The sequence below is a fragment of the Malaclemys terrapin genome, chromosome 7 (assembly GCF_027887155.1).
Source record: "Malaclemys terrapin pileata isolate rMalTer1 chromosome 7, rMalTer1.hap1, whole genome shotgun sequence".
NCBI lineage: Eukaryota > Metazoa > Chordata > Testudines > Emydidae > Malaclemys > Malaclemys terrapin.
In genome coordinates, this window is record NC_071511.1 from 79,577,649 (window position 1) to 79,721,827 (window position 144,179).

General features: G+C 39.8%; 1 protein-coding gene across 6 annotated transcripts; it reads left to right on the forward strand.

The window, feature by feature from the left end:
- The first annotated feature begins 27,386 nt into the window (after window positions 1–27,386).
- On the forward strand, window positions 27,387–102,123 carry CABCOCO1 (ciliary associated calcium binding coiled-coil 1). Of its 6 annotated transcripts, none has more exons than XM_054035772.1 (8): window positions 27,387–27,406; window positions 47,069–47,178; window positions 51,672–51,841; window positions 56,085–56,229; window positions 61,152–61,224; window positions 97,579–97,704; window positions 98,138–98,278; window positions 101,034–102,123. In XM_054035772.1, the coding sequence occupies exons 1-8, from the start codon at window positions 27,404–27,406 to the stop codon at window positions 101,106–101,108; spliced, it is 843 nt and encodes a 280-aa protein (XP_053891747.1). In that variant the 5' UTR covers window positions 27,387–27,403; the 3' UTR covers window positions 101,109–102,123. The 6 variants fall into 6 exon arrangements, with proteins under 6 accessions (XP_053891747.1, XP_053891745.1, XP_053891746.1 ...); XM_054035770.1 differs by lacking the exon at window positions 27,387–27,406 and adding an exon at window positions 37,239–37,305; XM_054035771.1 differs by lacking the exon at window positions 27,387–27,406 and adding an exon at window positions 37,239–37,305 and having other exon boundaries at window positions 97,582–97,704.
- Window positions 102,124–144,179: the final 42,056 nt, after the last annotated feature.

Genomic DNA, 144,179 nt, shown 5'->3' on the forward strand with positions numbered 1-144,179 from the left:
TCTGACTGCTCATTTAGAGAATATCCTTTAGAATTAATGCCTTACCTCTGATATCTAAAAAGAAAATTGAGTCAGCATAGTTAGTAAAATTACATTGGTTAGGGTGTGTGTGATGGGGTGGGCTAGGTCTGGAGGCCCCTGCTGGAGGCCTCATGGCCCTGCCTTACCCCACCCCAGAAAAGAGCAGAGAAGTCTTTGAGGCAGCCTAGAGTGGCTGCAGGGGAGCAGCTAATCACAGGGGCTGCTGGAGCAACCAATCAGGGTCCAGAAGGGCCATATAAAAGGAAGCTGCAGAAGCAGAGCAGTCAGTTGCTGCCTGGAGCTTGAAGAGGGAGGATCGGGTGTCTGACTGCCTGGAAGAGTAGCAGGACCGTGGACAACTCACTGCAGGCAGGACTGAGCTCAGGGAAGGCTGCTGAAGACCAGATGCCTGGCTGGCTGGATAGAGTAGCAGCAGGACCATGGATAGGCCAGTGTGGGCAGGCTGAAGCCCAGGGAGACTGAGCCCAGAACCTGGCCAGACCAGGTGAGGGTACTGTGATGGGCCCTGCTGGTCTGGTTGAAGACTGAGCCCAGGGAGAGCTGCCTAAAGATCACCAACTGAGGGTACCGAGATGGGTCCCTGTTGGGCTGTTAAAGGCAGTGCCTCCGGGAAAGAAGCCTTTGTGCTTTGGCCCCATACCAGGGCAGTGAGAAAAAACTAGAGACCAGAAAAGGGGGACAGTGTGTGTGACTCAGCCAGAGGGTTGAGTCACTGAAGACCCACCAAACAACCATTGGTTGGGGGGCACTCATAAGAGGTGGATCCCACCCAGTTGTCAGAACTGAAGGGAAAGCAAGCTCACACCTAACCAGAAAAGGGGCTGCTTGTGAGAAGTGGGTGCCGCCCTTTTCAAAACTGAGTGCTTGCAGCCATGTATTGGCCAGAGAGGGGGTGCTTGTGAGAGGTTGGTGCCAATGCCATTACAGTGTGTTAATACCATTAAAGAAGATGGACTCCCTTACAGGAGTATATGTTTTACATCTTGTACATTCCAGGATACCTCATTTGTTTTCTGACTAGTTAGGGAACAAAAGATCAAAAAGAATGTACAATGATTATCTCAGAAGATTTTATTCTCCAAAGGCCTCATTGTGGGCCTGGTTCCCTGCTGATTTGCATGCAATACATTGATTGATACTTCTGTGTGAAGATGGTGAGGATGCAGGCCCTTTGAGATTTTTGAGGAGAACCCTAATGAACCAGATTTTCCTCATTCTAGATTAGTAACAATACCTATGGACAGTGAACATTGTCACAGAGTGGAGAGGACATAGTCTAGGATTTATAAAGAACTCCATGCTGATGAGCAGTTTTAGAGTGAAAAGCAAGAGTTCTATGAGTCAATAGGGCTCAAACTCCCGTCTCCTTAGTCTCGGTCACAATCTCTCTAGTTCTCTCTGGCAGGCTGGGAAATGTAGGCACCATGTCAGCTATGGTAGTAGATCTAGCTTCTGTTTAAAAATTCCGAAGATGTACCTTTTTTTGTTTGGCCTCTGACACTGTGCAAAGTGATTTAGCCAACAACTGCTAGATTTAGCAGAGCTCGAGCCAATTTATTAAGCATAAATTACTTCCAAGTTTAGCTAGAATAACTTAGACTCTTGACCCTCCTCAGATGTGTAGCCAATAGGACCTTTCTGGTTGCATCTTTAATGTCACTGGAGACATAAATACAAAATCTATCACTCAGGAGCATGGACATCATGTAGATTTGTGACAGTTTCTGGAGATCTTTAGGTCCATAAATTAATGACTGGATTACACTGTTGTTCTTCACTTACCACTCAAATTTAGTAACACGGGATTATAGAAGTTAGAATTGGAAAAGGCCTCCTCCTGCAATTTACTTCATCCACCACTGCTCTTCCAGTGCAGGATTGTCTCACTACATTAGAAATTCATATCAATTTTTAATATAGTGCCTGATCATCCTCTAATTTAAATTAGACCAGCGGGGAGTAGGGAAGGTTCATCATGTAGATTAAAAACTACTCTGCATTCTGCTTAATCATTTCTTGTTGTTATGAAGAGCCAAGTCCTGCAAGTTTCCTATTTACTGCAAAGGAGAGAGAATGGATACAAGAGAATGGAAACTGTTTATGCAGAAAATGGTGTACTGCATGTCAGCTGTGGTATAGTATTTCCGGACTCTTTAAATGTAACTCACAATTATGACACTAGACTTGGGGAAATTATCTTATACTACGTCTTTATCTTAACTGAAGTAGTTGTCTGGACTCTATATGAGATTATTTGATTTAAACTACAAAGCTATGTACCTAAGGTGTGTTCATCAATCTAGTACCCGAGCCCCTCACAAACATTAATAACAGATTTTATCCTTACAATACTACTGTGAGGTAGGGAATTATTAAACCTTCTGAACAGATGGGGAAGTGAGGGTACAGGTGATTTGTCCAAGGCTATACAGGAAGCCTGTGGCTAAACAGGAAATTGAAACCAGCTCTCCTGAGTCACAGCAAGAGCCTTTTAAACTAGGGCAGTCTTTCTCCCCCTCAAATGTAAGGTGCTTTAATTTTCACATCCACCATCAGGTCTTTCCTGGTATTTGAATCCTGAACTTCTGACACTACAGGTAAGATTCAGTCCTCAAAGCCACCAAGCAAGTATCATGCATTCTGGCTGCATGGCAATTACACAAAATACTCAAATGGACATTGGTAAGTGCTAAACCCTGATTGTCAGCAAAAATGCAGACATGGGAACTGCACCCAAGGACACATCTGCAAATATAATGTGTTCTGCAGTCCACTGAAATGTTCAGTTTCACTACTTTTGTCTTCAGTAGGGAAGCGTTTGGCTGCCAGACTTTGATTCTAAGCAGCTCAATTCCAGATATGGCTCACTAACAGTAGTTTGCTCCACCTCGCTGCCAATGGACTGGAACAATTTGACATCGGATCCTTCACACTTTCAATGACATCTTCTCTAAATAAGAGGTGTGATGAGTAGTACACCAAATAATAGTGTTAGTCTCTGTACCCAACTCTGCAGTGGTGCCAGTCAGACACCCAAAAGCCATGAAAAATGGATAATACAATTTAAGCAACTGTATTAACAACAATTTAATTCACTTTTTTTTTTAAACAGAAGATTTTTTTTCTACACACACAGCTTTGGCATCTTAAAGATAGATTAATTGGGGAGAGGGATAGCTCAGTGGTTTGAGCATTAACCTGCTAAACCCAGGGTTGTGAGTTCAATCCTTGAGGGGGCCATTTAGGGATCTGGGGCAAAAATTTGTCTGGGGATTGGTCCTGCTTTGAGCAGGGGGTTGGACTAGATGACCTCCTGAGGTCCCTTCCAACCCTGATATTCTATGATTCTAATTTAAGCAACTTCCCAACCTGCCTCTATCTATATCTGCAACTTAAAAGCTTTGCCAACTAAAAAGAAAATCAAATTAAAGTTAGCAGGCTACCTGTAAAGATAAAGTGGTTGGTGGGCTGACTTTCATTAGGGATATCACATTACAGCAACAATCTAAAGAATCTTGTTAAATGTCAGCCTTCTTCGCAAAGAAATTGTAGATGTTAAAATGGAATGGAATTTTGAGACAGAGATTTGGGTAAATTACTCAACTATGCAGAGTCATGTTCACTAACATGCATTCATAATCTTTTACTTGCAAATAACTTTTTTTTAATAAACTAAGGAATCTCTGGCATAAAGAATATAATCCACACAACAGCCTGTGTTTTGTCTAACAACTGATGTACAGTACTGTATTCCTTTCAGCAGTTGGCATGATACCTGATGAGAAATGAGGTCTCATCATTGTCAAATGTCCTGTCAATTCACATGCCAGATCTTTACACCACTATAGGCTCAGGTCAATGCTGATCACTGACTGTCAGTTTGACTATACAGCCTTCTTTTTAAATTACATGTCATGAATATAAGGCTTCTACTGAATAAGTTGGACTGTTGGGCCCCAATCCTGCAGTCTGGTACTGACGGATGGACCCTTTTGCCCATGTGAAGCATAATTGACTCAGTGGGATTGTGGAAGGATCTCATTGGGCATAAGGTACTGCGCACATGGATCAGATTGCAAGATTGGGGCCTAAATAATAAAGACACTAGACAGCAAAGAGGATGTATCAATAATGTGTATTTGTCCATACAATAGCACCATTCTGGAAGGAGTCCAGTAACTACATTGAATGCTGAATTGGCTTTGAAATCCCCATTTTGTTATATCTGATACTTATTATATTAAAACACAATGACCCAGGAGACTCCCTCAGGAAAAAAATAGTTATTCAATTGTTATTAGTTGGCCTCAGCATTCCTTGTTTCAGAACAGGTGAAATCAAAATGGAATGTATTCAAAACAGAGAAACTATCATATATTTTGAAGACTCATTTGAATAAATTTTATTATGCTTGGTCTTTAACATGACTGGTTTGGGGCTCACTTTGATCCAAATTATGCCCTGAGACATATGTAGAAAACGATACCTAGAATAGGATCTGGCCCACTGTTCCTACTTTCCCCCATGAATAAGATTATTTTTAATCTTACTAACACAACGATGTAGCTGTACTGTGTGTCCGTGAGCAGCATAGGATGTGGAGACTTTGTTGTTTACAAGATTTCATTTTACATCCTCTGCAGAAACATTTTCTTAAATGCAGAATTGTCTGTATTTTATCACATACAATGAAACAAAGAAAAAAGTCCCCACAGACAGTACAGAATACATCAATTGTATCTTTCCTCAATATGAGCAGAATCTCTGAAAGAAAAGGATCAAGCAATTCTTTAAAGTTCAGATCTTGAAATCGATAAATTTTCATCTGCTCCTACCTCTCCTTCCCCAGTCCCACCCTGTGCTTAATTATCTCTAAATATCTCAATACAGAGAAATGCCCTGATGTATATTGGGCTGACCTGGTTTTTAAAAAGGATGCTGTATAGAAGAAACAGGAAAAGAAAGTGAAAAGAACACAAAGGCAAACATTCAGGGTTGATCAGGCATGCTGTATTTGTGACAATACTGAATGCCAAGGTGAAATAGATTATGGAAGCATTAAGAGCCTGCCACATTGAAAGGAAAGCGAAGACGGCTTTTGATAGTAAAACACTGAAATCTTCTTGAATGAGGATCAAGGTTGTAAATGAAAACAACATCTGGCTTTGATTGTTAAAACCTGATTGCAAAAGGGAAAACTGATGTTATGTTACACTTGTTAGCATTAGAAACTTAGAAAAATTGGCATTTAAAAGAAAAAAGTCAGACAGACATAGCAAACAAGCAGCTGTTGGAGATGGGCAAGCTTCCCTCTGGAACATGTTGCAAAAAATAATAAATATATAAGGGTCTAATTCTGATCTCTTCTTGGTGTATATCTGGATTAACTGCACTGAAGTCAATACAGTTTTACCTGTATAAAACTAGTGTCAGTGAGATCAGAATCAGGTACTAAATGCAGATCACAGTGATGAAATTTGACTAATTTCATGTAGTCTATAATCAGTAGGACAGTATGGTCAGGTGTAATTGAATTTGTAATGTTTTTTATTTTATTTAGTGTTTAAATTTATATCCTCAAATTTAAACATTAGGGGTCAAATTCCTAACCAGGTTATGTCCCTTTGTCCCTATTCCAGATGTGACAAAAGGGACTAAAAGCTGTCTGGGACAGCTGGGGATTCCCCTGTCATACACTACCAGGGGTTTATCTAAAACCAGCACAGCTCATCTTCTCTTTGCCCCCTCCACAAAGGAGACATTTTGGAGCATGGCTGGAGGGGTGTGGCCAAAGCTGGCTGGCTCCAGCCATCCCCAGCTGGTGGTATGGCTCCTGGTGGAATTCCCAGATGGCTGACAGTTCCTGCTGGTACAAGGTTGATTTAACTCTCTTCATGGACTCAGCATACAGCAGCTTTATGACCAGGGGAGGTGGTTAGTGTCCCCCCTCCTCTACTGTGTTAAGTGTGAGCAGCTGAGGTCTGAGCCCAAAGAGAAGGGGGGAAAAACCCAAACAGTAGTTTTGTCCTCAATCTCAAATCCATACTTGTAACTTCATAATGTACTGAAATAATTGAATCAAAGTAGAAGGTGCTGGTTACATTTTTTTAACTCAACCTTTATTTTTTCAGTGAAAATAAACAGAGTGACTTTCATTATTCCTAGAGCTGTGGTTCTTCTCCTCCTCTGTCCTGTGATCCCATTTTGCAACAGAAGAAAGCAATCCCCTTCCTATTGACCATAAAAATAAGGAGGGTGGTCACGAGCCTCATATCACAGAAGTGGTCAGTTAGCTAGCATATCATTGTTGAGTACTAGCTAGAAGATACAGATCTAGAAGTAATTGTGTGTGATTTGGCAGGTTAATAAAGACAATGGGCTGGAAGGGGAAATTGATAGAAATGCTACAGAAATGATGAAAGACAGATTCAGTTTCAAAATGAAAACAGTTTTTACTGTACATTTCTAAGATGCTGTTAGCAATGAAAATATCTTAAAGTCACAGTTCCCTTGTATACGAAAAGGTGAAATCTATAAGATCAAGCTTCCTTTTTTAAAATCCTAGTTTTTGACTTAATTGTGTCAGAAACACTTCCTTCGACCCAGAGTCTGGGAGTTCAACATTATTTATTCAAGCTGACAGAGGAAGTTACTCTATCCTTTGCTCTCTTGCCAGCTTAGAGTTATATGCAGAGAAGAAAAAGGAAAGGAAAAGGAGGAGACTTCAGTGCTCAACTATTCCCAAAGGGATGGGACAGGAATAGTCAAGACAAATTCCACTGAATTTTACCTCTTACCAAATGCGAGATTAAACTAGTCTATCACAGCCATCCTTTGGCTAACATAAAAAGGGATGTAATCTATTAGTTCTTTGCTCCTTTTTCACATCAGATATTTAATTGCATGTTTCCTTTGCCCAATGTATGTACTTGCATCTTGCAGTAATTCCTTTAAACAGACAAATGTAGAAATAAAATGTCTCGTTGATAAGGACCTTTTTCATCCTTTTCTCTTGAACTTCTTAAACTTTTCTGGCTTTGATTTATTTCTGAGTCACCTGCCCCTTGTCCAATGAGAAATTGGTTTTGAGTGGGATGTGTATGGCAAAAGAATAAAATGCACATAATCTCATAATAAAAAGTCTTTTTCAGTAACTTAAAACAATCAAAGTAGGTTTGAGCACTTTGAATAGTATGGCCATGAAACAAAGCTTAATCTCCCTTAATTTTGGATAAATGTAAAAAGTTCCATTTTTTTACGTCAGTCTGTTTTTACTTCTAATTGATTATTATTCTCACATAATGGAGGTGATATGGCAGTTGCACCCAATAGCCTGTTGCTTGTCACTTCCATTCATCAGGCTTTAAATTATTGAGATGACCCTTCTAAAATTCAGGAGTTAATATTTTGTTGCAGGATCATTCTTGAACTAGTCACTTAGTCACTTCCAATCCTGCCTTCTGCTATCTGATGTGCAGCATATGTAGCATCTTTCAGAAAATCAACCTCTGTGTATGTTCACACAAGCAGAGCATGTTCACATTTTTTCCAAGACTTGTAGTGATGCACAACATATAACCAATAGTAGGGCGTACTTTTAGACTTATCTGGATTTAAATCTGGTTCTCAATATCATGAGGAGCCTGGCTGAGATGCATACAGCAGGAGTAAATTTGGTCCAGAAATTCCAATTATGAAGAGCTGAATTATCAACATCTGATGTTTAAAATAAATTTAACATTAAATTTCTGAATTTTGCACAGTGACACCAAACCAGTCAAAAGAGAATTAAGAGGTAATACTAGGAAAAGTTTGAAATCATAAACACAAGAGGGACAATCAAAAATCAAATACATAGACTCAGAAGTGAACAGCAATTAAAGATACAGACAATTCACGTTTCAAGTAGAAACTTGTTACATTATTTATTTTTTTTACATTATGGCAGCACCAAGTAGCCGCAATGTTGCTCGGAGCCGTATGGTGTTAAATGCTGTACGGAAACAGAAAGAGTCGTGGTCCCTGCCACAAAGAATTTATAACCTAGGAAATTAGAAAATTAAATAATAGCCCAGTTTTGTGTTTTTTTTAACAGCATGTGGTTAGACTATTCTGCCATTTCAATAATATTTCTAGACTTTGTCCTCTACTGTCTTGGTCAAATGCCAACATGGTGATTTATGCTTTATTTGCTTCCAAACTATTCATGCAGTGCCTTCCTGGATGGACTATATGACTCAGGTCTACACTCGTTAAAATTTCTGCAGTCTCCAAACCAGGGAACTTATTTCATCTTATTTCCATGACAACTGTTTGAAAAAAATTGCCATAGAAAATTGTGCTTTTTCAGTAAAAATAAAAATAAAAAATCTAAACCAAGAATATTTTGACTGAAAAATGAAATAGTTTGCCCAACTAACAATGTTTCAAATCAGAAATGCTCCTGTGGTGCCTCATGCTCCCATACTCCTCTCTAGGCTGGGCTCCCTATTCAGGCCATGTGTGTCCCCCATGATGCACCTGGTTTCCACTCTCTGAACTGTAAAAGTGCATCATGGGATTTGCATGGCAAAAATGCACCAGGTGAGATGAAATCCAACTGGCGAAGAATGGTGATATGAGGCAACGTGGTAGTATATCCAAATCAAAATATTTTAGATTTTGATCAAAAAGTGAAAACACTTTGGGTTTCCAGGTGTTTGGTTTTTCAATGAAGTTTACATTTTCTATGGAAAAGAGACACTTTCCCTCCCCAAATTTTGCTGAATCAAAACACCCAATTTGCCATCAAAAACAGAATAGACCAAAATTTGACCACCATTACTATCTGTGTTTCTTCAATGGCTTTCACTCTAAGTCTGGGATGTATATTTAAATTCTAGGAAGCTGTAATTTTTTTTATTCCCAATTAGTGAGGTCTTCAATTTCAAGTAAATAGGCAAACACACTGTTCTTATACGGGCAGAATTGACCTAAACAATTTAAAATTAGGACAAATTTGGAATAGCATCATAAAGGGGATGAGGACATAACTAATCTTACTCTTGAGACTATCCGTAGCCATAAATGGAAGACAAAGAATTTTGAATAACGTACTAATCTAACTGATCTCCTGTAAAATCTTTAAAAGAAACGCTGAGGAAAGGAAGGTTTCTGGATATACTGTTTTTAAATCCATATAGCGCCTCTGACTTCAACATGGATATAGTGACAATTTGATAGACATAACAGGAAAATGCATTAACTCGGAATACTCATGAACATCTTTAGAGGAAATGCCTTGAATTCAGACATCTGGAAAATGAAAGCATTAATGTTGACCTAGCATAATTTGCCATGTTAGTGATTTCTTATTCATTTGCTTCAGTACTAGTCAAAAGAGTACTGTATTTAAAAACAGAATTGCTTGTACTATAATGTTTGGAATAATACACCAACAACACAAATTACTAAAGAGAAATACTATAGCTAAGTTCCAACTCAGCCAGATATAGAAGAAATGTGTTGCCTGTAAATGAACAGGGCCATTTTTATTCATTTGCAGTTGCAACTTCACTTAGCGACCAATATCTGTGATAGAATGCAAAAGATCTCAATCTAGTGATATTAACTTCCCATTTCTATATAAGCTAACTACAAGAAGTCAGAGTACTTCATATTATTCTTGTACAGTCTCTGAATTTATATATTTGTACAGTTAATGACTGTTCCTGTCTACTGGCAAGATGTCAAAGATGCTTGTTAAAAATGAGAGGTAGAGGTGTAAGAAACTCGATGAAATAGCAATAGCGTCTGTTAGCTATCTATTACTAACAATCGAGTTGTACACTACTCATTTTTAAAGTCTCTGTTTGCACTACCTTCAATTAGGTAGTGAAAGCTGCACAGATTGGCTTGTACATGTCACTGTTTGTAGAGCACAAACACGAATAAAGTCTGTCAGTCTTTTGATCTGCATGCCAAGTCAATGTAGTCACTATAAGTAGTTATAAAAAGGAAAAAAAAACCCTGCGCGTATTCTACCAGTGAAGACACACAGAACAATTTTTGCTCCCTTTGCCTGTTTTTATCAATCTGTGTACTATGCCTTTAAAAGTGACATTTTTTATCAGCTGGACAAATAATCTTGTCAGATGTTGTTAATTATAGATTGAGGTTTGTGAAGGCTTACGTATTATTTTTCATGTCTTGAATACATAATTGTGCAGCAAAGAAACAGCATAAAGTAAATATTAGCACTAGCCTTGCATTTTTAAAGTTCTCTTATAGTTTGCAATTACTTTTTAAAACTCTTTCCACTAGTAAAGAATTAAACATAACATGAAATATTTTTCTCAGAAGAAAAATGGTGTGATGCGGAGACATTCATTTCAACTCAATACTGTTAAATACAAGCTACCCTAAAATCTATCTATAGGTGAATATTAAGATGGCTCTGTCAGTTCAATTTAATCAAAAGGAATGACTATCTTCAGGGCCTTCTGTTAAAAAAGTTGAAATTGTGTATAAACCCTACACTGGTCAGGTGGGGTTAACCAATCACTTTTGGCAGAGGTGGCCACGCCCCCCTCACCCCTGCTGTGCATGCTTCTGGGGGAGGGAACAGATAAAAGGCATTTAGTCAGTTCAGTTGGGGTTGGAGGATGAATGACCACTGCCTGCTCCTGTGGAAGAAACATCAGCTCTCTAGACTGCACAGGTGGGTACCCCAGACTACACTATGGAGTATCCCCTGACTGCAGAGGCTGATGGAGACGCCAAGCCACTGCCCAGGGAGGATAAGCCCACAGGGGACTCAAGGGTAAGATATAACCCAGGGAAAGTGTTAGGAGCTGGCACCTGAATCCTTAATAAGGAGATTACTCACTTCATACGGTCCTGGGTCAGAACCCAGGTTTGCCAACCCTGACCCTGTGCTTGCCACTAGGCATTACCACTGGGAGTCATTGCTAAAGTGTTGTTTTGCTCCGCCCCACCCAGAAGATCAGGGCCCCAGGTTGCTATTGTTTGCCCCAGCCAGAAGGCTGTGGGCTGTTTGTTTTCCCCGCCCTGTCCAAAGAGCTAGAGTCCCAGGCTGCTATTGTCAGGCCTTGCCAGGAGGCTAGTAGCTGCAGACTATTAGTTTGCTCTGTCCCACCGATAGGGCTAGAGACAGGCAGGGCCGGCTCCAAGCACCAGCTTAACAAGCAGGTGCTTGGGGTGGCCAAGGGAGAGGGGCAGCACCTGTGGCAATTCGGGGGCAGCAGGTCCCTCACTCCCTCTAAGAGCGAAGGACCTGCCACTGAACTGCAGCCGCCGATCGCGGCTTTTTTTTATTTTATTTTTTTTCCAATTGCAGCCGGTGATCGCGATTGTGGCTTTTTTTTTTTTTTTTTTTGGCTTGGGGTGGCAGAAATGCTGGAGCCGGCTCTGGAGACAGGGGTAGTACTACCCAGCGAGCAAGGGTGCGGCTGAGGACTTTTTGCGATGAGATTTGACAACTCTGCAAAAAGAACAGATTCAGTGCCCTAAACAGGGGCAATCCCCCTTTACACACAACACCCCGATGATACACATGCATAATAGAGTAGACTGAAGACTAAAAATGGATTAAGACTAAATAAGAAAGTTAAATATCCACATAGTTTCAATTGGTTAATGTATTGTGGGCAGCAAGGTAAAGCTATGGTACTATTCCAATAAAGGAAATGAGGAGGCCTTAGTTTCTATAGTCAGTATTGTTACTCTGACACCTTTCATTACAATCATAAGCCTGAGCCTGCACCCATTAAAGTCAATGGCTATGCTCATACCAACTTTAACGAATGCCAGATATTCTCTTTAAAAATTTATCAGCAATGACTCTCATAAGATGTATTTATTTATTACACAGCAGCTATTAATCTTGGGAACAACGTTTAATTTATCTAGGTTCTTATAGAATGCCCATTACTGTGATACCTAATAGCAGAGATATTGCATATTGTGATGATCACAGCCCAAGAAATTAGTTTTTTCCCTTTTAGCACAGAAGAAATGCTGCTGAATAATTTGCCTTAAATCTCTGTCTCTGGCTAGGTTCAATCACAAGAAAAACGGGGTCTTCCCTAACACTGCCAGCTAGCTCACTTTGCTTTCATCCCAGAGGCATTTTATTCTGGAAAGTTTCATAGCTAGGAGAAAAAAAGTGTTCATTTTTTAAAGTAAACAAAAGTGAGGAAGGAAATATACCTTAATAGATTCATTTGTATTCCTCTGTCAGTGCTCTATGATTCATACTTGTGCTCTGGAATACAATACATTGATGAGTCACACAGAGAAACAGCCTCTGCACAGGATATTAAGTTGTCATTTTAGTGCAACATTTCTCTTCCAAAAGGTGAAACAAAGATGGGTTATTAATAGTCATGGATGAAGCCTCAAGGAGCTGGAGGATTTGTTTTGGATAAATACCCCAACGTTCACATGCTTTACTATGTAGGCTTTTGGAGTTTGCAAAGTCGGGCCTAATTCTGAACACTACTCTGTATCTGTAACTCCTATTGGTTTCAATTTTCAGAAGCAAATACATTTGCCCAGGTGAAGCCCCTTTAAAAATTTGTCTCTGAATATGAAAGCTAGCTATTTGTATCCAGTCAGGAAGCTGAACATCAGACAGTGTCCACATGAAGAGGTCCAAACACTGAAGCATTGAATGCCTTAGAGATATTCAGGAGGAAAAAAACTTACTGATTTTATAATTCCCACAAATATTTACAGATGTAAACACATTAGTGAAGCCAGTGACCCTAGTCCGTTAATATGTCCTAATAGGTTTCCTGTTTTCATTGCTGCAGGATAGGGGAGTGGATGATTTTGTCCTCTTCACTCCTGTCCTCCAAAATACCTTTCAAGATTAGGTGAAGAAGATAGTTAGCTTACTAGGTTGCTCAGGACCCTCTGAAAATTCTGAAATGATGGGGACTGTATGGAAGAAGTATTTTGCTGGCTACTAAATAACCACCAACACACCTTCCCAAATAAACCCTCTTAAGATGCATGTTAAGGTCTTCTGGAGGAGGAGTTGAATACAATCAGGTTCAGAGATCAATATACAGGAGTCTCAATATCATCCAAATATGAACACCTTAGAGTCTAAATATCATTAGAATCTGTACATTGGCCTTTTCCCCCATCCCAAATAATATTTTGAAAATATCACACTGTACTCATTTTAAAGTAGTGAGTATACGTCACACGATCAGCATTTTCTGTGTGGTAAATCTTGATGAGGGAATGCTGACATTAAAATTAGTGTGTATACATATATAGGTGATATTATGTATACATCTGAGACTTACATACCATTAAAGTCAGAATCTGATCCATCTCCCATTAAAATCAGTGGGAGTTTTTCTAATAAAAACAACAAGGAACAGTATCTGGCCAAAATAATTTAATCTACCCTCCTTCAGCTGCTGTTTTCACAGCAGGAGTATTGCCACTAAGAAGTTTATAAGGACATAAACATTCACTTTAAACTCTAGGACATTATCTATTTGTTTAAAATTGCATTTATGATTTCAGAAAGAGCAGCACAGTTCATTCATGGCTATAGTTGCATTTTAATTACTATACATTTTGATATAAACAGAAAAATAGTTTAAATATAGCTCATGATGTATAATAAAACATAGAGCACATTTAGATGTCAAGGTCTGTTGGGTTTTTTTAATGCAGCTTCAAACCCCAAACCATAAGGCTCAGTGGTTACAAAATAGATGAGGAACCCATAATTAGCCTCCAGGGTTCTTTCAACCATCCTACAATTCTGGATTCACTTTCCTCCAGATTTCTACTAAAATTACCATTGAAGATAGTCAAGCATTGAGAAGTACAATCTTGTACTTTTATTTACTTCTATCCCCTTTCTCTCCCAAAGTATTTTTAAATTAGGGTATCAGAAAATGTGTAGTGGTTATCATTAAAAAGTGAACATTTGACAACTATTTCCCATACTAGATAGCTTTAAGGAGAAGACTGACAAGATCTGTCATAACTTTCCCCTTCCCCCAGCTTTTTTCTTCCTCTCCTCACCTCCCATACTTCTCACCTGTTAATGACTGTGAGATCTCTCACTAACTTCCCACTTGTGATCCTTCCACCTGTCCTTCACCCTACTCCCTCTAAGCTATTAACCTCTCTTGTCCCAACCACAGCCCTCCTTCCCTTCCCTCACTGCGAACCTGTCCACCTCCTCTGGTTTCTTTCCCACTGCATACAAATATGTCATTGCTTCTCCCATCCTTAAAAATCTATGGCCTGGTTTTCATTTATACCAAAGTGAAAGTTACATGGACCCATTTTAAGGCCACTTTACTACCAAAGCAAAGTCAATAAGAATCAGACCTCTATTCCTGACTCTAACAGTCTCTCCAACTATAACTCTATCTCCCTTCTCTTAGCTCACTGATTGGGTTGTTCACAATCATTGTGTCATCTTCCTCACCTTAAGATCACTTTTGGACCCACTTTAGTCCAGTTTCTGCTTTCTCCATTCTTCTGAAACAGCTCTCACCAAAATCTTAAACAGCTTCTTCCTCACTGTGTCTCAAGGCCAGTAATCCATTCTTATCCTCCTTGCCATTTCTGCTTCATTTGATACTGTGGATCACTCCTGCTTCCTTCACATCTTGTTTTTTCTTTGGCTTCTGTGACCTGCTTTTGTGTCAAGCCATAAGAAACTACGTACATGCTTTCAATGCAAAGTTATAAATTGGCTCAGGATCACTTAGAAGAACCTTACCAAGACTTTTGAACCTGGTTTCAAGGTTGTACGGAAACCTGAAATCTGGAGATTTGCATTTCATTGCAAACCTTCCTCTGAGATTTAAGTGGCTGGAGACCTCCAAGCATCCCTTAGAGAATAGACCCCATTGTACAATGTTTCTAACATACAATTATTGTTTTTAAAACCTTACTGTGATAACTGCAGAAGCTGTTACCCAGAAAACATTTGGATTATTTCACAGTTGATGTCTGAATCATATTAGTGGGTAGTGAAGGTTGCAAGTTTCCTACTGTTTCCTAAAGATAGTGGATAGATTTTATGTGTTTCTGTGCAAAATCATTTAATTCAGCATACTGTATATCTGGTCATAAAGCTGATTGTACAATTTATTTATGAACGACTGAAATTCAATGCATTGAATTAAAATCATGAAGAGAAAATGAGATAGACATTTGTCCTGGATATATTGTTATATTTTCTCTGAATGCACATTATTTTCAGTTTACATTTGGATTAAATAATTCACCACAGATCTTAAATATAAACATGACTCTGAAAATAAAATAGGATGCCTACATATATAGTTGGTAGATTTTTTTTTTTTTATTATTACCTACCCTATCAAAAGTATCTGTATTATACTACTTAATGGCCTGGGAACAAATTACAGCTGTACAGTAGCTTATTTATGGCTATATAAAGTTGAATTGTTTTTAATGAGACAGTTGCATACAATTATTGGAATCACACTGATACTAAGCGACTACCTCAGCATATTTTTAAGACTGAATGTAGAACTCAAAGGAATTCCTTTGGTGGAAAAACTAGCGTTTGTCTGACCCATTACTGCAGCATGTGGCACATGTGCTACTACTGTCACAAAAAAGAGAGGGTTTGTGAGGTACCAAGTTGAGTTGTGAACAGTGATTTCCAAGAGAAGTTAAATGCATTGAACACCAAATATAAATTACTGGTGTTTTCATGGATGTTAAGAAAATCTGTTTTCTATTTCAATTAATATTTTGCTTAAATCAGTGCAGCTCAACAAAATAAGCAATATCTGATTGAAAATAAGACAAAAGATCATTGTTTTGACAAGCAATGTAACTGTAATTACACCACATGTTTAGTAAAATGCTGAACAAACAATGGAAAAAATTTCTTTTTGGTTATTAAACCAATTATAATCAACCCCATTCTGCCCACTCATCCATCTCTACAAGGGGATCAAAGAGCTGTAGAAATCAGGAACAAATTCAGTCACTAAACTAAAAACAATGAACTAGGTGGTACAGTCATAAATGTTGGTATGAATGTACTACTCCCAACAGCCTTCTCAATTCAGACATCTTTTGGATCCCACAGGGACTCTAGAATATATATATATATATATATATATATATATATATATATATATATATATTAAAAGAATCAGTCAGATCTAAGATTTCAGCTCTACAACTGTGAAGTCTTTTATGGCATTCTATGCCTGTTACAAAATATGGAATATAATAGATCACAATGCACAAAATATTCATCTCCTATACTGAGATGTAACCCTCTGGGCTCACATTGTTTAGCCTGTTAAAACTAACAAGGCTGTGACAACACCATGTAACAACGAGTTAGCTTGCACACTGTCAAACCGGGAAAGTGCCAGTGACTTCTGACACACGATTGTATGTGGAAATGGACTCTTTGGTGGGAGGAATACCACCAAAAAACCAATCAGCAAACAAGATTCTGCTGCAGCAACTACTTTGACATGTACAAGACATGGTCCAGCCTCATAAATGAAACCATCAGATCTGGCAGAGAAGGAGACTATTTCCACCCAACTAAAGTCATGGAGAAGTTGCAAGGTGTTGGGTCACTAACTCATCTAGCACCAAGATAGAAATTACATGCTAGTTAGCTACATCATCCATAACTGCAACACATGGTAATAGAAAACCCGTCAGATAACTTTGACTTGTTCGCCTTTAACTAACTGTCTTGCTGTGGTATGTCTCTGAATACTGCCAAGAAAAAGTGGTACAGATAACCATTACAACACAAACAACAATGTGTGGCAATGTGGTGGAGGTACATGGTGGTACAGCAGGTGGTTTGAGGGAGTTTGTGTTTGATTTATTTAGTTAGTTTACCCTGAGGCCCCATTATACCTCTCTTCTCTGGAAGTGGGAACAGGATTGGGCTTTAGGCTGGACCCTAAGGAAAGCCACAAACTTTTGGGCATGTATAGACAAGCATTTCCAATCATATTACCTGGCAAGCAGTATACTTGAGTTAAAACAGAAGCAAAAAAGTCTAGTTTAGACGTACTCTTGGATGCCTCCTACTGCTCCAGAGGTGGCTAAATTCTGCCAATACTGCATGTATGTAGTTTATGAAGTGCTAGGGGATCCTTTGGGATGAAAGGCAAAAAAGGAAAGGTGTATAATGAATTAATATTTTTATTAGCATATCATTGGTCAAGCCACTTAAAAAAAGCATAGTACAGTTTAAAATGGAAGGTTCTGCCCTTTCTGGTCAATTAGTGATATTCCCTGAAGGATAGAAAAGTGGCTCAAAGACATGCAGGAAAACTTGTAATGGAGAAGGAATCAGAGAATTGTAATTCCAAGGTCTGACTCTACCATGAGGTAAAAACTGGGCCCTTAGCACAGATGAGATTGTTCTTTACACCATGATAAATCTGCATAGGTTTGATTATTTCCTAAATAATTCTTCATTAACCAATATTTCAGATTTCCCAAGGTATTTCTTCCCAGATAATTTAGTACAGTACTTAAATCTGTATTGTATTTACTTTTCTGGCTTCCCATTGAGCATATATTATTAAACTTTGACCCTCCAACCAATAATATATTTAACAAGAAAATTATGATACTTCATGGTTATATAGGGATTTACAGCTTCATAGTACTTTATAAATATAAATGAAGCAGTTCTCAGATCCTTCTGGAGCTAAGTACATACTACTTATACCCATTTTACAGATGGAGAAACAGAGACCCACAGAAGCTAAAAGGCAATTTTTTCAAAGGTATTTAGAAACCAAAACATACAAATAGGCACCTAGGTGCTTTTGAAAATTCTTCTAGGTGCCTTTCTGCATGATTATGTGGCTAAATATCTTTACAAATCTGGCCCTAAATGACTTGGCCAAAGCAGCAAATTAAGTAAGTGACAGAAGAGGGAATAGGAACCTTCATTCCCAGGCCTTTGCTCTAAGATTGTGTTGCCATGGCTGACCTATATTTGCCATGAGCAATTTTGTCCTGTTTCCTGGGAACACACTATTACCTGAGTTCACTTCAGAGCTGCAAAACAGAGGTGTATATGTTACACTCTTGGAGATGTTCAAATCAGTCTGACCAATCAAAATTGTGAGCTGCAAATTAAGCTGTGTGTTCAACTCAAGTGTTTCCAGAAAATCTGACAATGCAGACTGGGCACTAAGAATGAAAACACTCAGTCTGAGGAAATGCATGTGATGGTATTAGATGAGGTGATACTGATATCTATAGGCACAAGACTGCATTTGTGTTCTCTTGGACTTTGGTTATTCAATACTTAGGAGATATTCAGATACTACAGTCCAGGGGGACCATATAAGTAACTAGATAGAATGTTTTTAATTCTCTGTCCATAGTTTGATAGAGTCTTTGGCTAACCTGGCATTTTTGACTTTTCTGGACTGCACTGTTCTTCCTGAATGGGAAGATTACTAGAAAAGATGCCCTAAAACAGTGTTCCCCAAACTTTTGAGGGTCACGCCCCCCAGCCCCTGTCAGCACTCCCACCAGGGCTGAGAGTGGGGCCCTGGCTTGAGGGGTGGGGGAGGACCTGGACAGAGGTAAGGGGGCCAGGGCTGGGGCTGCAGCTGGGGATAGGTCTGGGGCCAGGAGAGGAGCTGGGGATCAAGCTGCAGTTAGGGGCAAAGGCAGGGGGTAGGGCTGGGAGCAGAGCCGCACCGAGGCTGTGGATGGGGCCAGGCACAGGGCCAGGAGCAGGGGATGTGGCTGCGGGCAGGATTGGAGCAGAGCTGAGGATGGGGAGGGGCTGGGTGGTGCTCCCTTTCTGCCCTGTGTGGGGGCTGGCGCAGGCCCTGCCAAGCTCCCCTGAAGGGTCCTCTGTGCCCCCCTGGGGGGGTGTGCACCCCATAGTTTGGGGACCTCTGCCTTAAAGTGTCATGGCAGGGTGGGCAGACCACTAGGTGCTACTGCCCTCCATGGTAGACTACCCATCTACCCAAAAGACAGCATGTAAAATAAATGTTATGTATTGATCTGAACAAAAGCTTATATGTGAAACACTAACAAGTGTCAACTGTTTTAGAAGATTTTAATTATGTGGTAGCAGCTACTAGATTTGGAGTGGTGTCGTTGGCTGGTAGAGAGCTGAAAACAGCAATACATATAGCTTACTGTTACATTCATAATGGCACAGCTCAAGAAGGGAATGTAACAGTGTTTTAAAGTCATCACTGTGCTCCCTAAATCCTGGACCAACCACACACCAAGCAATTGAAGGCTACTCTACCTTATAGGATTGCCGATGGCCCAAAGGAACTCATACAGCAGTTAGGGATTGCTAGCATGCTGGGGAACACCAACCATGTCCGATACTCTGGTCACAGGGAGAGGGTCTGGCATTGGAGCCATTACATGGGCTCTATACTTTTCACTGTAGCAAGTACTAATTCTTGCACATTTGAAAGCAAGTGGTCATTGTGTGTGATGATTGGAGATCAAAGACTCTAAATGCATCCCTCTCCACCCTCAAAGAAAGAGCCCATGTAGGTAGTGATGGTGTCAGATTGTTTTGCTGTGAAAAGAAGCTATAAGTATGGACACAAGGAAAAATTCTTCATCTCTGGATTGTTTGGATTCTAACAGGACAGAATAACTGAACAAGAAGATGGAGATCTCTAGAGTTGTTATAGGTAGCCCTGAGAGACTTTTGGGAAACTGGCAGATTACTACATCTCTGCTACCATTTGGAATGATATACTGTGACTCATCTGTACATATATTTTACCTGCTTTAACCTCTCAATAACTCTCATTTCTTTTTCTTAGCTAGTAAACGTTTAGTTAGTTTACTATATACAATTGGCTACCAGTGTTGTCTTTGGTATGAGATCTAGGATGCAACTCAGCCTGGGTGAGTGACTGGTCTCTTGGGACTGGGTGTAACCTGGAATATTTCTGATTTTTGGTAGAAGTGACTATTTATCAATAAGTCCAGCTTGCCTGAGTGACTAGATAGACTGGAATGTCTAAGTGTCTGTGATTCCATCATAAGACTATTGTACTTGTAGTACTTCGGGAGTTCACATTTGTTGTTAGGTTAGTGAAATCTAATTATAGACCGTACGACCAGTTTGGGAGGTCTGCCTGGCTTTTTGACAGTTTGCCATGAAGTAGGCACTCATGGTTGTGAGCCACTCCAGACAGCATTAAAAGGGTGAAATCATATTCCCATTGAAGTCAATGGCAAAATTCCCATTGACCTCCATGGGACCAGGATTTCAGGTGCAGAACTTGAGGGAAGGACTTTAGTTCTTAAAACTAAACAGCTCTGTAAGATGCCAGGGCCAGTTTAAACACATTTTAGGGCAGAATGATTTGAGCAGAAGTATAAGGAAAGGAGAACAAGATGGTGACTTCACCAGGATTTATTACATGTGGAAACCTAGAAGAAAAACTGGCAGTAATGATCTAGATGATGAAAATAAGTTGCTTTGCATTACTAATGGACAGCTTACATTACAAAACCACTATACCATATTACACAATATACATATATTATATGGTGTCCTCTCTCTCTCAAGTGAATAAATAACATTAACGTGAAGTTGAAAAGATTTATGGCAGGAATGAATCTCTCCGTATTGCTCTTTTCTGACAACGTTTCTCTAAGTATTTCTGTCACATACGAACATTGCATCACTAGTCAAGCTAATTCCTGGTGTAACTCCATTGATCCCAGTGGAGTTACTCCACAGTCGACTTTGGCCCTGTGGCGGTACACTAAATCAGAACATAGACCAGATAGATGGCTGTGATAAAAGAAAGTACTCTCACTAATTGATAATGACATCATCCCAGTCCAGAGTAAGCTGATTGCTTGTCTCATTCACAGTTATTTTCTTCAAAGGTCAGTATTTTCCTTTTTGAAATATTTTCTTTTTTCATTGTTTAGATCCTCAGATCCTATGAAAATTACTTTTCCTTTTCAGTTTGGCAAACAATTCAATTTTCCTTTATATTTTAATGGTGCTAGAAACTAGCATAGCTTTAACAACAATACAATAGTAATAACCCACTGCACTTTCATCAGATAGCATCTTTCATTCAAAGATCTCAAAGCATGTTACAAACCTTAACTAATTATACCTCATAAGACCAGTGTAAGATAGGTAAATATTTTTCAGACAAGGGAAACTAAGGTTCTGTCTACACATGAAAACTCCAGCCAGGTAAGAAGTGTCCTTATATTGGTAGAAATGACCTTCCATGCATCCATACAGAAATTTGTTCTTCAAACATCTATCAGTGAAAGTAATTCCAGTTCACATCCAATGTAACTTCACACTGATGGGAGTTATATCTGTGTAGTGGCAGTGTGGACACATCCCTCTTCTGCTGTAACTAAATCATTGCAATAGTTCTCCCACTGCGAATCCATGCTTCGCCACTCACAGAATTGACCTGTGTGGTCACCTTTCAGATAGTTCAAAGCTCTGTTAGAATCAAAAGAAAAACTAAATAGCAAAGTACACTGCACGTGTATACCCTCAGCATTCAAAGTCATAGATACAGCAAAAAAATCTAATGGAAGATCCTACTGTATATTTATGTGAGAAAAACATTCAATGTATGACTTTAAAACTACAGTTCTAAGTGAGAGCATTGGAAGAAGTTACATTTAAACAAAATCCAGAAAGACATTTTTTGAGTTATGCATGTACAAAATATCTGATTTGGCATTTATGGGAAAATTGTGGTTTTTTTTTTCATTTGTTTTATTTCATTTACACATACTCAACTAACAAATGGGTGAATTGATTTTGCCTGAGCTTACAAAAACAAACAAAAAATCCATACACATCTGGGCTGGTACTAATTGTGGAGAATTTCTGTCCAAAAGAAATATATTTGAAAAGTCACAAGCAATCAGAAAAGTAAGGCTCTAGTGAAAGTATCATTACATCCTAAACTATTGCACGTATAGTGGTCACTACCACTCCTATTATAATACACAAGAGAACTGAAAGCATTAAGCTTTGCTTTACAACTGACAATCAACCACAGGTGCACAGCTATTATAAATAACTACTCTGCTGTTATGCATTATTGTCTAAATCGCTATTTTAAATCTAAAGTATAAACTGTACAACCAGTAGATAAAATCCCAGAAAGTGGCTCTTAATTACAATTTACTTATTTTAAAGGCAAAAAGTAATGAGAAAATCAAACTCACAAAGAATTTTAATTATGTTGCTTGTTCCCAGGAGTAGTAGTATGGTATTACATTTCAGTATAGTGTATGTGTGAAATGAGGTATACAATACCTATTAAAAGTACACACTGTGATGAAAGTTTGGCTCAAAATATTGTTCAGATTTTTTTAATTATAGTGTAGACGAGATGGAATTGGTTACATTGTTCCCAAATAGCCAAATATTATCAACTTAATATAATATTTTACATTTTATTAACAATGATACAGTAGTTAGAACTTGTTTGGACTAGTACAGAAAGAAATATGACTACTTACCTTTATTATACAAATGGAAACGAATGCATAGCTTTTGATAGTTGCAAAAGCTATTGCAATGACTTTTTAAATTATTTCCATTATAACCCCCAGACTGCAGACAGTGATAATTTTTTATAAAGTTCTATCTTGGGGCTGAAAGTTTTCATGTTTGGTGTCAGCCCAGAAGTGCTTTTTTGTGTTGTTTTGTTGAGAATTAAAAGACATTTTAATGCCATTTTGGCCTATGGTGATGGCAAAAAGTCTCTTATATTATTTAAAAAAAAAATTCTAACAATACTTTTAAAGCATGGTTCTAGCAAAAATTTGTTGAAGATGGAAGGTTAAATCGTCCTTAATAAGAACTAGTGCCTTTGTTAGGCATGGGGGAGGGGAGGATAATAACTGAAAAATAATTAGTGATCATTTCCAGTGAGCCCTTCCCCCACTTTGTGATTTCACATAGGAGGTGGAAGAATTACATTTTCTTTTTGCCTTAGAAGCACAGGAGATGCTGCCCTCAGTTTCAGTTTTTGTATATGAGAGACTATAAGTATCTCATGAAGCAAAATCTTCTTTAAGAACCTGATCCTGTTCCCATTGGCATCAAAGGGAATTTTGTAATTGACTTCAACAGGAGCAGCATTGGGCCTGAAAAGAGCTATAGGTACAGAGTTATAGTGTAAAAAAACTGTAAGATTCTGCAACTTTAGAGTCTTTGTAATTTTTGGTGCATTCTGCAAACTCTAAAGTTTCATGTAAAAAAAAAAAAATTAAGGGCTCAATACTTCAGTCCTTACACAAACAAAGCTCCTATATGCTTCTATGTAAACGGATATGCTGCTGCCCTATTTAACCTAGCTTTGCAGAAAACTAATATGATCATGGCTACTCAGTCCAATGACAAAATGTAATACAGGAGTTTGCACAAACTGAAAGTGGCAGAGAAGAACTGCTGGAAGTACTACTACTAAAGAGGAATTACAGTAACAAAGTCTCCTGATCAGAAGGACATGTTATATGGAGATATAACTATCTCATAAAACTGGAAGGGACCCCAAGACATCATTGAGTCCAGCCCCCTGCCTTCACTAGCCAGACTGAGTTCTGATTTTGCCCCAGATCCCTAAGTGGCCCCCTCAAGAATTGAACTCACAACCCTAGATTTAGCAAGCCAATGCTCAACCACTGAGCAGGGCCAGCTCCAGGCACCAGCTGAGCAAGCTGGTGCTTGGAGCAGCAGAATGTTGGGGGCGGCATTCTGCCCAATCCTAGGCCGCTTTTTTTTTTTTTTTTGTTCTTGTTCCGTTCCAGCCGCCCTGTAGGGGGCGGCGGCGCGGAGAACCAGAATGCCCTGCAGGGCAGTCCTCTTCCTTCCCTCCCCGCCAACCGGAGCGGAGCCCTTGCGGTAGGTGGCAGGAGGCGGCGCAACGGGAGGGGCTGCGTGGCAGTGCCCCTGCTGTAGCCCCGGCTGCCCTCTTCTCTCCCTCTCCCACCCGCTCCTTCCCTCTCCTCCTCCCCCACCCCCCCCAGCCGGTCCCCCTGCACCCGCGCTCCGGCCACGCCACAGGTTTTTTTGTTTGTTTGTTTGTTTTCTTTGCTGTTCTGGCCGCCCCGTGTTTTTTTGTTTTTGTTTTTGTTTTTTGCTTGGGGCAGCCAAAAAGCCAGAGCCGGCCCTGCCACTGAGCTATCCCTCTCCCTTCTACTGCAAGGTCATCAAAGGGTAAATTAGGGCATAGCCTGCACAAGTTACACATGGAAAAAACACTTTAATACAAAGATTCATGGTTTTTCATGGAAATGACATTGCCAAAATGAGGATAAACGTCTTAATCTGCCTTGTTACCTCTGAGCATACTTCCTTACATACCTTCTCCATAAGCAATTTCTGACGAGAAGTGTTTTTTCCACAGACTGTTTCTAAAAAAATGATGGGAAGGGAAGACTAGAGAATCAATATGTGGTCTTTCTCAGATGAAACTACAAAATTATTGTAGTAGTGTAATCCAATCAGATGTGAATAAATTATACTTTGGCTGTTACAGTGTTCCATAAACTGAATATCTCAGAGTATATATATTCCCTATTTTAGGGGGGAAATTAGTGCTTGCTCGTGATTTAAACTAAGTAAAGTGTACCTAGGTACCAGAGTAATGGGTGCTTTATTAATAATAAGAATAAGTGATAAATAATACCTGTTATATGAAGTGTTGCTAATGGGCATTATATGCAAAGACATGACAAAATACCATCCTCATATATACATGTTTTAGGTGCGGGGAAGAAGGGAAGTTACATCAGACACTAAAACCATGCTGATTTACACTAATGTAACTCCATCGACTTAAATGGATTTACTCCAGATGTACACTGGTGTAAGTGAAAGGAGAATCAGATCCCATTGTATTCAGACAGTGTTCCTGGTTAAAAATCTCACGATTCTCAAAAAACAAAAGTTTGTGTTCCATCAAAAGTATGCTGTAACTTGCATGGTGTATAACTCCAGCATTTTGGCAATTCTGCCCATTACTGATCAGAATATCCCATGGTTATTTAGATATAGATGATGTGTGAATTGGTGCCCAAACTGACTCTGGGTATACACACTTCTCACTGGTGCTATTATACAAAAGGGAAAACAGTGGATGGAAGGGGTGCCATCCTTCCACTCTACCTCCCCCATTTTGAACATGGATGTAGATATAGAGGTATGTATTTTTTGGAGAATACTAGAATTTGGGTGGACTGTAGTTTCCTCAAAGAGGTTAATGTCACCCCCTACCTTGGTTATACAACATGTAGATCTAAAGAAAAGATTTGACCTGCTGCTTTTAGAATAAATCTATGAATGTTCCTTATAACATCACAGCCGAGTGTTTCTACAGTTAAAAAAAAGGAGTGCTTATATTCTCTATATAAATATATGTGCTGGCCTCAGGTTCCCCTGCTCAATTAGTTTTATTTTTTACTAGCAGTGATATACTTAAGCTCTCCAGAGCTCTGCAAATTCATTTTTTACATGCAAGCACATAATGTTTTTGGAGTGAATATGGACATTAACTCCTCCTTGCAGCTCTTTATAAACATCTGCTTGCACGGCATATATTTCAAACTCAGAATCCAAGAAGGAAAGTGCTCCCAAGACTGATTACTGAGTTAGAAACCCTTTTACTTTAATGTACTCTGCCAAGATCTGTCCTTAACCTCAAATGAATCAGGGAAGAAAAGGGGAAGGGTGAGACTACACAGCCTTGTCATAATTCTAATCACATTGCCCAGTGATCACAGAATGACCTTTTATGTTTAGATATTAAAACAAACCATTGCACTCATTGTAATGAGGAGTAGTCCCAGTAACTTCAGTGGGACTACTTGTGTGAGTAAGGATTACTCATGTGAATATGGGTTGTAGCATGAAGCCATTATTCCTGCAATTACTGAAACAAGCATTCAGATTTCTCGACTTTGCAGAGTTTTAAGAGAGCATATTAGAAACAAGTAACTGAAATACTGAGAGTGTCAACCCAAGGAACTATGGGTCAGTCTCAGCAAATCAGTGTATTCAGTTTACACAGCTGAGGGTCCGGTCACAGCTATTTGTCTCACCTGGGATTTGGTGAAAATTTACAAATTGTAACAAGTGGGAGAAAATGTATAGCCTAAACTATTTTTGCATTCGGATGTATAGTAGTAGAGAATGTTTTGCATATATTTATGTTCCCCTTTTCTCCACTCCCTTCCCGCATTCTTTTTTACCTTAATTTACTATAGCTTACCTATAGTTTAATTAATAAACTATAAGATGAACTAAAGTACTTTTTCTGTCAGGTCTGTATTGCATATTCTGTCAGGTCTGTATCACATTACCTGTAGGATCCACTACCATTGCAAGTATTTGTGGGAGAACAACTCACAATACAGTAGTGGGAGCAAGGAGGAAAACTAACTTATTTTGAAACGTTTACTGATGTGTTCAGAGACCTTGTATGATAAAATTATTCCTTTGCCATGCCCCACATGCTGGCTAGACTTCCTGGGATTCTTGCAGCTGTTTCAAGGCTTGCCATTATGTCTGAGCAGTTTGCCACTTTTTGAAGGTTGTCATTATATGTTCTATAATGTGCAAAAATGCTCGGTACAAAACATGGGCCTTAGTTGGGTCACAACAACTGGAAACTGCCCATTACCCACTAAGCTTGTGATTTATAGTTCGAGAAGCAATATGTGTATAATTGCTTCTTGCTGTTCAGAAACTCTGACCTTCCCTGACATATGTATACCAATCACTGTCCAAAAAAAAAAAAAAAAATCAGAAATCTGTTTGAATAGGGTTCAGGGGAGGTGGATCCCGTGGTGTTTTGTAGAATTATTCATAGTATTTTACAGAACTGGTTTGGCTCCGTGTAAAGCACACACTGTGAAATCCTACAATTTGTGCAATGCTCTGTATCTGACAGTAGTATAGCTGCAATTGCTTCCTCTTTTACTCTGTATATTAATCCAAACACATAAAGACATTATTCAGAATTACAAATGCTGCATGAAATAACGTGTAAAGAAAATATATGGCATTAAATGTGACTTTTGGATGCAACATTCTCCATATTCCTTATGATAATTTGGTAGGTAATGAGTAGATTTGGGGCCTGATCCTGCATTCCTTTTGCAACAAAAATGCCCATTGTCTTCGGTGAACATTTTCAATGTGCAAGAAATGGAGGTTCAAGCTCTTTAAGGTTAAGTAATTCCATTTTTCTTATTTAATATTAAGGGCCCAACACTGGATTCTTCCTCAAGCAAAACTCCTATTGGGTGGAAGACTGGAGTTCAATCTGCAGTTTCAATGGTGAGCGCCATAGCCTCTGTTATTTTTAATTCAAGATAGTAAGTCAGTATCAAAATATATGTGTAGATATAAATGGATAGATTCTCAAAAGCAGGCAACTAAGATGCTCTTTCATAATTGTTGCATGGGCCTCTTATGTTCACAAAATCCACATTTGTGCACACAAATGAGCATTTGTGTGTGTGTGTGTGTGTATATATATATATTACAAGTTACTAATCCTGATACCTGTTTTCCTGAAACCTAACCCACAGGGCAGGATTTAATCAATTTGTTGTCATGAGTGGACAGCAAAAGGGATCTATGCATCAGATGTGATTGTAACAAGCAGAATTCCATTAAGAATTTCCACCTGCTTTTCATCCTGAGTTTACATACCTATGATATTAACGTGATTTTCGATGCTTAACCAAAGGTGAATGGAAAAGCTTTTGTAAGTAAAAATCTGCTTAAGGACTCTATCAATAGTAGGTTGTGTGTGGATATACTTGAAGTGACAAATACATTTGCATTTTGTAATAAAACTTGTGAAAATCAGTCCCTCAATTTTTTAGTGCCAAGCTAAGAAATTGTGGAGTGTTTAAGTTGGATCTGTCAAATTTGTTTCCACCTCTGTGGAACCGGCAAATCCTGCATTTACAAAAGTCAGTCTGGTAATTATATTGTAAATGGCTCCATATTTTATATATATATATGACAGATCCAACTTAAACACTCCACAATTTCTTAGCTTGGCACTAAAAAATTGAGGGACTGATTTTCACAAGTTTTATTACAAAATGCAAATGTATTTGTCACTTCAAGTATATCCACACACAACCTACTATTGATAGAGTCCTTAAGCAGATTTTTACTTACAAAAGCTTTTCCATTCACCTTTGGTTAAGCATCGAAAATCACGTTAATATCATAGGTATGTAAACTCAGGATGAAAAGCAGGTGGAAATTCTTAATGGAATTCTGCTTGATACAATCACATCTGATGCATAGATCCCTTTTGCTGTCCACTCATGACAACAAATTGATTAAATCCTGCCCTGTGGGTTAGGTTTCAGGAAAACAGGTATCAGGATTAGTAACTTGCACAACACTGCAGGTTTCATTCCCTCAATAACAAATCTGCCCTCTGACAGCCGCACTACATCAGTGCTATGTGGCTTTTAATAGCAGATCTTGTATTATCATACTTAAGAGTATTAACATAGCAATTGATCATTCTCCCCTGACTCCTCCTTTTTAATATACACCACAGTAAGCTGTTCTATCCAGAGACAATTATTTCGCCTCAGTAAAGTGGTCCAGTTTTATATTTCCCTTCTCTTCTATAAGCTTCAGAGAATCAATGCGTGGTTATTTTTAAGGAAAAGAAACACAAACTCCAGGTTGTCATTGTTTTTTACAACATGCAAAGCTCTTCTTCTAGAGAGAGCCAATCAATCACACACAATTTCAAGGATATGACCATCCCAACATATTATACAAAATGGACAAAATACCAAATTACTTAGAGACAGATTTTTCCCATCCACTCCAATCCTGTACACCATAAGTGGGCAAACTACGGCCCGCAGGCCACATCTGGCCCGCGAGACCCTCCTGCCCGGTCCCTGAGCTCCTGGCCCGAGAGGCTAGCCCCTGGCCCCTCCCCTGCTATTCTGCCTCCCCCACGGCCTCAGCTCGCTCCGCCGCCAGCACAATGCTCTGGACGGCGGGGCTGCAAGCTCCTGGGGCAGCGCAGCTGCAGAGCCGGGGCCTGACCCGGTGCTCTGTGCTGTGCGGTGGCATGGCTGGCTCCAGCCGGGCAGCGCGGCTGCCTGTCCTGGTGCTCTGGGCGGCGTGGCTGTAGCACCGCCAGCCACTGGTGCTCCAGGCAGTGCAGTAAGGGGGCAGAGAGCGGCAGGGTGTGTGTGTGTGGATAGAGGGCAGGGGAGTTCGGGGTGGTGGTCAGGGGACAGGGGTCTGGATAGGAGTTGGGGCGGTCAGAGGGCAGGGAACAAGGGGGTTGAATGGGGGCAGCAGTCCCCAGGGGGCAGTCAGGAAGGAGGGGGGGGGTTGGATGGGACGTCGGGGGGCAGTCAGGAGCAGTGGTTCGGGGGGCAGTCAGGACAGGGAGAAGGGGTAGTTAGATGGGGCAGAGGTCCCGGGGGGGCAGTCAGGAATGAGAGGAGGGGTTGGATGGGGTTGCGGGGAGTAGTCAGGGGCAGGGGTTCTGGGGCTGTCAGGGGACAGGGAACGGGGTGGGGGTTGGATGGGTCAGGAGTCCTGGGGGGGGGCATCAGGGGGCGAGAAGCAGGAGGGGTCAGATAGGGGGTGAGGCCAGTCCATGCCTGGCTGTTTGGGGAGGCACCACCTCCCCTTACTGGCCCTCCATACAATTTTGGAAACCCAATGTGGCCCTCAGGCCAAAAAGTTTGCCCGCCCCTGCTGTACACCCAAACCTTGGCTGTCTCTTCTGTGCTGTATCTTCAAGAAGGGCTACCCAGAATCTTCCCCTTAATTTTCACTCAGTACTTACTCAGTCAAAGCTTCCATTAATATCAATAGGGATTTTTTGGAAGTAGGAATGTCTGGATTCCTAATTAATTATATCATATTTATTATTTAGTCTTACCTAGTTGTTATAGTGCTTTTCATTAGTAGTTATCAAAGTTCTTTACATAGGACGTCTGTATCATTATTCCCATTTTACAGATGTGGAAACTGAGGCACATATAGGTGACATGAGTCGTCCAGTGTCACCCCGCAGGCCTGTGGCAGAGTTGGGGAGAGAACTCAGAGCACTGGACTAGGGCTATCTAGGATGTGTGTTAATTTCACAAACTGCCAAGTATTAAAATAACATAGTTCATAGAAGTGAAAGAAGGAAAACATGAGTTGTATCAGTGATTCCATCATCTTGTCCTTGCAAGGAGTAGTCCCTCAAGAAGATAGAAGCAAATAATAAATTGATACTATTCTTGATCTCCGCCAAAAGATTTAAATAGTTAGTGCCAAGGATTGAATTTAGGATAATAGAATTTTTAGAAATTATATGGAAAAGACCATTAAGAACATGTAATCCATCTCCTGGGACCTGTGCTTTTTTCTGCCAACACTGAACGTATTTATTATCAATAGTTCATATTAGTCCCTGACCATGTAATAAATTTTAGGAGTAATGTAAATGTGCATGTAGTACTGCAGTGTGCCATCAACATGAACGAAGAGTTCTTAGGGTTCTGTCATCACTCAGTATAATTGATTTTAAGAGTCTGTACCTGGAGACCTGATGCACAAAATAAAGAAATGTGGATAACTTAGCTGACAGGTGTGTCAGAAGATCTACATGCTAGATAGTCAAGAGTTGTATAAAAATAGTTCTAAGTGAATCTCCCGGAAAACCTTTATAAAGGAATGCACTGTCAAGATTCACAAATTTGATACAGGGGAAAACAAGAATAATGTTAAGCGTTAAATAAGGCCATAAGCTCCTCTGGACAGGAGTTGCCTTTTTTGTGTCCTGTGCAGCACTAAGTACATTGGTGGCACTGAATAATAATTTAACAAGGGTTAACCATATGTCTTTGGACATATTAGCAACAAGAGGTGAAATCTTGACCCCAGTGAAGTCAATTGGAAAACTCCTATGGGGTCAGGATTTCACCCAAGGTATTAAATACACAAGGGGACTTAGGCTCATCATTGCAATACCTACTGTTAGGCACCCTGCCACCTCATGGAATCCACAGTCCCAAATTAGGAATCCAGGCTTCCTGTACGATGCTAGGGGAGTTAGGCACTTAAGAATGAGATCCACAAAAGCCAGCAAACTGAGCAGGGAGCCTTTTAGGCTAGCTGGTAGGTAATGCCAAGAAAAGTGTGTGTCTGGCTGTGATCCTAACAACATCCCAGTGCAAGAGGGTCAGGGGCTCATTGGTACCTGATAGTGAGTTTCGTCTGGCCTGACCAGTTCAGTTACCCCAATTCATTAATGTCATAAACTATATCTGACATGTGTCTTGTAAGGTATCATTGGAAAATTAATAATGCACTGATCATTAATATTCTTGTGAGGTATGTACATGGTAAACACCTACGGGCTCATACAAATATGTAGCAAATGTGGAACACAAATGTGTTTACCAGACAAGTCTGGGGACTGGATAAACAGGTTTCTCCCAGGCAATGGACAAGCCAGTGCCTCCAGTCAGGTGTCATCAGAATCAATTAGCAACCACGTGTCAAGAGGCCATTCATTTGCATTGGAGAGTGAGGAACAAATCAATTTGCAGTTTAGCAAACACCAGCAGGGGAAGAAACCAGCATAGAACTTGTTTTACCACCAGACTCCATATTTCCTTCCTCACAGCTTGAATGAACTTCATTTTGGGGGTGGGGGGTATCCTTCTTCACTGGGCTATAAAAGAGGGGGGCAAAGAACCCTGAGTTATCTTTCACCTAGGAAGACAAAGGGGAACCAGCTCCTATACTTTTGGGGACTGACAGACAGTCAGCTACGCTGATCTAAAAGTGATTGGTGAGAGAAACCTTCTTAAACAAAGGCTGTACCTGGCTAGATTAAGTTTTAGACTTTTAGAAGAGTGTTTTTTCATTTGTAACCATCTCCTACCTTTATTTTTTATTTGGCTATATTTATTTTATTGGCTTAATCTATGTTAGTAAACTTGTTCTATTTTAGTCTAAACCAAACCAGTGCTGTATTTGAATTGAAGTGATTGTTAACTCCAGTTAATGTGGCAAGCTGCGAGGTATTGACTCTTTAAAGGAGCAAACAAACATCATTATTCCTGTGAATGGTCCAGGAAGAGGCTGGACATTGCAGAGCACACGGTTTGGGGAAAATTCGGGACTGGGAGAGTGTTGGAGAGTAGTAACCAAGACTGGTAGATACCCGAGGATGGCTGGGGTGTGACAAGCAGGCTGCTGGAATCAGAATGCTGAGCCAGAGCTGCTTAACTCACAGACACTCCATGCATGCTTGTCTGCTGGCTGTTGGTGTCCAGGCTTTGAGCCACAGCAGAGCATTTAAGGTACCCAGGTTTAAAGGGCAGGTGGTGACACAACTCCTCAGTGGTGTAGATTGCATCCCAGAATGTGACAATGGCCTAAGCACCATTTCTCAAAAGGAGTTAAGACCAGGTAGATGCCTATCAATGCTAGGAGTGTGTGGCTATAGATGACCCAGGTTCAATTCCCTCTGCTGGATGAGGATCAGAAGAGTGCCCTAATCACTGAGCTATGGGATATTCAGGGGTGGGTCGCTCTCAATCTCTCCTGTTGAAACTGTTCTACTTTGTATAAATATTTGAATAGTCATTGCAACAGCGATTTGAAATTAGATCTCCTACATCCAAGGTGAGTGCTGCTGTTATTATTTGTATTACCGTAGCACGTAGGAGCCCTAGTCATGGACTCATTGTGCTAGGAGCTGTACAAATACAGAACAAAAACACAGCCCCTACCCTAAGGAGCTTACAGTCTAAGCATGAGACAAGAGACAACAGATAGATAGACAGACAGGACAGTACAAGGAAACAATGAGACAATAGTGGTGACAGGCACTGATACCAGCAGCCTAACTATTCTCAAGTAAGGAGGGACTGAAAGAAAACAATGAGGTAGCTTTGTGATATTTACAGGGAGTGCCTCCCAAGTTGGAAGGGCAGCATCTGAGAAAGCACAAAGGTATTTGAGTGAAAATTTAACATGTGAGCAGAGGAGGCTTATATCATGGGCTGATCAGAGGTGAGCATCAACAACTGGAGAGTGAATGAGAGATAATAGGTAGGGTGGGGATTGACTGTGAAGGGCCTTTGAAAGTGAAGACAAGCAGCTTATATTTGATACAATACAGAAGAATGAGCCAGTGTCCCAAACTGTACAACAAGTAGTATTCTAATCTCAAAGCTAGAGATAAACAAATGTTATAAATACAGTTTTAAAAATATGTATTTAAAATATTACATTAAAAAGCCCCTTACCCCTTGGTCTGAATGCCCCATCTTCTATATGTCTATCATTTAGTTTTTAAACTCTTTAGGGAAAGGGCTGTCATTATTTTTGACAGTCTTGAACATACTATAATAATTATGCTTCATGCTGAAGGTTAGACATTTCTGCTTTGAAAAAAGTATCTTAAAAGTATATTTAAATAGTCAAAACTAGGCTTTTCAGTTAACATTATTGTTTCATTTTGTCTGCAGACCAAAGAAGATAGCAATGCAGTGCTATACAAAGCAAAGATAAGAAACTATTATTATATCTTAAGAACATGTAAAGTCTGTGGGGAAAAAATATAAATTCACTGATTCCATTGTCCCTGCCCTTTTGCCCTTGAATAGGTACACCACTTCTATAAGACGCTTTATATTTTATCTCTTTCATGTCTTTGTTGTGAAACTCTATGGATTTTTGCCACCTTCTTCATATGATCTAAACTGTCCTTTAGAACAACATAGAACAATTTAGTACAGGAAGTTAATAAAAGCATATGTCCAGTTGAAATTACAGGGGGATCTTCAGTAGGGAGACTAATTACCTGAGATGGAAGGTGGTTTGGGTATTGGGGTTTTCCAACTCATTTCTTAAAAAATGTATAGTAGAACCTCAGAATTACAAACACCTTGGGAATGGAGGTTGTTTGTAACTCTGAAATGTTCGTAACTCTGAACAAAATGTTCTTTCACTGATTTAATACAGCTTTGAAATTTTACTATGCAGAAGAAAAATGCTGCTTTTAACCATCTCAATTTAAATGAAAGAAGTCCAGAAACCGTTTCCTACACTTGTCAAATCTTTTTTTTTAAACTTTCTCTTTATTTTTTCGGTAATTTACGTTTAATGGAATACTGTACTGTACTTGCTTTTTTTTTTTTGGTTTCTGCTGCTGCCTGATTGCATACTTCCGGTTCCAAATGAGGCTTGTGGCTGACTGGTCAGTTCGTAACTCTGGTGTTCGTAGTTCTGAGGTTCTGCTGTACTTATGGGTCCCAATCAATCAAAGCACTTACACATATCTGTAACTTCAAGTACATGAGTAGGCCCATTGGAGTCAATGCACTGCTCGTGTGCCTGAAATTACACACATATTAAAATTTACTTTGCTTGTATAAATTTGTAAGTAGTTTGCTGTGCCAATTGCTTCCAAAGCTATTTGATATTTACTTGATTTTTTTTATTGTACTATGGAATAGTAAATGCTGGGTCAATGAGTCAACGGGGTGCTTAAAGTGGTTTGCTGGATTGAGACCATAGCCATAGTATTTTAGCATCAAACTATTAATGAATTTATCCTCACAATCTCTCCAATTGGGGGAAGTAGTATTACCCTAATTTTACAGAGAGGGGAATAAGTCATAGAAGCTATGTCTACACTGCAACCTTCTTTCAGTGGTGTGTAGAACCCCCTTGCCTCCCCCATCCCCCCACCTCCCCCCACTAGCACAGGTATGAGTAGCAGTGTAGATAGACAGTGAGACACCACTTAGGCTAGAAAAGGCTCACTGAACCCCGTGGATATGTCCCCACTGTGGCTGGCTGCATGCCCAAGGAGTGCCTCCCATGTCTATACTGTTTTTTTTAGCATCATGTCTATATTGTTGTTTTTAGCAGTGCAGAGTCTCGCTGCCTCCCAGCTGCTGGAGACTTTCCCCATTGCAGGGAGCTGCCAGAGTTGCCACAGGGAAAGACTCCAGCAACAGGGAAGTGTTATAGTGTGGGGGAAGGGGTGTGTCACATACTAGTGGATGGGGTGCTTTGGGTGTGGGGGTTGTCATATACTCCGGGATGGGGTGCTATGGGTGCATGAGGGGGAGTCACACATTCCTGGATGGGAGCTATAGGTGTGTGGGGTCACACATTCTTAGATGGGTGTTATGGGGGTCACACAGGGGATGGGTGCTGTTAGGGTTGCCAGGTGTCTGGTTTTTTTATCAGAACACCCGGTTGAAAGGGACCCTGGTGACTCTGGACAGCACTGCTGACCAGGTCATTAAAAGTCCAGTTGGCGTGAGGCTGGTAGGCTACCTACCTGTCTCTGCACGGCTTCTGGGAAGTGTCGACATGCAGGGGTGGCTCCATGTATTTTGCCGCCCCACGCACAGCAGTCAGGCGGCTTTCAGTGGCATGCCTGTGGGAGGTCCGCTGGTAACGCGGATTCGGCGGCCTGGCTGCGGGAGGTCTGCCGGTCCCACGCCTTCAGCATACCCGCTGCTGAATTGCCACCGAAGCCGCGGGACCGGCGGACCTCCTGCAGGCATGCCGCCGAAGGCAACCTGACTGCCGCCCTCACAGCGACCGGCACGCTGCCCCCATCACGGTTTGCCGCCCCAGGTACACGCTTGGTGCGCTGGTGCCTGGAGCAGCCCCTGTCAACATGTCTCTTGGCTCCTAGGCAGAGGGACGGCCATGGGGGCTCTGTGCGCTGCTCCTGCCCCGAGCACCGGCTCCATAGCTCCCATTGGCCAGGAACTGTGGCCAATTGGCGCTGCAGGGGCAGCGCCTGCAGGCAGAGGCAGCGTGCAGAGCTGCCTGGCCACGCCTCCATCTAGGAGCCAGAGGGACACGTCACTGCTTCTGGAGAGCTGCCCGAGGTAAGTGCCACCCAGAGCCTGCTCCCAAAACTCCCTCCCGCACCCCAACCCCCTGCCCCAGCCCTGAGCCCCCTCCCGTACCCAAACTCCCAGTCCCTCCTGAAACCCACACCCTCTCCCGTGCCTCAACCCCCTGCCTCAGCCCTGAGCTCCCTCCCACACCCAAACTCCCTCCCAGAGCCTGCACCCCGAACCTCCTCATGTGCCCCAACCTCCTGCCCCAGCTTGGAACCCCCTTCCACACTCTAAACCCCTCAGCCCCACCTCCAGCTCGGAACCCCCTCCTGCACCCTATACCCCTCATCCCCGGCCCCATCCCAGAGCCTGCATTCCCAGCTGGAGCCCTCACCCCCACCCCGCACCCCAACCTCCTGCCTCAGGCCGGTGAAAATGAGTGAGTGAGAGTGGGGGTGAGCAAGCAACAGAGGGAGGGGGGATGGATTGAGCCAAGGGCTGGGCCCTGGAGCAGGGGCGGGGCCTCGGGGAAAAGGGCGGGACATGGGTGTTCAGTTTTGTGCTATTATAAAGTTGGCAACCCAATGGTGCTGTGGGTGTGTGTGGGGTTCACCCAGGGGATGGGCACTATGCGGGTGGATGGAGGTCATACTCCCAGGATGGGTGCTATGGAGGGAGTGGGTCACAGAGGAGATGGGTGCTGTTACACTCCCAGGATGGGTGCTGTCAGAGTGTGAGAAGGGTCACACAGAGAATGGGTGCTATGGGAGTGGGGGGAGGGTCACCCAGGGGTGGGTGCTATGCGGAGGATCACACTCCTGGGATGTTTCAGAGTAACAGCCGTGTTAGTCTGTATCCGCAAAAAGAAGAACAGGAGTACTTGTGGCACCTTAGAGACTAACAAATTTATTAGAGCATAAGCTTTCGTGGACTACAGCCCACTTCACTCCTGGGATGGGTGCTATGGCGGTCACACAGGGGATGGGTGCTGTGGGGGTGGGGGGCTCACACAAGGGATGGGTGCTGTGGGCATGAGGGGGTCATACAGGGCATTGGTGCTGTGGGGGCGGGGCTCACAGGCGATGGGTGCTGTGGGGTGAGGGGGTCACACAAAGGAGGGGCGCTGTGGGGGCAGGGGGGTCACACAGGGGGGCTAAGGCGGATCGCGCTCCCGGGAAGCGCACGGGGTAGGGTGGGGAGGGGGTCGCTCCGGACCTTGGCCAGGGGCTGCTCCCCCCCGCCCCCGGCCGCTGCCCCTGCGCTAACACCGCCCCCGCCGCCTCCCAGGGCAACGCAGAGACGCGTGGCCCGCCCGGCATGGCGGCCAAGGCGAAGGGGAAGGAGAGCAGAAAGGTACCGGCTCCGCGTCCCCTCCCCGCCCCTTATCGAGCGTCCCCTGCCCCCAGCTCCCTCCGCCTGCCCAGGGCCCCCCCTGCGCTCGCGGGCGGCATGTGGCGGGGCGAGGGCTGGCCCCGTTACCCCGCCTGGAGGCAGCGCCTGTAGGCCGGGGCGGAGGTGTCACTGCAGCCTCCCGCTCAGCGGCACCAGCTGCTGCCCCCGACCCGGCTCACGGAGCGGGTTTGCCGTGGCAAGTTTGCCGAGGTGCAGAGAGCCCCGCGCGCTGCTCCTGCGGGGGGAGCCGGGGCTGGGAGGCGATTCCAGGCTTGGTTCTGACATTGAATGTGCCAGGACTTAGCCCCGCATTCAGGTTGATGGGAAGGAGTGCAGCCAGGCCTTGCTAACAGCTGCCTCCTGCATGTGAGGAGCTTGTCCCAGATGCGCTTTGCAGGAGGCAGGACTGTTGTTATGAGGTTGGCCAGCAGTGCTCACTCCTTTTGTTTAATAATTTGTTGACAAGTCACATCCTGTTTATTTAAACCCTTGACATGTTACTAGTTCTCCAGCTAGCTGCATAAAAGGGGAAAAGAAGAGTGTACATATTAAAAATGTTGGTGAAAATGAAATGAAAGTATTATGCATGGTATAGTCTTGTAATATTTAAAATAAAAAGAGTTTAAGAAGAACACATACACAAGTTGAGAAATTCCTATACCAAAAACTCTTCTAAAACTAGTTGGTGTTAGTAACAGACAACTCTGTTAATTTACAGATTGCCTCATTAACAGCAAGGAAATGACTAGCTAAGGTTATTAGCATTAAGGTTGTGCTGTGATAAAGTAACTTTACTTCATACTTAGTAGGAATAATTAGTTCATATTATGTGGACTGTAAAATTTATGATGTCCTTAACTATAGTTGCTTTTAAGTGCTTGTGAATTTGTAAATTATGTGATTGGTAAGTCTATTATTGTTACTCAGCACCTTTCATTTGTTCTTAAAGTTTTTATGCTATATATTTATTGTACCCAGGATACGCTGTGTCATTTATAGACACTTTTCAATATACAGATTTTTCTTCGTTTATTCATGCTGAGAGATGCATCTTAATTTTTAGAATTTCATTGTTGGTCTGAGGGAAATGCATGTAGTATTACTTTAAGTGACATGAACAGTATGGGAACAAGATTAGATTGATTACAGATGATATTATATTTTTGTCTCCATGTAATCCCTTCATTGATTTATGTACCCAAAGCCTTTTAGGGAGTTTCACAAATCCTCACAACATTCCTCCTGAATGCTCTATTTTTCTGCACTAGGATCTCTGATTTGGCTGATAGATGAGTGATTTCACAGGTAGCCACACAACTCTCTATGGACTGCATTTTAGAGGAAGCTCAAGAGTACAAGTTATTCCTCTTTAGGTCGACGTTAGCTTAAACTCAAACTTTCTACCTCCAAATCCATGTATTTCAGATGGGATCATGAAATAGTGTTATTTTGCTAATTCTGTCCATTCTGGGGGCTTATTTAAACCCAAATGCCTAAATATGCAGATTCCATGTCCTTCTCTTTAGAGCTCCCTTAGAAAATAAACCTGATCTTCATTTCAGTCAGAGGTGTTGGTTTCAGATGTTTAAATGCATGAATAAAGTTAAATTCCTCAAATTTGTGAAGTGGAGCAGACAGAAGAACTGGCCTGTAAAAAGGTAAGTGCTGACAATACTTTACAATGTGTCAGCTTGACCTATTTCACTGAGTTGTTGCTCCAGTCATTTGCACTTTCAGGAGTATTGGTGGTGTAGGGTTATCATGGCCAGGGGCGGCTCCAGGCACCAGCGCAGCAAACGCGTGCCTGGGGCAGCAAGCCGCAGGGGGGCGGCGTGCCGGTTGTCATAAGAGCGGCAGTGAGGCAGCCTTCGGCGGTGTGCCTGCGGGAGGTCTGCCAGTCCCGCGGCAATTCGGCGGCGGGTACGGTGAAGGTGCAGGACCAGCAGATCACCCCCAGAAACGCCGCCGAATCCGCATGAGCAGCGGACCACCCACAGGCGTGCCACCGAAGGCTGCCTGACTGCTGTGCTTGGGGCGGCAAAAAACATAGAGCCGCCCCTGATCATGGCTGTCTTTCAAGCAGTTGATCTGGGTTAACTTTCAGCGAGTGCAACATATCTACATCTTTAGGCACTCAGACACTGTGGTGATGGGTTGTTATACAAAACTCTAAGATTATTTCTCTCTTTGATAGTGGGAATTTAAAAGGCCCTTGTGGAAGGAAATCATCTTCTTCTCTAAAATGTATTCTGTAAATATTCTAGTGTTTTATGAGAGATTTACATACTTCCAAAATATTACTTTTCTTTATATTAGTATCTGGTCAGGAAAACAGCAAAAAATTGGTACTCTTCAATCAACTAAATTGTAGTTTAAAATAAGTATACTATACAGAAGAAAGCAAGTTGTAGAAAATATATTGTATTTGAAATATACCACAGAAGTATTATCTTTTTATACAACTTTATAACAATTCTTATAAAGAGTTTAGAGTAAATGTATTCACAGTCTATTTTTTGTTAGGTTTTATAATCTTTTACTCAAATTTCTTAGTTCATTTAATGTATTTTAGATTAAGTTTATAGTGTATACTATTGTCTCAAGAATTTGTTTGATTACAAACTTGGTGAAATCATGCATTCTGCATTAAATTACATAAGTTTCAGGTTTTGCAGAATCTAATGTTACTTGTTATTCATGTGCACTGCATAAAACTGGGTACACTGCTATTATTTTTGCTCTTTTATCATCTGCAGGATCTCAATACACAGTTTTGTTTTAGATTGATTAAACTGTCTTGATTGTTTGAGCTTATAAGAAACATACATTTATAGATTACTGTTAGCAGAAAACACAACATCTGAATCATAAACATTGCAACATACAGTATAAACAGTTAGGGTCTTATTTCTTCATTTGGTATTTTTATTTTTATTACGGAGATATCGAGAGACCCTCTCTGGTATTACTGATAGTATACTTTTTAAGCCACCATTAGCTTATTTGTTTTTCACTTCGGAGTTGAAGCTTTTCAATATTTGATGTTTAACCTTATGACTGTCCTGCAAACACTTTTATTTGAGTACTCTGGAAGCTTTGCTTGGGGAATTCCAGAAATATAGGGTTCCTGCATCTTTTGTGCAGTCTGATTGGTGTTTCCATCTGATGCTCTAATGACAAAAGACACTAAGTGTTTCAAAATGCTGTATTCAACAGGCAGAAAGATGTGCTATACATTCAACAAAGCTAGATAATTTCTTTCAAGGAAGACGAAACATTACATTACAAATATAATAGTAATGTTTTAAATTATGCAAATATTTATCTTAAAAAAAATTAGTATTCTAAATAATTTGCTCTATTCTCCATTATTAAATACTGACAGTCAGTTGTAGTTTTACTAGTTATTCACCAATGCTCTTCACTTGAAATGGGCAGTAGATGATGCCACGTATTCTTCTTTATCAGGAATACTGACCTGTTGCAGTTTGTTGCATATCTTAACTAGTGTCAAGCTACAGACTTGTACTGCTGCTGAAATTACAACTAGAACACACTAAGTGGCGGCGTGAAATCTGTTACAAACAGGGATTTGGAGCAATCAAATTTTTGAATTGCTCAGCTCCAGCTCTGCTCCGGCACCAATAGTGAGTGCTCCAACTCTGCTCCGCACTCCGACTCAAATTAATTTTTAACTTTAAAAAAAAAAGTGCATACTGTAATTTTGAAAAAACATTATTCAGACTTCTACAACAATTTAAATGTCATCAACAATGATACAAACTAGAATAATTCATAATTAATTCTGTAAAAAATTATTGCAGCAATCAAGCCCTCTTTCATAGCCTGCCGCAAATCATTTAAAATTAACTTTAAAGCCGAAAACAGTCGCTCTACACTAGCTTGAGTTGTTGGCATGCTCAAAGCAATGCCACAGGCAGCCTGAATGCGGTGTGGGTAGCTGTGAATGGCCTCAAAAACAGACTTAACTTTTAACCTACCAATAGACTCTATCACCTCACAATCTTCCTGAAAGTTTCTCTTAAATAATGCTTCATTACAATTATGAATCGCAGAAATTTGCCGGCGTCTTACTTGTTTATCCAATTCCTTTTTGAAGTCATCATCTTCTGAAGAATTGATGCTTGAATTATCTCAATTTCCCCTTGATGGTTGAAGATGTCTCAGGGATGGACGCTTGAACAAGTTCAGAGTGGAGATGGAAGTTTGAGAACAGCCTGCTATTTCTGAAGGATGTGAACTTTCTGAAACCGCAGATTCAATTGTTGATTACTCCTTTTGTGTTACGTTTTCTTCAACCTCTTTTGCCGAGTTCAAATGTAGCAATAGATTTTGTTTTTCAAGTCATCGAGCAATATCAAGGAGCCCTTCCTTTACCTTTGGTATTTCCCTTGAGGTAAGAAGAATTCGATACCGTGGGTCAACATAAATTCCAGCAAGGAAATGAATATTGTCAAAAAGCTTCTCTTCACGTTTCTGCATGGAGAATAGAATTCCTTCTGCAATTTGTCCACCATTTTCTTGCAAGAATTTTGACAGTTTTCGCCATTCCTTCATTAAAACTCCCGGGGTTACATCAACAGCTTGAAGATTCATGGTTGTTTGGTTTGGTTTTGCCAAGAGGTCTCGCGGGTTCTTCACTTCGTCCCATTCAGCTTTTGTTAACTTGAGTTCTCTTGTTCCAGCAGCAGCCACTTGTTCACAGTAAGGTTGAAAAACGAGAAGCCAATCAATTATCGCAAATGTTGAACCCCAGCGAGGCACAATATCCAATGATTAAGTTACCCCATGTAGATCAAGCAGAACACTTAGAATACTTGGGGTTCATAGTTTGACAACGACTTGTCGAATTTTTGCCAGAAATTTCTTCCAATGTTCTTTGTTCAGTCCATCCCAGATTGCCAACTGAAGAGTGTGAATACCACATCTCATCAGTTGGACTTTTGAGTCGTCCTCGTGAAGCCATGTTGGAAGTATGAGGCTAGGGTCATTAACCCATTGCGCAGCAGCATCCATGTTGAGTTCAATTTCATCCATTCCTTTAGTTCCTTCACCAGGCAAAATAGCTTCAGTTCTGTTCACATCCCTGTTCTCAGAGGTAGAAATGGTTTCATTGTCTTCGCTAAAATTTTTGACGGCACACGTCATGCTTGCTGCATTGTCAATGCAGATGCTCAGCACTTGCATTTCACTGATCCCAAATTTTTCTAAAATAGCTTTTACTTGACTTTTCACATACGAAGAATTGTGATGCCCTTCAGTGTCGATTATGTCCAAGGTTTTTATCACAGCTTTATCTTTTCCTTCTTCGTACTACTGAGCATTGATTGCAAGGAAATCTCTGTTTCCACGGGTTGCCGCATCCATTTTCAGGTAGCACAATTTTTGCTCCAAAGCGTTCTTGAGCTCTTCACGACCAGACTCAGCTGTGCTGACAACTAAATGATGAACCGCATTATGCCCCATCGAAACGCCAAGCTGCCGACCCATTTCACCTGCAACTTTTTGGAATCCTTTGTTCTTTAGCCTGAAGGTAATGAGTGGTGTTGAACTCAAGCAAGCCATTTCCATCAGCCCTTCATGGAAAGTATTGGCATCCATGGTGACTGTAACCTTTGAGGACTTCAAGTATGAGCCAAGTTTTGTTGCTCAATTTTGAGTTTCTTTTCAGATGAAGTTCCACAAAAAATCTTTTCTCCAGGAGTTTTCAAAGAGCCAGATGAACGTCATTTAGCCACGTCAGCTTTCTGTTTTGCCTCATCTTCCTGCTCCTTTTTTGTAACTAGAGCCGCATAGTTTTCAGGATGGTTACGTTTTCCATGCCGCCAAAGGTTGAAACTTTTCACGGCACTTGCTTCACTTGTCTTGAAGCTACATGGTTTGAGCTCGCCATTCGCTTCCTTTTCCACCTTGCACGTTGCCGATTTCTTCTTTGCTTTTCCCCAAATTTGGGCTTTTCAAATTCAAAAGTAAAGATGTCGTTGAGATCCTTTTCCGTAAATCGGCTATCAATCATGGGGGACAGATTTGATTTTTTTTGTTGTTGAAGCCATGGCCAAATCTTCTTGTGCTGCTACCGCATCCAAATGTTTCTTGTTTTGATCTTCAAAAAGCGATAAACAAAAGCATCACTTTCTTTTATTATGTACCTGCTTGTGATATTTTAACCACTTAAGGTACTCAGAATTTATTTTGGATTTTCTGGACAAAAATGATTGCATTTTCTTTTTACACAAAATTATTATTAAAGTAGTTTTTAATATTTTAACATGTTTCTTACAGTTTTAATGAAGTAAGAAGTATTTTTAATATATATAATTTTTATTTATAAATTGCAAATTCGTTTTTCTTATGAAATTTTGCGGTAAAAGTATTTGAAATATTTTCCAAGTTTTGAATTAATATCTCAAAAACGCTTTAATATAGATATATCAAAGAAATTTGGTATGTGCCGTAGCGTTAGTACATACTATCACTGTTCTACAACATTAATTGTTGGGAAGTAACGAGGCTACACATTACAAGGTTGAAAATAAACGGGAAAGCGGATTCAAATTGCAAGCACAATCCTTTTAGTAAAGAGAGCAAATTTTCGGAAATATGTTCTTGCTTCATCAGCCTGAATAGATTATACAAGATAGAGCAAATAACAGGTATCTTGTATAATGTTTCCTGCCTGATGAAGGAAAAACATATTTCTGAAAATTTGCTCTCTTTACTAAAAGGACTGTGCTTGCAATTTGAATCCGCTTTCCTGTTAAAGTTTATTTCCAACGTTCTATCATACAACATTATTCAAATAAAATTAATTAAACTACAGGTGTCGTGAACTGGGGAGACTGGGCCAATTTTATGTAATATTTTTTAAATCACTCCTAATTTATGCAAAAATGTTTACTGTATATTTATTTGCCTGCTGCATGTGACTTTTTCAGTAAATTTAAAATTACAAACAATGTTACCAAAAGACCGTTGAACAGATGACATATAAAATAAGTCTGCCAGAGTGACACGGGAGCATGTACAAATGAACAAATGTACCGGTAATGGAAGCCCGTGTGAGAAATGAGCTTAAGTGGTTAATATGTCTTGCAATATCTTAATATATCAGTAAACAAAGACATTATTTTTTTTTTTGCAATATTCCTGTTTGTGATACCTTAAATGTTGCGTCTTGTGTCACACTTTCCCATAATCGCAGCACTCAGCGCGTCTCGTTGATCAACCCTTACAAAAGAAGTATCAACACATACTTATCTAACTAATCTACGTGAGTACGTACTTGCCTAACCTTGGCACAAGGGTGGGAGCAGTCTGCAGTCTTGCCGGATGTCTGATAATTATCTGATTCTTTAATAAAACATATATCCAAAAAACTTTGTAATTTTGTATCTGTACATTAAATCTTGATTTCAGCCAAAGTGAGACTAACTGTGACATATTAGTAAAGTGGTAAAGTAGATGTTAATATCTGTTGTTATACAGTCTGAAACTTTTTGGCACCTTTAAGACTTTCTTGCTAAATATCATTCATTTTGGATTGAAAATGGAGGAAAAAAAAACTGGAGCAGTCAAGATTTTCTGTGCTCCGGCTCCGCTCCAGCTCTGGGGAAAAACCTGCAGCTCCACTGCTCCGCGCTTCAGCTTCGGGCTCTGCTCCACAGCCCGGGTTACAGATGTAGCTTGCACCTGTTACATGTGTGTACACACAGAATTTGAAGAGCCATTTTCAGACTTTGGAACCTAGTTGCCATGTTTAGTTAATTTATTTTAGGTTCACAATAGGTTTAGGCCACAGATGTCAGTTATAGTATATTATATGATTTAAATATTAAAGATGTAAAATCATATTTAAATATTTACTTTATAAAAATTGTGTAAATGTACATATTACAGTACCCTACATGTTTGTTTCTCTGAGAGAGAGAAATGGTCCTATATTAAACTACATTTCAGAAATGCAGGTAGCAGCCATTCTTTCAGCCTTGCTATCATTGTTGCAAATGAATTGAAGGGTTATGCTGGCCTGTGACGCTGGTAGTAACTTCATGAACTCTTTAGTATTGTTTCTAATGAAGCAAGAGGTTATTTTCAGTATTTGTAAAATGTTAGGATGTTGAGCTGCTTGTTTGTGGCTGCATGTAGCAATCTCACAATATATTGTAGTCTATATCATAATGTTACTAACAGTTTTTTTCATAATAAATGCTTTATTACCATTAAAAATAGAAGCAATCACATATTACTTGTATCAGAGGGAAGTTTTTATTTTCTTCATTGCTTTCATGCTGTTGAACTGTCTTGAAACACTGTACTTTAGGTCAATATTGTTATAGTTGGAGACTATAAAATGAAAAGGTAAGAGACTAATTCTTAACCAGCAAATATTAGTGTGTTCAGTAGATCTCTGATACTCATTGCTTCTTGCAGTCCTGTTTTCTGCAGTCATAATCAGCTGCCCAGTTACACCATCTTCAAGGTTGTGGAGGCCCCCTTACATTTCTCTGTGTGTGCAACCGAGCACGAACTTTATTTCAAGAGCTTAGTCCCACCTCGTTCAAATCAATGAAAAAGTTATTATAGACTTCAGTGGTATACGATTGAATCCTAGGAGTATAAAAATGTATACAATTCATGATATCTTAGTGCTACTAGCACTTCCTTTTGCTTCAGTACAGAAATATCCAAAAACTATTAGTTGATAGATATTCATTTTGCACAGCAATTCCATTTTAAAACTTCGTAATGATATAGCTTCCATTTTAAAGTGCTTTGAATCTTCACAGCAAGGCTGAATCTCAGTTAGTGAAATGGTGCTGAACACAGTTTGAGCTTGTCTAAGCTTGTGTATGAACTGTTCATCACAAGTTCATCTGCACCAATTGCTGGCATTCATTATCAGCAAGAGGACATCTTAGTAGTGTAGACTAGCCAATAGATAAGTGTCAGTCACTGACAGTGATTTCATAACTTTTCTTGACATTTTGTTTCATTACCTAACTATTCTAATAACACATTTTTATTTGCCTACTGATTGACTTTCTAAATTTTCCCACTGAAGTCAATTATATAATCCAGTCAAGTATTTCCCTTGACTTAGAAGACCATTGCATTGTTAATTCATGTTCAGTTTATCATCCACTATCAACCACATATCCCGCTTTGTAATATTTCTGAATGAGTATTTCTTATACACACCACAGGGGAGCAATTACTCTCAGCACTATGAGTATACATTTTCATCGGAAAAGTAGTTACATAATTTAGATCACAGTATACATTTTCTATTTTTTTTATTGTTAGATTATTAGAAAATCATGTATTTATTTTAATTGCACAGTATTAAATTGTCAAAAATGGGTTTAGTGGTTAACACCCCACTGAGATGAATAGGGAAAAGCCAAGCATTTGTTTTTCTGGGTAAGAGCAAATAGAATGGTAGAACAGTGTCTGCTGTAAAAGTAGAAGTTCCCCTTTAGTTTAAGGTGGGTGAACAAGTTATTTTTCATGTATCCATCTAACTTCACCTCCATCCCTAAACACCGTTACTGTCTTGTGTTGCTGGCAGAAAATTACTGCTGCATTTCTGTTTTGGTGTTGGATGAATTATCTTTGTACATACATTCTGTAAAGTTTTTTGAGATCAAAAGTGTTATATAAATTAGATGATTTTTTTTTAATACAATCTACTGTTTTTGTATAGGAAGAAGGTCAAGAACAAGATACTGTAGCTAGAGAGATTATGACATGGAAGTTTCTTTCTCTTCCCCAAATTAGTGCTTTGTCAGAACAAAATATAGAAGGGGTTCAAAAGTAAGTAACTATAATATATAACAAATATAGATAATGCTGGTGCTTGTGTTTTGGTGAAAGAGGACTTGTGTGATTTATCAGTCAACTGTTTTTGTTGAAGATATCAGGAGTGACATCTGTGATATTGATTGTTTGGTGTGATCTTGCCTTTATAAAAGACTTATGTTAAGTCAAATTCTGGAGGTGGTGGAAAGTAGTGAACTTATTACTACCTCGAATTTTCACTATGATACAATTCATGACTTTATTGAAATTAAAAATCTCATTTGCAAAAGAAATGAATAATACTACTTTTTCTGTGCAAGACAATTATTTTAATATAGCTGGTTAAATTAACTACACCAGCACTGCAATATTTATTTATGTATATGGGCAAATGGCATTTTTTGAAGACTTGTATGCTAAGTGAATGATGATTTAATCCAGTTTTTGGGACACTTGTGGACAATGGCAATAATAGAGTAAATAAGAAAATATGTTGGTCTCAGAATGTACTCTCCTCCTATATTCTCTCCATCTTTTCATTTTTCTTTCTCCTTTGCTCACTTTCTTTGTATGGATATTGCAGTTGACATGTTTTTGGGTATTTGAGATTTTTAAATATATACCAGGTGTGATTTGTTTCAAAAGTGTTCAGTGTGTTGGGCTAACTACTCCCATTGTAGATAATGGTAAAGCTCCCATTGACTTCAACGTGAATAGAGTAGAGCAAAACTGAGCACTTTAAACTGCCTCCTCAAGTGTCTTAGACAACATTTTTAGGTTTCAGATTAATGTCTAAAGCTGAAAAAATAAAGGAATTTGGATATAATGAAAACTGACCCTTAGGAAAGTGGCAAAAAGCTTCATATGAAGGTATCTAAGTTCTTAAGGATTTAGGAGTCAAACTTTAGGCATCCACAATTGAATGTATTGGCCTTAAGTTTCAGGGGTGACATTTTCAAAAGTACCTATGTGACTGAGGCGCACACGTCCCATTGAAAAGTCACCTAGTAGTAAGTTCTTAGCACGCTGAAGTCAATGGAACTTATGCTCTAAAGTTACTTAGGTACTTTTGAAAATTCTGCCGTTAGTGGATAAATACAAATGTTTTAGGTAAGATTAAAACGATATGATTCATTACCTTGAAATACTCTCTCTTTCTTGTTAGAAAAAAGATCACTTATTGTTGACCTAGTGGGATTCCATAGAGAAACTGGAAAGACATTTTTTCCCCATCTAATATTAAAAAGATTTTTTTTCCATTTACTCTTTTACCCTGCACAATAGATCTTCTACTTGTAGCATTAGAGAATGAAACATTCACATCTATTGAGACCAAATTTCATTATCACCCTGTAACACAATTTCTTGTCAAAATCTCTCATCTAAGATTAGAAAGGAAAATACTGAGACCTTTGTGTTTCTCTTCATCTCAACTGATATATATATCCACACACACACACACACACACACACTTTCACAGATGGATCTTAAATTAGGACATGTACAGCATTTGACTGAAAAGAGGATGCTTCAAGGGCATTTTAGGTAGCACAAACAATTTAGTACCAGTATTGAAACATCTGTGTCTCACCATAGGGCATCATTTTTATATACTGTAAAGTTTCCTGGCCACTGTTGTGCTAGATGGACTGTGTGTCTGATGTGTTATAGCAATTTTCTTGTTCTATCTATTGAGCGAAAGATTTTATATTGCTGCCCACCACCATAGTACCTGAGCATCTTCCACGAAAAAAATAGCAATAGTAATACACCTCTACCCCTATATAATGCGACCCGATATAACACGGATTCGGATATAATACGGTAAAGCAGTGCACTCCGGCGGATCAAAGCAAGTTCAATATAATGTGGTTTCACCTATAACGCGGTAAGATTTTTTTGGCTCCCGGGGACAGTGTTATATCGGGGTAGAGGTGTAATAGAAGATATATAAAGAGAACGTTGAAAAAATGAATATCCGAAAAAACCTAATAACTTTGAAATCCTGATTGTGAAAGCATAATGTTGGCAAAAGATTACAAGAAAGAGGATATGGGCTGTTTCAAACCCTGGAAAGTTCATAGTTGGCTACACTCCACTTCCATTTCAGTACATTACTAAGTGTTTTTAACTGACTAGTATATGTACAGCTACACAAATTCATCATGTAGAACAGAGGTAATGCTTTAAACAAAACGTAATGAATTATATTCTTTATATTGTTCACTAGTGAGCCTTTGATCTATAAAACACCACTTTTTTTTTTTTTTTTGTATCCTTCTGCAATTTAACTTTCCGGCTTTGTGAACACCGTGAACAAACAGTTAGTTGCCTATTCATATATCTGATAGTACTTTGTTTTTTTAGGAGGGAATAATAAGCAGAGAAAAATATTCAGATTTTTTAGGGAAGTAAAAACAATTATCATGGTTGGCACCTTTACTAGCCATCTTAATTGAGAGGTCAAGGACTGAGAGAACATAGAAGCTAGCCTATTTTCTCTAAAATACAGTTGAGATACATTGGCAGAATTACAAACTGAAGTCCCCAACCCTGTCCCCCTCTAATCCATTACATTAATGTAGAAAAATAAAGAAAAGAAAAAAGGATAGTACTAATTCTGCATTTGAATATAAAAGGCATAATTGAATATGGTCAAAAAAAGCATGGCTTTTCTAAGGAGAATTTGCTCCTTTCTAAACTTAGTTATTTAGAAAAAATAAAGATTATGAGAATTTTTCAAATGCACCTAAGTGACTTAGGAGTCTAAGCCCTATTGACTTTCAAGGAGACTTAGGCCCCTAAGTGCCCAAATCACTTTTGAAAATTAAACTTATGCTACTAAATCACTTAGGCACTTTTGATAATTTTACCCAATATTATTTAGTTGGAGTTTCAGATATAATGTAAGGTTTGTTCGTAAGGGAACATTAAATAACATGAATAGCCTGAGATAAGGAGCAAAGTCTTATTATCAATTAAAAACTTGTATAGCAGTGAGAAATAGAGTCATAATGAGAGGGATAAATAGTAAGGAGGTCCCCAGGAATCAATAATAGGACGACTGAGGAAGTGTACAGTGAGTTGGTGAAAGTTGCTTGTGGCACTATGCAGTTGATTAGTAAAGATTTGGAGGATTGTGACAAACCCCAGATGGATTTAAACATGTTGAATATTAAACAACTTTATTCCAGACGAAACTAAATTTTGAAAAAATGTAAGCATGGGTGAAGACATTTTGTGCTGATGAATTTGCAGGAACCGCTGAGAAAAGAGACTTAAGAGGAGTTAATTCAGTGACGATGCCTACTCAGTACAGCTCCAATTAAAAGGCAAATAGGATGCTTGGTTATATTAAACATACTAAGAAAATGAATACGGAAAATGACATTATATTGACAAAAAATACAGCCTAGAATGTTTTCTCTATTCAATGTCATCTGATGGGCCGTGGGGGTTGTTGCAATCAAGGGGAGGCCCTATGAGCAGGCGCCATTGAAATTGCATTGTTGGGACATGGTAGGAGTCAGTGCATGAATGGCTGTGGCTTACCACAGATACCCTAGGAAATATTGCAACAATAAATGGTGCTATGAGAATTCTGCCATTTGATGCTGAAATTGCACAAGAATGACTTGTGGGATTTTGTCACCATCCATTCTGAGCCTAAACCCTAGTTCTGATTTGGCCTCAAACCCAATCCTCTAGCGTAAACCTAATTTACATCTTAATACTGTGTACATGACCCATTTGTGTTTGAGTGTTCCAGACAGATTTCTTAGTACAACATAGTAAAATCAATTATCGTCACCAGTGAGTATTATGTTCATTATCATTATTATAAAAGCAAGTGTCACGTTATCATGCTGTTTGAGTCATAGTGTTGTGACAGCAACCTTAACTTTGCTCCCAGATGGAGCTGCAGCTAGGACCTTTTTGTAGAAAGCGGAGTTGCAATGAAGCTTACTTTCATAAGTGTATGTGAAGACAGGGTTCATGTTATTTTTCCTTTCTAGTCTCATTTCACCCTAAAACTTCCCAAGAAAATAAAAGCTGATTTTTCTCTTGGATTTTCAGCTTCATTTCACTCAATGATTTGTGAATTTTAGATCTTTATATCTGTTACATGTTTGTTACATAGAAGACTTTTGGCTTTGTGGTTCCACATCTCACCCTAAAGATACAAGAAGGGATACCCTTGATCAGTAAAAATATGCCAAGTGCACCCATTGATATACAGATGAAGTCATCATACCATTTTTTTCTTCATAACTTACACTTAAATGTAGTATCATTGTAACTCGTATTTTAATATACTTAAACATTGCTTGGGGAAACATGAAGAATTGGGTTCATGTTGCTATTTACTGATTTGTCCTGTGAACAGCATTAATGTATTGAATGATATAGCTGAATCAGATGCCAGGAGTACACACATGATTGCTGGCAGACTAAATCAAACGTATGGAACCTCTCACTTGATTTTATACTTCACCTTTCTACCACAGAAAACTGGAAGAGTTTCTGAATTTCAGACAAATTAAGACATCTTTGAAGGAAGCTGTTTTACTAGATTATTATGTGTCGGGATTTTGGTGGGCTAAAGAGATGGACTTCACTCATCTACAACTCTCAGGATTCATGGCCATCTTAAACTTTCTGTTGGAGAACCTCAGCAGTAAGTATAATTCTTAAAATATTCACTTGAACAGAAACTTAGCATGTTCTCTAAATTAATTTTAATGTAAGTGGTTATTTTTAATTAGAAATAAATATTAAATGATTCATTTTCTCCCTGAGTATCAACATGCTGTGTGCATTGTATTTTGGATATAACTCTTGGCTACAGTTAAACTTTGATTCCTTCAGAACAGAATAGGTGAATTTTTCAAAAATGAAACACATAACTTTTTACCATATTATTACCTTGCAAAAGGTCCTTGAATAGAATTAATTAGGAATTTTGCCAGAATGTACGTATACTTCGTGGTTAGGAAAATAATTGTTAGGAATTCCAGTTGTCTTGCTGCAGAGGGTTCACTACACAAATACCTTAATATGAATTAACTGTACTAACGAAACTATGGAGAAGAATGGAAGCATATCAGAAATGAGTTTTCCCGTGTATGTGTGTGTATATATATATATGTGTGTGTGTGTATGTATATATATATATATATATACACACACACACACACACACACACACACACACACACACACACTATAGGCAGGACTGCCTGTATGTATTTCTTTTATTATTATATATATATATATATATAATAAAAGAAATACTATAGGCAGGACTGGTAGTGCTGCCTGTTGTTAGGGTTGCCTGACATTTCCCATTATAAAACCCTATTTTCAGTTGCTTAAAACTTTGGGCTGAAATTTTCCATGCCAGGTTTCTGCCTCAGGCTGAATTTTTTTTGGAAACACTTCAGCTGTTTCAATGAGGATGTGGACGAATACATTGTTTTGCCCATGCTAAAATATCCTGGTGACCTTTTTTTCCTCTTTTAAGCGATGTAGCATCTCATGCTTTGGAGCAGGGACTTGAAATTAGGGAGGAGGGTGGCCTGTATATCAGGGATGTTTCTTTTTCTGTCCTTGTGAAAATCTGCCTAAATTTGGCCAAGTTATAAACTTTGGAGGAAAAAATCACTCTTTACACATGCTCAGTGAGATATTTTTTATTTTTATTTTTTTTTAGATTTTAGCAGCTCACTGAAGATTTTGTCTCTACTGGGCGTGCTCCATCCTGGGGCTGAGCAGGACTTTCCCTGTAGTCGCTCTTCTGCTATGAGCTATGCCAGGTTCAGACACCTCATCTGAGAACAAGGGAGTCTGTCTCCTGTGATCTCAGTGACCCTCCCCGTCCCCCCTTTGAATGAGCATGGAGAAGAAAGCTGCCTTTTCAAATGCAATGGGGACATGAGCTGCACCTGGGAGAGGAGCCTGGAACTGGAGACTGATTGGAGGGGTAGGGAAACTAGAACCGGAAGCTGGGGTGCAGGGTGAGATTGAGACCGGTTAGCAAGGAGACAGGGGTTGGAAGCTAGGGGGAAGCTAGGGGGAAGACTGGGACTCACTGTGCAAGGACACTGGGACTGATAACCAATGTAGAGAGGTGGGAGGAGAGATTGATTGGACAAAGAGACCGTGGCAAAGAGGTGAGTGGAGAGGTGAACCCTAAGACTGAATGAGATGCTGGAGGAGGGAGATTGGCATGTGGGTTTAAGTTTAAGCGTGTGCTGAATTCCCATTTAAGTCAATGAGCACTTTGACATAACTTTAATGTTCATCTTGTGCTAAAATGGTTTGCTGCATGTGGTTGGACTTATGGAAGTGCTTAAAGTTAAGCACATGCTTAAATACAATGCTGAAACAGGGCCTGAGTAAGTAATACTACTTTGGATTGGTGATCTGTTAGTTGTGCCTCAGTTGGAAGAGTGCTAATTCAAAGTAGGGCTAGTCTCAGACTGCAATCTAGCTTGAAGATTGAAGGCTGTAGAACATATGGCCATGGACAGCATTTGGTGCCCAGATTTGATCCCTTCAGATTCCTAATCACCTTCAACTGCTACTGAAGTCAGTGGGAGTTTATGGTGCCCAGCACCTCACAGGAGTGCTCAGGGCCTCCAGTTCCCTTTCAGGTGTGACTTCTGTCCCTTCTTCGTGTGTTGTTGTAACCCCACAACTTCACTCTTTCTTGCTTTACTTCTAGGGGACTCCCCATTTGATGGCATTCCCAATTCTATCATTCAGTCATTCCACTGCCTGTGGCTTCTCTCCTGTTCACACCCCATTTTGCGTATCTAGATTACACTCCTCTTTTTCCACCATGGTTATTCTCTTATATCTCTGTGTTCAGCACGGGAAGTGAACTTTACAAGGTTTTGATTTCTGAAACACCATAAGCATCTTGTAACTTTTTTTTTAAAAAATTTGTTTCCTGTACAAAGAACCAAAGAAGTAGATCCATAGGGAATTAAAGTAGTATGGTAAATAAACCTGCCATTACACCAGTGTTGTGTACTTATCCACTTTTGAAGTCTGGATTCATGATAGCATAAAGGAACAAGTAAATTGCTAAAAATCTTCAAGTCCACAGTAGTCCTGGTGATGACACACATTGCATACAAATAATAATGTTAAAGCCTCTTTCTCATCAAACCAAAGTTTCAGTCACTGCTATAAGAAATTATGAAACATTTGCAAATTTTCCTCTGTCTATCTAGTTTATAAAAACAATGGTATCGTCACAACCTTTTGAATTTTAGTCTCGTGTTGGTAGGACTTTTTCAAAGTCAATGGTAGAAATATAAAGTAACCGTCTAGTTAAGTACCTTATATGGTGACAGAACAGCGGATGTTTTGGTACTATGGTTCCCAATATGATAGGTATAATTGTAGTCTGAGAGTAATGGCAATTTAGTGTAATGTCGTCAGTTAAGAAAAAACAGTTGTGGAAATACTACTTTTTCAGAAAGTACACTCAGCACCTAATTCTAATGTCACACCAGTTTTAGTCATCAAAATCCATGTCCTCAACAGAGTTGCTCCTAATTTATGCTGATATGAGTGAGAAGAAAATTAGACCCCAAAACTGATCATAGCAAGGATTATTTTGGAGAGCAGGTCATATGAAACACTTTTTTTTCTATACTCATATCCTCTATTAACTAGGTAACCCCATATTAGTAAACCCCATATTAGTAAAGCTTATCTATCCAATTCCATTAAGGAAACATAGTCTTCTATATGCAGCCTATCCTAAACATCATCAACAATTTAAAATAGCATAAAGAAGGTGTATATATAATGCCCCATGTTTTCATTTGCTATCCTAATCTTCAACCAGTGCTTTCAAATCTTCTTTCCATTGTGGTGAGAATTGCATCTAATCTTTTACTAATATCTATCCAAACTGAAAAGAAAGATGTCTTTATCCAGGATAGTCATATCTTGTTATACAGAGTTTAGTGGACTAAGTTTTACTTTTTCACATTATTGCATCTCTTCCTTTTCCACTATAACCAAAACAAACAAATATTACCAGATATTTCAATTGGAAAGACTTAACTAGACGCCTCTGACCGAAGACTTTCTTGTTGTAACATTTATTCCCATTAGGGAATGCACATTAAGTTTTGATATTCAAGGAGAAAGAAGTAGTATAAATGGAAGTCATGAAAATCTCACATTTTGGCCTGTCTTAATCAGTTAAGAGGGAGATTTTCGAAAGCACAAATGGGAGTTAGGTGCCCAGCTCCCATTGACTTTTTATGAGAGTTGGCTGTTTGACTGTCCTTTATGCCTTTGAAAACCTGTCCTCCCAATTTGATTACATGATTACAAAAGATTGGCTCTTTTGATATGAAAACTTTTAATTCTAATAAAAAGTTAATTTATTTACAAATTTAATCAATCCTGTGTAACTGGATTAAAATTTTTAAAAAATACTAAATACCCCAGGTGGCATCTGATTCTTCTATTTCTTCTTCATGTTGCAGTGGACAGCATCACAAGTTCATGAGCAGTACCAGATATATATTTTTTAAAAGATTCATAACAGTACAAACCATGCACCTGAAATAGAATATGTCCCTGATTCTCTGGTCATGTAATTATGGTGACAATATCTGAGTAAATAAGCTACCAACTAAGAAGTTTGTGTGTCATCTACTTTTGTCCCTACAGGACAAAGTGACCATCAATGGTTTTGTGAAGGAATGTTAAGACTACTGTTATTTATAAGAATAATGGAAATAAGCAATAAAATTTGTCCAGTTTTTAAAAAAATATTCTACATGGCTTCAAATGCAACTTTTCAAACATTAAAAAAATCTCTCAGTACTGTGCCAAGAAAACATACGTCACATCTATGTTTAGTTTTTGTTCTTCTGGATTGAATTGCAGCCAAACATATTATGCTAGAAGACAACATAAAAGAACTTGGGAGAGCAATGGCTGGAATAGGGGAGTCTCATTCAGAAAAAGGTGGTGGCTTGGATTTCTTCAGTGTTGATCAAGCCAAGGCTATAATCAGTTACTTGAAGATCAGGTATTCTTTTTTTCCAATATCAGTTATGTTTATATTCTAATACAGGGGTTCTCAAACTTTTGTACTGGTGACCCCTTTCACAAAGCAAGCCTCTGAGTCCGACCCCCCCTTATAAATTAAAAACACTTTTTAATATATTTAACACCATTATAAATGCTGGAGGCAAAGCGGGGTTGGGGTGGAGATTGACAGCTCGCGACCCCCCATGTAATAACCTTGCGACCCCCTGAAGGGTCCCGACCCCCAGTTTGAGAACCCCTGTTCTAATAGTTCAGCACTGTAAAGTATCTGCCAATAAAAAGAGAGTTGTTTAGTTTAACATGATCAAACTTTGCCAAAAACTCCTGAACATTACACTAACACCCCCCCAAAAACAAAACAAAACCGCAACAACCCAAAACCATTTACTTAAGTAACAAGTCTCTGACCTCAAATGATACAACCCAACGACTTCAAAGTTTAAATTAACACTCTATCCTATTTCATGGTCTTGATGGTGAAGATTCTCTATTCTTCAACTGGGCAATTTTTTTTTTTTTTTTTGGTGAGGAATGGAGAGGGGAGGGAAGGGATAGAGTGTTATCTTAATGATTCAGTTATAAATGGAATAGTTTTAGGCCTTAGTCCAGCAGAGCACTAGATCATGTATGTAACTTCAAACCAGTGAGTAGTCCAATTGATTTCAGTGGGATTACTCACATGGTTAAAGTTATGTACTTACTTAAGTACTGTACTGGCTCATGGCCATAATGAATAAATACTAATCATTAACGTTATTTGAGAGACAAGGTGGGTGAGGTAATATCTTTTATTGGAGCAACTTCTGTTGGTGAAAGAGCTACAAGGAGCTCTTCTTCAGGTGACTTTCATCTGTATGACCTTAAGAGGAGCTCTGTGTAACTTGAAAGCTTCTCTATCTCACCAGCAGTACAAAATGTTGCTCACCCATCTTGTGTCTCAATATCCTGGGACCAGCACGACTATAACAACACTGCAAACATGACAATTATCTGATTATGTTCAAAGCCAAGTTGGGATGGTCTCATGAATGGATTAGGAAATCCAGTAGCATTTTATGTATAATGCTGTTCAAAAAATCATTAGTGTGTTGCTTTTCCTAGGCAGCCTGTACAACAGTACAAAAGAGGTCCATCACCAGCTTGCAAACTACTGCTGTTGTAAGCACAAAAAGAGATGTGGCTGCAAATAAGCAGCAATATGTATTTTTTAAATGTAACAAATGAAAGGCCGGATAGTGGCTCATCTTGCATACGAGTGCAAGAGAGTAAGGGGATGTAAGACACTCAGTATACCATACCATTTGTTTCCAGCACATGGCAGGTGGCATGCGCCACAGAGCCACTTTATCCCCTGCTTTTGCAGGTGGGCAAAAAGGGATGAGAGGTAGTGGAGACTAATACCTCCAGCACACTGAGGAGCATACACTGCACTAGGTATACACCTGTGCAGCACACTCCCTGTCTTGAGCAGTGGGGAGACGAGGTGGGGGATTCTGAAAATCTCACTCCCAGAGTACTCCAGGCAAAGTGCAAAAATGAACTGCCCCTTGCTTTGGACTAGATCAAAATGTCATGATCTAACCCTAAAATAAAAGATGTCTTGGTATTTATGAATGTCATCTTAACTTTTTACCTTTTTTTCCTTCTAAAACTTTCATATGTTTTCATGGAACAGAGGTTCTTTCATTGAAAGATCACAATGGCATTTGGGTAACTATGTATTTAGACTGATCAGGTCCATGTAGTTTGTAATGTTTTGACCTACGAGACCATAGAACTAGTCTTACTTCCATTGAAATCTTAACTTCAGTGGGTGTAGGATCATGCCCTATAACTTTACCAGTGGAATATTAATCCGGCTAACAACTAATCTGGGTGTTAATCAAGGGTGAACATGAATATTAAAAATCCTTCATAAATTGCTGAGCAAAATATATATACATACACTAAAGCACACCATTATTTCAGCTGCTTACATATTTTTTTAATAAATAAAAAATAAATTGGTAAATTTAAGCTTTGAAGTTGTTTTCAAATTATACAAACACAAAAATAACTAATTTTTGTTACATTTTTACTTAATGTATTTTCATATCTTTCTTTTACTTGTTTAATTTTTAAATTGTAGGTCTGTAGCTCTTTTCTCCTCAAAGTGAATATGTTATATTTCAGTTCAGATCAAATTTTTACAGTTGAGTTATGAACCCCTGAGATGTATAAAGGAAATAGGGATGAATGCTTAGCAATATTGGCACAAACTGTTCAGCAGCGTTCAGGTTTGGTGAAAGATGACTGTTATCCTCTTTTTCATTTTGTTTCCCTTCGCAAATACACATCAACTTATCTCTTGCCAGTTCCTTTCAGGAAGCAGTTGATCTAGGAAAATATGTCAGTCTTAATCACCTTCACTTGTTTACATGACATCATAAAAGCTCCTATCCTTTAAATAGTTACATGAGTAAAATTAATCATGTGTGCAATTGTTAATAGCATTGGTCCCCTTCCCCCCAAAAAATCAGCATTTGTAACAAGAGAAACAAAGACAAGCACATTAAATTTATATCTCTTAGAAGAAAGAGAATTTTTGTCCTTAACATAGGATTATGGGTGCAAGGTTAAAAATAGTTCCATTAAGGAATGAATTCAGAACTTCCAAAATCATCATAATCATTAATAAATAAAATGTCATATACATAAGACACAATCCACTACAATAAACCATGAAATATTTTGTGAGTATAAAGAGGATTTGATTGTTCAGCACTGTCAGTCTGGCTCCTTTCTGGGCACTTTCAGTAAATACATAAAATAAAAAGGTCTAAAACTAATGGCTAATAAGACACTAATAAGATAATTTAACTTATTAGTCACGTCTTTTGGCTGGGGTGAAAGTAACTTAAAGGACTTACCGGTACTCCAGAGTCCTGGTGGTGGTGGTGGGGATGGGAACTCAACCTGAAGAGGCGGGCTTCCGCCAGAAGAGGTGGGGCCTTTAAATTCCCAGGCGCTTTAAATCAGGATTTAAAGGGGCTGGAGCTGTGGTGGTAGCAGCACCAGGGAGCCCCGGGCCCTTTAAATCAACCCCCGAGCTACCAGCTACAGACGGGGCTGGGAGCCCCGGTGGGTCATTTAAAGGGCCTGGGGCTCCAGCTGCCACTACCACAGCGGAGCCTGGGGCACTTTAAATCACCATCGGAGGGGGCTCCTAGCTGCCGCCACTACCCCGGGGCCCCAGCCTCTGGCAGAGCTTTAAAGGGACCGGGGCTCCACTGCACTAGCAGCAGCCAGGAGCCGCTGGCCCTTTAAATCACAGCCAGAGCCGCGCCGCCGCTACCCCAGGGCTTCAGCAGCAGGGCTCTGGTGGCAATTTAAAGGGCCCCTGAGGGTAGCAGCAGTGGGAGCCCCGGGCCCTTTAAATTGCCATCTGAGCCCCGCTGCTGGAGCCCTGGGGTGGTAGCGGCGGACGAGCCCTGGGCCCTTTAAATTGCCACCCGAGCCCCCGGCTGCCGCTGCTACCCCAGGGATTTAAAGGCCCCACCTCTTCCGGCGGAAGCCACGCCTCTTCCGGTTGAGTTCCCATCTTCCCCGCCTCCCCCCCCCAGGACTCTGGAGTACCGGTAAGTCCTTTAAGTTACTTTCGCCCTGGCCAAAAGACATGTGACTAACAAGTTAAATACCTTGTTTGTCTTAAAGGGCCTGGGGTGGTAGCGTTGGACGAGCCCTGGGCCTTTTAAATTGCCGCCTAACCCCCGCTGCCGCTACCCCAGGGCTCCGGCAGGCTCCAGGGACAATTTAAAGGGCCTGGGCAATAGTAGCTACCGGAGCCCCGGACCCTTTAAATAGCCACTGGACCCCCGCTGCCACTACCTCAGGGCTCTGGGGATGATTTAAAGGACCTGGGGCGGTAGCTGCGGCAGGCACCCCGGGCCCTTTAAATTGCCCCCTGAGCCCTGCCACCTCTTCCCCAGGGCTCCAGCAGCAGGGCTCTGGTGGCAATTTAAAGGGCCCTGGGCTCCAGCTGCTGCTGGGGGCCCCAGGCCCTTTAAATTGCTGCCAGGGAAGCCAATCTGCCCTGGTATGGCGCACCGGCTTACTTTCACCTCTGCTTTTGGCGTTTACAAATGATCCACACTAAAATGTTACCAAAAATGGCAAAGGGGGTGGGGAGGGTCAGAGTCATCTGAAGGTCAAAATTATCTGAATTAGTTTCAGATAAATTATGAGGCCTGTGTAAACACAGGCGTATATCTTACTACCAGGACATGGCAGGAATCAGAGCTGAAGTATTGCAGACAAAATGTACTGTAAATGGAATGGCAGATACTGTAGATCAAATGCTCTCTCAATACCATTGCCTTGGCCTAAAGCCTGAATGAGAGAAAACTAAGGTATTAACAATTGAAAGATGGCATTAAGAGACTATCTTTGCTAACCTCTTCGTTCCTGGCTTGGAAATGGAGTGGGAGGTTGAGATGCTGGGCAGTAATTTGTGCTCTGCACAAAGTGAAAGTCCAGTTGGCTTCATTTTCTACTCCCATCTACTCTACACACCATCACCAATAATAAAGACCCTGCAGGTCAAATTATGCCCTTGTAACAATTAACTTTTGAGTCATTTTTCAGAGCAGAATATTAAGCCCCAAAATTCAGTTTCACACTGGTAGGGCTGATATCTCAAGTGTCATACTGAGTTTATTATAACTGATATGAATCTTGTAATACCTGAAATGGTTTACATTTTGTAGCTAGAATTAGAGCTCAATAAGTGTCTCTTCTTATTAGTGCTCAGGTATCCGTCACCTTGACCTAGAGAATAACTCCTAGGGTAACAAATGTGTTTAGAATACTTCCTTTCCAAAGATTTATGGTTGTGCTGGAGCTACATTTTCTTTTCTTTTTCAGTTTATTTCAACACTATAAACTATATGAATATCTTTTCCACAATCCCAGGGAAGAACTTGTAATAGGCGATGAGGTAAGTAATTTATATGAATAGAACTGATTAAGCAGAATTATTTAATGCAGCCCTGTGACATCTGTTTTATAAAGTTCAAAGCAACTTTGTCAAAATTGCTCAGGTGCTAACAATACAGAATAGCAGATTAAAGAATAAAAGTTAAATATGGTGATATAGGTCTCCAAAATGAGTTATGGGTTTAGAAAAATGTGGTTTTCTTGGTTATAATGTTAAATCTGTTGAGTTAAAAATATCTTCATGTACAGTATTTATAATAATCTTCAGGATTTTAATTAGATAATGCATGACTCCACTTTAAAATCAGTACTCAAATCACAAAAGGTTACGTACAGTAACTCCATGGTGACCAGAGTTCTAGTATACCTAGGCCCATTATTTTTAGTGGCAGCTATCAATAGATAATTATATTGATTGTATAGGAACATTTTAATTAGACATGCAAGACTTCTAAGACACTCAGGTAACAGGTAATTGTGTTGATAAACTTTGTCACATATATCTTAATTTTTATTATTGTGCATGGACACATTTATCAAAAATGCATTGTCTCAAGATTTAGCCTTTAATCAAATGTTCAGGTTCATCTGTTTATTTCTGCTTGACTCTACTAATTGAGGATATATTTCACACTAGATTGAAAAGGGTTTATGCTTTTATTTTATGAGAGGAGGCAATCAGTTGTTTTGCTAAAAAAAGGTTGAATTTTAGCTTATAAATATTAATGGAAATAAATTAAAGGGAAAAAAATGTTCAGTATTTTTCCTTTATGCTTGAAGCTGGCAGTTTGTGTTTACAAATGGTACTATCCAATTTCTTCCATGTTTCTTCTGACTGGCTTAATAAAACATATGAAAGGTTTGTTTCTTGAAGCAGTCATTAGCATTTTAGAGAATACTACATTTTACCTGTAACAGTGCAACAGGGCATGTTATCATACATTGACTGAGCTGAATCCTGGCTCCACTGAAGTCACTGGCAAAACTCCCGTTAACTTCAATGGAATCAGGATTTCACCCTCTGTCTTAATATTGTTTTATTTTTCAGTGTTAGCTAATCAGGCGAATGGTTGACTAACACTTGCATACTGGCAAAATTATTTTTAAAAAGTGAAGCTTCAGTTAAGAAATCGTTTCACCCATACATTTTGTAATTTATGAGGTATATTACATTTTTAGTGTATTATAAATTAATTGAAGATCTTTTAAAATTGTTTTTATGTAAAGCTCATTTCTGAATGGCTAAAATCAATTTTCTGAGTCAGAATGCAGCTTTTCAGTAATGGAACTGTGAATAAATGTCAACTAAACCAATGTCTACCAGCCAAAATGACACCATCTTCCTTATTAATCATTTGGTGCAGTAGGGATAAAAACTCTGGAAAAGAACACTGTCATGAATGAATGTCACCCAATTTGCCTTGGCATTTATCTAGCATCAGGACACAATTATCCTGTGACATTCAAATCCCTCCTTAAAATAAACTTATGGTGTGAAACATTCCAGTGATGATCCTCCATAGCAACAAATCTAATTTACAAAAATTTCACCACAACAAAAATTTGTACCAGTTTTGAACTTGGAACTTCCTCCGATCATCTGGTATATTATGTGCCTGCCTGTCTGTCTCTTTTAGACTGTAAGGCCCTGTGGCAGCACTTATGTGATCTTCTTTGTATTGTACAGCTCCGACCACACTTCAGTGCTTAATAAATATTGACAGTTATATATTGTTTTCTTTGTTTTCTTGCACTTACTCTAATAAGTTATAGTTTAAAGCTTTCCAGCTATTCAATAAAGTAATTTTTTCTAAATGCAAATATCTAAGTATTTGCGAGCACATGTCCTGTGATGGGAATCAGGCCCATTATATGACCGAAGGTCTCTGCTTTCAACATGATTTTATTTCCAGATTTTATCTGGAAAGCAAAGCATTACCTAGTCCCCATGTCCCTTAAACAACCAAGTAGGCTGTCTGCCTCCATTAATATTGCCTACAGGCACAGTCATGCTTCAAGCCTATTGGGCTGTGGTACCTCTAACAACAAGAGCCCAACTCAAAGCTCATCCCCCATAGAAGGAGTACAAGCCCTCCTGGTGGAGATGCCCCATACCCGTGCTCAGTAATGAGCTCTGTTTCCAGCAATGCTAATACCGATATCTGCCCTAGATCTCTTTTTAGTATCCAGTCTGAGCTTGAGTTTGGTATTTGGGGCTAAAACAATTTCCTTACTGAACAGTTGTGACAGATGCGGAAAAGGGCAAGCGGTCTAAAGCTCTCCCATCCACATAAGTGTTCTCTCCAAAATGGGGGAATCACTAAAACATATGCACCACTAGCCTCAATTGGATAGAATCAGGTGGTCTCGGTTTTGTTTTATAAGCCCTCTGCTGCTAGCAGCTGATGGAAATCCTCTTTTAGCTCAAGTGGGAAGGGTCTCTTCTTTTGGAGCTAGAGGATCTAGGTTCTGTCCTTATAGCTACTGCGAGGTTCTGAATGGTGATGGTGTGCACAATGCTCATAACCATGACATGGCTCTGGGGATATGGATTAGTTACCGTTATCTCCATTTTACAAATGTAGAAACTGAAATAAATCAGATAAGTGACTTGCTTCAGGTTACACAGCATGTCAGAGTTGGGAACAGTACCCATATCGCCTGACTAAAAGTCTAGAGTTCTAATCTCAACACATGCTTCCTCAAAAGAGACATCATTACAAGAAGTCAGAACTGAGAGAATTTTATAACAGAGATCCTTTTAGGGAAATTGGACCATGTAATTCCCAGAAGAAACTTTGAGCAATGGATTATATAAGTACTAAAGTTTATTTTTCTCTAATGCAAACAATTGTACAGTATTCTCAGTCAGATTTCATTTCTGATCTTTCACTGCAGTTATTGCTAAGTGACCATGTTACTTCTTGTGTAGAACCAATCAGGCTAGAAATGGAAAATGAATCAAGGAGGTTAAATTATTCATACATTATCACTGGTCATGCCAATTAACATAATTTCAGTTACATAAATACAACTCATAATTAGTGGTCCTGCATGGTCCAACTAATATTATAATATACTGTAGTTTTATGAAAAAAGCATAATAGAACCAACACTTTAACTCTTTAAAGGGCAGACTGCATTTGGTGGTTTATTTAAAAAACACTGATCATAATATGTTTTTGTTCTATATTTTCACTTCAGCTAAAGTATTTTGAATAATATTGGCTTAGGTGCTTATGTTGATTAGGAATAAAAGGTCAAAACTGAAAGAGAGATGAATGGTATGTCTGGTGAGGTAATAAAACACACAGCATGCATATAACCAAGTTTGGTGACTTTAGACTTGCCTGTCCAATTGTCAACCCCATTACTTCTCCTTCACTCCAGTTCTACAAAGACTGAAAAATAGGATATTCATGTATGTCTTTTGATAAACATGACACTATAAGAATTACAGAGGGGTATAAATTTACAGGATAGTTGTGTAAATGCCTTCAGTTTTTGTTTTTAACCAGTATATGGATGTTCCCCTTATAAACAGTGTTCTTGTTGTATGGTAGCTTCCCCCTTTGGGTATAGAAAGAGGCTCTAATAAGAAAATGGGTCAAATCCTTGTCTGAGGCAAATCAGCATAGCTCCATTGATGTCAATGAACACAATGTTAAAATGGCAGCACTATGAATTTTCTGGACTTGATATTTAAAAGTTTTTGGCATGTAAATATGAGTTTAATTTGTATGTACAATTGTATATACAAAATTACATTTGGTCATGCAGATACCGGATTTGTACATGCAATTGCTAAATAAATTATTTACAAAGTAGTTTCCCAATTCTTCAGTAAGAACTTATGGGGCAGATTGTTGTGCTCTACAGAGCTCATTGCAGTATCAGAGCCTAGGTGTGCAAATACAAAACTTACACTAACCTGCCTCCTTTAACTTCAAGATTTTCGTTAAGGTGTTGTTTTCCCCATACCAAGTCCAGAGATTTCGCTATCTGGGTTTGTGATTTAATGTACTTATATTAGCCTGCAAATTCAGAGAGAGCAAGTGGGGTACCAGACTAAATCTTGATATACAGGGATTGAGTGGAGTAGTTCCCATTAACACATGTCAGATCTCATAAAGATTTAAATTGTTAATACATGAATTGCATAGAAGTTTTTATTATTTTCTATTTCTGTCTTCAGTTAATTTATTTTACTTCGATAGGATGATATATTACAGCATGTCTTGTAATACTTTTCCACAACGTTTACAAATTGTACTTTACACAGTACATGTTGTTGCTCTCCGTAGTGTATATTTGGATGGAATGAGTCTAAAGTCTTTTGGGATGATGTCTGCTTTGAAACATTTCCTAACAAAAATAATGTGGTTGGTAAATCTAGTTTTATTCCTAGTTGCTCTAGCCAGCATGATGGAGTAATCTGCTATTTTATGGTCCCGAAGACTAGCTAAATTTCACTTCTTGAAGTAGTACTATACGATATCATTTTCTTTAAAGATGTCATAGTGGGTCAGGTTGCAATAACAATATTTAAGATTAAATTTAATGGCAGTGAACATTCAATATTATAGCAGTTGCTAGATATCACCCAGTACAGTTAGAGTTTCAGAACAATTTCCATTATAATGTCCTTTTTCTGTGTGCTCCTAGCTTTCAGAAAAATTAAGCTTTTGGGGCTGAATTTATCTAAGGTTGCTCTCTACCCAAATGTGATTTAAAAAAAAAAAAAAAAGTTTGAACAGTATCTTTTCTATGTTTGAGTGCAGGGAAGGGGAATATGCCTTTTATATTGTAAAAACTTCTACTACAACTCTTTTAGACAAGGCTACTCTAAAAGAGCTGAAGTTTGAAACTTGATATTGACATAATCATCATAGAACTAGTGCCCTTGATTGGGGTGAGAAATGGTTTTGATTAATGAATTCTGACCTTTTGAACTGAACATTTGCACACATTTACACACTAAACATGTATATTAGAAAATTTCCTTAAGCATATAGGACCTGTCTGCACTGCCCCACAGTTTGGAGTCCTGGAGTTTGAATAGCAGTGCACACCAAAGTGCTGCACTGTAACTCCCGTGCGTAGATGCTGTGGGCATGAATGAAAAGGTTCCTAGTTTGCATTAACGTAGTCCCCTTCAAACAGGACTACATCAATGTGCAGTAGGAACCTTTAAGTTTCACCAGCAGCATCCACACAGGGGAGTTACAGCACAGCACTTGGAAGCACACTGTTATTCGCACCTCCGTAGTCTGAACCTACCAGACAGCGTTGACCTGCCCTTAGGTTCACACTTAGCGGCACAGTGATTAGCTAGTTAAATGCACACTTTTCAAAGCTTGCTGTCTTTCTTTAAATGTTAATGTCTTTTACTTGGCTTTGTTTTGTAGGTATCACTTCAGCCAAAACATCAAAGCAAATTGAAGAAAGTACATTCAGTAGTTTTACTGTACTACTATGATTGTTTAAAGCTAGGAGGTTGCACACTTTGTAGCTGTGTAAGCCGAGCTTCTTGTACGTTCTGCGTATCCTTGCATTCCTCCATTCTCCACCACAGACACCCTGTTTGCCACTCCTTGTTTTTCAAGTACTCCCTACAACCTGCTAACCACCTCTCTGCTATGGTCTCTCTGTGCCCCCCATCCAGGGTCTCCCATACCAGGGTCTCCTCTTCTCCCCCATACCAGCAGCTCCTTATACACACTCATCCCACCTTCCCCCAGGCCCTTCATTCCCTTCCATGGCAGGATCTGTGTGTGCGCCTCTACCCCTCTTCCCTCCCAGGTAGGGGCTCTGTGTGCCCCCCCTTCCCTGTTGTCAGATTCCTCCAATCTCTCCTCATCAGGAGGTTCTGTGTTCCCCCTCCATCATGGCGGGGGATCTGTATGCATCTCATTCCGCTTTTTCCCATCCTTCCCTCCTTCTTCCCATATCAGGATATCCCAATCTCTCCCCCACCAGAGGTACTGTGTGCCCCACATTCCCTCCTTCCCTGCCACGCCAGGGGTTCTGTGCTCCCCCCGCCTCCATCACTGTGGTCCCCATTCTCTGTCTCCCATACCAAGGGTTCTTTGTGCCCCCTTCCTCCTATTCTAGGGTTTCCCATTCTCCCTCACCCCCATGCTGGGGCTGTGTGCACACACTCCTTTTCCCCTTCTTACCATTTCCTCTTCTCTGTCCCTCCCTCCCCCCGCCGATTATTATTTTTTCTGTCTGAGAGAGAAATCATTCAATGTGTCAGCATGTTAACCTCTATTGGAAGGAGAAGCAGTGATTGTTATAAGGGTAGTGTTATGCTGGAAGGTGTTAATGGCCGACATCAACTGGTTAATTGATCTATATATAATTGCACAGGTGCTTGAGGCTATGGCTGTGTTAAAGAGGTAGGAGGAGTTTCATGTGTCCACTGTCACCCTTCCAGTTTTCTAACTTTTCTCCAAATCAGTATGGGTTCCGGCCATTGATGCCTAAAATATTCCCTGAAATTTTGGAATTGGTCAAATGCGGCATTTAAAAGTTATTGAGTTACTGACAGAGAAGTAGTGTTGAGTTTAGTGTAAGCCCGTCACAAGCTTAGCAGTACTTTATTGACCAGGAGACCTTTCCAATGGTGAAGCTAAGTAGCTCGAGGTAAAGTGATTGGATATGAATTTTGTTTGCTTCTCTAGTGTTTCTGAATGGGTTACTTTGTGTCCTTCGGCATTCTTAATGGCTTTTTTGACTAGTTCTATAATTAAATAGAGCTGCGCGGGGGACAGTAATTATCTTTTGCGGAGGTGCTCCACCCACCACTAATTATTTTTCATACACTAGTCAAGTAAAACAACAAAAATGCTCCCAAAATACAGTGACCCATTCAGGAAGAGGTGGGAAACGCAGCTTCCAGGTTCTTGGCTCCCCACTAGCCTGCCTGCTGAAGAGGCAAGCAGATGAGCTATGAGGCAACCAGACAGGTTTCAAAATCTGCCTGGTTTCGAACAGAATGTCATGAAAATAGAACCATTTCTGTGAAACATTTCACTTTGGATGAATCAGCAAATTCTGACAAAAATGTTTTGTCAAAATTTTTCCAACCAGCTCTTAAAAAAATAAAAAAGTAAAATTGGAAATAGTGAGGAATCTGTCAAAAAGACCAGAAACATCTTATTTGAATCTAGACTGACATCAGTATTTAGTTAAAATGCCTCAGCAAGGACAGCATGGATGAACAAATTGTTCAGGGGGATATAGTCGTTCACATTTAGGTCACCAGTTTAAATTCAGCCCAAGTTGTTTAGTGATTGACAGTTGATACCATCTGCTTGCTATTTGGCATCCAGTGTGATATCATTTGGTGGTTACAGTCCAGTCTGCAAGGCCAAGTGTGCACATTGCAGATATCACCACCACAGTTGTTGCTAATTGGTAATTATACCTAGGCAATTATTGCACACAAAGATTCATGAACATTTGTTGTAATGGAAGTCATGAATTTGTGTAGCAGCTTTTGTGACTCCCATTTACTTGCTTTTCATGTGAATTTGTGCAACAAAAATTGTGTTCACAAAAATATTTCTGGAACAGGAAAGTGTTGTGGTTACTCATGCAAATGCATCTTCACATGTGAATATCCATATGACATGTTTACACAGCCATCTTGAAATCTCATCGTGAGTTTGTTGCGAATAGAGACCTTCTTCACTAAGACAATATTGTTTTTTAACGATAAATGGTTTTTAGCCTGTGCATATATTTTCATCTCTAACAACCTTTATCCATTTAGCTATGAAGAAGAGTTAACAGATTCTTCATATTTACAATAATAATAAGATCTCAGTAATAAAGATAGGGTAGCAAAAACTCTTAAAATGCTCCAGAAAGTTCAGTGTGTCCTCTAAATTTCACCTTAATATTTATATGTGGTTATATGTGGTCATATGTTACAATGGAGAATATCTCTACCTAACATTGGATCTACAATTTTTAAGCATTTAATTGATATATATATCTTGTTTGTAACCTCATCAAAACTCATAACATGATTTAAATAGTTATCATACTTGAATTTTGTATGGTGTGTTCAGTTGATATGTGCAGTAACTTGTATTTATACATAAACCTTAGCAATGAAAATAGTTTAAATTTCAATAAAAAGATAATAAATATGAGTGTGTGTGTGATATATAAAATTTATCTTAAAAGTAAGAGTCTCCAAAGTTAAACAGTTGTGGTCTGTTAACAATCTAGATTGTTGGCAAGTCTTTAAACTCACTAATCAAAACATAAAAAGACAAAGGAAACTTTTTTTTACAATGCAAGAATCCTGAACAAATTTCAAATCCACTTCACCTAGCCATGTTTAAAATGTTGCTTTAGAGGGATAAATTATTCTTTCTCTCACTGGGGAGATGAATTTTATCGGTAGGGCAGTGAGCTCTGAATAGGGACCGACTTTTCCATCTTTGTTATAATTTACGTATTCTGTTTGTGCAGAGGGCATTTTTGATGATATTCTAATTGTGAACTTTTCAAATTATTTCATGTAATTTTGTTTAGAGGGAAAAAAGTGGGTAGCTTCTTTCAACTTAATTGATATTTTAGCTAAGCTTGAAAATGGCAATTCTTTGTATTGGATTGCATTTTTTACCAATTTACAGATATGTAGACTTTTTAAAGGTCTAGTTATGTATATGGAAAATTAAGAAAGCAACTGCTTTATCTGGAGTTTTGAACTTCAAATATTTCACTTTCTGTGTTTAATTAAATTAATCAACCTGCCAAAATGTACCTGTGCAATGTTGTTTATACACCATTTGAGTCCCACTTAACCATTTAAACTAAATGGTTTAAAAATGGGTCATAAATAGTGCATAATTTTTGTATGGACTGTCTGTATGAGAGGGACTTTCACCAATAGTGCTCAGTCACAGGCCCCATATATCAAAAGATCGAGGCACATAAATCCAGATAGGCCGTCTGAATGCACTGTGCACCTGGTGTGCAAAGAAGAGGGAACCTGTACCATTAATACAACAGGGAGCTGCCAGTCTGCCCAAGGAGAAAAATTCATATACATGATCTCTCTGCCCTATGCACATCCCCAAACAGAGTGAGTGGCCAAGAAGAACATGGGAAGTATTCCAACCTTAGAGCTGTAGTAACCCAAGAGCAGCGCTTTTGATGGGAAGGGAAAGGACTGGGTCCAGATTCTTATTCTCTGTCATTGTTGAGGAAAAACTGATTTTTCAGGGAGGTGGTGATAGTGAACTGTGGCTTTTGGACTCTCTATTCTTGCCCCAAACCTCTCCGCCATTGCCATGGAGGTTGGGTTATATCAGCCCATTGGGCCTGGCTTGGTCTTAGCTGAGGTCCATTTCGGAACTGTCAGCAAACCTGCCTAATTTCTGGCTTTGGGCATTTCTCTTAGGTTTACAGGACTGCTTGCAAAATCTCAGAGCTTGTAGTGTGATCACAACTACCGCACTCATGAAAGTGGCATGTAATAGATTAAAGGAAGATGAAAGTTGGGTCTTTGAAGGCAGGCTGAAAAGAAGACAGCTCTTGGATCCTTGAACTCCAGTGTTGTCAGAATACACTTAAAGTAGCAAAGAGATTATTCTCCTGATTTATCCTTTTTCAGTTTCCCATAGTACTGTGGGCATATACAGTTCAGCCTAGTAATCCTATTCAGTCTGTCCTCAACTGACTTATTACTCACTAGGTAGGAATCTTCTTACCCACTGGAACGTCATTCAATGTCTCCCCTTACACCATTCCCTAGTGCTTGATGCCCTTGTATACAGCAATAGATAGAATCTTTTACTGTGACCCTGGGATGGGGAGGGGTTGAGTGGCTGTATAAGCATTATGTGGACTCCTTGAAGCTGCTTTTGCACTCAAGATCTGCTTTTTTTGTGACTGCAGAGCCTAGATAGCCTGCACAGCTTCTGGAGGTTCCATGCCATGGATGGTGTTGGGCCAAAGATTGGACCACATCCTGTCCTGAATGTGCCCATTTAAATTCTAGTAACCTTTATCCTGTAATATTCAGTGTTGTGTTTCATGCTAGTCCTGCTGACCTTTTGTGGCAGATTCTGCACTAAGCCCCCCATATAATACTGAGAAAATATGCCGTAGGAGATGATGTTGACACTTTTAAAACACACATTTTAGGGCCCATGTTTTTTACGCTATTTATATACAAGTGTCCTATTTCCACCACTTCAGATATATCCTGTAGGTGTCAAGAGTTTCATTGGCTTTCTGTTCTGCCCAAAGAGCACTGCCTGCTGCATACCATGGTAGTGGGTCAGTGGTGTATTTGAATGCGGGCTGCAAATACAGCATGGGAATTTCTTTTTGAACTGCACAGTATAAGGTAATAGCATAATTCTTAAGCAATAGATGTATAGAGTACACAGTATTCTACTTCCATTGAGGTAAGATGATCCAAATGTTGTTAGAATGTTGAAAGCATTCTATGCTGAATTTTGGATTGGCAAAACTTCCAGCAGTTTTGGACACTGGGCTGTTGGAATTCATGACTGTGTCTCATAGACTCAGACTTTAAGCCATTTAATGCATTTTACGTGTTGTGGATACAGGCTTGGGAGATGTTGACGTGCACCATTGAAACTGTACTTAGACTCCATATTAATTAAGCTTTGCCTCTTGTTTCATTTAAAAAAAAGGGGGAGCTAGGGTGAAAGGGTAACTTCTTAATTCTTCTTATAGTTCTTTGAATATCTGCCGAATACTCTCACTTATTTTTTCTCACATAGAATTCCTTTAGTATTCATGATGTCCATTTATCATTTTAATTTTTATCTGTTATACATTCAGGCCCCTTAATGATCCTTCTTTGTTCTAACAAATTTTGCTAGCTTTTGTATTCTCCACGAGTTAGGAATTAGTTGAAGGTTTACCTTTGGAAAAATGCTAAATTACCTGTAATGATGTAACTTCAAAGGAAGCATTTAATGTAGTTCTACTCTGACCCATTCTTGTTTTTGGAAATTATATATATGTATTTTTTTTTAGTATTACTATTGTCTGCTGACCCAGATTAAAAGGAACTGATGGCTGGAGGCAAGGTTGCTCTTTTTTTTTTTTTTTTTTTTGCCTTTTATTTTTTTAAACTCTTACCAGAGGTGCACTATAGTGCCCTCATGTGGGAATTCTAAAAACATAATTACATTCCAGTCTTTCTGAGAATGGGAGCTCTGAGGCAAATCCTGTTCACACTACTCATGAGAATAGTTCCCAAAAGGATTTTTTACCTTTTGTCCTTTTCTGCTGCACTTGCAAACAAAACTATCTGAATTACTACTGAAATGTAAAATAATCCCCTTTTCATTGATGCCCTGAAATAGCAAAACCCAATGAGAGAGGTTAAAAACAGAATCTTAGTCTTATCTCTGCATTTCCTAGCTTCTGCTGGTGTAACTCAAATTCCTACTATTATTAATGGTATTTTTATGGCCCTATATTTAATAGGCTCTCCTTATTCTGATCAAACCTAAATTAAATGGTAAGTAATAAAGGAAAAAGGGTACACAATCAAAGTACTAGAAGTAATTGGTCAGCCCAAGCATTGCTAGAGCTATGTAATGAGTTGGGGTACAAAACAGGGCTTTGATGTCAGTCATAAAGTTCATAGCCTCTAAAACTGACAATGAAAACACATAGCTACTTTAGCATATTTTTCTGTGAATTTAAATGACAAATTATTGTATATATTGAATATCAGAGCACCAGAAAAATCATACACCATGGATAGACTTTATTAATTTAAGACACAGATGACAGACATTAGACAAGCTTAGAAGTCTGACAGACTGAGTCTTGGTGTTTGACTAGTGCAAGAGAAAATGAGAATTTGTCTTTTTGTAGATTATTTTTCTCCTTCATAGTATAGTGTACATTAAATAAACTAATACATATGAAACATACACATTAGAATAAAATTTAAGTCTGGAATGATGCAACTTATTTGGAGAAAAGATTTCAGAAGGATTGTACAAGAAATACAGCCCCTAAGACATAGCATATCAAATATAATAAAATGGGGGAAACTGGTTTGCTCAGAGAATTAGTAATGAGATTATAGGGTTTTTCTCTGCTTAGTCACCATTTTGAATTTGGAGTAATTGTTCAGCAGACTATGTGAAATGAGCTGCTTTCCACCCACTTTCTAATAAAGGTCATTTTTTTTAAAAACCTGCTCTCACCAATTTGCTAACAAACAATGAAATTTGGAAACCCAGGAATTGCTTGACCATGATGGTGCCTCCAAGATCAATTTGTACAGGACAAGTGAATTTTTTTTTCCTAATTCCCCCTGTACTCTTCCCACATGTTGTGGGTGTGAGCACAGACAGATTAGTGTGAATATTAACAAAACACATCATATGGTGTGACATTTACCCAGGTGCAAAGGACCCACATAAGACTGTGCTGGGTGGAGGGGGGAAAGGACTGCTGCACTTCCTGGGCATCAGTTAAGGGTGTCTCTGAGGCAGCTCCAATAAGGGTCACAGAGTTTATGGTGGGGGGAGGAACCAGACTCTGGAGGGCCTTCTGGAGACCCAGTGGGCCCAAACCCCTGCATGCTGTTCCTCATAGGAAGGAAGAGTGGCTGTGCAGAGTTTGGGTTGCAGCCTCACAGGTTGTCTGTGGGTTGCGTGAATTCTATCTTCCTTTGTCTGGTTTAGCATGCTGCACAAAGCCCAGATTACACAGGATTTGTATGGGGAGGGATGAATTTCACCCACTATTGCAGCTATTTGGGAAAAAACTGTTGAGTATTCAACAAGGATCCAACTGTGCCACCATCATTCATGTTGACTAGTATCTTATCCCATGAGTAGCCCCAACAATGTCAGTGGCTGTTTGCAGAGTAAATTACTGTACTAACATTGTGAGTAAAGGTAGCAAAATCAGGCCCCATGTTAGAATCCGTACAGATAATTTAAACACAAGGATGATCTCACAAGAATGCAAAGATCCCTAGTTTATAGTCTCTCAAAATGCTAGTGCAGCTTTTTGCTCAGGATAGGAGAAAGTGGTGTAGTAGTTTATCTTTATAGATCATTCCTGAAGAAGACCTCGTATTCCAAACACTTTTTTATTAATTTATATTGTTTATTTCCAGCTGTAACAGAGTGGCTTGCCCCTTAAGTTTTGGAGGCCTGGGGCCAGCCAGCTCTGATTACTAAGGAGGCATATCTGGGAGAGAGGAGACGATTTCCCCATAAATGTAATCAGGAAGCTGCATGGAGAGGGGGAAGCGTAGGATACTGTGGGGAGTGAAGAGGCTCCTACAGGAAAACCCTGACAACCAAGGGGATTTGGGGGCTGGAGCTCAGTGAGCAGGAGGCTGTTGTGGGAAACCCTGACTGGGTTTGGGCCTGGAGGCCAGTGCTAGGAAGAGCTGGGAGGATGGGCTGTGAAAACAGACTGGCACAGAAGAAGACACCAGAACTAAATATTGACTTTTTGGTTGTTATGGGTTTTCTTGTGGGACCCTGAAGATTAAGTTCTTTTTCTGTTATTCAGCCAGCCACTGGCGGGTGTGATAGTAACCCAGAGACAAGCCTTTGTGCTTAAGGAAACCTGAAGGGGGGAGAAACAGAGGCAGGATGCAGCTAAGTGACCTCTGGCCATGAGGGGGTGCTCAGTAAACAGTAACCCTATTAAATCAGCATTAAATTAAGGTAACTGTGATGTTTAGTTTTCAACATTAAAAGAAGGTTGCAGTAGAATTTATAGTAAAAATTATATTTGTTAGTATACATGTGTAGCATTTAAATTCTTCTTGGATAGACTAAAGTAAATTTCAAGTAATGGCAAGTAAATTTAAATAACAGAGCCATAATTAAATACTTTCATGCCTTTGAAAATATTTTAGCCCTGATTTTTTCTTTCCCTGCCCCCTTATTTTTACTGGCTTTAATTATCCATGATCAAGGGAGGAGGAGTATACTGCTATTGCAATATTTTCTATAGCAGAACAGTGCCAGAATGAAATATTTGTCTGTGTACATTTGCCAACTTGTTTTCATTCTTTTCCTCCCCCATCACTCCTTATATTCTGGGAGGGACTGCTGATTGGTGCACTGGATCAAGGACAGTGCAAAATTAGTACAGCAGGAAACTTTGAGATGTTTAAATAACTTTTGCAATAGAAGTAGGCTTTTTAACTAACTTCAGAGTGAAGTTACTATATTTCCAGAGTCTTGTAAAACTGAGACAGGAGAGCTGGATGCCAGTGTTAACAAAAATAGAATTCACCAAATTCTTTATGGCTGTGTTTAACCTCTGTTCCTTTAATCATATGCACAGCAGGGAAAAGGGATGTGCTAAAACAATTTGTTATGTATAAAGCAGCGGACATTTTTAGCTACAAACCACACTGCCAGTTGGAATCAAACAATAAGGCCAAATTTATTTAATTTTTTAATGAATTTTGAGCTAAGTTGTCCTTTTAATTACATTAATCGGGCAGGCTTCCACATTGCAAGCCTTCGGGCTAGAAGTGCAATTTAAATCCTTTGTACTAAATATTTCAAAACTTTTGAAATAGATGAAATGGTTTAACATTTGCTTGATTTATATTTCACTAACACACACAATTTTTATAATTCAGCTTTTATCACTGCAATGTGGTGCCATGACAAAATAAAGAGAACAGTAGTTTTGCATAAGTGTTTATATAATACATGAGATGTATATAAAACTGGACCAGCATAGGGGACTGGATTACTCAAGGGATTAATATTGATCTAGAACCTTTTACCTCAAGTCACTGGTTCAAGCCCAGATGAGTAGTGATTGAAAGTTATTGAAGTCTGAAGCTGTTTGGTAACCTATGCAAAATGAACATGTGGTGTCAGTCAAGATAAGGAAAAGATACAACCAGTCTAGTAGCAGAAAAGAAGGTGGGTGCTTCAAGGGATTGAGAAGAGGTGGAACAGAGAGATGGAAACCTGGTATCCTTGTCTCTCTCCCCTCACCTTGGAATCCTAAGCGGCTATACTCTTTTTAGATATGGTCTCATCAGATTTCGTAGCTAGGTAAGATTGAAATGGGTTGATGCTTGGTTGGAAACTTTCCCAAAAAAACCTTCAGGTGTTGTAGTAAATGATTGGTGACAAAATAAATAGTGAACCAATGCCATGATTTGGTGGTGGTAGGGATTGCATGGCAGGATCTGTTTGAGAAGATATAAAACTGATGTCCTGAACACTTATCATTAGCTCAAGGACACAAATCACAAAAGTAAGTGTTAACCACAATGTCATCCTGCTATATTCCAAATGAGTAATTACAACCTTCCTAGAGTAATTCCTCTGTAAATACAACTGGTTGAGGTAGGTATTCACTCTCTCCATCTTTTTAAATAAAATTAACATGGCTCATATTTAATGGATTAAAAACTGGCTGACTGATAGGTCTCAAAAATGTAATTAAACTGGGAATCCTCATTGAGCATGTGTACTTCTAGTCGGGTCCTGCAGAGATTGGTTCTTGACCCTACCCTATTTCAACATTTTTACCAACGAAGAAAGAAAAAATCATCACTGATAGTTTGAAGATGGCACAAAAATTTGGAAGAGTGGTAAATAATGAAGGGGACAGGTCACTGATACAGTGATTTGGATCATTTAGTAAACTAGGCTCCAGTAAACAAATATGCATTTTAATATGGCTAAATATATACATCTAGGAACAAAGACTATAGGTAAGGCTATGATTTTTTCGTGGAATTTGTGACTTCTAGCAACCTCTGTGAATTCAGCCCTGTAGGCCGGGAGCTGTAGGATATCCTGCCTCCAGGGGGACCCCACAGCTCCCCATGCCCACGGGTACTGGGGCCTCCCCAGAGTTCTCAGCTACCGCAGTTCCTGGCTGCCGTGGGTGGCGGGGCCACAGCTCCTGGTCGCATCGGGCAGTTGGGGCTCCCCGCAGCTCCAAGCCGCCACAGGTGGCAGGGGCAAAGCTCCTGGCCAATGCGGGCTGCCAGAGACCTGGGAGCTCCATGCCAACGCAGGCAGCAGGGCCCCCAGAATTCCGAGCTGCTGTGGGCACCAGGGGTCTTTCAGAATTGCCATGGGTGGCGGGGGCACCCTGGAGCTCCAAGCCCCCACAGGGGGTGGGGGCCCCCAGAGCTCGTAGCAGCCCCCACAGCTGCCCAACCTCTGTAGGCTGTGTAGGAACCCTACAGCTGGGCTCCCCGTTTTGTTAGGGATATTTTTAGTAAAAGTTAGGGACAGGTCATGGGCTTCCATGATTTTTTTTTTTTTTTTTTTTATTGCCCATGACCTATCTGACTTTTACTAAAAATATCCGAGACAAAATCTTAGCCTTAAATATAGGCCATAATTACAGAATTGGAAGTATGTCCTGGGAAGCAGTGACTCTGAAAAAGGGTTTTGGTGTCTGGTGGATTATCAGATGACCATGAGCTCTTGGTGTGATGCTGTGGCTAACAGAGTTAATGTAATCCTTGGATGCATACATAAGAGTTTGAAGTCAGAGTAGAAAATCACTCGAAATTGCGCTGTTCTGTTCATTCCCTCTGACACATCTGGCACTGGCTACAGTCTGAGACTCACTACTAGGTTACAAGGATCATTGGTTTGATACAGTATGGCCATTCTTATGTTCTTAAATTGAAACTAGACAAATTCAGACTGGAAATCAAGTAATTTTTTAACTATGAGGGTAATTAATCATTGGAACAGATTACCAAGGTCATAGTGGATTCTCCATCACTGACCATTTATAAATCAAGGTTGAATATTTTTCTAAAAAGATATGCTCTAGGGATTATTTTGTGGAAGTTCTATGGCCTGTGTTATACAGGAGGTCAGACTAGATGATCACCTTGGAATCTATAAATATGAATCTGCTGTGTAGTGCTAACTGTGATTGGTGTTTAAACGCTTCCTTTCAAGAGGTGACTGCATTCCAGTGATGTGATTTCTTTTTGTAAAGCTTGTGAAAGATTTAGGATCTCTGGATGAAAGGCACTATGTAACATGTCAGTTATTATTATTATTAGCCACTTTATATTTAGCTGTCCAAAATAATTTGTTTCTGTACAATTTATTAACAATATCTTGTTTTTGCCCTTCTAACTATGCATGATTTAAATGAAAATAGCTATTGCCCCACAGGCTGTATACTGTCCTTAAACTAGGTTAAGCATGGGACCCAGGGCTCTTTGGGTGAAATTTTGGCCCTAGTGATGTCAGTGGTAAAATTCATGTTGATGTTGATAGAACCAGGATTTTACCCATTATAAAGATGCGCTAGCTCAGTTACCTGACTGCAGTGTGGCCCCTTCCTGAGTGACCTCACTTGGGAACATCTAGTAAGATAAATATGAATGCAAAAGAAAATTAGCACAATTATACTGGTTAGAGAGCTGTAAAGGTTTTGAAAAACATTGAAGGAAATGGGGTTAGGTGAGGAGAAAATGGATGGGGAGAAAAGCAATGTGATGGGGGGAGGGCAGGAATTTGTGCAAAAACACAAAAATGGAGGGGAGGCAGGGGACTTGTTTTATGTCCTGGGCCCTGTAACTCCTGACTACAGTTCTTGTGTCCAGATGAAATACTTCTGCAAGATAATGTTTATTAGAAGGTAAATAATTACATTTTAATGTATCCACAAACTGAAAATATTTGGCCATATATTTATATTTCAAGTGGGATTTTCCTTTGGCTTTTGGTAATTATTGAGGGAAGAACAAACTTTGTGACAAATAGCTATCTGGAGCTATTGAATTCCCCTGAAGCATTAGATCACTTATAGATAATTGCATTGATTTATGATGGGGAAATTTTTAGCAGATCTTGCTGTCAAATGCTGATATGTAGCTAAGTACACTAAGCCCAATATAAGTATCTGTTGAACTTTCTGAATTTTGGTGTAATGGCCCAATCCATGCTTGTTTTCATTAAGAAGGTATAGCTCAAACACCCTCTTTTGAGGGGACTAGATGGCATATGGGATTAATATATTAACCTATTACTACATGAGAGTAGAGTTCCCGATCTAGCTATTGTCTGTCACAAAAGAAAATGAGTTTGGTCTATACAAGACCCCAACCATATTCTGTGAACATGTCAATACCGCTCAAATGCTTTCTTTATGGCAGTCTCTAAGAAATGCCCTGGGCTGAAGCTGTGGAAGTGCTAGGGATCAAAATTAAGGGCTTGTCTACACGGAGGGGTAATGCACACTTACAGAGGCATGATTGAGGAGCTGTAATGGGTTGTGCATTAATTGCTCTGTATAGACCCTGCTGGTGTGCATTAAAAGTTGCCTCATGCGCTTTAATGAAGTATTGTTTCAAACAGTACTACACTAAAACACATTAAGGAGCTTTTAATCGAAACTACTAGCAGGGTCTACACAGCCCCAGTTAACGCAACACGTTAGTGCACTTTAGAAATAATACCCCTGTAGTGTGCATTGCTGTTCCTTGGAGACAAGCCTTGAGATGCATTGTCAATAGCTTGCTTGCACAGCGCCATTCCACATTATGCCTGTCTCAAATCACTACAATTAATCCTTCACTTTGCAGCATGAATTTTTCACCTCCAAATTTTAATAATACAAAAATTCTTGTTGACATAAAAGGTATGTGTTGAAAATTGACTAGATTTTTAGTGCTGTTATGAAGAGAAAACAATAGATGGCCAGCTTTAATTTACAAAAATTCAATGCAACTCACAGTGGCCTACAGTATTTGTGTTTTCTGGGTTTTTAAAAATAATATATGGGTCCAACAAAACTTTTACTTTTAAAAATATTAGTGCATCAGCTATATTGGAAAAGGCTGAAATTGTTCAAATGAGCTCAGTAAAACAATTTGGACTACAATTCCCGGAATGCTCATGAAACTGACATGCCTACATATTCTTAGTCATAATCCATCATTCTGATTTCAAATCGATGGGTTATGACTTTCTGATGTCAGATCTGTGAGTTAAGGCTTTTTTGAGTACAGCTTGCTATTCAGTTATTGCCTCTATCCATATATTATAAATCATTACTTCTTCACCATGCAGTCAGCAGTTTCTGTTTCCTAACATTCTAAAGCATACTTGTTTAGTCTTTGTTATGTTCACAAATGCTGCACACAGAGAATCAAAAATAGTGAGTGCTTACCTAGTAGAAAAATAAAACCTCTATCACAACAAAAAGTTTATGGAATATCCTGGGTTCCTATTTCTTGTTAAAATAGAGAATTAAATTTAGGTTGAAATAACTCTTCTCCAACCTGCACAAATAAAAACAATAATAAATTAGCACAACAGTTGTGATAGATATCAGATTTCTTTTAGTTCACACAGCTAACTTCTTGCAGGATGACACTTTTTCTGATAAGTGATCTTTATAAGGTAGATCTGCTTCTGATTAAATTTAGAGAGACAAGGTGGATGAGGTAAATCTATTGTTGGACCAACTTCTGTTGGTGAAAGAGAAAAGTTCTGTTGCACCTTCAAGAGCTGAAGAAGAGCTCAAAAGCTTATCTCCTTTACCAACAGATGTTGGTCCAATAAAAGATATATTACTTCATCTGCCTTGTTTCTCTAATATCCTGGGACCAACACAGCTACAACAGCATTGCAAACAACAATGGAAGATATCTGATTACATTTGACATTTGCTAGTGTGCTGGTTTAGGTCATACTGCGTATGTATCAGTTGCTATTATATTGGAGTCCTGTTAGATTAATTCCTTATAGAGTAATAAACTTACTTTCAGTGCACAAAATGGTAGACTACAATAGAAAACTGATCTCATAAAAGTACATATCAGTTACATTAATATATTTTATATGTGCCAAATCAAGACAATGGCCTTGGAGCACAGATCTTATTAAAAAGAATACATAGCAAAATAAAAGATCACCTGCAGTCCTTAGGTTAAGTGCAACTGAACCCTGTTGTGTTGTGACCTCAACAGGTTTCTCAAGTTAAGGAGAATTGGACCTGGTCTGTATTTGGATGGGAGAAGTCCAGATTCTACAGCAGCCTGAATTTTCTTTGGTGTTGATGATTTTTCATTGTACCGTTTTCCTCTGAATTGCTATCATAAACACATGTCCAAATGTTGTGCTAGTGGTCACTGTGCTGCTTTTAGAGGAGACTAAAAATTAGAGAGGCAGTGTAGTCTGATGAATATAGCACCCGAGACTGGGGTTAGAGTTCTGGCTCCATCACTGACCTGCAGTGCTTTCTTTCCAGAGGCTATAAACAACTGTAGATGCCAGCAGTTATAAGTTGCAACACAACTCTTTCTAAGCAAGCACATTTATTCTTAAGGTGAAAGCATTGGAGAGAAGATATTTAAAAACAATAAAAAAAACATACACATATGCTAAAAAGCTTCCCAGAGGTTACCCTAACTCCAGCCTTGGGACTAGTAGGTGTCAGTCCTTCAAAACACACAAATGGGTTTTCCTCAGGGTTACAAGTTCATAACTGTCTCAGATTCAAAGCCAGACCAACCATGAATAGTTCTTTTTTTCCCCTTATGCAGCTCAGGCCTTTGATCTTGGCCTCAGGTAACAGGTGATCAGCCAGAGAAAGGCCCACTCCTCAGGGCATAGCTTCAAAAGGTTGGGGTTTTGCATAACCAGAGCTTTGGAATTTGCACTCACATCCCTCTAGATATTTCCCAGGAAATCCACTTCACATGTATTGTCCCAAAAAGTCCATTCTTGTGTGGCACGTTGTTCAGTGTAGTCCTTTGATCATCTAGGCTTTACACCACATCTCCCCCCTACAGAGCTTATGTACAATTCTGGCCCACAGTAATATATAAACTTTGCATGTAGTAAATGGACCCGAAGATACTTAATTCAATAAGATTTTCAACGATATTGCAGGAAACTGCTCTATCTGTGACACACACACATATCATCCACAGGGTGTGCAGAGGTGTATATCACAATTGGTCGTTAACTACCTCTGTTAACACATCTCAGCTGCATCTGGGTAACCGGTGAGGATGTGCAAGCCATTAAAAACACAGGTTGCTTTTCAGATCCCAAGCTTACCTTGAAGTTGGGGGTCAGGAGGTGAGAGGGGGGAACTTGTTACTTGTAAATGGAGTAAATTTGACCTGGAAATCGTTGAGACAATAAACATAAAGTTCTGCAAAGCCACTTTTCAGAGAAGAACTACTCTTTAAATATGGTCTGGTTCTGTACACTTCTGCTGGCCAAAAGGTGTTGGAAACATTTTAGATAGAACTCTGTTTAAATAATCTATAATATGGTTACTTACCACACTTATGTATGGTACATGGAGCCTAAGTATCTGTCTCTCTGCCTTTCTTGTTACCTACAGATTTCCAAAATGGTAAAAATTGTGTGCCAAATCCTGCTCACATGATGTCAATGGCAAAAATCTCCTTGACTTCAAATTTCCTGCCAAATGCATTAGACCACTAGATGGAGACATAACAGTTTATCTTGTACGTTAGAGAGTTCATAGATGATCATCAAATCCACCAGCTGCTGCCTGCTCTTTCTGGGCAGCTTGCCAACTTTCTGGCAGTATGTTGACTGGGAAGCAGACAGTGACACACTTTGATCGAAAAACTTGTATGATGATTTTTTTGTTGTAATATTATTGTTTTTTAAAAATGATAAAAGAGATCAAGATGTGTATCATGATCAAAGCATGCTTCTGTCTGCTTCCCCATCAGCAACTTCTAATTTATAAAAAAATCTGATTGTCTGGAAAGTAATCAGCAAAGGTTTGTGCTTTCTCTTCTCTCTCTGCCAGGAGATGCTGTAAATGAGAAAATTAAAAGGGGGGAGGGTATGAGGATGGGAGCTAGTAAAACACCAGTTGACACATATATTTAAAGAAGACAAATACTTTTAATAATTTAAAGAATGAGTTTAGTTGCAAAAAATAATTGTTAAAACTTTTAAATCAGCTCCTGATTTCATTCCACTATGAGCTGAGGAGCTGCGTATGATGTTCTTGTGATATATGTAACCTCCTTCCATGGGAAGAGCTTCTACTAGGGTGGAGTCTTGAGACTAATTTACTGTAGTTGGACAAAAACATGCACCTAGGATATTTCACATCATCAACAACTAATTTATTTGTGGTTTTGGAGCCTTATTTCCTAAATGGGGCCTCTTGTCAATCTGTAGTTTTTCCATATGGAGTTCTGCAGGAGATGTAATTTATTAGCATGTATAAATGATATAATGAGCTCCTAGAAGCAATACTTGCATGTGTAAATGCTACAAATGATACTATGTGTGAAATTAGAAGCCATGACTTGAAAATGTTGCCTTTATATTTGGCATAGTTGTTTCTTAGCTTGTGTTATTTAGTCAAGCTTAAAAATGCCTTAGTCTAATGTGATAAATAGCAGCTGCATAGATGAACCCGGGGATGGATACATTCTGTGAGTTGGAGAAAGAGTATATCTGTTGGTGCAGGAATGAGTATTTCTAGCTGATGTATAAGACAAGCCCAATGCCAATGATGGGAGTTAGCACAGTGGAATCCTGGCCCGTGGTGGGTATGTCCACACAGCAATTAGAAATCCACACCTGACCCATGCCAGCTGACTTGGGTTCATGGAGGTCGGGCTAAGAGACTGTTTAATTGTGGTGTAGATGTTCAGGCTTGGGCTGGAGCCCAGGCTCTTGAACCCTGTGTGGCGGGAAGGTCCTAGAGCTCGGGCTGCAACCCAAACCCGAATGTCTACACCACAATTAACCAGCCCCTTAGGGCTTGTCTACACTTACAGTGCTGCACAGGTGCAGCTGTGCCACTGTCACATCTGTACAAGATGCTACCTATGCCAACAGGAGAGCTTCTCCCATCAATGTAGGTACACCACCTCCCTGAGAGGCAGAAGCTATGCTGATGGGAGAAGCCCTCCTGTCAGCATAGCACTGTCTTCGCCGGGAGTTTCCACACCCTTGAATGATATAGTTATACTGACATATGTTTGTAGTGTAGGCCAAGCCCCATAGGCCTGAGTCAGCAGGCCCGGGCCAGCTATGGGTGTCTAATTGCAGTGTGGACATATCCTGTAGAATAATACAAATATATAAATAATTTAATACTCTGCCAACGTTAGATGGGGAGAGGGCTAGAGCAGGAAAACCACATAAGGGAAGGCATTGACAAAGTTCTTCATAAAATTATTAATTTTATGTAAATAAAATGTATGCTGGCCTGTCTAGGTTGATAGAGGATTGTGTAAAAGGGTGGCTGGGTAACCAAGAGGAATATGATGCTTCTCAAAACACTTTTTTGAATGGAGTCATTGACATTGAGTTAAGGGTCTGTCGTTTTGCCTCTGGGAGAATTTAGTTTAAATTTTGACTTGGGTCACAACTGAAATGGATGTTGATAGTTTCGTTCAAGACACTTATCCACCAGACACAGATTGTCATGCTTGGTAGTTAATGCTTAAGACAAATGCAGGACTCTAATAGCAAGGTGCTTCAGCTCAAGAATAAAGTATATTGACGGAGCTGTAAAGAGGAATATATTCACTTTCATTCATCCCCTGACCACTCCAGTAGCCATCCCACCTCTTCTCCTTAGCTGCTTCCCATTTCTCGCTCATTCATCTCACTGAGCCACCGCACAAGCCCTTTTCCCTTCACAAGGCTGATTTACTATTGTGCTTTTCCCACCTTTCCTTTGCTGTCAGCCCCCTCACACACACACTTTTGCCTGCCTCTAGTTCCACATCTGTTCTCTTCCCAACTTCTCTGGCCTGCAGTCTTGACATGACTGGTGTTCCTGATGTAGTTCCCATTTTGATGGTCAGGTTGAAACCCAACAGCTCTGGTGCTAGGCTTTGTCAGGGATACAGAGCTCTGATACAGGCAGGATTTGCAGCTGTAGGGAGTGGTTCTGAGACCTACATTTCAACATATCCTGTAGCAGGACATTCTCAGTTGAGACCTGGTTTTAGCATTCAATCCCCTTGGCTATCCATCATAGCCATAGCCTAGTATCATTCAGGTAATGACGCAGTGCATTTCTTTTGATTTACATTTGATTAACTGTTTTTGTTTTATATTTCATTTATCTGGAACTGAAGAGCATAGCTGCCACGGTAATAGGTGCTCTCAGAATGAGTAAATAATAAATTATTTTGACATTTTTCCTCCAAAACTGACCATGACGGAGATATTGCCCTAATTGTAGACACAACTGTCTTCACACCCCTCATGATCATTTTCTCTGCCAGTCCATCTACCCACAAAGATACTGATGTGCGTTTGATTATGGGGGGTGGGGAGGAACATCAAGATTCAGATTTAATCTTGTAACCTTATCCACTTACATGATCTTATGAAAATATTTCTCACCTTTATATGGTTACTGGGTATATTAATTTATAAATCTAAAAAATACAAAGGCCCTTTAAAGTGTTAAACATGGCGTAGTAAAATATGCATCTAGAACAAGATACAATTTGTATATATCAAGGGCTTTTTTTCCTTTAGAGTACAACATTTACTCTATCCAGTCACTAATCTCAAGAGTCAAGGCTTCTGCCTCAGTGCTATGGTGATGCTTGGTTGAACCTTAAATCTTCATAATTTTTGACATCGAACTGAAACTGAAATGTTAATGCTTGAGATTACATTCAACGGGCCTACAGTGATAAATCAAATCATTTGAACTTTCAGTTACAAACAAGGATGTCAATAACAAAATCTTTCACTGCTGGTCACTTAGAAATTCAAAGAGACCAACAAAAGCAAATATCTACAAACACAGACATTTTAAATGCCATATTCTCTGCAGCTTCAAAAGATTAAACTTAGTATAATTTTAAAGCTCAAAATCTTTGCCATGAATCCCAGCTTGAGGTAAAATTCTACATGATGATGGAGATCTTGTGCAAACGAATTCAGCTGTGTTTTTTTTTTTTTTTTTTTTTTTTTAATGACTGGAGATTAAATTACAGTTGGTGAGGGATACAGACTTAAGTGAGTGTTATGTTTAAACTCAGTTCAGTGAAAAATTATTCTGTTGGTAATGGCTTCTTCCATCAGAAACCATTACAACCCAACAGAACTGGAAAATGTCTTCTCCAAAACTTTCCAACCCTTGCTGGAGGGAAGAGAAACCTTCTCTTAGGAGATTCGTACCCCTCAATAACAACGTCCGATCTAGCCAGACTCACAGCATCCAAGGTGCGGCTGGCTTTGGCAGCTAACCAAGAGGGAGTTTATTTCCAATCATCCACCAGGGCAGGTTTAAGCCAAATTTAAATTAGTTTTTATGTTGGTACAGTGGTCATACTACAAAAACATAACTTGGTCCACAACTGCAGTTCTATTCAACATAAATTGCAGGAACATACAATACAGCTTAACCAACCCCCAAACACTCAACTTACTTTCTGACCCAACATAAATAAACTAATGAACATATACTATAAAAGGAGAGAACCAGTTAGTATTGGCTTGTTTATAGTGGGATGTAAAGTAGGTCAACTTTTTATATGGTATACTGAAGCAATGGTCTCTTTCAGATCAAAAAAAGATATGACTGGAGTTCTTGAGTTCGAATTTATACAGCAGCACAACTGTCATGCAATACTGATACCTTGACAATCGTTTTAACATTAGTATTTTTAAGCTATGTATTTTCTTTTGTTAAATTAATGAGTGCCGATCAAATATTGTAGTATGAAGATGGAAACTGGTAATACCTCAAATTACTGTCATATACAGAGATGCAATTTAAAATCCGTAACTTAGCAATTTTAGAGGGAAACTGTTTCAGGGTATACATCTGTGAATCCAGAAATGCATGTTAATAACTTAATTTTAATGATACAAACATGAAAATAAGTCACTAAAACAGTCTCTTGTCAATTTTCTGATAAAATAAACTTGTTTTTCCATTTGTGATTAAAATGACCCACAGTAAGATTTTGTTTGAACTAGGTGTTAATTAAAAATATGGAAATGGATTTAAAACACTTTACAGTTCACAGAGAAAGAATAATAGCAACTGATCTCACAACCATGCCTGTTTTGAGATGTTTTTAAAATATTTAAGTTACTGGTTGTTTTTCTGCATGCTTGTTTCCAAAGCAAAATGTGATTCCAATAAAAACAGAAACTGAATTTATAGTCCCCAGGACAAATTGTTGTTTTAACAGAAACGTACACATTCCGAGGCAAAGACTTAAGCCAATGATCTTTGTATTTTATGTCTAATAGGACAGGATGCAACATTACTGTCTTTATATCACCCTACATCAGAATATTTTTATAGTGCGACATATTAAAAAGAAACAGCATATTTCCCTTTTTAAATCACATGAGCAATTTGTACATCTTACTAGCTTAGAATCAATATTATGTTTAGGGTTGGTTTTTTTTAATGCCAACCTTTTAAAAATTAAACTATTTTACTTCTACATCAGCTGAGAATTAATTGAGCAGGGTAGCCTAATGATACTGGATCCACCCATGGGCTGAGAGGAATTTAGACAACTTGTTTCCTGAACATTTGACAGTTGGAGGCTGCACACAATGCATAGTTTGTTTGGTTTGGTTGGTGGTTTTGTTTAGTTTAGTTTTGGGGCTGGGGGAGTTGTGTATGACCACTCTTGCATACAGCGAGTGCTCTAATCAGAGGGATAAGATAAGAAGAGAAGGATGTACAATAAATTTGTATGACAGGCAAAGCCTTGACATTTCACAGAATAGGTGAGCTGGTGGAATCTCTATCTAGCTTCAGGCAATAGCTAGCCACTAATCACAGAATCAAAAAGTCCCCCTTCTACAGTTTCAGAGTAGCAGCCGTGTTAGTCTGTATCCGCAAAAAGAAGAACAGGAGTACTTGTGGCACCTTAGAGACTAACAAATTTATTAGAGCATAAGCTTTCGTGGACTACAGCCCACTTCTTCGGATGCATATCCGGATATGCATCCGAAGAAGTGGGCTGTAGTCCACGAAAGCTTATGCTCTAATAAATTTGTTAGTCTCTAAGGTGCCACAAGTACTCCTGTTCTTCTTCTACAGTTTGGTTTTATTAGCAGAAAGGCAATTCCAAAATAACTCTACGTGAACTCCATTCTATGCCTCTCAGGGTCCTTCCCTCATACTTGCAGCATGTTAGCTCTGGTTGAGGGTCACTAACACCTCCCTTATATTCAGATAAAGTCTGAGAAGCCGCAACTGCCCCGGCGAACCAAGAGTAATTAACCTGCAGCTCTGTGCAGGGTTCTAGTATCTGCTACCATGGTGGGCCCACAGGAGACAAATGTAATGCCACCACATTTTTTACATCTAAGTATTCAAAACATTGTAGGCCATTGTGCAGCTAAAGTCAGCAGGTACTCATGCAAATCTGTTTGCCATCTTTCATTGCAAGAAGATAGACGTGAAAGGAATCTTTACTAAAGGTGTAAATCCCTCCTCTTACCTCACTGACTAACTTGTAAGATATAATCAAAGGTAATTGGCTAGGTATAGCTTAACATTTTTATGTTTATTTTATCCCCTACTGGTTTAACAATTCTGAGAATGAGACATGGGTGGGAATCTAAAGCTACAGCCTAATTAGAATATGCCACAAGATATTAAGATGTAGCTACACATTCTTATTCTTATTACCCTTTTTCCTCAGTACCTAGGGTCAGCTCACTGGATCAGTCTTTTCCAGGCTTGCTGGCCCAGTGCTCATTCCATATCCACTCATCCCTACCAGACACAGTCTATCCACCATTTTCTTGGCTCTCCTCTGTTCTCCATCCGCAAACACTAGTCTCAAATGCCTCCCTAATAGGATTTCCTTCAACCATCCTTATACATACCCATACAATATCAGTCTCCTTTCTGGCATCTTCTCTCTAATACTGCCATCCTTGGTCTTACTTCTGGTGGCATCATTCCACATGAGATCCAGTAGTGTCACCCCTCTCACTGCCCTCAAACATCTCATTTCAAGTCTTTTGAAATGCCTCTCTTTGGTCACCCTGTCAGTGATCCAAATAATATGTAATTATGAGAATACTATGAGAATCTAGTTAATGCAAACCCATTATATGTTGCACTAAACCGGTGTCTCTGACCCATATAGAAGGTCTGATCTTACCATGGTTTTGTATGGTTGTCCCTTAAGTAGTCGGAGCATCCACATATCATAAATCCTGCACTTATCTTGCACCAGACTTCCCGTGCGCTCAGGCACCTTGCTTGCAGTTCTCTGTCATTTTCTCCATTTGCTATTAACCCATCCCCTAAGGTACTTAAACTCAGAAACCCGATGTAGAAGCAGGCCCTCAATGATGATATTCATCTGTCTTGGTTCCATATGAGTCACTCACAGGACTTCAGGCTTTTTTTTACTCATTTTGAAACAAAATGCGTTAGTTCCATGTTCCAGGCATCAATCGCCTGGATGAAATCTTCCTCACTATTAGCCATAAGTGCAATATTGTTTGCATGGATCAACTTCGTCCCACCTTCTCTTTGAATTTGCTTACTTATGAAATCCACCAGTTATGAATAGTAATGAACTAAATGCTGATCCCTGGTGGAATCCAGCCTTCACCTTGAAATCCTTGCATTATACCGAAGGCCAAGGGCATCTGCACTTTTGTCTTAGAACCATCATACAAACCCATCGTTGTCTGGACAAGATCCTCCAGTACCTCATAGAATCATAGCAGAGGCACCAGCCGTCAACTTGGTAGTTTGTTGAATGCTTTCTCCAATTCAAGGAAAGCCCAACCGTGCTCTTTTCCTTTCCAGCTTCTTTTCTACCAACTATCTAACAATGAACATAACATTTGTCTTCTTTTTTCCTTTTCTACAACCAAACTGCTCCGATCTTCAAATGGGCTCCACTGTTCTGCAGATATGACAATCACATCTGAGAGATTCCCTCTCAGACAGATTGTCAAACTGTGGTCCATGGACAACCAGTGATCCACAAGCTCCATTCGGGTGGTCTGCGGATAGTTCCCGCTAAGGTGCGGGCCTGGGCGGCCGCACACGAGAATGAATGGTCACCCACCTAATTAGTGGAGCTGCGCAGGTAAGGTGAGTGGTGGTCTTGGGGGGAATAGGAGGTAGGTGGGAGGGGGGCAGTGGGGTGAGAAGAGGGGGCAGGGGGAATTTGGGACATGCAGGGCTGCGGCGACAAGAGAAAGAGGTGACTTTCCTCAGCAGCAGGGCTGCAGCTGCCGGTAAGAGACCACCCTCCTTCCCAGCCCCAGCTTGGGGGCTGCTGTGGCGGGAGGAGAGAGCACATCCATCACACTAGAAAGGTAGGACTACTGATATTAAAATATGAGTTGTGTGCTATTATTTGTAGAACCAAAAAAATTATTATTATTAAGGGTTTTTTTATATAGCGCTTCTATCCAAAGCACTTTACGATAGTTAGCTAACGGTACAAACAACATTTGGAAAGATCATTAAGTGGTCCGCCGAGACCCTCAGCAATTTTCAAGTGGTCCGTGGGAAAAAAAGATTGAGAACTACTGCTCTAAGAGTTACATGCAGTGTGACCAACCTCTCTCAAGGCTTTGATAATTTCCACCATGATTTTGTCTGGACCTGCTGCTTTTCCAGGTGCCATCTTCAGCAGTGCATCTTTGACCACTGCCTCTGACAGATCATCAGTATCCATAATTATTAATTCACACCAGTTTAGTGTAACGTATAAAGGGTTTGCATTAATTAGATTCTCATAGTTACATATTGTGTCTCTCATCACAAGCAGTCTGCCCTCTCCATCTTTACAAATGGTGTGTTCCTTCCATATTCCTTGCTTTTGTTTCTTGTCCATGCGATTACCTAAATTTTCTTTTGGGCAAGCTGAAGGTAGTTGTTCAATTCATACAGCTCATCTAAGGCTGTTTTTTTTTCACCTTTCCAACTGCTTGCTTTGCGGCTTACCTGGAGGCTTTATAGGCAACACTTCTTCTGAAAGGTTATTTTCCATCACCTAGATGTAGCTATACATGCCAAGTACAAATTTAATATCTTCAAAATTGGTTCATATGACTGGTAAAATGTCTAAGTTCTACAATGTTTGGACGACTAAGATGGACACTTGGTGTCCAAATGTCCCTGGATTTTTATTTCAGATCTCTCTACCGCTATATATAATGAACAACTCTCATTTCAAATCAAGAATGTAAGGGCTAGCCTGCAAGTTTGTAAAAGTTATGCCAACCACACATGCTCTATGAGCCTTCATCTTTAGGGAGCACGTGTCTCTGTATTAACAAAATCCTGCAATCTACATTGGAGCCAGCTTCTGTGCTTTGTTTGCTGGCAGAATTTCCATGAGAGAGAAGGGGAGGATATCAGTAAGTAGTTTGCAGGGTTCAAACACACAGGAGCCATGCTTTCTGGTGTTTTTAAAAAAACCCAAACTCCTACAATACTATACATGACTTAAAGAGATAATACTGTACCTCAGTGTTGCTAATTCCAAGCATTTGAAAATCATGAGTCAAGCCCCAAGAAATCATGGTATTGACTTAAAAATAATAAATTCTGGGTTTCTTTTATTTGCCTTCTGGTTTTTGAGCCTCAAGGATTTATATTTGCAATCTTTTCCTAGTAACTACAAGGGCTAGACACTAACTTTATTTATTTTTTTAAATGAAAACTGAGATTCTCATGTAATCCCATGACTCCATGAAGGTTAGCATTACTGTGAACACAATATGAATTTACAGCTACTATTCCAAGGTGAATCAGTACTGCATTGATGCCCTCCGTGTGGAAGCACACTGGTCATATTTTCATTGTCCCCTCCTTGATGTCTGTAATGTATTAACATTTCCGAATTGTACAATATTAATTGAAAGCCTGGTTAAATACAAAGAAAGCATGTTGCAATTCAGTAAAGTGGAGGCATTATTCCTTTTCTTTGATCCCTGAAACTGTGGCAGCCCCTGAATGTGACATTAAGAGGTGTTTTCCACAGAGGGGCCTCTAGAAAGGAAGGGTTTGGTTGCTTCCTGTAGGAGCACCCTTTTCTAGTTGTCCAAGCATTTAAATTGGCAGTAGTTGCTTTAGAAGCAAGAAAATCCTGCCTGTTGGTTAACAGGGGAGTGCCTTGTATAGCTACTGAAACAGTAAGACGATATTTAGAAGATTAAACTGAGAGGGAAAATATTTATAACCATGGCTCTGTTTCTCCTTACAATAATTTATGGGCAAAAGTATAGGAAAGGAGGAACACAACCGATAAATAATATCCCATATGTAAACATAATGGCTACAGCAAATTCTTTTTATTTAAAATTTAATATTGATGTTCATTAATATAAATTACCACATTTCAGATGACACCGATGTCCTTGAGGCCAGATGTCACTGACTGATTTATGGCTTTGAGGGGGGGGGGGGGGGGAATATCCTGTTTTGTGAATTTAGTTATAGCACCAAAGTATTTAAAATAGCAATTTTGGGCCAGATTAATTCCTGGTGAAGTTGAGTTTCACAGTTCAAGTATTTGCTTATTGCTCAGTTCCTATATCTGAGAAACCCATTTCTAAAATGGATTAACATAAATTCTAAGATAAAGAAAAGGAACATAAAGGAGAAATGTGATTTATTGTTCTGTTTCTTTTATGTAATTGTAATTGTCTTCATGTGGTCCAAATTCTGCCCTTGAATATGCATACACAACTCCCATGCAAGTAAAGGAAGTTGAGGAAAAATTTAGCCCCTGATTAGTGTAGAACTCAGTTCTGCTATCCTATTCAGACTGCATAGATCTATATTTTGGAATGATTGTTTGGCCGATAACAGTCTTCATTCTTTGGGCTTGCTTATGTCCTCAAATGTGGACACCACACTGCAGCAAAGTAATATAAGCAATGTATTTGAGGCGCGAGCAGCAGCAGCCTCCCCATAAAATTGGTGCTCTTTTAGAATTTTGGTGTTCCGCTTAATGCCTATTAAGCCAGCTACAGTAGGCAAATTGTATGCATATGTGCTTGAAGATAGGGTTAAACTGGTGGTTTGGCCAAAAGTGTGAGTTTAGAGCTCTAGTCATCAGTTTATTCATTCCAAGTATTCTACCATATAAACCACAGGCTTTCATCCTAATGTCTGAAACTCAGAAGATTTGCAGATCTAGAGTTAAGTACATTTAGACTAGCTGGTAAAATCCTGCAAATCCTACATTAAGTGTTTTGGCTCATAAGAAATCTCACTTAAGTAACTTTTTAGATATAAGCTTGTGTGGCTCTGCAGGTATCATATGACCCTAAAGCATACTATTTAAAAATCCACAAGTATGGCGTGTGTATTTATACAGAAGAAACAACAAGTAATAGTTTCTAATTTGGCTATCATTCATATATGGCCTGATCCAAGGCATATTGAAGTCAGTGGAAAGATTCACTGGTACATCACTGGGTTTTAGATCAGATCCATAAGGCGGAAATTTGGGAATACTTTTCATCCTTTATATAACAAGCACTTTTGCCTTTTTGGTAAGATTTACTACACAGAAATAAAGTTTTAACCATGTGGAGGAGAGTACAGTACTGTAGATGGTTTGTAAGATGGGGAAAAGAGTTTAAAGTTTCTTTAGGATACGAAAAGCTTGAAGCAAATAGAGCTTTGGGCCAAATATTACATTTTCTCATTCAAGAAGAAACGAACAAGCATCAAATGTAGATTCTGATTTTCTGCAAACATATTAGTAAATCCAAACTGACCTTAATATTAGCTTTTGCTGATTTTCAAACTCTGACATTTATTCCGTGAATAGAGTGGTTCACTTCATACTGCATATGTAAATACTGGAGAGTTTTCCAATTACTTGAATTTCTGCATAAGTCAATAGCTGGTTTTAATCTCCATAATATTTTGAGAGTGGACATTTGTGCTATTACTATTAAGATATACCAAACAGTTATTTATAGAATATTAAAAACTCTTTACATACACTATTAAAAGTTATCAGCCATTGCTTGTTTTTATGCAATAGAAACTTACATTTTATCCAACACTGTATTATATTATTTATTATAATGGTAACTTAAGCAACATTAATTTAAGTAACAGATAACATCTGGGGGAAATGTAATTCTGTATTCATAACTTATGCAAAGTTAATTTTATAACCACCACCACCACATCTGTAGAACTAATTTATTAGAATTTCTTACTAATCCTGTTGTTATTCTGTTTAGAAATATTCCTTGATACTATTTTATTATCTGTGCTATGCCCACATTTCTAAAAAGGCAGTCTGCTAGTTCTCAACAAAAAATACAAATGACATACACAGGGAACAATATGACTACTTTTTAAGACTTGTCCATTTTTATGCAAACCTCCACTAGAAAAGAATTAAATGAAAAGTAATTGTATATGGTTATAGGTTTAGAGTAACATTGAAACAGTAAGTGCAATCCTCAGCTGTACCAAGCTCATAAAGCCGGCTCTAAACCACCACCACCAAACTGATCTCCAGTGCAAGTTAAAGCAGCTGCAACTTTTTTTTTTTTTTTTTTTTTTTTTTTTTTTGGAGATATCCTATCTCCTAGAACTGGAAGGAACCTTGAAAGGTCATTGAGTCCAGCCCCCTGCCTTCACTAGCAGGACCAAGTACTGATTTTGCCCCAGATCCCTAAGGATCCCTCAAGGATTGAACTCAAAACCCTGGGTTTAGCAGGCCAATGCTCAAACCACTGAGCTATCCCTCCCCCCCTAGAAACTTGTTACGGTTAGCATGGTTCCCCAGGGAGCATTGCACCACCTGGAGACTGGCAAAGCATATTGTGATTTAGTTCCACTTCCTCTGTCTCTATCACATTTCCCCTTGTCCCCAGCTGATCATGACACCCTCTGCACTGCTGGGGCCAGCCCAGGATTCCTCCAATATGGGGGACTCCTCATCAGCCACTTTAAGGGTGGTTTAAGGGTCCTTTGCACCATGGGCCTATAACAGTCAGTGAGGATCTGACTCATTTCTGTGGCACGTGCAACATCATATTAGCACAAATAGATTGCATAATCCATTAACATAACATTTTGTCCGCTTTTCCCCCCATCAAACTGTTTCTCACAGCTCAAGAATTATAGTGATTTACGAGGCTATTTTGAACAATACAACTTTGTCATGAGTAAATAACTCTGAAAATTAAAAATCTTCACAATTTTTCAATAAGCAGCACTAATATTTTAATATAAATCAGTGTAATTTGTCTTAAATCTATTCACATACTTCAGAAAGTTATAAGTTTATTTTAGGGAAATTGTAACTGTTTATAAGCAGAAGTATAATACTGACCCTGACTCCTTCTGTGTTTTTAAATAGATTTTGCTATAGAACCATTTCTGGTGTTAAACATAAGGTTTTGTTCTAAGGAAATACAAAGACTTAATTGTAGTTTTTAAAGGAAAGTATTTCATTAGAAGGATTCATTTAAATACAGTTGTTGGCTCTGGGCTTTCACCACAATTCATTCATTCTAATTTTCCCCTGGACTTATTAAGACTGCAACATATAGGAAGGGACAATTCATAATGACCCTTTCACTGCATTTTTGCTTCGAAGTATAGTACTGTTCATAAACCTTTTATTACTACACATGATATTTCATAGTCTACCTTGCCATGTCAGGCACTTTTTAATATCTTTTGTTTGAATTTTGTGACTGTTATGACTTATAAAAGAAACTAGTTGTGTTGTAATTTAGTTATAATCTGACAATTCAAGGGTGGTTATAAGACTCAGAACAGAAAAGGAAGGAAGAGTGCCTGGAGTCAGGAAGGAATTTCCCCCTAGATTAGACTGGCAGTGACCTTTGGGGGTTTTCGCCTTTATCTGCAGTATGTGGTTGTAGGTCATTTGCCAGGATTATCCGGGTATATCTCTCTTAATCATTTCTCTGCCATTGCAGGGGCCTCAAGCACTGGTGCAATTCGATCCCTCCTATTCTTTGTCTATACCACATAATAATTTAGTCTCCTGTGACTCTCATTTACTTTGGTCTCATTTTGGTTGTTGGGTTTAAATGGGCAGGTGTTGGTTGGTGTTGGTGGCCTGTGATATATAGGAGGTCATGAACTTGTGGTCCCTCCTGATTTTTAACTATATGACTCTATTTAAAGGGAAACTGTAAGGTAAAACCCCCCTATAGTGGGGTGGTTACCCCGCTCCTGCCCGAAAGGTTTAAAAGAACCCTGGGGGCGGGCTGTGGCAGGGGAAAGGCTAGGCTGATTGGAAAGCAGCCATAGCTGTGGCTGGCTTAACAAGTGCCCAGCTGGCCCTTATAAGAGGGCTGGAGCCAAAAGCCAACAGAGATTCTCTCTAGCTTTGAGAGGGAGGGACCTGGCTGCAGGGAGCTGAGAGAAGGTACCTGGAGCGGAGCAGAGCAGAGCTGGGGGAAGGCCAAGGGAGCTGAGGAGCTCTGGCCTGGAAACTGCCCAGGCTGTGGCCTAGTGGAAGGCCAATTAGGTACTGGGGTTACAGGGGGCAGTCCACGGATAGACAGAAGCAGCAGGTCCAAACCCTCCTTGCCTATGATGAGTGGCTTTTATACTGCAGTCTGCCCCAGCTAGCGGGGGCTAGATGGTGACTAGCAGTAGCCCATGACTGAGGCAAGGTGGGGATAGAGGGTTGGGGGTTCCCCTGGGTGGGGAGACCCTGAGACTGCGAGGGTATTGCCAGGGGCAGCACCCCAAAGACAAGGGGCACCGGGTCCTGGGAGGGACACAGGGGCCAGCGGCAGCGGGACACTGGCCTGCAGAGGGCGCTCCAGAGGCTGGATGAGCTAATTCCCTGAGAGACTAGCAGGAGGCGCTGCAGCAGTGAGTCCCCCAAATAAACAAATGAACAAAAAACATCATACAATCTTGGGGCCTGACTTGGCACTGTGGAACCCCAGTATAAGGGGTTTGGAATTAATAAAATAATGCAGTGATGACCTGAGACCTTTGACTCTAAGATACAACAAACATTCTTATTCAGGACTGACAATTTTCTATTTTATAATAATCTTTAAGGTACGCTCAACACTTTAGTTTCCAAACTTCATTATCCAGGTGGGTATGGAATTGCATTGCTATGGAACCTATGGAAATCAAGAGCTCTTTTCAGATAAATTGTTCCGTTTTAATGAGAGCCCCTGGAAGAACTTGTCAGAAAGCAAACGGTGGTCTGTAATAGTTGTCAGTTGGCTTTCCAATTTCAAGCACTTGGATGGTAACAAAAAGGTACTAAGTTTGTTGTGAGCCAAGCATTTTATTTCCTTTCAAAAAGTCTTCACAAAGCTGTGAGCAAGAATTAAATCCAATATTACAATGAGGGTTTTTTTAATCCAAGCAGAATGTGGTTGAACTTGTCAAACCAATGGATACACTTTTCCCAGCTCCGCTAGAAGAAGGTATATCTTATGATATGTATTCATCGTTTATTGCATTACCCCCAGAATCAGAGGTGGAAACTGAGGTAAGGGTTTCTTTTTTCATCTGTTCTACTGTGAGCCATCTCCCCACTTTTTCCCATAGGAACACAGTGAAAGTCACCAGTTTGATTCCTCTGTCCATCTTCTGCTACTAGGGTATAATGTGCGCTCAGTTTTAAGACTGAATGAAGTTGCTGTTGATGCATTAATTGGTCAGCAAGGGAGCATGTATGGCATGTATTCAGTCAGCCTCTCTCACCATTCCTTAGGAAACAATCACAATACCTCAGCAGTGTGCCTTCTCTGTATTGGCCAGTAAAAAACACTCTGAAGATCTCTTCCCAAATTAAAATCTTTCACATGCCAGCACAGCACATTGCTGTTGTGCCTTTGGGCTGGCAACACTTTGATATTGTATATAATAGTGGAATGTTCAAACTGAAACATTTATTGTGGCATTTACTTTTAATTTATTAGGAAATCAATCAAGAATGTCATCCAGAAGGACTCCAACCAGAAACAGAATCCTTGGACATAGATCCTATGGCTGGGTTCACCATTGAAGATGTTAAGTCAGTATTGGGTCAGATCACAAATGAAATTATTGGCAGCCTTCAGGTACTATTTTAGAAATATGTTCACTAATTCTAACTGTAGTTAATTAGCTAATTAATGACTGTAAACTGTACCCACACTATGCTGACAAACAACACATTCATCTGCTGTAGGAATGTGGTTTAACAGATATACATAACTTGCAAATTAGTCATCTCACATGTAATAAGAGCCAAAAATAGATTCAGTAACATAACAACACGTCTTCACAATTGCTGTGTTATTTAGAAAGTATGGGCTAAATCCTACTCTTTCATATCAATGGAAAAATTCCTTTTCAGTAGTGTAGGATCTGATGCAGTGAGAGAACACATGCCATATTGAATATGCTTAATATGCAGCCTTTGAAACTTATACACACACTCAATTATTATGTAGGTTCTGTATTACAAACATATGTAAGTCTAGTCTATACTTTAGTTTCTTTGTGTGTAGTTACATAAGAGTTGCCCCAGTGGAATAGACTATTTGACCATCTCGTATTGCATCCTGCTCCATCAAACATCTGAACATACTGAAGAGAAACAGCCAAAACCTTGTTCAGTATCCATTATTATTGACTTCATTGCACTTATCACTCTGTATTAGCTGTTGTAATCAGAACATACCATTATAATCTTATATGGTGCACATTTGCTCACAGTGATGTACGTATTTGAATGAGAAACACTTTATTATTAACAATATCACATTATCTGAAAATAGTTTGATATTGAGAAACTGTAGTTGTATGGATTATGCATGAATGGGAAACATTAGCTGGAAAATTGACACCAGCGCAATGCCTTCCAGGTTTGACTCCGTATTCCCATTCAACTTGTCATTAGAAATAGATGAAAAAGTCTGGGCCTATACATGCAAATAGAACCTGCATCTTTTCTAAGAAATTAAATACACATTTTTCTCTTGACCATGCAGACCTTACCTTGGCAAAACTCCCAGTGAAGTCCTTGAGAGTTTTGCATGAAAAAGAACTGCAGGATCAAGCGAGAGATGCATTTTTTCCATCTTTCAAGCTCTGGTTACCTACCCAGAGAATAATATCCTCTTTATTGTAGTAACTGTCCTCCCCTCACAGACTCTTCTCCTACAACTGATTCCTCTGCTCTTTGACAGCCCCCCTCCCCCAGTTGCTCTTATCATTAGATTCTGTCTGATCCATGATCAAAATCCTTCCACTATATTCTTAGACATTGAACTGCGATCTTATACTCGGCATTGTTTCGCCAATGGATGTAATACATCCTCTGGTGCTGTTGAATCAAGGAAATACCATTAAGTGTCGGATCACAGTGCTGGCTCAAAGTAGGTGTAATGGTAATGGTAGTGGTCTGAAGCAGGAGCTGCCACAGGGATAGCTGATTTTCATTAAAGACATTTATCAGAGAAGGATATATGAATGGGAACAGAAGGGCAGCTAGGTTGTGAGTGAGAGAATTAACTTGGAGATTCAGTTCTCCTCAGGAAAGTGATTAAGTATGTACCTAGAAGACACGGGTCAATGGGATATGGACTTGTTTGTTTATACTTGACAATGGTCCAAACACAGGGAACAAGGTAGATAAGATCTGAGTAAAGTTCAGATAAGATCTGGATAAAGTTCAAATAAGAATTCAGATTTTTTTGGTGCTTTATCCAAGCTTTTCAGAATTTCAGAATATTTTGAGATTTGCCCATCACTGCTTGGTATGTTGGAGTATGGCAATATAGGGATTTTAAGGCTAAGGGCCTGAAGTTTAACTGAAAAGGTAACCTACTACAAACTTTCTTGGATGGAATTCAGCACTTGATTTTAAGGACCGATTTTTCTACTAGTATAAATTACATAGTTCTCTGTTAACATCCATATTAATTTCAATATAATTTGGCCCTAAATCTGTGGTGATTTTGTATGGAGTCAGTAAAGTATATTTTTTACCCTCTCCAAACTTTCATAGAAAACTTGGAAGGACCTTATCTTGTGTTCTTTCCATTTCTGATCTATTTTTGTTATGAAACACCATCTGTTTCCATGGACATATACATCTATGCATACTGAAAAGGTTACATAAATTCCAAGGCCTCTGATATTCATGGAATTAGATCCAGTGTGCCCAGATTTCTACAGGCAACAGAATTGCAGACAGCTACATATTATCACTGCCAACAAATTTGCTAAAATGTGTCACATTCCATGTACCTTCATTGCAAATATTACATTGAAATTTAAGCACTGAAATGCTTCAGAATTCTGGAGTTCCTATGTATAATATATATTCATTATTATGTTTATAATCAAGACAGACAAGCAAAATCTCATAAACCTTGTTTTTTATTGTTCATTTCCAATATGCTTTCTAAGTTCCAGTAGTGGGTCAGTAAAATGTATTACACTGGAGACCTAATATCTGCAGTAAAAGAAAACACTGCAATAACCAAACCCCAGAGCAATTTTTCTGATTTGGTGTTTAGTGGTGAAATCTGTCTGAGAATACAGACAAATTAGCCTATCTCCTAATTTAAGGTTGTATGAAAAATGGCTGTCCCAATATCCCTTCCTGTTCATGGCAGACATACTACACTGGGATTGTACACAGTAATATGATAAAGTGTTATCACATAAGTACAGGCTGGAACACCATAATGTCTGCAAAACAGGAAGGTGTGTGCAGGATAATGTCTGTCTTAAGGCACTATAATATGTCAAAACCACAAAGACAATGTGCAGCACAAAATAGCTTCATCGTAACCACTTTTTTTTTTCTGATTGTCTTCACAGACTGAGATAAACGAAAAACTGCAAATGGAGGAAGAGGCTTATACTGTGAGAATAGACAAATTAAAAAATACCTGAGTAGCTAGACAAGAAGTGGTGCTGAGCTTTAGAGAAATCTATGAAAACAAAAGGCGACAGTTAGCATTAATTTAATTATTTTTTTACAAAGGAAACCATTGAGCTAATGTTTGAGGAAAATATCCATCCAAATTTAACAACTTTACTGTCCCCTAATAGGATTTATATTTACTCTATACTTAGTAAGATAAAAGGATGAGAAGGATATGTAGTTCAAAAATATAAAAGTGAAGTCTACTTCTAAATAGTAATTTCTGATAAAATGTTAAACTTCTCAGTAATTCAACTCCTTTGTGTTCCTCCTATTATAAAATATTTTTAAATATGATTCTAGCATTCCACCCCCCCAATCTACAGTATTTTCATAAATTTTCACTGATGGAAATACATATTGTTGGCTTACAATAGAGAACACCATATGAAGACATTGCGGATATATTAAGGAGAGAATGTCATTAACATGTAATTATACACTTTTGATCTAAGATTATTTTCTTAAGTTCATATTAAATTTTTTGCTGAACTTGTTAAAAACTCTAGTATCATTTAACAATTTTTTTATGTCCACCATATTGAAATTACATAAACATGGGACTGGATCCTACCGTTCTTACTCAGACATAGCTGCTTCTGACTTCAATAGGAGTTTTGTCTGAAAATTTGTAACACTTTATAATTCTGACTGTATTTGTTACTTCAATATACATTAGCATTGTTCCGTATTTTGTCACATATTGTATAAATGTTGGTTAGCCCAAAATGAAACCTAATTGTGTAATACGTTCTAGAACTGTGAAATCCATTCACTTTTACGTTACAGAGCTCTGACCCTTTCATATTTAACCAAGTGCTTTCAATCATGCTTCTAAGGTTAGGCTAAATATTAACTGGAATATTGGAAAACAACGTTTTAAGCAGTAAAATTACATAATTTCTTTAACATGTTATAACAAATATTTCCTTCCATCCACATTTATGATGGTGAAAATAAATATTAATGAAAAACCTCTCTAAACCTGATTAAGAAAGAGAATGAGTTACCTAAAGAGTCTTGTTTGTCACTCTTTCACTTGCATGGGCATATACTTGGTGTGTATGGAAATGAGAATAAAACCAGAAGGGGGCAGTGGCTCCACATTATTCATCAAAAGTAATTTAAAAAATAAATAACATCCAGTAGCACCATCTGGGTGGGAATGGGCTGTGAATGTGTACTTGAGAGCATATTTCAAATGTGGACATCATGACCTTGTAAAGCAACTGTTTAGAATGTTGCATGGGCAGAATATTTTTAGTCAGGAAAAGGTTGTCAGAAAGCTAACTCATTATGGTTGATTTATGCTAATGTTTCTGATTTTGTCACTTTTGGTCTCTGCTCATCTAGCATTGGTCAGCAAACTCCTGAGGGCTCACATCCAGCTATAAAAGCCAACAGTTCCTAGTTTGAGCACACAAATAGCTGACAAGGAGTTGTGTATGAAAGTTACCCCCCAAATAATACCTTCTGCCCAGGTCAGATGACTCGGGATCACAGGACGCAGGTTGCAGGGCTATAAAATTGTGGTTTAGACATTCAGGCTCAGGCCAGAGCCTGAACTCTGGGATCCAGTGAGGAGGGAGGGTCCCTGAGATCAGGCTTCAGTCCATAGCCCTGTGAGTCTGAGTCATCTGACACAGCCACAAGTGTGTGTTTGCTGTGTAGCCATACTCTGGGAGATTTATAAAGCACTTCGTAGATGAATAGTACTATATGAGTGCAAAGTATTGTTACACTGATTTAACATGCAGACTTAGTGTGTGTGTGTGTGTGTGTATATATATATATATATATATATGGAACAGCTGAGGAATCTACTAAAATTCCTAAATAAGGTTCAAATCCCACATGCCAAACTTGTACAAACAGTCCAATTGAAGTAAATTAACACTGCCAACGGCAAAATTCCCATTGACTTAAGTAGGGCCAGGTTTTCACCCACGGGTTCTGTAAGGAGACACCAGGATGAGTGATCTGACATACCATATGATTCTTAAAATGTAAGAACTGATTTAAAATAGGGCTGTGGATTAATTGCAGTTAACTCAAAAAATTAATCATGATTGATTAATCACAATGTTAAACAATAGAATACCAATTGAAATTTATTAAATATTTTGGATGTTTTTCTAAATTTTCAAATAAATTGATTTTAATTACAACACAGAATACAAAGTGTACAGTGCTCACTTTATATTATTTTTATTACAAATGTTTGCACTGTAAAAATGATAAAAGAAATAATATTTTTCAGTTCACCTCATAAAAGTACTGCAGTGCATTCTCTTTATCATGACAGTGCAACTTACAAAAAAAAATCTACATTTGTTACATAACTGCACTCAAAAACAAAACAATGTAAACCTTTGGAGCATACAAGTCCAATCAATCCAACATCTTGTGCAACCAATTGCTAAGACAAACCAGTTTGTTTATAATTTATGGGAGATAATGCTGCCCGCTTCTTATTTACAATGTCACCTGAAAGTCAGAACAGACATTCACATGGCACTTTTGTAGCCAGTGTTGCAAGGTATTTACGTGCCAGATCCGCTGAATATTCGTATGTCCCTTCATGCTTCGGCCACCATTCCAGAGGACGTGCTTCCATGCTGATGACACTCGTTGAAAAAATAATGTGTTAATTAAATTTGTAACTGAATTCCTTGGGGGAGAATAGTATGTCTCCTGCTGTTTTACCCACATTCTGCCATATATTTCATGTTATAGCAGTCTCAGATAATGACCCAGCACATGTTGTTCTAAGAATACTTTTAGTGCAGATTTAACAAAATGCAAATAAGTTACCAATGTGAAATTTCTAAAGATACAGCACTCGACTCAAGGTTTAAGCATCTGACGTGCCTTCCAAAATCTGAGAGGCATTAGGTGTGGAGAATGCTTTTAGAGGTCTTAAAAGAGCAACACTGTGATGCAGAAACTACAGAATCCGAGCCACCAAAAAAGAAAATCAACCGTCTGCTGGTGGCATCTGACTCAGATGATGAAAATGAACATGTGTCAGTCCGTACTGCTTTGGATTGTTATCGAGCAGAACCTGTCATCAGCATGGACGCATGTCCCCTGGAATGGTGGTTGAAACATGAAGGGACATATGAATCTTTAGCACATCTGGCACATAAATATCTTGTGACGCCAGCTACAACAATGCCATTCGAACACCTGTTCTGACTTTCAGGTGATATTGTAAACAAGAAGTGGGCAGCATTATCTCCCGCAAATGTAAACAAACTTGCTTGTCTGAGCGATTGGCTGAACAAGAAGGACTGAGTGGACTTGTAGGCGCTATAGTTTACATTGTTTTTTAATGCAGTTATTTTTGTACATAATTCTACATTTGTAAGTTCAACTTTCATGATAAAGAGATTGCACTACAGTACTTGTAATGGGGGGATTGAAAAATGCTATTTCTTCTGTTTTTTACAGTGAAAATATTTGTAATAAAAAAAGTGAGTAATGTACACTTTGTAATTGAAATCAATATATTTGAAAATGAAGAAAACATCCAAAAATATTTAAATAACTAGTATTCTATTATTGTTTAACAGTGCGGTTAATCACATGATTACTTTTTGGAATCACTTGACAGCCCTAATTTAAAAATGGGAAATCATTTTATGTTTTAAAATGCTAACATGAAATGCAACAGGTCATGCTTTGGATGTGGATGTACTGGTATTGATACAATATGATGAATTTAAGGATTCCTGGCTCTTATAGGTTAAAATCAGACTTACTATTTTTAAGGTCCCTTGTCATGTTGCATTCCTATGTTAGTGTCTGTCTAAAAGTAGCTTACATTGTCATTCCTTGTGCAAACAAATGGGACTATTTTCAACTTTCAGTATACTTAGTCTTTATTATTTATTACTTTTGTTATACGATAGATGTACACAGTGCTTTCCAGAGGACTGGACTTAAATCGTTTAACCAGGTCCTTGCCATGAAGAGATTTTGATAGAAGTTGGAGAGACTCACTATAAAGAAAGGAAAAGGTGGTTGACTTTGTGCTCACTACCCAAAAAAAAGGGTATGTTTTTACTGCAGGATAACTAATGTGCCTTATATCAGAGGGGTAACCATGTTAGTCTGGATCTGTAAAAAGCGACAAAGAGTCCTGTGGTGCCTTATAGACTAACAGACGTATTGGAGCATAAGCTTTCGTGGGTGAATACCCACTTCATCAGATGAATGTAGTGCAAATTTCCAGAGGCAGTTATAAATATGCAGGCAAGAATCAGTCTAGAGATAATGAGATTAGTTCAATCAGGGAGGATGAGGTCCTCTTTTAGCAGTTGAGGTGTGAACACCAAGGGAGGAGAAACTGCTTTTGTAGTTGGCTAGCCATTCGCAGTCTTTGTTTAATCCTGAGCTACCCTGCAATAAAATCCTACTGGCAACAAGAAGCAGGGCCGGCTCCAGCATTTCTGCCGCCCCAAGCAAAAAAAAAATGATCGGTGGCGGCAATTGGGGGGGGAAAAAAAAAAGCCGCGATCGGCGGTGGCAGTTCAGCGGCAGGTCCTTCGCTCCTAGAGGGAGTGAGGGACCTGCCGCCCCTGAATTGCCGCAGGTGCCGCCCCTCTCCCTTGGCCGCCCCAAGCACCTGCTTGTTAAGCTGGTGCCTGGAGCCGGCCCTGACAAGAAGGCACCTGGAGTTCTACTGCAAAGTAGCTAGGTGAGGTCAACCACAGGCAGAGGTGCAGTATTGATCTTGCCTGGCTGCCCTGTGGTAAAAATAAGTGCTTATCTCCAGTAGGATTTTACAGTAGGATAGCTCATTTGCATTAGTTATCCTGCTGTTTAAAAAAAGATCTGTTTTGCAGTGATGACATAGCCTTAGTGTGGGAAGACACCGCAGGTTAAGCAAACATGGAAGGTTAAGCAAGGAGCAATGTGAAGGAAAGGGAGACTAAGCTTCGAAAAGGTAGAGTAGGAGAAGGAGAAAAAGAGTGGTTTCTTTCATCTATTAATATCTTGATCAGCTTCTCTCATTGAATCATCCTTCTGTCCCTCTGCACCAAGACTGCACTTGAATTTGGAACGCATCAAATAATTAGGTTTCCTCTTTAAAATTGTTGGCTATATTTTCAGAATAGTTACGTATAAGTCACTTCTCACAGATGTGAAATTAAAATGTTCCCAAATGGACATAAGTGTACCTGTAAAAAAATCCACACACCCATTATTACATAATCAGCATATGTTGATGCAGATCAGACAGATAAGCACAGCTGTACAGTTGAGCCCCAAGTTGTGTGTGCTATGGCAGGTTTTTCCAAGTGCACCCACACTGCTGACTTTTACCCCAAGTGTAATATATTTTTTCATTGCATAGGGCCTTGGGGTTTTTTGGTCATAGGTTGTACTAATTGTGTAATGGGATTGCCCACAAACACTCCTAAATATATTAGCCATTTGTGTTGTGATTTTCAGAAATTATTTATGCTCTTTTAGCTGTCTAGTCACACTTTCTCAATCTGAAAATCAGCAGGATATGTAGAACTTGGAGTCTCTGTTTCCTCCCGTTTCCATTTAAAAGTTATTTGGAATTACACCCCAGAGTGGCTTGTGTGATCCCTCTCTTTCATTCCTGTGAGATTTGCAGAAACCACTATTTCTGAACCCCAGTCCTCCTGATGCCACTATTGTTATTCTACCCACTATGGCTGTGATCCTTAGCTGGAGCCCAGAAACACAGAGAGCCGCTCAGGAGAGAGGGTGCAAAGATGGGTTTGGCTCACCTTTGCATTACCTTTGTTACTGCCCTGTTTCAGAGGAACAGCCGTGTTAGTCTGTATCTGCAAAAAGAAGAACAGGAGTACTTGTGGCACCTTAGAGACTAACAAATTTATTAGAGCATAAGCTTTCGTGGACTACAGCCCACTGCATCCGAAGAAGTGGGCTGTAGTCCACGAAAGCTTATGCTCTAATAAATTTGTTAGTCTCTAAGGTGCCACAAGTACTCCTGTTCTTCTTTTTGTTACTGCCCTGTTCCTGGTTCGGCTATGTGCCCAGCTTGTCCCCTGGCATAAATTTAGAGCTACCTGAAGGGTTCTCATGTCAGTTAAGTGATCATCAACATTAGCAAGGAGTCCACAATTAGTCCAGAAAGAATAGTGCAACCTGCACAGTCCCCTTGTACATGGGGCAGCTCAGGCAGCGATTCTCTTTGAAATAAAATCCCTGTCTAAAACTTCCTTTGGGGCAGAGCAGCTCTGCCCTACTCCTTGCTTTGATTAAATGCTCAAATTTGCCCTGTTTTTGAGGAATGAGTGGAGCTCTAACAAAGAACATGAAACATGCAAATGAAACACTTGATGTTTGTAAATGAGCAAAGTCAAAAATGAAAGTTATTTAGCTTCTGATTATTTGGTGATGTCTCTTCAGGTGTTCATTGTATATAGCAAACTTCAAATTATAGCAGCTGGGTAACCAGACAACACACACATGGCAGTTAAAATCAAACTATAGTCGCAGTGAATCATTTAATTTTCCCAATAAATTAATATAGTCCCACTTGAATTCAGAACAGAATGTGAAATATTTCCAGGGGGCAAACAACTTTGAGGGTAGTATGCTCTTCGCACTGTGGCCTGCTGTTTGAAAGTTAGCACAATAACTCCATTAAGAATATTTTTGTATTGACGTAAAGCTTTACACCTGCACTGTTGGCTATGCCAGCTGATAGTTGTATTTGTTTTACGTATGTACACAGTCTATTTAAAAAATGTCAGTTGTAACAAACATCCCTTCAAGGCAGAGTGAACGGAGTGCTGAATAGTAAACAGTCAGATTGTTGGAGACTACAAGGTAAAGTCTTCCTTCCCTGAAAGTTATTTATATAAAGTAAGGAATGTGCATGTAATACTGGCATGAGTGTGGCAATGTCTTGTTTATTGTGGAATTTAATGTCAGCAGGAACAAATCTAAAACCCATGCTGAGGTGGCTTCAGAGCAAGAGTTATTATAACATTTCCTTTTGAACCACTTCTTGATATGTAACGTAAAGTCTGGGGAAGACTTAAAAATACATGTGGGAGCAAAACCTCAGCCCAGGTAACAGGGCAGATTGGAGGAAGAGGAGTTGGAAGGAGGACTCCCAGAGCAGCTATGGAGCTTCTCCTTATAAGTTATTACAGTTCAATGGCTGTAGTAGCCTATATGACTCCTTATGTGCCCTTACCCTGTAAGGCCTCCTTGAATTCTGTCAATTCCAAAAGGCGCACACACTTTGTGCAGTAGAACCATGCAGTTCCGTTGTCCCGGGAGCCTCTGGACTTGAGGAATACTCTTTTTATTTTGCCAGCAAGACAGAACCTACAAGTTTTAAATTCTTTTTTGAGTGAAGAAGGTTTATCTTTTAACTCAATGAGCTTTTGTTTGGGTCACTTATAGTGTTGTGGGGCACCAATCCAAGCCTGCTCTGCCTTGTGCACACAAAGTAGACCCCATGAATTCTGAGCTTCCATGCATCCTTTCTGGAACCTTTAATTAAGCGTTGGCAGGCTTAATTTCTCCTAAATTAAGACATCTACTGTTGTCCACTCCCAGCATCTGGCAGTTAAAGGCTTAGGACACCCGGCGCACGTCTGCACTTAAAACGCTGCGTCAGCACAACTATACCAATGCAGCTGCACCACTGTAGCGCTTTAATGAGGAATCTTTATGCCAGTGGTTCTCAAACTGGGTCAGGACCCCAAAGTGGGTCACAACTCCATTTTAATGGGGTCGCCAGTGCTGGCTTAGACTTGCTGGGACCCGGGGCTGAAGCCAAAGCCTGAGGGCTTCAGCCCTGGGCCATTGGACTCAGGCTGCAGGCCCCCTATCTGGGGCTGAGGCCTTGGGCTTTGATTTTGGCCTCCCCAGCCGGGGGCGGTGTGGCTCAGGTGGGCTCAGGCTTTAGTCCCCCCTCCTGGGGTCATGTAGTAATTTTTATTGTCAGAAGGGGGTCAGAGTACAATAAAGTTTGAGAACCCCTGTTCTATACCGACTGGAGAGAGCTCTCCCATCGGCATAGTTAATCTACCTCCCTGAAAGGAGGTAGCTATGTCACTGACAGAAGCTCTGCTGTTGACATAGTGTTTACATGGGTTAGGTTGGTATAACTGTCACTCAGGGGACTGGATTTTTCACACACCTGAGTGATGTCCTTATACCATCTAGGTCTGTGGTATAGACTAGATGCCCAGAGCATGGGGCTGCATCCCTGACCATCTTGGTTAATAGCCATTGATGGACCTATCCTCCGTGAAGTTATCCATTTCTTTTTTAAACCCAGTTATATTTTTGGCCTTCACAACATCCCCTGGAAATGCGTTCCACAGGTTGACTGGGCATTGGATGAAAAAATACTTCCTTTTGTTTGTTTTAAATCTGCTCCCTGTTAATTTCATTGGGGGACCCTTAGTTCTTGTGTTATGGGAAGGGGTAAATACCACTTTTTCTCCACAGCATTAACAATTTTATAGGTCTCTATCATACCCCCTCTGAACAGTCCCAATCTTTTTAATTTCCCCTCATATGGAAGCTCTTCCTTCCCCCAATCATTTTTGTTGCTCTTCTCTGTACCTTTTCCAATTCTAAAATACATTTTTTTGAGATGGGGCACCAGAACAGCACACAATATTCAAGGTGTGGGAATACCATGGATTTATATATATATATATATGGCATTATGATATTTTCTATGCCTGTTCAAGTATGATGAAGGAAAAAATCCATCAAGTTACAGACCAACCTTCTCCATGAGATACATACCAACATGCAGGTAAGACAAATCCTTTCTTAGGCATCTCTGGTAAATTGAATCTGTTTTTTTTTTTTTTTTTTACCAGCATTATACCCCTCCTCCCAGCCCTATCCTTATCTGTTGTCATTCCTTGTGCTATATCTAATTTAAATTATAATCTTTGGGGCAAAGGTTGTTATTTAGTAATCACCTCTAAACTGCCATACATACCTGTGGTACTGTATAAACAATAATACATTTCTACCGTCAATGGGAAAAAATCCTTCTATCTGATCCGTTAGGCAGACCTCAGCCCAACTATTCCGCTCTCCCTACTGTTCAGAGTTGCAGCCTTCCCCAGAGCACAGCATTAAATCAAGAATTACCAGGCAGCTCCGAGAAGAGAACTTTGCCCTTTGATTGCTTTCCAAAGAAATGTCCTCAATTCCTTTCTCTGATAGATAAACGTTGTGGATCATACTAACAAATTTTCCCAAGCCTTTTGACCCCTCCCCCAGTAGTTAATGAATTTATGCTATTGATTGGGAGACCCGTAGAGAATTACTACATTTTCCAGATTTAGCAAGTGAGTGAACAAAACCAAAATAACCTACGTACTGCATTAAAAGAAGCATTTTGTTCATTTACTAGGAAAAAATGGGACTTGGGATGTTTGTAATATTTCACAGTATGTTAGCTAATTCTCTGCACAATGTTTTACCGAAGTAATGCAACCTAGCAGCATTGTTTTACTACCTCACCCGGGGCCCAATATTGATTTCAGTGGGAGTCGAGAGTACGAGGCATCTTGCAAGACCAGAGCCTCTGCTACTAAATCAGGGTCGATACTGAGTGAGCCTGCCATGGCATTTGTCACAACTAGTGATTCTTTGAATTAACAAAGTGAGAAACAGTGAGTCCACTGTAATTTTGTTACTACTCACAATTACACAAATGTATGCCAATTCCTACATTTTGTAACATCAGCTACAGCTGGTTGGAAAAATAAGAATATGTTTCTTACACACACACACACACACACACAAAGATCATTTCATCAGCATTTTTTTGACTTGATATTAAAAACAAAAAGTCACCCTGGTATTTTTTTTAGTTGAGGTTTCAACAAAATATATTGCCAAAAATCTATATTCTGAAACATTTCAAGCAGCTCTAATGGCAACAGGTTGTTCCAATTTGCAGCAAAACATTACAAAAGCAAAGAGTATTAAAAATATATCTTGTGAGGAGAAAAGCCTCAGCTGGTATAAAGAGTTATAGCTCTACAAAACTCAATGGACATATGCCATTTTACATTAACAGGACCTGGCCCTGTGTACTTTCTCTCTTCCAATCAACTCCAGTTTTCCATGTATAATATAAATATAGGGCCAGATTTTCCATTGAAGTCAATGGATAACACTGATTTACCCTAACAGGATCTGGTCCTTTGGATAATGTTATATGAAGACATGGTCATGTTTTATCAACATTTTTGTTGATTGTCATAGACATTTAAACTAATGGGCCAGATTCTGAAGAGGTTTTTTTGTTGTTGTTGTTGATTGGTGGGTGTTGGTTTTTAAAAAAATCTCTACGCAAGCAAAATCTCCATTGAATTCAATGAGTTTTAGCTGAGTATAAACAGAACTTCAGGATTTGGTCCATCAATTTAAATCAGAAATTCTAGTATACTATTTCCAAGTTTCTGTTCTACACTCAGGATTGGAAATGTACATGTTTTTGTATCAGTGAGAAACATTTTGATATGAAAGAACTTACATTATTCCTGTGCTTTGTGTCAACAATCAGGAGCGAACCTTTGGATTTATTAATTCCTAATCATTCACCTATCTTACATCATTATAATATAATGAAATAGAACTCTGTATGGTGCATTGTCAATAAAATCTAATATTGAAAAGAGTACTGATCATCTAGTGCAAATGGAAAGCACAGTAAATGATTTAGAGAATGTGTCAAACATTAAAGCTATCTAATACCTTCTAAAGTAGATTGATACCCATAAATCTAAGATAAATGACCTGTAAAATTACTTAAGAAGAAATAATGCTCATTTAATCAGGCTTCCAGAGAAAAGAGGGGAAAGGTTGGAGAGAAACTCATAAAGAATTATTAAATCCCTTCAAATTCAATACTTAGCAGATCACAGAGAGCAAATGTCTCTCCAAGCCCAGACCAGATAAGCAGTTTTAAGGCAGCCCACCTGAACCTGTCTTTGTGAAAGGACTAAATTACAAACACCACTGAAAAAAAATCACTGATTGCCCATCTCTACTGATTTTACAGCTCTGCTGAACATTTTCTTTTCCAGATTCAGCACTGTGTGTATCAGAGCATGATGCAAGGTGCATTTATTTGATTTAGCATTTGGTTGAGTCCAGGGGTGGGATGTCAGCTTGATTTCTGGCTTTTTGACTGTAAATATTTTTCTACTGGTAGAAGTGATAGCTTAGTTTAATGCTCTCCATTGACCATTCATGGAAGGAAGAGGGACTAATTTTATACTGAAAGGAACATTTGTATGAAAATCAATTAAAAATTGTAATGGTGTTCTCTGCACTTTAGACTGACAATTCTGCTTCCCATTCTGCTGATGAGATTAACTTTACTTTTCAAATCCATTTTAGAGTTTGAGTAATGCGGATGACAGGAAAATTTGGCTATTTTTTTTCACTGCGAAGTAAAGGCCTGATTATTCAATTGCTGCCCACTCAAAACTGCAACTGATTTCAATGGGACTTTTGTTGGCTCATTGTTTGCAAGATGAAGGCAGTAAGTATTAAATATCAGAATTGCTGTTTTCAATAAATATAAATAGATCATTAGAGAGTAGATTATCTACTTTCTGTTTATCCTTTGGTTTTATTATTATCTTGAGCTCAACACTATTGATGGCGAAAGCCTCTATTAGAACTCAACACAGAACTTTTCATGAACAACACAGTTGTACGTTTATCGGTGGAGGAAACACTTTCTGTGATAAGGGTGGGTCAAACTCCATTCTGAATCAGGTGGATCTGCAGTAACTATTGACCTTTGTGTAGTCAGTCGTCATTTACATAGGGGCACATGACACCAGCATCTGGCACTTTTCATTTGATACTGTGTGTGTAACATGCAAATACTTTTACTTCAAATAATTTTTTTAACATTAAAATATGTATCTGAATTCTTCTCTCTTGCTGTGAAAAATAGGAATTTTTTTGGAATAGAAAAATAAAATCTAGGTAGTAAGCATAGCTGATCCAATAAGAACCTCTTGACACTACAAAAATAACCATATGATAACATGGTTGTGGCCGGCCCACTTTATAACGGTTTATTTTTGCTTGTGTTAATGGGGAAAAATACATTACACCATGGTTATGGTCACATCATGTTTGTTTAACGTGGTTCTTTTTGTAGTGTAGATGGGGCATCAGTGTTACAAATTGACACTGATTGTGATTTTTTTAATAAAGTGGTGTAATGTTAGCCAACAAAGGCCTGTTGGCTGAATGCTGCTCTCATTTAAACAGATGTAAATCCAGAGAATCTCCACTGAAACACCAATCTGAGAGTAAATTTGGCCATATATGTTAAAGGGTAAGAAAATGTTACAGTATGTGTTTCTGAACCCCATAACTCCTGACAAGCAATTCCTTTCCACCTCTTTCCCCTGCTTATTGCTGAAAACACTCAAGTATTGTTACTCTCAGACTCAATGATTTGTAGAGTGGTCCATATTCTTGTCTCCCAGAACTCAGTAAGATAGCTGAATACACGTTTCTCCTGTATGTTGTTTGCCAGAGGCACCGTACCGAATGGCCATGAATGAGTGCAGAAAAAATTCCACATGCACTTCAATCTTCCTGGAGGAGCTCAAGACAGCAGCACCCACCAGGTACAGTGAGGTTCAAGGGATAGAATTAGTTGGAATCAGTTTCAGAGCTGCTAAATTTTCATTTCGATATCTATATTCTTTTAAAAAAGAAACAGAGAAATGATGAAATTAGGCTGGAAGAGAGAGATGCATGGAAATGTCTGGCAGGTATTGCTGGGGGAAGGGAGGAAGTGGGGTGCTTGTTAATTTGAGGTTCAATCCTGTGAGCTGCTGTTTGACAGTAACTCAGCAGAAATGGAAATCACTCAGCATCTTACATGAGGTGCTCAGCAATTTGCCTGATTGGGCTGTTGACGGTCCGCTGAAAACTATAGATAGCTCAAGTCGTCAGCTGCTGTAACGTATCATAGCTCCACCAATGGAACATGACCGTTTTTACACCACCTCAGGGTCTGCCCCCATACCAATGCTTCTCCCCTATGTTTGTCACTCCTAAAAGTGAGTATGAGGGAGATTCTCCCCCTTCCCACCCCTGGCTCATTTATACACACATTCTCCCAGTTAGAATTAAATTAAAATCCTGCTACTCTGAGAGCAAGCATGTCAGGTTCTCTTCTAGAAATAAGCTATTCTTTCTTTTTCATACTCTTCTGCTTGAATCCCAAGCTATCAATGCCCTTAAAAGAAAAAGGAGTTTTGCTTTGGGGGAAAAAAGGCTATTCAAATTATTCATGATTTATATCAAGAAGGGACCTTTCCATCTTTCAACTAGCAAAAAAGGGAAGTTTGATCTTCCTCAAAATCATTTATTTGAGAACCTTCTAAATTTCTTTCTAGTAGGTTAACTTTCTTACAAAGCATCAGTATTCAGCAGAATAATGACTATTATATAACTGAAGCACAGTACAATAACCATCGGGCTAATAAATGGTCTCCTGGTTCTATAGAAAATTTAACAAATCGTAAAAGCATTTATTGGAGCTAGGCCAGGCACAAATGACAAAGCAAGTTCAATGCTGCTTTTGGAAATGAGTCGTGGTCAGAAATACTCTCTGGGACCAAACCCATTTCTTTGAATGTCAGAGGTAAATTTACTCACCTTAATTTTCAGCCTAGATTTTATGTTGATTCTGAAGCACTGAATAAAGTCAACTCCAGCAGAGCTGCCTGCTACTGCAGCTGTTCCAGATGTAAATGCAAAGAGGGGCATTTAAAAGGATCTGTTCACTTGAATATGTTGTTTTGAAATTATGCAGATTATGTTCAAATATGACTTGATATTTCCCTATTATGTGTTTTTAAGGGAATAGAAAGATGCTACGCTATTAAGTGGTTTATTAACATTTCTAATCACAGCTCTTTGACTCAGAAAATAATTGTTCTATTGTGTGCTGAGACGCTGCCTGTAAACAACTGGCAAAGGGATATACTGCCTTGTGTTCCCCATAGAGAAAATATCAAATTCAATTGATTAATCAAAGGAGACATTCTTTGATAGAACGGAACCTTTTCAAACTTTATTAAAGATACTGAATAAACCATGAGCAATCAAAGTTCATAATCTGAAATTCTGCTATGCTCACAAATACAGTAGCTGCTGTGTAAACCTTCCACACAACTCACAAGCCAGAGATGAGATGTATGTGATCATTTTTTTCAGTGCTACACACAATCTTGATTTGACACATGCAATTTTGATTGGGACTTCAGACCAGTGTAACTCTGTTTACTTTATTGGAGTTGCTCTGAATTGCCACTGGAGTGAGTGATGTTAAAATCAAACCCATGGGGTTTATTTATTTTTATATTTTGTTTGGTTATGTTTTTAATCAATAATTCAACAACTGAAGTCCTGTGCTTTCTGGATCTTGTAGAGTTCTTTTCTATGCTCTTCTTAAATCTGGGTAATCTAGCCACAAATACACTCAATCCACCCTTCCCCTTCTCTAAAATAAAGGAGTGGGAGGCCAGGGAAGGGAACAGTTGAAGATGGAGGGTGATGAGGAAGGGATGTTAGCGGGGCGGAAAGGAGAGATCAAGAGGTGAGTTGAGATGAGAGTCAAAAGAGCTGGAGAAGAACTTTATTCAGTGAGAAATTCAAAAAGCTAATTTCCAGATCCCACCCTTCACATCCATAGTAAGCGCACATGCAGAAGACCAGCTGACATGTAAATGCAGTATGTAAATGTAATATCATATTTTAAGAATTTTGAAACTATTAATTTAACTTTTCACAGTTGCAGAAATTCCGGGGGTTGTCAGAAAATAATTATTTAATGAGGGTGAATGGCGAGATTCAAAAAGTTAAAGCTTTATAATCACTAAAACATAAATCATCACCATCACATATCAAAATATGTAACATTAATATCCTTGACACAAACTCCAGTTCTCAAGCAGCATTTTTCTTACTTCGCTTATCTGAAAATTTTGATTACTGTGCATGGAAATATTTTTTCGTTAGTTTGTGTGTGTACTGTGGAATCAACGTTTAAAAAGCAAATCCTTCCAAGCCTACAACTGTAGCAACTGTCTGTAATGCATGTCTGAAAATCTGGGCCTAAATTAACTCTTTTGCAGCTGAGAATGTTCTTATTCGTCGTTGGCTGCAGAGGCAGGTCTGGAGGGCGGCAGTGAAAGTGATGCACTGCTAAAGCAGTGCCTTTCCATCTCTTAGGAGTAGAGCAGGGCGGAAGGATAAATTGTTGCTGCTGCTTGGCTCCCCTGTCTACTCCACAAAGGAGAGGGGTCAAGGGCTACTGCTGAGTTTCCATGCCCCAAGGAAGGAGAGAGAGGGAAAAGGAAAGAGCTCCTGTAGGTCTCCTTACTCTACCCAAGCAGGGAGAAGAAAAGAGAAACAAGCTACTGTTGGCCTCCTTGATCTCTAGTTGCTTTATCACCATGGTATCTAACCCTGCCGTGGAACATTGGGAGCAGGGGGAGGGCTGGGGTGAAAGAACAAACCCTTTTCTCTGCTGTTTTGCCCTCTGACTGATTCTCATCTACGGTTGGCGGCAGCTCTCTCCCCACCGCATCTTCCACTCTTTGTGGTCTCCCTGGTAGGTGTTTCCTCCTTTGTACTGTGCAGTGGGGAGGCAGAGAAAGGAGGCAAGAAGAGCAGCTGACAATAGGAGGAGCAGTGGTGGTGCTGATCAGAGAGGACAATCCCATGCAGCAAATTATCCCCATCCAAGCCTTTGAAGGGGAAGAAGCAGATCTGCTGCTGCAAACCCACCTATCCCTAAGATGGGAAGTGGGGAGCAGAGGATATAATATCCTTGGGGACCATTACTTTTTGGGACTACCACTGAGGTAAGTGAGGCTGGGGGAGGGGTTGGGAATGGGAGAAATCAGGAGTAGCTAAGGATGAGGGTGAAGTAGAAGCTGAAGCCTCTCCTTGAAATGTCAGGTCAGCTCTGCCCTTGGTGATTGGTGCTCTGCTCTCCTCTCTGCCTATAGCATAGGTAGAATAGAGAAAGGAGGACAGATCATAAGATAGGACCATTGTTACAGGTGCTGTTCCCACCACCTGAGCTCGCCTCAGAGAAAAGAGGGCAACCTGGCTACTGGAAACTAACACTCAATAGCTTGAAATCTTTTGTCGGTATGTGGGATAAAGAGGATAAAATGTAAAAGGGAGAGAGTCAAAAATAAGAGGGCCGGGCTCTGATTCAGCAGAGCCCTTAAGCATGTGCTTAACTTTAACCACTTAAATGCTTAGGTCCCACAGAAGCCAAGTTAAGCCATTTTACTTAAGAGCTTTGCTGAATCAAGGCCTCAGAGAGCAACAGGGAGCCCCACAGGATATATGGATGGAGTAAAGATATAAAGGACTCCCTTAATATCCTGAGGGCCTAGAAATCATAGCAGATAAGTGAAAGAGACCCTGACTTTAAGCTCTTGTGTTGTACAAGGTATTACTATGCTCGAGCAGCACCAACAATATGCTAAGTCTACACCCATGAAGCCACAGTCCCTGTCCTGGAGAGCTCACGTGGTGCATATAGGCATTTATGTGTGCCCGATGCACTGGGGTAAATTTCACACTCTGGAAATATGCACCAGGCCTTCTCTGTCCTTCCAATAGAAAAGCCCCAGTTTTAGTTTCTCTTCATCCCTACAGTGCCCATAGCAAAGGAATCACTTAGCACTTTCCAGATTTCTGTTAATATTTTAAAATTTCTTTTGGTAATTTTAGCTCCTCAGCTTAACTCACGGGGTACCCAGGAGAGACTATTCCATATGTAACTCCTTTGTGTGCTGAGATGAGGCTAGCCCCTTGGTGAGTGGGGGTTATAGTATCATCTATGGTTTAAATAAAAGATGAGAAAAGCTGCTCAGGCATTCATAACAGTTAGCATTCCATTAGGATTTTTCAGGCTCCATCCCCTCAGAGTCATCTTTCCCCTCAGTCTCTCGTTCCTCCTTTTTCTCCATCCTCTTTCTTCTGCTTAATCCTTCCCCTCCTTCTCATACCCAAGGTCAATGGCCATTTTTCTTTCCCAGGTATAGTGTTCGGTATTATATCCTTGGGGGCAACAGTTTTAGGAAGAAATCACTGGAGACACAGAGAGCTGTAAACCTTGAAAGCAGCCATTTATTGCCACACACTGAACTAACCAAAAACCAGCCACCAAATACACAACCTTCGGGAGCACAGAGAAGGCCTGATGGGTATTTTTGGAGCATGGGATTTACCCCAGTGCATTGGGCTCACACGAGGGTCTATGCACCATGAAGACCTCATTTAAAGCACTAAAGGCAAAGGGAGACTATCCTTCCTCCAGTTAATCCAGAAAGTGAATGTTTCCTCATTAAGGCCAAATTCTGGTACACTCACTCATGGTTGGTGGCACCTTACCCCATACATAGTTTCACGGGAGTACTTCAGGATTAAGGTGCAACATAACATGCATAAGGATACCAGAATCTGACCATAAGAAAGGTTGTTAAGGCAGTGTATGTATGGCCTTTAGTTTGGTAATTTAACACCACATAATTCCAATCTGTGTTTCAAGCAATTAAGGTTAAACTGCATACAGTCACAACAAACTCCATCTAAAGCATTGAAAGGACAGGGCGTGTAGGCACGCTGGGTGCAATGTTGCATTCCCTTATCTGTGCTCTTGAGATCTTCTGTGAAAAGAAACATACTAAAATATCCTCCCATCTCAAATATCTCTATGTTCTGAGCTTCATCAAGGTCGCAGCTGGAACAAATTAGAAAAGGGAATGATAGCAATAGTAAAAATAATGTTATGTTTTCTTGTCAGATGGATGTTGTCCTTTTCACTACAGTCATTCATTTAGAATTTTAATTTTAATAGGGCTTCTGTGATGTGATTTGCTGCCTGCCATATTGTTCGCTACTTTCTCACGTTTTCAGTCTCTTTTCAGTTTTATTTTTCTTTATAACTTCTCCCCAGTGGTTGAATCGGGCACTGGTGCTCATTTTTACATTAAATACACAAACTGTGTCTAAAGATTTATTGCTAGTAAATTTTCTATTACTGAAGTTAACTGTTTACAAGTGTTGGGGGTGGAGAGGACGACGACAGACTTTATCAGCAGAGACTGAACCAGATGGAATATAAAGAAATAATAAGTGTAACTATAAAGTCTTTGATCTCCATCGGAATGATAGCTGGATTCAGTGAAGCATAATATGGGTAATAACATTACTTAGCATTTATAGCAACTTTCATCCCTAGATCAGGTGTGAAAATTAATATGGGAATGTGGCCAGTAAACTATACCTGAGAGAGAGGCCTATCAGTAACCTGTGGGCAGATCCTTAGCTGTGTAAATTGTCCTAGCTCCTCTTTAAGAGACAGCCTGGCGTGCAATCAAGGTGGCCCTACCCAGCCTTAGGGCTGGAGGAAGAGAAAGAGGAAGAGAAAGTGGGGAAACTGAGCAAGGGAGAGGGGGGAGTAGAAGTTATGCAGGCTGTAGCAGGTGGTGATTTTCCTCTCAGGTTCCAGGAGACTAGCCTCATCTGATTCAGAAACTTGGTGTTTTAGCTGACAGGTATGGGAGCTCTGCACCACGGTCCTGAGGAGAGGACCTTGTGTGACAGATATTGCAATATCTTTGGGGACCATGTCGTATTAAGTGTATGAATGGTTTATAGAATACTGTAGCCCAGGGATTGTATGCAACTCTAGGTGGGGAGGGTTGCCACAGCTCTGCCCAGAACTAAAAATGGGGAGAAGGGGGTCATTAAGGTCAATTGCCAAGGTGGAAAACCCCTGCAGGGAGGTATTACTCCCATGGGGAGGCTTGCATGTACTGGTTCAAACTGGGTTTTCCAGAGACCAAGCAACATGAGGCTTTTGGTGTAAAAAGGCTGTGTTTTAGTGGACTTCCTGCTAGTCCAGAATATGGGCAGGACCCTCTGTCCAAGGGGTGTGTGTGTGGTACACTTGCAGAAGGGTTGGAAAGACTTTACATTGTAGGGCCCCATAAAACTGAGGAGTGCCCTCTGGTAAGCTTTTAGCACCTGTAGACAAACTCTTTTTGGTTTTTATATGTCTGTCTATCTTTGTTATGCTTTTGCCCTAAGACCAAAAGCAGTTTGCTTTTTTTGGTTGATAACTGCTGTACACTGTTCTAGCCCCTGGAGAAGGAGTTAACTACAGGTGCTGGACGTTGGTCAGATGTGCTGGGAAGTCGCAGTGAGATATAGGAGGACTGCAAGCCTAAGCCCACTAGTCTGTAGGGAGAGAGACGTAGGTCTCCAGTCCAAGAGAAGTGGTGGCTGGGAACCGTAAAACCTTAAGAGGTGCCTTCTGTGATGACCCAGGACAGGGAGTGTCCACCTGTGAAACTGTGACAGATCATATGAACTATTTCTTGTAATTGCTTGTGTCCTGAAGCCTTACTTATTTAAAAAAAAAAAAAAAGGGGGAGGGGGGGTGTGCCGTTTTGTTAATGTGCATTGGCAGCTGCTTGGTCTGAGCTGTTAAAGTGAATCTATTGCTGCCAATCAGGGGAGAGATTAAGGTGGGGTGCTCCTGCAGTACTGCATCAGGCCACAAGGGGGTGCAAGGACTGCCCAACAGAGTCTATGGCCATTCACATGAGCTGGGGATCTGCCCCTGGGGTTTGTAGGATTGGTAGGCTACGCACTTCCTACATTTTTAAAACCTCTTCTGTTTAGAAAATATTGCTTCCCACTATGATTTCTGTGATTTATTAATCCTTTTTTTTCCAGTTCCTGCACATGCACCCCTGTTGTATGCAATGCTGCAAAATGAAAGCACCTTTACCTAAATATTCCATTATAATAAGCTAACACATTAAAACAAAAGAGAGAGCCACTCCATATAACAATTGCTTCACAGGGAGTTACTGACTGTTTTATACATTTTAAAACTTGAACATTATCCTCTATGGAGGAAAATTTTCTAAGGACAAATGCAAAACAAAAGTGACAGTGAAAAAAACCTGACAGTATATTGCATAGTATCATTTATTCAGTCTCTGTAAGTGAAAATTTATATCACACTCATTAATTTATTATTGAACTCTTCCCTTTTATCTTCTCTTTGTGTGCAGGTGTTGCATCCCCTCTCTTTTTCTATGCTGGGAAATGTTTTGCAGCTATGACCATCAATGAGAGATGGGCCAGAACTGTAACCTTAGATCCAAACCCCTGCCTTTATTGGTGTGGAGCATCTCAAAGGGTGTGGAGCATCTCCAGATTCAAACCCATATCTTTTCTTGATTCTGGATTGGGTCAAAATGGGAAGATGCCTCTTTCTGACCTGGATGTGGCTAAGATCTTGCAAAAATGGCTATTCTGAGGGGATTACAGCCATTTTGGCCAAATCACATGAGAACATTTTACAAGATTTAAGCAAGGTCTACCCGCCACTCAAATGCAAGCCCCGATTCAGCCTCAAACGAACAGTGACCTTTAGTCCTAAATCTATTCACATCTGGATCCAGCTCTAAATATGGTCTCCTTGACCTGTTACTAAAATCACGTCATAAAGGGGAGTTTGCACAAAATAGTATTCTCAACCAGCTAGAAAGAAGTTGGCTGATGATGGAGACTATCCAGAGGTCATTCTGTCACCTCCTAGAAGATGTGGCTGGGTGGGGAGGGCACCCAGGATGACTCTAAGAGCTCAGAAAGTTGTGAGTTTCTTTCCCCAGATGTCTCCATATGGCTTGTGCCCAGCGACCTGCCCCTATGGATTGCATGTCTCAGTGAGTGATATGTGCCTTTTCTGTCAATCAAAAAATAGTTTAAAAATTGTCAAGAACAACAGATAAAATGACCTCAAACAAACCCAGATGAAAGTCCTTTGTTTTTATTTTTGGAGCACTTTGCCAGCTTGATTCTTTCATATCCCAATATACATTTCAGAATGTTTTATTTCAATACAAATACATGTATATCAAACCTGCTGCTATATTTTAGTGCTAACGCTTTAAGCAAGAACATGAACTGAACAACTCTTAAGTGTCCAGAAAATTACATCGCTTTTTTCCAAACTTTTAACTCTGTTTTCTCATCTTTATTTAGAATATACTTTTCTCAAATGGATTTACAACACGTTTCCCTACTGTACTAGGATTTATAATAAAGGGCCTGATCCTAGGAAGTGCTGAGTACTCTCAGTTCCCATTGACTACAGCTGAAGTTAAAGTTGCTCAGGGCACTGTGCATGAGATGCTTAGCACATAGCAGGATTTGTTTCAAATACTGTGTGCTGGGTGGCAATAACATGAAAGTCTCCCTGTTTCTAAAATTAAACTGTCTCTTTGCAACTAACTGCAGCTAGCATTCTAGCCATGGGCGCACAGACTGGCTTCCTGGTGCCTCCTGCAACCTGGGCCCCTCGGTCCCCATTCCAGACAGGTTGCTCTAGGTTTTAATCTTTACATTATAGGTCTATCTGCATCTTTACTTTGCATTGGTAGATCTTATATCTTAGGTATCGATCCTTGCAACTCTTTGGGGATGGCTCTATGCAGTTGTCTACCTGAATGCACTGAACTGCATGACCAGAGACTTATTCTGTAAATGAAGCCATCTCCCAAAAAGAATATCTCTGCTGTGGTTATGATACCAAATTTTCTCTTTTTACTCTGAACAGTCTCAGAGATTCTAGGAGAACACCACTCTCTGTGAAACAACTCAGGTAGCTTTTAATAAGTCATAGTGCCTTTGCGTTATTGAAATGCAAGTGGATTGTCTAAGTCCTGTAATAACAAGTCTTCAATGAGTCCAGAGGCAGCTGATCAGCAGGCAGGGCAGGCAAGGCCTCTTCTATTTTCCCAGGGTCTGTGCAAACCTCAAAGAGAAAAGCCAGGAGCCCCATCCCCCAGCAGGAAGTGCCATAAATAACATGTCAGTTTGTCTATCCATTTGTAAATGTCACCATCCTTCATTGAAAAAGTCTAATAGGGCATTAGAGACCCTTAATCACACTCCAGCGTTCACCATGAAAGCATTTTCTGAGTCCTTTCACAGTACACTATTGGTCCCCGTAAGCTTCCTTTAGTTGTTATAACATTTATACTGCGGTAGTGTCCAGAGGTCCCAATCAGGTGCAGGGTGCCATTTTGCAACATGCTGTACTGTATTCTTCCTTACTTGCATTCGAATCAAGACTGGAAGTTTCCCGGCTTGAAAACCTTCAAAGATTTTTTTGCATATTTGCTACATCAGAGATGCAGGTGCAGGGTCAGCTTGCAGCAGGAATGAAAGAGCAGAGATTCCAGGAAAGGTAGGAAAGGGGGTGATGGAGTATAGAAGTGCCGTAAGCTTTCTCAGGAAAAGTTTGAGGCTTTTCATGATGCAACATAGCAGGTGGATAAAAGAGAAAATGTCAAGGATGAGATAAGGCAAACAGGAAATGGCAAAGCCTCCTGATTCCAGACCATCACTATGAGAAGTTAAGAAGATAAATAGAAAAGACTCTACTGATGTTTTAATGGTACCAAAAATGAAAGGCCAGATTCTGCCTTTAATGAATCATAGAACTGGAAGGGACCTTGAGAGGTCATCTAGTCCAGTACCCTGCACTCGTGGCAGGACTAATTATCTAAATCATTCCTGACAGGTGCTTGTCTAACCTGCTCTTAAAAATCCCCAATGATGGAGATTCCACAACCTCCCTAGGCAATTTATTCCAGTGCTTAACCACCCTGACAGTTGGGAAGTTTTTCCAAATGTCCAGCCTGAACCTCCCTTGCTGCAATTTAAGCCCATTGCTTCTTGTCCTATCCTCAGAGGTTAAGAAAAACAATTTTTCTTCCTCCTCCTTGTAACAACCTTTTATATACTTGAAAACTGTTATCATGTCCCCTCTGAGTCTTCTCTTTTCCACACTAAACGAACCCATTTTTTTCAGTCTTCCCTCATAGGTCATGTTTTCTAGACCTTTAATCATTTTTTTTTGTTCTTCTCTGGACTCTCTCCAATTTGCCCACATCCTTTCTGAAATGTTGCGCCCAGAACTGGACACAATACTCCAGTTGAGGCCTAATCAGGGCGGAGTAGAGTGGAAGAATTACTTCTCATGTCTTGCTTACAACACTCCTGTTAATACATCCCAGAATGATGTTCACTTTTTTTGCAACACCGTTACACTGTTGACCCATATTTAGCTTGTGGTCCACTATGACCCCCCTTTCCGCAGTACTCCTCCCTAGGCAGTCATTTCCCATTTTTTTGTGTGTGCAACTGATCGTTCCTTCCTAAATGGAGTACTTTGCATTTGTCCTTATTGAATTTCATCCTATTTACTTCAGTCCATTTCTCCAGTTTGTCCAGATCATTTTGAATTTGAATCCTATCCTCCAAAGCACTTGCGACCCCTCCCAGCTCGGTATCATCTGCATACTCTGTATGCCATTATCTAAATCACTGATGAAGATATTGACCAAAACTGGACCCAGAACTGATCCCTGTGGGACTCCACTCGTTATACCCTTCCAGCATCACTCTGAACCACTGATTGCTCTCTAGGAATGGTTTTCCAACCAGTTTTGCACCCACCTTACAGTAGCTCCATCTAGGTTGCATTTCCCTAGTTTATTTCTGAGAAGGTCATGCAGGACAGTATCAAAAGCTTTACTAAAATCAAGATATACCACATCTACCACTTCCCCCCTATCCACAAGGATGGTTACCCTGTCAAAGAAAGCTATCTGGTTGGTTCGACATGATTTGTTTTTGACAAATCCATGCTTACTGTTAATTATCCCCTTATTATCTTCTAGATGTTTGCAAATTGATTGCTTAATTATTTGCTCCACTATTTTTCCGGATATAGAAGTTAAGATGACTGGTCTGTAATTCCCTGGGTTGTCCTTATTTCCCTTTTTATAGATGGGCGCTATATTTGCCCTTTTCCAGTCTTCTGGAATCTCTCCGGTCTTCCATGGCTTTTCAAAGATAATCGCTAATGGCTCAGATATCTCCTCAGTCAGCTCCTTGAGTATTCTAGGATGCATTTCATCAGGCTCCAGTGACTTGAAGACATCTAATTTCTCCAAGTAATTTCTAACTTGTTTTCCCTATTTTAGCCTCTTCTGATCCTACCCCATTTTCACTGGTATTCACTATGCTAGACGTCCAATCACCACCAACCTTCTTAGTGAAAACCGAAACAAATAAGTCATTAAGCACTCTGCCATTTCCATATTTTGTGTTATTATTTTTTCCCCCTCATTGAGTAATGGGCCCACCCTTTCCTTGGTCTTCCTCTTGCTTCTAATGTATTTGTGGAATGTTTTCTTGTTACCCTTTGTCTCTAGCTAGTTTGATCTCGTTTTGTGCCGTGGCCTTTCTAATTTTGTCCCTACATACTTGTGTTATTTGTTTATGTTCATCCTTTGTAATTTCACCTAGTTTCCACTTTTTGTAGGACTCTTTTTTGATCTTTAGATCATTGAAGATCTCCTGGTTAAGCCAGGGTGGTCTCTTGCCGTACTTCCCATCTTTCCTACGCAGTGGGATAGTTTTCTCTTGTGCCCTGAATAATGTCTCTTTGAAAAATTGCCAACTGTCTTCTATTGTTTTTCCCCTTAGACTTGATTCCCATGGGATCTTACCTACCAACTCCCTGAGTTTGCTAAAGTCTGCCTTCTTGAAATCCATTGTCTTTATTTTGCTGTTCTCCCTCCTACCATTCCTTAGAATCATGAACTCTGTCATTTCATGATCACTTTCACCCAAGCTGCCTTCCACTTTCAAATTCTCAACCAGTTCCTCCCTATTTGTCAAAATTAAACCTAGAACAGTCTCTCCCCTGGTAGCTGTCTGCACCTTCTGAAATAAAAAATTGTCTCCAATACATTCCAAGAAGTTATTGGATAATCTGTGCCCTGCTGTATTATTTTCCCAACAGATGTCTGGATAGTTGAAGTACCTCATCACCACCAAGTCCTGTGCTTTGGATGATTTTGTTAGCTGTTTAAAAAAAGCCTCATCCACCTCTTCTTCCTGGTTAGGTGGTCTGTAGTAGACCCCTACCATGACATCATCCTTGTTTTTTACCCCTTTTATCCTTACCCAGAGACTTTCAACAAGTCTGTCTCCTATTTCCATCTCAACATCAGTCCAAGTATATACATTTTTAATATATAAGGCAACCTCCTCCCTTTTTCCCCTGCCGGTCCTTCTTGAGCAAGCTGTACCCTTCTATACCAATATTCCAGTCATGTGTATTATTCCACCACGTCTCTGTGATGCCAACTATGTCATAGTTGTGTTTATTTACTAGCACTGTGAGTTCTTCCTGCTTATTCCCTATACTTCTTGCATTATAAACAGACATCTAAGATACTGATTTGATTTCCCCCCCCCCAGTTCTGTCTTGTCTCTCCTTTATCCCTGCTATAACAGCCCATGCTCCCCCCAGATTCCAAACTTTCTCCCCACTCTCCATGTTCTTACCTGTGGGCTTTGATCACCTGCCCAAATTCAGAGTAACTGCAGTCAGCCCAATTAAATTGAGTAATTTACATCAGTGTACAGAGAGCAGATTTTTGTCCTGAAGTAGGTGTGATGGTGTTAGTCATTTGGATTAGGATATCCAACCGCAGATACAAATTCACCAGATTATTTGCCTTGCTATCTGTAATATGTTCATGAAAGTGTTAAGCTGTGACAGAGAGAAGCCAAGCCAGGAACAATAAGTTTGTCTTGGAGAATTCTGGTATTACAAACAAAAGGATACAAAACTGTGTCCAAGGTAAATATTGATATGACTCGAGAGGAACTAGTAAAACTTGTAATGAAGCTGAAAATACTGCATGTGGGAGATGTTTATTATAAAATATGAAACATTGGCGTGCAAATGACTTACAGATTAGAGTTATTTTTCTGTTAACCAATTTGGAAGAATGACATCTTTTGAAAGGAGGTGTAAGGTGGGTGCATGTTTTTTATGAAACATGGAAAAGGTGTAATGTAATAAAAATATAAATGAATAAGTAATTATAGGACTTCAGAGTAGCTTTAGAAGAATAGATACTCCCAATTCGTCAGTATTCCAGAATCCATTTATTGACTGCTGAACTTACTCTGTACTTGCACTACAGAGTCAAATTTACCCCCTTACTCCATATAGGGTATGACTACCCTGGGAGGAGACAGACATGTGCTAGCTCTGTTTGAGTTCGCATGCTAAAAATAAAAGTGTGGCTGCCATGACATGGGCGAGCTGCCTGAGTGCAATCCTGGCCAACCATCTGGGATATGTACTTGGGCAGCAAGCCCAGGCTGCCACTGCAGCCACCCTGCTATTTCTAGTGCACTAGCTCAAGCAGAACTAGCATGTGTCTGTCTACTCCTCCTGGGAAGCACGCTCCCAGCTGCTGTGTAGCCATACCCATAAAGTCACATTCGTTTAGAGGCTCAGCAAAAACACAATGACATTCAGAAGGGCATTCCTCAAAGACAAAACTAGGCCAAGAGAAGAATGTTGACGCAAATGGGAACTACAAGGAGCAGTTGTCAGTGCTGCCCTGTGAGGTGGCTCTCAGCCAAGATCTACAATGGGCAAGGAAAGAAATAGGAGGATAGCTATCAAAATAAATCAAGATCAAATAAGACCTCAAATAACGTTGTTGTTGTTTTTTCAAATGTGATTGGTTTTGTGTTCACTAAACCATTGACTGGTTCTGTTTTAAGAATATATGGGAGAGAGTGTACTAAAAACCAGATACACATAATTCCTTGAAGATTTTTTGTTGTTGTTTGTTATCTTTTTTTGCACCGCCTTACTCTTAATGTTATCTTTACACCAGGTCTGTCACTTTTCTTTTTTTTCAGGATATCATTACATGTGTACTGACTTGTAAGTAAGAAATTGCAACAATAAACATTCAGATTGTTACAAACTGGTCACGGGAATTTTCAGGTTCAGTTCAGTAGCCCCAAGCCAAGGTGTTTGAGTACCCTTGGAGTTTATGAACGCTAGCAGGCAGAAGAGTCTTCCAGTTGGGATTTTTCCTATTCACAAGTTTGTATTTATTTTGAATAGTGGTTTTTGTTTTTTTGCCACAAGAACGTGGTGTGAAAAAGACAATACATTGAAGTTGTAAACATTTATGATCTCTTCTTTAAAACGTGTCTAAAAATGTTGCCCTTAGTGGGGGATAATTCCCTGAATGTTGTCAAAGTACGAAAACCCACCCCCGGAGAGGAATTCTTGAAGCTGCATGTTTATTTGTGGGGTCTGGCTAATAAACATTGTACAGCATGGTGCACTGTATCTGTAGAATGGAGTTTTACTGTACTGTGTACTCTGGAAGTAAACAAGGTTTTTGTTCCCCCAGCCAACTGCCTCTAAGCTTGTATCTCTAGCACCAACTCCTTGCTGTTCACACTTCACTTTCCATGTGAATCTTTCTCTGCGGGGAAAGTATGTCACCAAAAGGACTGAAACCTGAAAAAATGATCCTGAAACCAAAAAAACAAACAAACAAAAAAAAAACCACAGAGTTAATTCTGGATGATCTGTGACACCTTGGAAATTCAGACAATTGTTTCTGATGTGTCACTCTATTTGAAAAGCAATTTAGCTTTTCCTTCTGTTCTCTTTTCATTTCTGCTTCACTTTTTAAAATATGTTTCTAGGCTTGGTGGAGATGGGGGGATCTGCAGTTCATCCATTCAAAGGCTTAAAAAATGGCCCTTTGTAATGTACCAAAGCATATGCTTTTCTTTATTGTGACTGTGTCTAGCTATAGACTATAAAATGAGGTAGAGATCATATTGATTCATATATTATAAGGGTATTGCTCCACTTTCTCTGATTACTGAAGTAATGATCAGTCACTTATTTTAAAAGAATTTATAAAAGTAGACCCAACAGAGTAATAACTTAGTAGAAAATAACTGCATTTCCGAAGGGTTTGGGTTTATCAAAACTTTCGAGCCTGTGACCCTCTGGCTATAGGACATGGTGTAGAGGCCTCTTCTCCTTTAGCACCCCCTGCTGACAGCCAGTCCAGCCTTCTGGTGGCCCACTTCTTCTTGCACTTCAGCCCTCCAGCCAGATCACTTTTAATCCTGCCTTTTGTGGGGAAGCCCAAGGTCAATATGCTACTGGTCTGGCAGCATCACACCAGAGGTTCAGCTCAATATCAGGCTTTTGGACCTGCCAGCTTTTGGCTCTGGGGTCTTCAAGGCCCCAGGCTCTGGGGGGCAGATAGGGAAACCCAGGCCTGTGCCTGGCTTTGGGTTCCAGCTCAGGGACCTTGTATGAAGCAGATGAGATCTGTTTGTTCAGAACCGCTGCTGTATCCATGGGCTGCTTCCTACAGTGGCCTGCAGCTAGGCTTTTCTTCACAGTCTCTTTCTAGGCTGACTCTTCTGCAGGACCCAAAACAAAGGGGATCCAAACTAGTTGAGGAACAGAAAAGTTCTGCATCAGGTCTACGTGCCTCAAGGAGGCTCTGACTCTTAAGATTCCCTAGTTAGGCTCTAGCCTCAGCTGATTTCCAGGCTGCTTCAAGGCAGGCCTTCCTTCATAGGGCTAGCTCGCCAGGTTTACTCCCTCTCTCAGTCAGACCCCACTGAGCTGAGCTGCTCATCTTTGATATCCTCTCTCCATGATTGAGGTGAGGGCCAATTGAACATACAGGCCCTCACTAACCCTTTCAGGTCTGGTGGAGGGTTGGAACCCCTCATTGGAGCCTGTTCTCTGCTTTCTGTCACATTGAGCCAATCCACTGATTTCAATAGAGTTATAGTTTACAATAGTGCACACAAAAGGTGACTCAGGCCTTATGTATTGTTTTCAGTGATAGATGACTGAAGCATAAAGAACAAGTATTTGAAGGGCAAGTGACATCTGAAAAGCATGAGACATTTAAACAGATTCATAGAGAAAAGTAATGAACTTTTAGTTTCAAAGGTTAATTGTTAAAATAGCAGTATTTTAATACCATCTCAACAGCACCTATCACAGATGAATCAGCACTGTGCTATTTTTAGCTCTGCTGTACCAATACTGTTTATAATATTCTTCTGTCCTTCCTCTTTATACGTTGTCACATGCCCAACTAGTTGTAGCTTTGCATTTTTTCCACACAGTTGAATGATGTCATCATGAAGTAGTCATTTGTACTGAACAAAGGCTTGCTTCATAATGGCTGGAGCCAAGCTCGTGGAAGAACACAACAGCAGGCATAGAAGGGGTCATCCAGGTCCATAGATAAAAATCCCAGTTTTAAGGTAGCTCTGAGAGTGAACATAAGAAGTGCCATTCTGGGTCAGACTAATGGTCCATCTTGCCCAGTATCCTGTCTGAGACAGTGGACAGGACCAGAGCTTCAGCAGAGTGTACCAAGCAGGGCAAGTGGAGTTATCCATCCCATCTTCCTCTCCTGGCTTCTGGGAGTCAGAAGGATCACCCTGAGCATGGGGTTGCATCCCTGCTCATCTTTGCTAATAGTCATTGATGGACCTATCCTCCATGAACTGATCTTGTTCTTTTTCAACCCAATTATAGTTTTGGCCTTCACAACATTCCCTGGCAATGAGTTTCACATGTTAATTGTGCATTGTGGGAAAAAGTACTTCTTTGTATTAAACATAGGGTGACCCTTGGTTTTTGTGTTGTGGGGAAGGGTAAATAACACTTCTCTATGTACCATTTCCACACCATTCATGATTTACAGACCTCTGTCCTATCCCCTCTTATTTTTCTCTTCTCTAAACAGCCCTAATCTTTAATCTGTCCTAGTATGGAAGCTATTTCATACTCTTGCTCATCTTTGTTGCCCTTCTCTGAACCTTTTCCAGTTCCACTATATCCTTTTTGAGATGGGGTGACCAGAACTGGACACAGTATTCAAGGTGTAGGTGCACCATGGATTTATATAGTGATATTAGGATATTTTTCTCTATCTTATTTTCTATCCCTTTCCTAACCTTTTGTTAGCTTTTTTGACTGCTGCTGCACGTTTAGCTGAAGAGGGATATAATAATCTCAATATTGGGGCAGGCACAGTGATTCCAGTGATGAATCACCCACACAGAAGTCATCAAGTGCCACCACTAGAGTGTGATCAGCCCTTTAGCCCTTGTCCCTCCATACTGAGCTTGTTTTGGCCACCACTGTGCTGTGAAGGCCATCATTATGTCTCATTGCTGCCACTGGGCATGGCAGCATGGAATTCTTCTGCAGGGAAGATTTACTGTTGGTGTAAAGGTGTTGCTTAGATATTGGAAGCCTCCTGAGAAGGAACAGATTCTCCTTCCACTCCCACACCCCACCTGTCTTTCTGCTTACCCTGACTCACCCACACAAATTGCTATTCTATTTTTTCATGATAATATTCACCCACTCTTCCCACCTTAAATATTTTTTTCAAATTATGGGATTTTCACAAATCCACTGCATGATTCTGGAATGCATAGACGATTAAGATTTTTCCAGGTGGTAACCTTCTTTACAAAGCCAGAGAGACTGAGCCCATTAGAGCATGAAGCACTAAAAGATCTACAGGTATTTGAAAGAAAGAATTCAATGCCCTGAACATATAGTCTTTTTGCCTAAGAATTTCAGGCTTGCTGGAATACTACATACTAGGGAGAGAGTTTAAATGTATTACTTGATGTTTCTCATCATTCAAAAAGGCCACCAACATAGCGACATCAACAGTTGTTTTCTTCTGATCAGCTAAATGTATTTTGATCTTTTGGATTTTAATTGCCTGAAACTTCAATCAATGTCTAGCCTACTCGTAGAAGTTAATTCTCAAGAAATTCCGTTGGTCCTGCAGCCAAGCCGAGAAAAACATTCACACCTCTGTGTCATAAATGAAAACAAAAGTTTTTACCCCATTCACACTGTGAATTTATTAGCTTGATAATTCCCTTAGCTGGAGAGTACTCAGTTCTCTGTTTTGACACAACTACTAGCTACCTCATCTTAATGAGCCACACCTCTAAATCTGGAGAAAATTTGCCATGGTGACCCCATAGCGTTGTAGCAGCCACTGTTAGCCTGGGGATTGTCCCTCGCTGTGCTTCAACCTTTTCCCAGAGTTCCAAAGGTTGATTCTGCAAAAGCATACCAGTATTTAATTAAATACCTGAAACAGAACTAAACTGTGTATATAGCAATTAATAAAATTAGCAACAGATGCTGAAACAACAAAACTCTGACAGCTGTCTTTTTGTGTGTGTGTGCGCGCGCGTGCGCCCGCTTGGTACAACTTCTAACCCTAAACCGGATGCCAGGTTGACAGTTGGCATTCTCAGAAACATATGCATCTGATATGTCATTGGCACTGCCTGTTCACCTTTGGACAAACTTTCACATCTTGCAAACACTTCAGAAACCTTTGGTTAGTGCACAGATTTTATGCCAGGTCTTTGCAAGTATTTTGCATGATACCAACTATAAGCAGTCTCTCTGTGATGGAGTTTTCTCTGCCTGCACCCTCACCCCCAACTTAGTAAACTATGCACATACCATCTGGGCAGTGTGAAAATCCCCACCCATTTATTTGGATAGTGTACCTTACTGTGTGTTGTAAATTCAGCCACAATAACAAGACTTTTTTTATATGAATGGTATGAAACCTGGGCCAGATCCTTAGCTGGTAAAAATCACTGTAGCTCCATTTAAGTTAATGATGCTAGAGCGATTTTACGCCATCTGAGGATCTCACTTAGATCTGTATCCGGAAAGATACAACTGTGTCATTTATTGATCATTCATTATTACTGTTATCTTTCAATAATGCCATAAATTAAGGTTAAACTTGACATTCCTTCCAGAGATAAATGATCGAGAACAATTCTCTTTAAGCACTGTAATAAAGGAGGAGTCAAAAGTGAGAACCTTTCAGAGACAACCTGAGCTTTTAAAATGATGTGTTTGGCTTTTAGAGTCTTTGCTGATGGTGCATTAGAAATTCCTAGATATACAAATTGAATAAAAACCTTGTGTGTGAATTTGCTACTGTTTTCTTTAACTTCCCCACAAAAGACAGCATGCAGTCAACAAAGGAGCGTTATGTGTCAATAAAAATATACATTGATCATCATCAAACAAGTTTTGGATGACTGGCCCTAATTTTGCACCTGCAATTCTGTGTGCAATTTAAGTCACTTAGAAAGCAAAGTTCCTGAGTTGAGTAACCCAGTGACCTATTCTGAGGGCACAAATAATTATCGATTTTAAAAAAAATCACATTTGCATTTCTTTGCAACACAAAAATAGGGGCCTGGTTAGGGATGAGTTGAAAATTTGGCCCTATGCAACTATTCAGTATCTGTCTGTCTGCCTATCTTGGGGTTTTATAGAGTCACCCTTCACAGTAATGACTTAGCACCTGCCACATAAAATCAGCAGCAAAAACGAAGTCCCTAGTAGACTTCCTAGAGTCTCTGACCCTTCTCCCTGTGTGGGGGTGAAAACTCTGCTTGGGGTGGAGGGTGGTTTTTGGGAGGTGAGGGGGTTGGGAATAGAAGGGGTGGTCTTATTGTGAGCATCACTTATGGTGGAAAGCCTTTCTCAAAGAAGAAGTTTGGGCAAAGTTTCCTAATGAGGGCCAGACTCGGGATTTGCCTGCTCTCTTCTGGAAGATTGTTCCATAGTTGCTTGATAGCTGGGGACAATGAGTTCTCTGTTACATGCTTTTTCCTGAGCTTAGTGATATGCATTGTCCCTGAGAAGCACAAGTGTCCTGGTGGTTTATAGATCATAATTCAGTCTTTGCTGTAGCTGGGGTGTGATCCATTAATTGCTTTGAGAAATACGATCAAGGCCTTACATGGGCATTGGTAATCAGTGATGGGACTTCAGCATAGGCTTCCTGTGTTCATGGCCGCCTAAGCCATGGAGAAGGGAGGCAGGTGTATTCTGTACTGCTGGAGCCTGTGTATCATTTTCTCACACAGCTTCAGATACAGTAAGTTGCCCAGCCTGGAGCAGTGACAAGCTACAATGATCCAAGTGCTGAAGTCATGCCAGGGCCCATAAGGTTATTGGGGTCCAACCAGACAAAGTGGTACTCTGGCACTTCACCTGGTGCATGAGCTTGCTATGCCGTTCACGCAAATTTGGCCCTGCTACTCTTCCACCGGGACCTGGGGGTGGTCAGGCCAAATCTGAGTGAGTGACATCGCAACTTGGTGCATGGGGTCGCAGTGCCACTAGATGGCCCTATCACCCCTCCATTATGAAGGACGGTGGCTGGACAGGCCAAAGCCAAGTGGCACTGACTCCATGCACCAGGTCACAACATTGCTCACCATTTAAATTTGGCCCATTCCACTTGAGTGTCAGTTGGGTGATTGGATCAAGAAGAGCCACTAGGCAACCAGGATTGGAAGGAGCCACCGTAACCCAGGACAGGAGTGGAGCATTGAGCCGGGGGGTGAAGGTGCCAGTGAGTGGCCAGGAAGGTCCTGGGGGCAGGGGGCCTGGAGCTGCAGGGCAAGCTGTGGGTGGGCTATGGGTGAGTGGGGAGTGTTTGGGGATGGGGGGGGAGAAGAGTATAGGGTGAACAGGGGATGTTGAGAGCAATCAACATTTTTGATTTTGGAATCGGGAACCTATTCTTGCATCTGGGCCGTACTCCACTGGCCTGGAGGTGATAAAGGCATGGCTCACTGTGACCAGGTCCTCATCCATGAGGAAGGGTCAATGTTTCCTAGCAAACTGGACATGAACAGGGGAAACAGAAGCTACTTGGTCATCCAAGCTGAGTGAGGAGTCAAACAGGACCCCCGGGATTCACACCACTGTGCTGTACACTTTCAAAAGAAAATGGCCACAACCTCAGGGCCAGTTCTTTGAAGAGGTTCTTCATTCTGGCCAGTATTGCTTTGATCTTGCTGGGTTCATCTTGAGCCAGCTGCTCTTCATCCAAGAACTGATTTCCTGTAGGCAAGTATGAGTATAAAAGCATCTGCCTTCAACAGCTGGCATGTCATTGTCCTGCCAGTACCCTATATCAAACCTACTTCTTGTTTATAAGCAGGGAAATGTTGGTGGTAAGTTGGGGCTTCTGAGTCTGGAAGTGCTACAAATTCATAGCCCCTCAGAATGGAAAAAATTCAAATATTCTTCGAGCCCAACCATGCCAGGCAAGCAGCTCCCTTCCGCACCCCGCAGGAGACAAGAAAAGGCAAGGCACACTGTGACAGAGTGCAGAGGAACTGCCTGCTCTGCACTACACAGAGTGTAGTCCATCTTCCCTAGCCTCTATCCCTTTGCAGGGAGGCATTCAGGGCAAGGGATATAAGTGCTTCCACAGCCACTGCTGCAGGAGAAGTGTTTGTAGGAGAGTGGCTCCCTGCTCAACCATGGGATGAGCCCCAGAATGCCGTGATGCTCCTCCTGCTGATGCCACCTTGTTGTGGGTTGTATTTATAAAGATGCCCTCCTGCTGAACAGATCGCCCTGCCCATTGCTCTGTTTTGTTCCTGCTTCAGCATCCCCCCAGCATGCAGTTGTATATTTCATTTTGGGGGAAGGATTACAGTTGCTGCTCTTAGAAGAAGCAGTACAGAAAAGCCAGGCGAGCATCTTACCACAACTAGAGATCTCATTCGATGCCATTAATGACAATGAAAGTTGCTAATATTTAATTAAAGGAAACATCACTGAATTAATGGGACTGGTGTAAAATAAAACAAAGTTCCTTTCCCCGAGGCACCCATCTGTTAATCTGGTGCTAGGTGGTTAATTGGGAAGCCTCAGTTCTAAGCTGCTAAATGTTTTGCCTTGTTTCTTCTAAAATGGAGGAAACAGTAGGAATACTGTATCAGGCGATGGACATAGCCTAAGCCAAAGGAACATCCTGGATAATCACCCCTATTTCTCTTGAGCTGCAGTTTTGACACCATGGTGTGTTCTGGGAGGCATTTCTAACTGAAGGAACACCAGCCATCAGCAGGAAACTTCCCTGCCCTCAGCTCATGGCAGAGGAAGCAGGAAAGAGAATGGGGCTGTGGGTTGGTATTGGTGTGGCAGGGTTAAAACACTTCAGCTAGAGCTAGGAGGGCTCCCCCCAAGCTGTGCACGATTTGGCAGCATAGGTTGAAATACAAACTAGACTCTGGAGTCCCAGATTTACAGGTAGCAAGATCCTTAATTTATGTTTTGAGATGTTGCATCTAAAAATGTTCAGTAAAGAAACACCATGTTCAGTAAGGAAAGATACTATGTCTGAGCTAGGAGATGGTTAAAATCTTGCCCCCAAAACAAAAGAAAATTAGCAAGCATTTGAGGCCAAATTTCCCCCCCATTGATTCTTCTGCTAGTCAACATCATCCTGGTTATACCTATATTCTTTGTTGTCATAGGTCTGCCTCCCAAAACCTTCTTTTAGATGCATTGGTGAATATAACTGTCTTAGGACTTATCTATATTAGAGATATTTGCACTGGTGTAGCAACATTGGTGTAGTTACCCTGGCACAGTTTAGAGTCTAAAGAAAGCACTTGGAAATGTCCCTTTAAGAAAGGACTGTGCCAACGTACCAGAAATAGCTGAATCTGACGTCCTGATTTAGCATCCAATCAAAATTGTTATTCAGCAATTTAAGAAAAGCTGATCTAAGACAGTAGACAACTAAATTGATCGTTCTTAGTCAAGTATTTGAAAAATGTATTCCTGGCGACTGCATTTTCTAGAGCTAGAGGAGCAGAAGGTTTCTCATAGGATTGTGAATACAACATTTAGGTGATGTTAGAGTTTATTGCCTTATCACATAAAAATCTGGACACCATTTTCTGTTAAAGGTGCATTAACCCAGCCTATGTTATAGGCATAATTTTGCCCCTACATACCTGGAGGCATCTTTTGTTTATTTTGTAAACTAGGCCCAAAGAGTGTTTGCCTGAAGTGTAATTTATGACTAAGAAGAATGGCAAGGCTATGATAAGTAACAATCATTGATTACATCATGTCTTTTAGACTGTGAGCTTTTGGAGCAGGAATGCTGTTTGTTAGATGTTTGTACAGCGCCTAGTACAATGGGACCCTGACCTCGCTAATGCTTCTAGATGCTATCACAATATAAATGTCAAGAAATGATAAGTGTAGGGAGGTGGAGGCACTAAGAAACTCTTTTATCCTACATTAGACTTACGAGATCAGGGTTAAAAGTCCCAGTTAGTGTCTGAAGTGTGATTTTATTTTCATTTATATAAAAGGATTTTTAAACCCTCAAAAACACTGCATTTTTTAAATAGGTCACAGCACACTGGGTGTTGGCAAGAGCTGCATTTATCACAGGAGAAAGACACACTCAAATAATATAAAACAAATAAAAAAATCAAAGTTAGAGAAACACGTGTTTTTAACTCAGCGTTGATGACTGTCATATTTTTGTGTCAGGAAAATGGGCCTTCATGAAGCTGGTATGATCCAGAGACTCTAGGTAACAAACCCTGCAGTTCAGCAAAACTTCACTATTTCACACCATATAGGCCGGTGCAAAGAGTTTTTGATGTTTTAGTTCATGCAGGTTCAGGGCCCCCTGAATTGTGATTTAATTTTTTAGGGTTCATTTATATTTAAAAAAAAAAAAAAAAAAAAACAGAATTTCATCTAAAACCATAAATCCAGCCCAGGATTCCTCAAAACAAAGTTAAGCCTTGGTCAAATGTTTCTCAAGTCAGCAAACCTTTTGACAAACCCAGAGAATGTTTCCAGTTTAAAAATAAGACCCTAAATCAAGTGAGTTTTACATGGGTTGGGATTTTGCTACTGAGGTTGTCTCTAGTTCTAGCCTAAATCCCCTCTACACAACCTGATTGTGCTTTCACTGGTCATATTTTCTACTGACATTCTAATTCTTCACTGATAACATAGCAAACACATAAAGACAATAAATACAGATTTTTACCTGTATTTATAGAGCACCAAGTAAAAACAATTTTGTGGTTTATTCAAGTTCTGCTTATGTCCATTCATATGTATCAATGTGTACAGAGCCCATTATTTTAAAGCATTAAAACAATGTAAACATCCATATTATATACTTTTATAATGCAGAAAGTTAATCCAGAATAAAAAAAAGTATTATGACATATATTTTTGTACATTACCAGACAAATGGTGATATGGGTTTTTTGCTGATAGTTAACACCTCACCACACCTAACATGCTATCAGAATTTCACTTGCCCAAGGAAATTGGTAGTATCAGGACATATTCTGATGTTGCCTTAATTTAAAACTGCTGCTAGGACCTGCAAAATGTAGCAGCTTTAAAGCAAATGGTTGAATTAAGATTATACCAAACTCTTAAAGGGCCTGCCTTGTCTGACTGGTGTATATCAAGTAACAAAATAAAATATGATCCTGGTGTAAGAGTATCTGAAAATATATACATCCTTGTTTATGCAATCCTGCAACAGCAAAGTTAAGGACACTCTAAGCTTTTTCTTAAGTGCCCTTATTTAAAGCTTTAGCTCAGCTAAGTGGAGACACCTGGTGTTTGTTGTTGCAATTTCACTAATACATCAAAGGTCAGAAAGCAGAAGTGTAATGCTGTCAACTGGGCAACCATGGAAAGAGCACCTCCCAATGTATCTGGGAAAATAATCTACCTACATGGATCTTCCACAACCCTAATGTTTGTTCTTGCATTCTATGTGTCATTAAAAAGGCAATATGAATAGATAAGTGCTTTGACACCCATCGATACTGCATGTATTTAATGGGGGAAATGCCTCCTTCTGTCAGGTATTAAGTCAAAGTGCTAACTTTTGTGTAATAACTGTTTTGTAATATTTAATAAGTAGCTTGTGTAACACAGTTCAAGGGGGGGCGGAGTTTATACAAAGCCAAAGGAATATTAAAGTTTCACTACAGAAGAAATACTACGGCTGCCAAGGCCTGATTAGTCATAAAATCCACAGCATTATCATCATCCATCACTGCTTGCTTTTAATGACTAAACTAAAAAGAGAGACCTCAAAGTTTTAAAGAAGTAAGTTTCTATAAATGCTGGACAAATACTAGATTCCAAAATATTTTGATAAAACCCTAACCCAAAAAATAGAAAAATCATTTGAATGAATCACAAAACATATGTTGTTATGTTTTGCTCTAAAAGCCATGAAGTTTATGCAGAGCTCTATTATGGTAACTGCTTGGCTTTTCATGCATTCCTAAATTACCATGTAATCTAAAACCTTGTTTTCAGCTGCTCTATATTGGAAAGTCCCTTGCAATAATCAGGATGATTACAGGCTAGGAGGAGAACAAAACTTGTTTGTATTATTGCAAAATAAAATTGTAATTTATCAGACATCCTGTCTTTTCAAGGGGAAATAATCAAAATCCATTTTTCCTCCTTCCTGGAAATATTTTAAACAAAGGTTTAATTTTGGCCACTCTACAACTTTAAAATACATGGATACTTGGTGTAAAAAATACATTTCTTTCCTGTAGGGACTTGACTGCAATTGGTGTGCCAAAACTATCTCAAAGAGATTTCATTGTCTTATCTACTTACATCATCTTAATGCGATTTTATTTTACTTTGTCAAAGTCTTATTAATGTAAATGTGTTCTTGATAGCAAACAGAGTTCTTTTTTATGCAAAACAGGATTCAGCTGACTCTAATAAAGCAGCTTGCAATCCATTAGACTATAACAGTAATGTACTTATTTTGTTTCCAAATCAAGACTGTGTCAGAAAGCTATATAAGGAGATTTGTCTTGTTTTTCCACAATAATTTCTTGGGTGGGGTTACATTATGATCTTTAAATGAATAGTATCGCTTAGAACAAACACTTCATATATCTTTTATCTTCCCCTGCATACAGTTCTGAGTTTTCTTTGAAAATGCAAAACTACTTTTCTAGATAAGTCATCAAAATGTTTCCAAAGTATTTTAACTGCCAGATTAACTATATCTTGAACACAAAGATAGATTGCTTACATTCTTTATGCAGAAATCCTGCCAATGTGTGGCAACTAGCAACAAATTAATTTCTTTTGCAACAATGCAAAAACGTTTTGCTAGGCAAAACTCAAAAAGGTAAATAGATACTTAAAAAGAAAATAAGGTTACTCATTCTGAAAGGATAGTCTGTAAACGAAGAACAGAGGATTAAAACGTATTCTTTCTCTCTTTTTTACATCTCTGTTATAGCTTCTGTTAATGTATTCAGTTAATTAAGGATTGCAGCGACCTTGTGGCAATTTGTGAAATCTAGGAATTTTTTAAATTCTGCCTCCCCCACAGAGTCTAACATAATCTGTTTCACGTCAAAGTCTGTTTATGTCAGCAATGTTCATAGTACGTAACTCTAAAATGTTTTAGTAAATTTATCAGCTGGAAAATATTGCAAACATTTCATTTCCTTTGATACAGACACAAAAAACCCTCTTCCTTCATTGCAAATTCTTGCTCATATGAATCACTCTGAGTAATATTTGCTTTAACTTTCGTGTGGTTCTACAAACAGCCTTTATATGGCCAAACTTCAAAGCTGGTAGAAATAAAGTTTAGAAATGTGATAGGAGTAATCTATTATTAGGCATGAAACATTAAACCACTTTTAGTTATAAACCTTAAAATCTGAATAAATTGGGTTTTTAACTTGCTGTATATTTATTGTGTTTTCACGTACTTAGGCGTATATCATGGAGGGCTGTTTTGAACAGAAATATTTTCCATAGGAGTATGAACCACAATTGGATTTAATTTCTCCTAATATTTAATTTAGAAAAACTGTACTACTATAACAGGGTTCTCATATGTCAAATCAGAAATTCTTTGCTTGGTGTTTCTTGCAGTGTAAAATTAATCTGTTACCAGCATGCTGACCTGAAAGTCAGAATTCAGAAAAATAGACATGGGGTAAAGGAAGGGGATTGGGGAGGGAGAGATAAGATCTTGTTCTTTGAATAGCAGGGGAATAGGGGGGAGGAGGGAGGGAAAGAGGAATGTCACAACCCACCACTGACATCAAATAATAGAAAATAAACCGAATGTGTATTTGAGTGAGGAGTTCTGAAAAAAATGTATTAGCTTCATCCATAGCTGCATACATGGCAGGAATGTTAATTGTTAAAATCTGCACTGTAGTATTTCTCGTAAGCAAGAGAGTTGTATTTAATGTGAGTTCATGTTTGTCTCTTCTCCACCCCACTTCCCCACCCCCGGTATATTTACAGTGAAAAGAATGTACTAATGTTCAGAAATGAGTCAGATGGCAGAAGGAGATCTTTATAAAATTAGGGAACTTTGAACTGATATGCGCATGTAGGAACAAAACAGCATTGGTAACATTTTGTTCTTGATTAAGTTTGTGCACTAATACAGTAGATTAAAAATAAATCCAACAGTTGAAAACACATTACAGTTCAAACAGAGCAGGTCAGCCAGAAATAAACTATCATTCAAACCCAAAATTTAAAATTCTTGTGAGTCTTAGAAAAACAGGGATACAGCCTAGAAGCAAAGTTGAACAACAGTCGGGCCAGATCTTGCTCCCCCCGAAGCCACCGGGAATTTTGCCATTGATTTCAAAAAGAGCAGGAACAGGCCATTGTCCCCTAATTTTTTGTTTGTTTATTTTGTTGCTTAAAGCCTAGAAATGTCATAATGTTTTCTTAGGTCATATTGTGGTTAGCACAGGTTTCGTTTTGTTATGTTTTCTCAGGTTACAGATGCACAGGTTTCACTGAAGTGCTAGCTGAGAGGTGTCATGGAAATACAGTTGTATGCTTTTGCAAGCGCTGATGCAATATTTAGGGTCCAACTCTCCAAACCTTCCAACTGCGGCACTCCTGTAGAGGTCAGTGCTGATAGGGATACTATCACAGGGTGGCACTGGCCCTTTAAGAACAAAGAGGCTAGTGTACCCGTGACTGGTCAGCTGACCCCCAGGTGGGCTTAAAAAAGAGCACCTGGGACCAAAAGGGGGTGAGACCTACTGAGTTAAGGTTATAGTGCTGGCTGAGGTAGTCAGAACAAGAGCAGGTGAGTGCTGTTAGAGACCAGGGGAACTGTGGAAGATCCTGAAAGGAAGCTGTAGGTAGCTTGGGGGGAGGCAAGCAAGCGGGGTTTTGCTGGCTGACTTCCCAAAGCCACAGGGCCAGGGCTGAAGAAGGCAGAAAGCAGCAGAGGGCAGTGTGTGGTGATGTTTAAGCTGGAGAGCTGCAGCCAAGGACCAGAGAGAGTTGCACTGGAGGAGCTTACCTGATAACTCCATGCCAGAGAACTGGCTGTAGGAGAATAGTGAGAGAACTCTTGGGTGTGAAGGAGGCTCTCCCAGCAGGGAGGCTATGGGGGTTTTCACTAGGAAGAGTGGGATTCCACTCTAGTTAGAGGGGCTGCGGTGGCTTTCTTGGCAGAGGGAAAAGAGAGGACTGACAAGGCAGAAGACACCAGAGTATGCTATGGAAGGGCTCCCAGCAGAAAGGCTGCTGAGGGGTGCCTGCTGGGAAGAACAGGGTTTTAAGGACTATATCCACTAGGTGTAGGAAATGGACTATGTTTAAGACTTCTTGTGTTGAGGATTATTTAGTCTGCATTTTGATAATAAACTAGCTCCAAGGAGGGGCATTATTAAGACAAGTGAGCTGTTGTGGAGTTACTGGGCACTCTGAAAGGGGAAACTCAGGCAAGTGCACTGATTCTGCTGCAGCCTGCTGCAGGAGGGGTTGCCTTATGATTGAGATCTTTTGGGAGTGAACCCTCAGCTACAAAGGATGTAGCCTAAAGTCCCTGATCACCTGAGAGAAACTAAATCTTTGCAATGTAAAAACATGTGACGGGGATGATATTCCCATTAGAAAGGAGTCTCTGGGTCCAGTGGTCTCATTTTATATAGGTAAGACTTGGATGATATTCAGCAGCTTTGCTTCCCGGGGTTCCTGGGACTGTTTCTCTTGCGTTTGGTCCCTGACAGGATTCATGTCCCCCAGTTTGGCTTTGAATTTTAGGTTTTGAACTCAAAACTCAGTCAAAATAGACAAATTTCCCCCGATTTCACAGTGAAACCTTAGGACAACATCTGTCTCCTAATTGACATCTTGTAAAATTTATGGTTGCCTAAGTCCAGGGATGAAAGTGGGCCCATATCTGTAAGAAAAATCCATGAAACTTAGCAAACTTTCTAACAAACCTGGACAGTGTTAAATGCGTAACAAAAGCTGAAACCAAGCAACTTTCCTATTGTTTCAGATTCTGTTAGGACCATTTCACTCAGCTGTAGTTTACAAACTATCAATCAGTACAGAGTAGAGTGGAAATATCTCTTCAGCTATTTACATTTATGTCTGTGAAACAATTCAAGCCACACCCACATACTTTATTGGCTTTAAAAAGCACCAACTATTTCCTCCCTCTCCCCACCACCAGACCCAATATTTCTGGTTTGATAGGTTACCCGTTTCAAATGCTGTCACATCACAGAGCTTGTGGTATTGTGTAGGTTTGCACATTCACAGGAAGCATACATGCACAAAGCTATGACAGTCGCAGCCTAAGGAGTAATAGCTCTAGCAAGTAACTGGAAGGGCTGTTAATATTGTGGGTGGAGGTGAAACATAATTGAAACTGTTTATTTTGGGGCATTGGGGACTGAACAACGTGTCATGACCTTATAGACTTTTAATTTGTGCTACAAATCTGGATAGTTGAAGAAAGGGTAAACATCAAGCACTGCTCACAGTGGTCCATTCAACATTAACTTATTGTAGATTTAAAGACCTGTCTTATGGTCTTAAAACAGAAGAGGACAAAGATGCCAACCTAGTAGGTGGAGCTAGACTGCTTGGGAAGAAGAGTTTAGGGTGTTGCCATCTAGCTTTGACATTTTAAAAGGACCTTTTGAAAATCCCAGCCTCTGAGTCTATTTGAGTCATTTATAACAGTCACTTTAACCAAATTGTTGGCTTGCATTGAATTTTCCCCATCTAGCAGTGTCCTCTCAGAGCCGGAATCCCCCATTCAGGGGCCAGATTCTGGCAGCTG

Excerpts from the sequence above, each read along its gene's own strand:
- CABCOCO1 (XM_054035770.1), top strand. The coding sequence starts at position 37,270 with ATGGCGGCCAAGGCGAAGGGGAAGGAGAGCAGAAAG. Across the intron at positions 61,225-97,578 it reads AACTTGTAATAGGCGATGAG|CAGAATGTGGTTGAACTTGT; the intron begins GTAAGTAATTTA and ends TTTTAATCCAAG. Across the intron at positions 98,279-101,033 it reads AAATTATTGGCAGCCTTCAG|ACTGAGATAAACGAAAAACT; the intron begins GTACTATTTTAG and ends TTGTCTTCACAG.